The sequence below is a fragment of the Dendropsophus ebraccatus genome, chromosome 14 (assembly GCF_027789765.1).
Source record: "Dendropsophus ebraccatus isolate aDenEbr1 chromosome 14, aDenEbr1.pat, whole genome shotgun sequence".
In the NCBI taxonomy this organism is placed as follows: domain Eukaryota; kingdom Metazoa; phylum Chordata; class Amphibia; order Anura; family Hylidae; genus Dendropsophus; species Dendropsophus ebraccatus.
In genome coordinates this window covers 36855338-36972936 of record NC_091467.1, presented here as the reverse complement: position 1 = coordinate 36972936, position 117599 = coordinate 36855338, and the positions used below count along the sequence as shown (strand labels likewise).

Sequence of the window (117599 nt, the reverse complement as noted above, 5' to 3'; positions counted from 1 at the left end):
GTCACCTTAATGGCAAGATACAGACCCACTACAGACATGAAAATAGTTAAAAACAGCCCCCCAAACTGCCAAAAAAAAATTCCATAAAAATGAGGCACTTGGTTACCACTTGAAAATGGTATAAACTGCCCCACCACGTTACGTTGGCCTCATGCTCGGGACGGTCCTACACTGTACTATGGTCTCTCCATGGCATGAAATACACCTGTGCTCTGGGCATGCAAGATCCGTCTAATACCAGCAAAAGTAATAACGCCACCTGGGTGGGACAGGTGGAGTGCACGACCAAGGAGAGGCAGCCACTGCCCCATCTGGAACACAGAAAAAAAAAAAAAAGACAAATTTGGTCAGCTCTCCTAGAACACCATTCACACTAGGTAGGAGCACGTTGCTATGGCTGAAGTTGCAAACACACAAAAACACTGAAAAATGCAACAGCTCACCACAATGGCAAGATACAGACCCACTACAGACATGAAAATAGTTTAAAACAGCCCCCCTAACTGCCAAAAAAAAATAAAAAATGTAATGTCTGTAGTGGGTCTGTATCTTGTGATTGCGGTGAGCTGTTGCATTTTTCTGTGTTTTTGTGTGTTTGCAACTTCAGCCATAGCAACGTGCTCCTGCCTAGTGTGAATGGTGTTCTAGGAGAGCTGACCAAATTTGTCTTTTTTTTTTTTTCTGTGTCCCATTAAAGTCAATTGGGGCCCAAATTTTATAGGCCCAATATGGCTTTAAAATTACAGTAGAAAGGGCTAGACGGCTGAAAAATAGGTGAAATGGGGTGACAACAGGACAATTGCCCTGCCAAAATTAAGGAAGGAAAAGTACTGTGCTTTTCAGGGCACTAGCAGCTAGCTTATAGTGTTTAGCTAGATTTACCTACGTAGTGCTGTGGCAAAATATTCCAAGTGTTGGCAGATTTAGTCAATCAGTGCTGAGGCTAATAATCCAAATGTTGAGACAGGCATGTTGGTGCTGTGTCTCATATAGTCCTATTTGGAGACAGTTGGGGGGGGGGGGGGGGGGGGGGAGATATGTATCATTAGTACGGTAGTAGGGAAAAAAATGCACTTTTCAGGTGCTGTGCAAAAATAATCAATAGTAACGCAGGCCCTGATAAATATCGCACAATTGTTATGCTTTTGTTTTGGTTGAAAAAGACTTCCACCTGCTACTCGAGTGCTGAAAGCATAAAGCCCTCTACTTCATGTGGACCTACAAAGTAAAGAAAAAATAATGTATATTTTAGGTTGTACTTTCTACCATTGCACTCCTAACTCTGTGCAACAGGAAATCTTGGTGCCCAGATTCTATATTTATGACCATAGTTGACAACAGTTCCAGTATCTGCTAGAAAAAAAAAGACTTATGCTTTTAACTATAAGCACTCCTAATGAGCACTTATAGTTAAGTTTTAAATAGAAGTGCTTTCTCCTCCCTGCTCCCCTCACTAATGTCTCCTCTGTCTCCACACTTTTCAAGCTAAGTGACTCCACTCGATCATCGGATCGCTAAAGAAGAAAGAGGACTTTTGTGTCTGCCAAAGTTTTTTAAAAATTGTTGGCAGAGTACATAAGGAGTACTGAAGGGGCAATTACTAAGATAGACATTACTCACTGGGGGCACAGAGGGGTGAATTATTGCAACATGGGGGCAACAATACTAGGTGGGGGCTTATTCACAGGGGGCACTAGTGGAGGTATTACTAAATGGGAGACACATTATTACTCTGCAGGGGGCACTAATGCTGAGTATGGGGGGGTGTAGAGGACACTTATGATTTGTGGACACACTGTGGCTAGAACTATGGGGGGCAGCATTACTTTGAGAGGACATTACTGCTTAGGACACACAGGCAATTAGTCTGGGAGCCTTATTTTTGTGTGGAGGACTATTACTGCACGATGTACTAAGGTGGACCTCAAAATCTGAGAGTAATGATAGGAGATGCCTCATGGCGGTGTGGGCCAGATGGAGAGGAATAAGAATGTGAGTGACTCCAAGAAGATGTCACCTGTGAGCCACTGCATAACTGTACACTTACAAATAAAGGTGGACATACACCTTCAATAACTGAAGTTCGAATGATCATTGGGCGAGAAAGCTCTGGTTCCGGCTTAGCTTGGCTAGAACAAAGGGGCCAAGCAGTGATTTTCAATCCGGCCCAACCCCTGTCTCCACCTACATCATCTTTCTTTCAATCAGAAGAGACCAGATAAGGGTACAGATATTGGGGGGGGGGGAGGGAAATTATCATATGCAGCTGAAGTTTCCCAGGACTAGATCCAGCTTTTCCCAGCACCCGGGTAGGAGCGCAGTGTGTTAGAAGGCAGCAGGCTGATAGGCAGATTGCAAAGATAATGAAGCGCTTTGCTTTGTTATTACTGTAAATTCGCTCATCTCTGCCCCTCAGGATAACAAGCCTGGCTGTGGTACTTGCAGCATGCCCTCAGTAGAGTTGTGCTAACCCTGTAGCACAAAACTACCAGGTTAGTGCATTTCTTTTTTTTTTTCAAACATATGTTTATTTATCCAAGACAGAAGTGCATTTCTAATGGTGCGCTTACACAGGCAGATTTATCTGACAGATTTTGGAAGCCAAAGCCAGGAATGGATTTAAAAAGATGAGAAATCTCAGTCTTTCCTTTATGACCTGTTCCCTGTTAATGGTCTGTTCCTGGCTTTGGCTTCAAAAATCTGTCAGATAAATCTGCCTGTGTAAACGCACCATAAGTCCTATGTATAAAGTATTTGACAGTGGAGAGTCTACTACACACTATATAAGTGCCTCTGTGTGTGTTTATATGTCTGTCCTACAGCTCACCAGAGGCACACGCAGGATGTTTTAAAAGGTTCAGGATTAGAGATGAGTGAACCTGGAGCATGCTCAAGTCCATCCGAACCCGATCGTTCGGCATTTGATTAGCAGTGGCTGCTGAAGTTAGATAAAGCTCTAAGGCTATGTGTAAAACATGGATATAGTCATTGGTTGTATCCTTGTTTTCCAGACAACCTTGGAGCATCCAACTTCAGCAGCCCCAGGTAATCAAATACCGAACGTTTGGGTTCGGATGGACTCGAGCATGCTCGAGGTTCACTCATCTCTATTCAAGATCTAAAAAAATAAAAGAACAAGAACAACATATGCAGTGACTAATACCATCATAATGTTACTAAATAAAATAATAATAAAAAAAAAAAACATTTAAAATTCAGATCAAACTATATAGATTTGTATTGACACGCAAAATAAACCTAACAATGGATTACTTTGGTATGACGAGTCTGATATGGCGGCATTTCTAGTTCACAATCAACACCACATTTGGTTCACAATTGTAACGTTCTACAACCTGCAGTGGAACAATGAAGCATCATATGGATATGCTGAAGGGGAAAAAGTTATGTGACATAACATACTGTGACATAACAAAAATTCTCTCCATACAACATAAGCAAAGGCACATTTAGTGGCTCCCAGTAAAATCCATCAACCAATGCCTCCAATAGCAATGCCCTGCACTATGCTGCTTCTGGGTATCATCAGTCTGGGCAGCGTTATACACTCCGACCAGTAGGTGGCGCTGTCCTGATTTCTAGCCCTCTGCTCTCTCGCTGTCGTCTGCACTCAGCCCACCTTGTTGGTTTGGCCAGTGTAGATGTGACGTGGATCAGGAAGCCGCTGCAGATCTGCACAGAGAAGGTTCAGTGTGAACTGGTGTCGTGTCACTAGATAAGGAAGACTGTAAGTAACCTGAATGGGCTGAAATGGAGAGAATGATGAGAGACGTGTGTGCTGGGTGGAGGGAAGAGCTGCCATAGCGCCTGCTTGTTAGAGAGGAGAGGGATTTAAAGGGGTATACGCACTCTAACTTCTAATATGGAAACGCACTTTAAGGGTACGTTCACACGTACCGGATACGCAGCGGATTTTCTGCTTCTGCGGATCCGTAGCAGATTTAATCTAACTAAACACAGCATCAAATCTGCTGCGGATCCTGTATGTGTGAACGCACCCTAAAGGGGGGTTCTGCCTTCTCTAAAGATGTGACCACAGATTGTGTTAAAATAAAATCACAGCTTTATGCACCAGTTTAATCCTTGCTCCAAGGGCTGTCCCTTCAATCACCATCATTGGGTAGAGTTGTAGTTGTGATGGTGTGACCACCAATCACTGACCTCGGGGGTCTCATGTCCGTCCTCCCCTGGAGCATTGTTGTATTAGTGATGTGTGGCCGTATATTTATATAAGCGCTGACCTCGGGGGTCTCATGTCCGTCCTCCCCTGGAGCATTGTTGTATTAGTGATGTGTGGCCGTATATCTATATAATCACTGACCTCAGTGGTCTCACGTCTGTCCTCCCCCAGAGGATTGTTGTATTAGTGATGTGTGGCCGTATAGCTATATAATCACTGACCTCAGTGGTCTCACGTCTGTCCTCCCCCAGAGGATTGTTGTATTACTGATGTGTGGCCGTATATTTATATAATCACTGACCTAGGGGGGTCTCATGTCCATCCTCCCCCCAGGGCATTGTTGCAGTAGTTATGGTGTCCCATGTATCTATATCACTAGTGCAGCCAATCACTGACTTCAGTGGTGTCATGTCAGTCGTCTCTGTGGGGCATTGCAGTAGTGATGGTGTGCTCCTATATCCAAGTTACAGCTGCTGCCACCTACTGACCTCAGGGGTCTTATGTCCATCCTCCCACAGGGCATTGTTGTATTAGTGATGGTGTGGCTGTATATTTATATCACCACTGCAGTCCATGGTGCCATGTCAGTCCTCTCCCAGGGCACTGCTGTAGTAGTGATGGTGTGCCAATGTATCTATATCAACACTGCAGCCAATCACTGAGCTCGGTGGTATCATGTCCGTCCTCCCCACTGGACATTGTTGTAGTAGATATGATGTGCCCATATATTTATATCGCCGATGCAGCCAATTACTGGCCTGAGTGGTCCTGTGTGGGCCAGTGATTGGCTGCAGCGGTTACTTATGCATACAGATGCTTCATGGCTGCAGCCAAGTAATAAAGCCTGGTGGGCAGAACCAGGGCGGAGGTACTGGAAGTGACTAAACTGGCAAGCATAGCTTATTAATATGTGTATATTATTAATATTTTCTTCAAGGAGAAATCCCATGGAAGTACATAAACTGCAGGCAGGCTGGTGGGGGCAGAAAAATAGTAAACGACTGAACTCGCCCATCCCCGTGCCTCTGATGCATCGCTCCCAGGTCCCATTCACATCAGTCAATGGCTTGCAGCTCTACTAGCTGCAACGTCACTTCCCTGGCTGAGTAATTGTCCACCCAGCCAGTCAGTGACTGGGGCGGGACACCATCCCAGTCACTGACTGGCTGAACGGGCGATCTCTCAGCTGGCCTCTGACACTTCGCCTGGAGAAACCAGGTACATGACTAGGTACAGACTCTAATCCCCTGACATACTTATGCATGTTTCCATAGAGCAGGATCCAATAAAAAATAATACTACCATGTAATACATGGCTGTGACACGTTTGCTATAGAGGGGAGCATTAGCTTATTGAGAACACAATAATACACAGAGGTAGCCCTCATAGGTCAAAAGCATATCAGCTGAAAGTACAGCTATAATTGGTGTTCTCTTTGTCACCACTATGACAAGTTTATCCTGTACGTACCCATCTGATATTTATGGAAAACAGTCAAAAAACTCTAAACCTTTTCTTTTCAGTAGTAAGATGTCAAGAGCTGCTGGAAAAGCCGGAAACCTGAGAGACAAACTGGATGGAAATGAGCTGGACCTAAGTTTATGTGATCTGAGTGAAGTCCCAGTACGAGACCTGGTAAGTGACTGACTTCTGATATACTTGTTTGCTGGACCTGGTACAACTGCCGAGGAACAAACTATTGTTCTTGAAATCCCACTGACCACCAGTGCTTTTGCTAAGACCTTATAATGCTATAAAGCCCTTTTTTATAAGGCAAAATAAATAAAAGAATCAGCCTTCCCCTCAGGATGCAGGCAGAGCTGTAGGTTTGTGCACAGAATGGTGCTGCAGCCAGTCTGCAGGTTCAGACAAATGTGAAAAGACAAAACAGGTAGACAAATAGCAGCATGCAGGATCACATTATGACTCAGGATCTTTATTAAGGAATCTTTAGGTTGCTTTTACACGCAGTCCTACCCAAAGCAGCTTCTACTTGCAGTTCTGAATTACAGACAAGGTCTTGCCTCTTTACACAGTAGCAAGACCACAGTTATGTGTGGATCACAAGTGATGGTGGCTGTGCCGCGATTTACTGGTGATTGCAGGCTACACTTAACTTGCCAATTGTTAGGTTTAAATTTACAATGCTGTATTTCATGTGCATTTTTGTGTCTGTATTAGAGGCCGGTTACATACCCTACACATAGGTACTAAGAGAGCCATTGTACTCAGTTTAATACTTTAGTTTAATTCTTTTCCATTAATCCATTTTCTGTGTTCTCCATTCAGGCTGCTATTCCCAAGGCAACAGTACTGGATCTTTCTTGCAACAAGTTGACAACATTACCGGTAAGATGCTGCATGGCACAGAATCATTAAAGGGTACTTATCTCTGTAATAAACTTCTGTCACATTCTGGCAGAATCTCAGGTTTAATCAGTTGGGGTCCTGGTGCTGAGACCCTCACAGGCTGTACAATGAACAGGCAGTGGCGATGAGCATGGTGCCCATTCGCATCTTATCGGCTCCACTCTCTGTGTGGCATGTGCAGTGTACGGACTACCAGAGGGACCCTCCACCAATCAATCAATCCATCTGACATGTCACCAGCACATGCCAGAAGCTTTGACAGTCCATCTACCAAACTGATGTGTAAAATCCTATAGTGTACTTTTGTCTACTGCCTTTCCAGGGTGAATTTTGCACTCTCACTCACATTGTGAGGTTGGATCTCAGCAAGAATCAGTTACTACAGCTTCCTTCGGAATTTGGGAGACTGGTGAACCTACAGCACCTTGACCTGCTACAGAACCGTTTAACAGCGCTGCCTGGTACCTTTGCCCAGTTAAAGGTAAAGAGAAGAGACTGTTTTTTTTTATCCCTTATGGGGAGCAATGGATATGACCTAGCAATGCAAATCTTGTTTGAGGTACCATGATAACCTTTACAGTGTCTGGTTCACAACTGCAGTGATGTAAAACATGTATTAACTTTTTTTCCCCACATAGAGCTTGAAGTGGCTGGACTTGAAAGACAATCCTCTGAACCCTGATCTGGCAAAAGTAGCCGGAGACTGCCTAGATGAAAAACAATGTAAAGAGTGTGCCCAGAGGGTGAGGATAAAGCTGCTGTTTGTAGCATTGTATTTGGTATGATGAAAGGGTTAAAGCCTATATGAAAGGGTTAAAGCCTTACTGTTATTTGCAATAACTTTTTATATGTCATCTTTCCTGAGATCCGCCACAATCCTGCTGAGTGGAGTGCGTGGCAGAATGCATCTCTCCCTGGCTGGCATCAGATGAAGTGAAATATTTGGCTCTTAAAGAGGATGTATCACCAGGTACATCCTCTTGAATTTAACACACTGATAGAACGGCGCCATCATGGGGAAGCTGGTGCCGCGGTCCGTTTTTTGAACCGCAGCCCGGCTCCTGTGTACGGCGCCGTTCTATCCAGCGGTATCTGGCCGTGCTGAAGCACTGGAGGTCGGCCAGCCCGCCCCCAGTGGGAGGGAATTCCCTCCCCTCTATGACGCTGCTCCATTAGAATCGGTGTGTTACATTCAAGAGGATGTACTTGGTGGTACATCCTCTTTAAGCCAGCCGGGTAGTGGAGTGCACTTCCACGCACTCCCCCTCGCTGTCTCGGGAGTGCAGGGGGTCTCAGCAGTGAGGCTCGCTGCAATCAATAATTTCTGACATGTCTGATGACATATCAAAAGATATTACCTATGACTGTAACACTTTAACTTACATCTCTCAGTAACGTAAGATATATATTTTTTTAGGGGTTTAATGCTAAGTAGAAGACAAAAATCTGTTGTGATCGAGACTGTGTCTATGGATTCACGTGGATATTTGATGGGAACAGAGCCTAAGTTGTGGTAGATGTGATAGAATTGTGGTAGAAGTGACTGTTTGATATGACAAATAGTTACCTGTATTTAATCTTTCTTTGTACAGGTTTTGCAGTATATGAAAGTCTTACAGGCTGAGCAAGAACAAGAACTGCAGCGGAAGCTCCTGGAAGAGCAAGGTTTGTCCATATATTTGCTGGAGGGAATTTTTGCTCGGAGCACTGTGTTCAGGTCTTAAAGCATAATTTTCATTATAGCTCTGAAACAGAAACGTGAGGCTCAGCAGAGACAGAAAGAGGAGAGGGAGCGAGAACAACGGCGTAAACAGAAAGCTCTGCAGAAAGCACGCAAGAGGAAGGAATTTGATGCCCTCCAGGCAGCTCAGCAAGAGATGATGATGATGAAGAAGAAGGAAACAGAGCCTACAGACAATCATAGTGAGTCTGATAGTCACCAGTTACTATTCTTTGTTATGGGGCTACACATATTCTACCCATAGTTTATATGTAAGGCATTTATGAGCAAATTATTCAATGAATTTAACCATTTATGTACCCATACATTGTTCCGTCACTGCTGACAGTATCAGACTGTGTAGAGACACAGCCTATTGACATAAGGAATGGTGATGCCCGTTTATACAATAAATAAGGTTTAAAAAAAAAAAAAGAGACAAGAGTCCATAACGTTCACCCTATAACCCTACTCTGATCCAGAAAAATTTAGACTGGATTATCTGGAACATCCCACCCCATTTTAAAATTTTTCCAAAAAGGCATTCCAGTAAGGGTAACATGAGGCAGTTTTAAGAAAAGATGTAGTTTCCTAAACATGACAGAGCAGTTGAACAGCGTTCCATTGGATTTTGTTATACGTGCTATACAGAAGTGTCTATTTATCAAGACTGGCGTAGCTGTATGCCAATCTTACATTAAATATCCGTCCCGTGCCAGATTTATTAGGAGGCGTACGCCTCCTAGTAAATCTAGCCTGTGGCTGCTGCTTGGCAGGTGTATATGTAAATTTCTGCTATGATTTACGCCTGCTAGGCCAAGCTGTCCTCCTCCTACGCCAGGGAAAAGGCAAAGATTTTTGTGCAAACCATGTGAAACTGATATGAATGGGCCCTCTGCAGGCTGCCACAGTATAGTTTGGCACTCTTTCCATGGCAGGATGCCAGCAGATAGCTGTGATGTACTGCATAACTGCTAAGTAAGCTGCACCTAAACAGTTTCTTTTTTTAAACATTTTCTTTGCAGAGATTCCTAGTAAACCTGTACACAAGCAGAAACCAAGGCGGAGCTCAAGGCTTGGTGTAGTGATGCGGATGATATTGTTTGTGTTCGTTATGCTTCTGGGAAGTATAGTCGTATGCCGTTACACCCAGCTCCAGAATCAAAGTGTGTGCTCCACCGTCATTACAGTCTATGAAGAGACAATGAGAACGCTGAGAAACTGTCACATACTGGAGAGCGTCCTTCAGATGGGTTCTCGTTCCTAATGGCTAAAGAACATTTGTGCCCCTTTGGAAAGAAAAGGGGGGGTGTTCAAAGCCTAGGGGCTCCTCCATGCATATATGTGTAAGACTTTCCCTATGTCTTAAAGAGGATTTTTTTTATGCTGGAGACACCATAAAGACTGCAGATCTTGCTCCGTTTTATGATGATGGGGGGGAGGGGGAGGGAAGGGTTGTCCTGCAACATTTCTGTGGTCTGTTTTATTGGACAGGGATTGGTACAAAACAGATATATACACATACATACACAATGACCCTCTATATTTTTATATGCATTACTATATACACATTAATAGGCAATATTGTGCTTCATAACAGTGGATTCCATTAACCATTCCTGTTCTTTTTTAACTCAGGTTTTTGGAATGGATTTATGAATGAAGTGCTTGGAACTAAAAGTTCATGATCGTTTTAATGGTCATGTAACATTGTAAAGTTTATTGTAATGTTCCCTCCTGACTCCAATTGATCTTTTATTTCTACAAATCAATGATAATACCCTGTCTGTTTTCTAGCAGCTGTCAGATTACATTGCACACGCACCATCATCTAATAAATGCATACCTATAGAAATGGACTAATGTATAGGGTATGGTCACCTTATCACCCAATTATCTTTATTACTCCATTGCATCTAAAATGAAGCAACTGTGCGAACATGTTTTTAGTGTGGACAATCATTCTGTGTTAGTGCCTCAAATGAAATATGTATCTTCATGGTAAGAGACTTTACTACTTCTTACTAATCTTCAAATATACACTTTGGCCCACATTTACAAAGGCTGTGCCAGGTAAAGATGCTTTCCATGTGGGTGGATAATGGTGTGAAGGAGACCTGCAAGCAGGTGTAAATTGTGGTAAAATTTACTCCCATTTGTGTAGATTTCAGGGCGCAAAGGCAGCCTCGGCTGAGTTGGAATGATGGGGAACCTGCGGCTCTCCAGCTGTTGCAAAACTACAATTCCCATCATGCCTGAACAGCCAAAGCTTTGTGTGGCAGTGCATGTATCTCTTTAGCTGTCAATCAAATACGAGTTTTGCATCATTATAGCAGGGAACATCTGCTCTCCAGCTGTTGCATAGCCAATGTTGACCCCCTATAGCAGTGCTTCTCAATTCCAGTCCTCGGGCCTCACCAACAGGTCATGTTTTGAGGATTTCCCATAAAAAAAACCCCTTTGAGAATACCTGATGCACTGAGTATAATTATATCACCTGTGAAATACTAAAGAAATCCTCAAAACATGACCTGTTGGTGAGGCCTGGAATTGAGAAGCCCTGCCCTATAGGGTACATAAAACAATGCCTGCATTTTCATAGCACTATGGTTTATGGTGGAGAGTGGTTATTGGTGTGTGGCTTGTATTAGTAGGCAAATTGGGAAAGGGTCCATTTACACAGAAAGATTATCTGACAGATTATCTGCCAAAGATTTGAAGCCAAAACCAGAAACAGACTATAAACAGAGATCATAAAGGAAAGCCTGAGATTTTTCCTCTTTCAAATCCATTCCTGGCTTTGGCTTCAAATCTTTGGCAGATAATCTGTCAGATAATCTTTCTGCGTAAATGGACCCTAAGGGTGCGTTTACACAGGAAGATTTATCTGACAGATTTTGGAAGCCAAAGCCAGGAATGGATTTAAAAAGAGGATAGATCCCAGTCTTTCCTTTATGACCTGATCCCTGTTTATAGTCTGCTCCTGGTTTTGGCTTCAAAGATCTGTCAGATAAATCTGTCTGTATAAACGCACCATAAGGCTCGGTTCACACGTTGTAAGAGTGCGGCTGTAATTGTGCGGCGGTATTTTTGGTGGTTCGTGTGTATGCTTGGAAGTATAGGATATGCGGCTGCACAGTGCACACTATCTCTGAATCTACGGCCCTATCGTAAACGGACCCGTAAAAAATGAACAAGACCATTGTTTGCGGCTGGACATGCGGCCGTGGATTGACAGGCGGTCCGTACGGAGTACTTCAAAAATAGCCGGCAATAATGCCGAATGCCTCTAATAGTTAATATATTAAATTAATCAAACACATTTTATTTGTAACCAAGACCCTTTCGTTGATCAATAATTTATTTCTAACGAATCCATCATTTTGCAATTAAATATACTGTAAAAAAAATAGATATATAAATAAATGTATATTTATCTATATATTTATTTTTTGACAGTATATTGAATTGCACAATGATGGATTCGTTAGAATTAAATTATTGACCAACGAAACTGAATTTATTTCCACGAAAATGTGTTTTATTCATTAAATATTAATTAGTACAGGAAGCTCTATAAGCCGTTAATTCATATGCCGGCAATAGAGCATTCTGTACTAATCATCACTTTACTTTAATGAAAACATCAAATGTTTCTTCTAATTATGTTATGACAATAGCATTATTAGAAGAAACATTTAGAATTATATGTGCGCTCAGCTGATTGGCTGTTCGGCTGAGCGCACATATAATGAGCCGGTCCGCAGTACAGTCACTTCATTGTGCTGCGGACCAGCATAGGGTCCCCCCTATTTTTATAACCAGCCGGGTTAAAAACCAAACGACAGCAGCCTGGTAACACCAGGGTGGGAAGAGCCATTGTTTTAGGCCCTCCCCAGCCTAAATCTTACCAGCCTGCTGCCGCCCGGTCCAGGAGCGCCAATTTTGACGCTCCGGGACCACTGGCACCCGGCTCTTCCCAGTACCCCTGGTGGCATTGGGTACTGGGGTAATAATAGGGGGTTAGTGTTAGCCATTTTATACCGGCTAACACTAGGCCCCAACTTAATAATGGATTCCGTCTATTAGACGGCTTCCACTACTAAGTCTAAAAAGTAAAGAAATAAAGACAAGACACAAGTTCAAAATTTTTTTTATTCAAATAAAAACACCCCCACACCCCTCATTGACCATTTTATTAAAAAAATTCAAAGAACAACCGCTGGTCATCGACGTAGTCCATGGAATCCGACGTAATCCCCAGGATACCGATATCTGAAAAACAAAAAGGGAGAAACACACAAACAGGAGCACAACACCCATCATTGTGAGCGGTGTTGTGCACCTTACAGTATGCAGCATCTTTACAGATCGCTGCTTACAGTCTGGCCCCCAAGGGGTTAAGGGAGGATGTATTGCATCCCCCTTAACCCCTTGGGGGCCAGACTGATGTCAGACTGCACCCATCCCAGCAAGGAAGGGGTTAAGTGACCCCCCCTTCCTTGCTGGGAGGGGTGCAGTGCCGGGGAGGGGGTGGGGAGAGCTCTATACTCACCCCGATGTGTCCTCTTGGCTGGTCCGCAGCACAATGAAGTCACTGTACTGTGGACCGGCTCATTATATGTGCGCTCAGCCGAACAGCCAATCAGCTGAGCGCACATATAATTCTAAATGTTTCTTCTAATAATGCTATTGTCACAACATAATTAGAAGAAACATTTGATGTTTTCATTAAAGTTAAGTGATGATTAGTACAGAATGCTCTATTGCCGGCATATGAATTAACGGCTTATAGAGCTTCCTGTACTAATTAATATTTAATGAATAAAACACATTTTCGTTTAAATAAATACAGTTTCTTTGTTCAATAATTTAATTCTAACGAATCCATCATTGTGCAATTCAATATACTGTCAAAAAATAAATATATATATAAATATACATTTATTTATATATATATTTATTTTAACAGTATATTTAATTGCAAAATGATGGAATCGTTTACATTTAATTATTGAACAATAAAAGGGACTTTATTAGACAGAAAATGTGTTTTATTAATTCAATATATTAACCATGAGAGATATCGGCTATAGTGCAGAGGATCGCAAACCCCGGTAATAGCGATTCATGTAAACTGTTTCCCTGCTTTCCCAGATGCATCCAGAGGTGTTTGCATCACTTTCTTAACATTTTATTTGTTATTTTTAGTTGAACCAGATTTCCAAGTAAATGACCGTATGTTTTGAGCCGCATGTCTATTTTTTCCCACGGCCGGAGTTTCACCCGCACATTTACAGCCGCATAAAAAATACAGCCGCACAGTTACAGCGTGTGAACCCAGCCTAAGACTTGTCAAAACAATGATAGGAAGAAGGTTGGCAGCAGATCATCAAGACTTTACCAAATAGCCCAGTGATGGCTAACCTTGACACTCCAGCTGTTGCAAAACTACAATTCCCATCATGCCTGAACAACCAAAGATATGGCTTTGGCGGCCCAGGTATCATGGGAATTGTAGTTTTACAACAGCTGGAGTGTCAAGGTTAGCCATCATTGCAATAGCCCTCTACATCCTGTGAGCATAAAGTGCATCAAACCGTGACATTTCAACTCTAAACAAGTCTTTCTTCAAGCAATACAAGGTTCTATTGGCAAAATATATATATACTAGAAAATGTACCCGGCACTGCCCGGGTATAAAGTGTCAGTGTGTTAATTAGATTTGTTCTAAGGTGCCCAGGAGGCCAAGCTAAAGGTATTGTTTCATCTGAGTTAATCAGTGGAATTAGTGTATACCTGTAGTGCATAGTTGGAGGGGTTCTGTATACCCACAATGTATAGTTTTTAGGGGTCTCGCATATCTGTAATGCATAGTTGGGGGGGCTGTATACCTATAGTGTATAGGTGGGGGGGGGGGTCCTGTAGTGTGTAGTTGGGGGGGGCTGTATACCTGTAGTGTATAGTTGGTGAAGGTCCTGTATACCTGTACTGTATAGTTCGGGGGTCCTCTATACCTGTAGTATATAGTTGGTGCTGTATACCTGTAATGTATAGTTGGTGGAGGTCTTGTATACCTGTAGTTTATAGTTTGAGGGTCCTGGATACCTGTAGTGTATAATTGGTGGAGGTCTTGTATACCTGTAGTATACAGTTCGGGGGTCCTGTATACCTGTAGTGAATAGTTTGAGGGTCCTGTATAACTATAGTATAGAGTTGGTGGAGGTCCTGTATACCTGTAGTGTATAGTTTGGGGTCCTATACACCTGTAGTATATAGCTGGTGGAGTTCCTGTATACCTGTAGTATATAGCTTTGGGGTCCTGTATACTTGTAGTATAGAGTTGGTGAAGGTGCTGTATACCTGTATTATAGAGTTAGTGTAGGTCCTGTATACCTGTAGTGTATAGTTTTGAGGTCCTGTATACCTGTAGTGTATAGTTTGGGGTCCTATATACCTGTAGTATATAGTTGGTGGAGTTCCTGTATACCTGTAGTGTATAGGTTTAGGGTAGTGTATAGTTTGGGGTCCTGTATACCTGTAGTATATAGTTGGTGGAGGTCCTGTATACCTGTAGGGTTGTATTTACCCGTATGGCAGTGTTATTCAGTCACAGTGTGTCGGTATTGGTCAGGTCTGGTGTGGCAGTGTTATCCAGTCACAGTATGGCGGTATTGGTCAGGTCTGGTGTGGCGGTGTGATCCAGTCACGGTATGGTGGTATTGGTCAGGTCTGGTATGGCGGTGTTATCCAGTCACAGTATGGCGGTATTGGTCAGGTCTGGTATGGCGGTGTTATCCAGTCACAGTATGGCAGTATTGGTCAGGTCTGATATGATGGTGTTATCCAGTCACAGTATGGCGGTATTGGTCAGGTCTGGTGTGGCGATGTTACCCAGTCACAGTTTGCCGGTATTGGTCAGGTCTGGTGTGGCAGTGTTACCCAGTCATAGTATGGCGGTATTGGTCAGGTCTGGTATGATGTTGTTATCCAGTCACAGTATGGCGATATTGGTCAGGTCTGGTGTGGCGGTGTTACCCAGTCACAGTTTGGTATACCTGTAGTGCCCTGTATATACATGTACTGTATAGATGGAGTAGGGGCTCCTGTATATACATGTACTGTATAGATGGAGTAGGGGCTCCTGTATATACATGTACTGTATAGATGGAGTAGGGGCTCCTGTATATACATGTACTGTATAGATGCAGTAGGGGGCCCTGTATATACATGTACTGTATAGATGGAGTAGGGGCTCCTGTATATACATGTACTGTATAGATTGAGTAGGGGCTCCTGTATATACATGTACTGTATAGATGGAGTAGGGGCTCCTGTATATACATGTACTGTATAGATGCAGTAGGGGGCCCTGTATATACATGTACTGTATAGATGGCAGTAGGGGGCTCCTGTATATACATGTACTGTATAGATGGAGTAGGGGCTCCTGTATATACATGTACTGTATAGATTGAGTAGGGGCTCCTGTATATACATGTACTGTATAGATTGAGTAGGGGCTCCTGTATATACATGTACTGTATAGATTGAGTAGGGGCTCCTGTATATACATGTACTGTATAGATGGAGTAGGGGCTCCTGTATATACATGTACTGTATAGATGGTGTAGGGGGTCCTGTATACATGTACTGTATAGATGGAGTAGGGGGTCCTGTATATACATGTACTGTATAGATGGAGTAGGGAGTCTACCAGTTATTACTGTGGATGTTGTGAGGCAGCTTCCCTAGCAACCATTGCTTCCTGTGAAAATGAAAGCAGTAATCCTATTGGTTGCTAAGGCTCCAACTGCCGTGTCTGCTGCAGCTAATTATATCACCTGTGTTTGCAGTGAGGAGATTTTCCCATTCATCTCTATGGGGCGCTCTTCCCCCTCCCCCTCCCCTCCTGTACATCTGGCGGGGACGGGACCTTCACCATAACCTTCCCGGGCACCCAATGTACCTGTGTGCCAAATTTGGGGTCAAACGGTTCAGGCGTTTGGAAATCTATAGAGGACAGACAGACAGACAGACTTTCATTTTTATGATATAGACTAGAAAATGTACCCGGCGCTGCCCGGGTATAAAGTGTCAGTGTGTTAATTAGATTTGTTCTAAGGTGCCCAGGAGGCCAAGCTAAAGGTATTGTTTCATCTGAGTTAATCAGTGGAATTAGTGTATGGCTGCGTTCACACTACGTATATTTCAGTCAGTATATGTATATTTCAGTCAGTATTGCAACCAAAACCAGGAGTGGATTAAAAACACAGAAAGGATCTGTTCACACAATGGTGAAATTGAGTGGATGGCCGCCATTTAATGGCAAATATTTGCTTTTATTTTAGAACAACGGCTGTTATATTGAAATAATGGCAGTTATTTACTGTTATATGGCGGCCATCCACTCAATTTCAACATTGTGTGATTAGAGCCTTTATGTGTTTTTAATCCACTCCTGGTTTTGGTTGCAATACTGACTGAAATATACTGACTGAAATATACGTAGTGTGAACCCAGCCATATACCTGTACTGCATAGTTGGAGGGGTTCTGTATACCCACAATGTATAGTTTTTAGGGGTCTTGCATATCTGTAGTGCATAGTTGGGGGGGGCTGTATACCTATAGTGTTTAGTTGAGGGAGGTCCTGAATACCTGCAGTGTACAGTTGGTGAAGGTCCTGTATACCTGTACTGTATAGTTTGGGGGTCCTGTATACCTGTAGTATATAGTTGGTGCTGTATACCTGTAATGTATAGTTGGTGGAGGTCTTGTATACCTGTAGTTTATAGTTTGAGGGTCCTGGATACCTGTAGTGTATAATTGGTGGAGGTCTTGTATACCTGTAATATATAGTTCGGGGGTCCTGTATACCTGTAGTAAATAGTTTGAGGGTCCTGTATAACTATAGTATAGAGTTGGTGGAGGTCCTGTATACCTGTAGTGTATAGTTTGGGGTCCTATATACCTGTAGTATATAGCTGGTGGAGTTCCTGTATACCTGTAGTATATTTGGGGTCCTGTATACTTGTAGTATAGAGTTGGTGAAGGTGCTGTATACCTGTATTATAGAGTTGGTGTAGGTCCTGTATACCTGTAGTGTATGGTTTTGAGGTCCTGTATACCTGTAGTGTATAGTTTGGGGTCCTATATACCTGTAGTATATAGTTGGTGGAGTTCCTGTATACCTGTAGTGTATAGTTTAGGGTCCTGTATACCTGTAGTATATAGTTGGTGGAGGTCCTGTATACCTGAAGTATATAGTTGGTGGAGGTCCTGTATACCTGTAGTATATAGTTTTGGGGTCCTGTATACCTGTAGTGTAAAGTTTGGGGTCCTGTATACCTGTAGTGTATAGTTTTGTGGAGGTCCCGTGCACCTGTAGTGTATAGTTTTGGGGTCCTGTATACCTGTAGTGTCCTGTATACCTGCAGGGTTGTATTTACCCGTATGGCAGTGTTATTCAGTCACAGTGTGTCGGTATTGGTCATGTCTGGTATGGTGGTGTTATCCAGTTACAGTATGGCGGTATTGGTCAGGTCTGGTGTGGCGGTGTTATCCAGTCACGGTATGGTGGTATTGGTCAGGTCTGGTATAGCGGTGCTATCCAGTCACAGTATGGCAGTATTGGTCAGGTCTGATATGATGGTGTTATCCAGTCACAGTATGGCGGTATTGGTCAGGTCTGGTGTGGCGGTGTTACCCAGTCAGTTTGCCGCTATTGGTCAGGTCTGGTATGGCAGTGTTATCCAGTCACAGTATGGCGGTATTGGTCAGGTCTGGTATGACAGTGTTATCCAGCACAGTATGGCGGTATTGGTCAGGTCTGGTATGGCAGTGTTATCCAGTCACAGTATGGCGGTATTGGTCAGGTCTGGTGGGACAGTGTTAACCAGCACAGTATAGCGGTATTGGTCAGGTCTGGTGTGGCGGTGTTATCCAGTCACAGTATGGCGGTATTGGTCAGGTCTGGTATGACAGTGTTATCCAGTCACAGTATGGAGGTAATGGTCAGGTCTGGTGTGGCAGTGTTATCCAGTCACAGTATGGTGGTATTGGTCAGGTCTGGAGGTGTTATTCAGTCACAGTATGGCGGTATTGGTCAGGTCTGGTGTGGCAGTGTTACCCAGTCACAGTTTGGTATACCTGTTGTGCCCTGTATATACATGTACTATATGGATGGAGTAGGGGGTCCTGTATATACAGTACATGTACTGTATAGGTGGAGTAGGGGGCCCTGTATATACATGTACTGTATAGATGGAGTAGGGGGCCCTGTATATACATGTACTGTATAAACCAATAGAGAGGTAGAATGGCACTGTGTTGACTTACAGTCCAAAAAGCTCCTAGCTTGAGGGTGCACGGCTCAGGTAACCGACCCCAGGTACCTTCAACGTAGTAATATAAAAGGGAAGAGACGGCACTCCGGAATGAAGTGATGGTGTACTTTATTCACCCAACACGAATGGCAACGTTTCGACTCTGCTCTAGAGTCTTTCTCAAGGCTTGAGAAAGACTCTAGAGCAGAGTCGAAACGTTGCCATTCGTGTTGGGTGAATAAAGTACACCATCACTTCATTCCGGAGTGCCGTCTCTTCCCTTTTATATTACTACATGTACTGTATAGATGGAGTAGGGGGTCCTGTATATATATGTACTGTATAGATGGAGTAGGGGGTCCTGTATATATATGTCCTGTATAGATGGAGTAGGGGGTCTACCAGTTATTACTGTGGATGTTGTGAGGCAGCTTCCCTAGCAACCATTGCTCCCTGTGAAAATGAAAGCAGTAATCCTATTGGTTGCTAAGGCTCCAACTGCCGTGTCTGCTGCAGCTAATTATATCACCTGTGTTTGCAGTGAGGAGATTTTCCCATTCATCTCTATGGGGCGCCGCTCTTCCCCCTCCCCCTCCCCTCCTGTACATCTGGCAAGGACGGGACCTTCGCAATAACCTTCCCGGGCACCCAATGTACCTGTGTGCCAAATTTGGGGTCAAACGGTTCAGGTGTTTGGAAGTCTATAGAGGACAGACAGACAGACTTTGATTTTTATGATATGGATATATAGTGCTATGTGGTATATCATGACAGGTGTATGTTATACAATGTAGTAAACATAGTCATGAAATTCCAGTTCAGTCTGGGACACTTTCCTCTGATGTTTTTTTTTTTTTTTTTATACCAGGACTCTGTAGCATGTTTTGCACAACCCCTTTAAACACACATTTTTGTAAATAAATTGGACATTTGCAAGAATTTTAGGGGAAAGTCCTTTTAATATGTTAAGTTATGAAAGCATGTGAACCGAAAATGGCCCGTATGTACAACTAGAAAATGTACCCGGCGCTGCCCGGGTATAAAGTGTCAGTGTCCTGTATACCTGCAGGGTCGTATTTACCATTAGGCACTCATGGTCTGGTGTGTAGGGTAGCACCTTGCAGAGGGGCAGTACCCTCCTGTTCAGACTTGCCAGAAAATCTGGTGTCTTTTCGAGGGGGGTATGGCGGTATTGGTCTGGTATAGCGGTGTTTTCCAGTCACAGTATGGCGGTATTGGTCAGGTCTGGTATGGCAGTGTTATTCAGTCACAGTGTGTCAGTATTGGTCATGACTGGTATGGCGGTATTGGTCAGGTCTGGTATGGCAGTGTTATTCAGTAAAGTGTGTCGGTATTGGTCATGTCTGGTATGGCGGTGTTATCCAGTCACAGTACGGCGGTATTGGTCAGGTCTGGTGTGGCGGTGTTATCCAGTCACAGTATGGCGGTATTGGTCAGGTGTGGTATGGCAGTGTTATCCAGTCACAGTATGGCGGTATTGGTCAAGTCTGGTATGGAGGGGTTTCTGTATATACATGTACTGTATACTTGGAGTAGAGGGTCCTGTATACATATACTGTATAGATGGAGTAGGGGGCCCTGTATATACATGTACTGTATAGTTGGCATAGGGGGTCCTGTATATACATGTACTGTATAGATGGAGTAGGGGGTCCTGTATATACATGTACTGTATGGATGGAGTAGGGGGTCCTGTATATACATGTACTGTATAGATGGAGTGGGGGGCCCTGTATATACATGTACTGTATAGATGGAGTAGGGGGCCCTGTATATACATGTACTGTATAGATGGAGTAGGGGGCCCTGTATATATATATGTACTGTATAGATGGAGTAGGGGGCCCTGTATATACATGTACTGTATAGATGGAGTAGGGGGCCCTGTATATACATGTACTGTATAGATGGAGTAGGGGGCCCTGTATATACATGTACTGTATAGATGGAGTAGGGGGTCCTGTATATACATGTACTGTATAGATGGAGTAGGGGGTCTACCAGTTATTACTGTGGATGTTGTGAGGCAGCTTCCCTAGCAACCATTGCTCCCTGTGAAAATGAAAGCAGTAATCCTATTGGTTGCTAAGGCTCCAACTGCCGTGTCTGCTGCAGCTAATTATATCAACTGTGTTTGCAGTGAGGAGATTTTTCAATTCATCTCTAAGGGGCGCCTCTCTTTCCCCTCCCCCTCCCCTCCTGTACATCTGGCGGGGACGGGACCTTCGCAATAACCTTCCCGGGCACCCAATGTATCTGTGTGCCAAATTTGGGGTCAAACGGTTCAGGCGTTTGGAAGTCTATAGAGGACAGACAGACAGACAGACTTTGATTTTTATGATATAGATAAACAAGTCTGGACTGGGCCATCAAGTTAATAAGTTATACTAATATACATTTATGGATATCTTACATATAACATAAGTGGCTATATAAGGCTATGTCCCCTAGAAAAATGTGTTGCAGATTCCAATTCTAATGCAGCTGTCATACTGGGTTGAGTGTGACTAAATAAGTCTAATCTCTGTGAGGCTACTTGATGTGGTTCCTGAGGCAAATCAAAAATAACATGTCACATGGTAAAGTGTAACGGTCACTTCAAAGAACATAACTTGAAGAAATTAAGCAAAAAGCACAAGCGATAAGAAACTCTGTAATAGTTTTTTTTAGGCAAAAGAGCTTCCTTTTGTAAGGATAAGGCTGTTTTCCCACCTTCCTCCCTCATTTTTTGTTGCAAAAAAAAAAAAAGGAAAAGTGAAGACTGGTTTGCTGTGTTCGTTATAACCTATGGAGGGGGGAGGGGGAGAACAGAGAACCAGCACAACACATCATCCTGCAATCTTACCTCACCTGGTTTCCAGACCACCACTGAGCAGTCTGAAAATTCAGTGTTTTATGTGGCCAGACAGTTTCCAAACTGCAGGGCTAGTTATCTCCTCTTCTTGCTCACTCATTCCCCTCGGCCCCTCTATAATTTATAAACCTCCTTTCACTATGCTTCTCCACAAGGTAGACAACTTTGCCTTGATAATGAACAGATAAGAATTGGGGGGGCTTAAACGCAGCTTTGTGAGTACATAAGGAAGCTAGTTTTCTTAATAAAACCTATTAAAGAGACTCTGTACCCACAATCTGGTTAATGTTCTAAAAAAAACTTTTAAACTTGCAGCCCTGTGTCAAATTGGCATGGTCTCTAGTGTGTGTGTGTGCCCTAGCCTTGCACAGCCTCTCCGTCCCTCCCCCCCACCCTCTATACCATAAGGAATGCCCTGGGCAGGATTTTTCCCATTCATCACCCGTCTGAACACTGCATAGGTGCTGGATCATTAAGGCCAGTGTTCACACAAGTGATAAATGTTATTATATGGGGCACAGTAGATTTCTACAGATGAAAATATGCAAGAAATTCAATGAAATCTGCTAATATTTAACATTTCTTGTTTCCACAGTAAAGATCGTCTGCAGGTACATTCCTCAGGAAAAAACATTTGTTAGAAAGTCAATAGAAAATTCCATCAAGAAGTGGTCAGATTTTATATTATTGGTCTACACTTTCTTCCACATGTAGATAATGAAAAATATAAAGATATAAGATGCAGAGTTCTTGGTAACAATCAGAGTTCATGGCTTATGGGGATCCTAAACCAGTAAATGAATTTGATCAAAAAATATATTTCAGAATTCAGTGAACATAAAGCAATGTACAGAATCTCATAGAAATGAATGAAAATATAAAAAATGGAAGCTCCACATAAGTCACAAATATCCTCATGTTTCATTATATGTCAAGTGATATTTCTGGTTCTGAAGACATAAGCTGCAGATAGATGCGTTTGGACAGTTCAGGGCCCACACGTCTGGAGGTAGAGGTAACACCTTCACCGCGCCGCACAAGGATATCACTTAAAAGATTGTGTCTCTCTGCATCTGTCTTACAGCGATGATAAGCCTGCGATAGAAAGCCACTTTTACAAATTACATCCAGAAAGTTCTCACAAGATCCAAAAACGAATTACTAGGTAGATGTGACAAATACTCCTACAAGAAGAAGCCATTCTCACAATAGGATATATGTCTCTCTCCTAGCAATATATAGTACCTCAGAACTAAAAGAATGTATCATTATAGAAATACTGCATGCAACAGAAAAACTGACTAATTCATAGCCTAGACATGCCAGATTTATAACTGGCTCACACAGCTAAAAAGTTATATGCCAAAAACATTCACCTAAATATAGCACATTTAAGCCATACCCCCTTTCAATAAAGCTACACCCCCTTGCTAAGCAGGCTGCAAAAATATATTTTTAAAATCCTTTTATTTTGTAAAAAAAGAAATAATTAAATCCCTCCCCTAATAAAAATACTAATTGCCCTCTTGCAATTTTTTAAAAATGTATCTATTTTTTTTTTAAACAAAAGTAAACATTTGGTATTGCTAAAGCTATATAAATTGGGTGTTGCTATACCTGACCTCATGAAGATAAGATTGCATTTGTTTTGTTTTTTTACACTCTTACTTCCAGAATATTTTTTTTCCCCATGTCACTGTACATTTTATAGTAAAATGAAAGGAAAGAAAACACAAAAACATACTCCTCAGCCAATTGTATGAAGGATAAAGGGGTTGTCCAGACAAATTTTTTTTCTTTAAAATCAACTGGTGTCAGAAAGTTATATAGATTTGAAATTTACTTCTATTAAAAAATCTCAAGTCTTCCCATACTTATTAGCTCCAATATGTCATGCAGGAAATGTCTTATTTTAAGTCTGACACAGAGCACTCTGCTGACATCTCTGACCAAGACAGGAACTCTGTCTTGGTTTTCTATGAATCCCCATAGAAAACCTCTCCTGCTCTGGACAGCTCCTGTCTTGGCCAGAGATGTCAGCAGAGATCACTGTGTCATGAAAATAAGCTAAAATTATTGTGTTAGTTTGTTTTCCCTGAGACTCATTGGCATCACAACATATGGGGTAAATTCGCCCCTGCGAGCCCCTGGGACGAAGGAATATTTAATGAAAAAATAAATTTTAATCCCCTCCTCCATGAGGTATAACTAGGCTCCACCTCCCCCTAGACCTCAGTCTGATTATAAAGAAACATAAAACACAGGGAGGGAGTCTTGTGATGCCAATGGGTCTCAGGGAAAACAAATTAACATAATCATTTTAGCTTCCCTTACGTCCCTTAATGAAGTCTTTCCCACAGAAAAAGCCCTAGGCTTTTTTGAGGACGAACCCTTATCCTCTTTTATTTCCACAGGGTGTATTTCATCTTGCACAGCTTTGCAGAGCTTGTAAATTCTATCAGCTGTGAAATACCCCTTGAATAATTCTTTCTCATCTTCAGTAGAAGATGAAGAGGTTTCAGAGGAAGAGGATGTTACTTAACTTCATCAATCACAGTACTGAAAGAAAAGACCAAAACAGGACAACAAAGAGTTAATCTACAAATCCCTCACCTGATATCTCCTGTGACCATCACCAGTGACCTGTCTGAGCTCAGATTACAGCTGTCACCCAGCTCCGAATCCTCTGTTATCTGCTTTCTGCTGCCGGCTAACTCCCTCCTTCCTCCTCCCCCCTCCCCTCTCCCTAGAACAGACAGGGTACGACTCCTGCAACAAGTCACAATTTTCAGATTTTTCAGAGTGGATGAAAAAGAGGAAGGAGGGGCGGGGACCTGGGAAAAGGCTTTTTACATGCAGATAATGGCAGATTTGGCTAATAAACCCAATTACAAAGTTTCTTAAAATCGCCTGGACTATTGATTTCTGCAAAAAAAAAAAAATACGACAGTGACTCTAAGTATAAAGAAGAGAGATCACAGCACTTTGCACTCAGATGATTTCTATTAGATCCGGATGAGCCACAGAAAATCCTTCCAGTGGAAAACAGCCAGACCTAGAGGTAGCAACAGCTTACCTTCTGCCTTGAACACACAGCTAATCCGGCGTGCAGAGAGCGCGCGCCGTTCCCGGCCCCCGAAAGTGACATCATGCTGACGCCGCAGTGGCTCGGGTGACACGCAGAGTGCGTTCCAAGATGCACTAGGTAAGAAAAACTTAAAGGAATACTTCGGTGATCATGGAAAAAAACAAATTTATTCATACATCTGTACGATGCGTCATCACTTTGTCTTGTTGTGTTTATTTTTTTTAAACTCCCCTTTGCAGCCCCCATTCACCAGCATAGATTCAGTAAAAAACGTATCTACTTCCTGTTTCATCAACATCTCCAGTGCATGAGCTCCAGTCTGACTCTCTATATTCCCCTCTGGCTGTCAAGACGCTCTAGGAGTCCCCTGGCCTCTCTATGGTCCCCTCTGTTTCTCCTCACTGCCCTACCACATGACCAACTGCCAATCCTGTGGCTAAGCAACATACTTTGTGTGTGAAGTGTGTCCTGAAAAGCAAACAAACCCCTGCTGACATAGTAATGTTGTAAATACAACGTTGTACAAAATGGGAGTTGTAGTTCTGCAACTTGAAGCTCTCCCGATTGCATAACTACAGCTACCATCATGTACCATCACCACAATATGAGGATGGGGCTTTTAGTTATGCAACCAGGAGAACTCCAAGTTGGAACAATACAACTCCCATAGAGTATTTAGCCAAAACATGACCATGGGTGTTGTAGTTCTGCAACTTGGAGCTCTCCTGGTTGCATAACTACAACTACCATCATGTACCATCAACACAAGATAAGGATGGGGATCGTAGCTATGTAACCAGGAGAGCTCCAAGTTGCAGAACACCCATGGTCATGTTTTGGCTAAATACTCTATGGGAGTTGTATTGTTCCAACTTGGAGCTCTCCTGGTTGCATAACTAAAAGCCCCATCCTCATATTGTGGTGATGGTACATGATGGTAGCTGTAGTTATGCAATCGGGAGGGCTCCAAGTATGAAAACTACAACTACCATCAGGTATTTTCCCCGCAACATTAGAATGGGGCTTGTAGCTATGCAAGTTCAACAGCTCCAGGTTGCAGAACTACAACTCCCATCTTATACTGTCACCACAACATGAGGATGGGGCTTGTAGTTATGCAACCAGCTCTCCTGGTTGAGCTCTCCTGGTTGCATAACTACAAGGCCCATCTTCATGTTGTAGTGACAGTACAAGATGGGAGTTAAAGGGGTGTTCCCATCAAAACTTTTATTAGTTAATAAAATGAAGAAGCATGGCGGCATCTGCAGCATCTCCCCGCCCCCTCCCCCCCACCTTCCTGGGACAGAAGTGATAGGCAGCATCAGAGCTGCTGATGCCGCCTGTCACTTCTGTCCCTGGAAGGTGAAGGGGGTGCGGGCAGCCGGGAGGGGGCAATTGTTCGGGGAGATGCTGCAGATGCTGCCTGTCACTTGTGTCTGGGAGTGTGTGGTTCGGGAAGATGCCGATAATGTGCAGGACTGTCCAACTTGTTGTATAATGAGTGAGGAGAGGGCGGGACACACATGGACCAATGACAGCGCTGCAATGCATGATGGGAAATGTAGTTTCCCAGCGGGCACCATGTTAGCTGTATACAAACATTTACAAAAAAGTGCAAAAACAAGAATGTCAGCACATAAAGAGGAGTGAGATGGCTCAAAATGCTCAGAGGGACTTGGTGAGTATGACTGGCAAGGTTGTCTAGCATTTAATTTTTTTTTATTATGAGGGGAATACCCCTTTAACTACAACTCCCATCATGTAATGTCACCATGGCATACTGGGAGTTGTGGCTGTGCCATCTGAGGAGCCACACTAGATGGGGAGTCACAGAGGGGGTGACAGGGAAGCCTGTAGTGAAATCCCCCACCCCTACAGAGCCACCAAGAGGCTGGGATGCTATATCTCTTATCCAAATATCTATCTATCCATTGTTCGACTGTGCTACTTGGGGCCCACCAGGGAAAATGATCCCATTGGTGCCCACCAATGAAGAACCATTGAGAAGTAACATGCTGACCTGATTTTATGCTGGATTGATCTGTGTCCACAACTAGTTGAACTACTGCTCTCAGAATGCCTTACACTTATTCAGCTATGAGGGTATGCTGGGAGTTGTAGTTCTAGAGACGACAATCCTTTAACAATTGATGGCTGTGTAGAGGCTTCTAGTGGCTGCAGTTTGTCACAACCATGAGCCATGAAGATCCATCAATAAATCTATATACAGCACCAGCAATTATCAGAGGATTGTCCATTCAAATATACTACATCTCACATCATATCCTTAGGATTGTGTGCTGTCAATAAATGCTGGGAGTTCTAGTGCCTGCAGCTGTTGTATTTTGAGTATTCTAGGTGTACTGAATACTGGATGCTTTTTGGGAGACCGGAATACATAGTTCTGTGGGGGCTCAGTATACGGAAACACCAGCATGGCACAAATAAATGCAATACCTAAAAAATCTTTATAGAAAATAGTACACAGCAAGCAAAAACATTAAAGGGAACCAATCACGCTAAAAACAGCCATAGAGCTAAGGAAACGTGTTGGTACATGACCCAGCACGCTTCCCAAACATAACCCTGTACCCTGCGTACCATGTACATATAAATCGCAAAGATAGTTTAATTATCTCCCGCGCTGTATGTAAATTACCTGCTAAGTAGTAATGGTGGGCGGGTGGCTTGTTCAAGTAGTCACGGTGGGCAGGTGGCTTGTTCAAGTAGTCACAGTGGGCGGGTGGCTTGTTCAAGTAGTCACGGTCCTGGGCCGGCTCCGGCGCTGTAATCACGCCCCTCTGGCAGTGTTGAAAAGAACTGCATGCTGACGTCACCCGGGGGGGGGGGGGGGTTCTTTCAGCATGCAGTTCTTTCCAAGCCGCCACTACTTGAACAAGCCACCCGCCCACCATGACTACTTGAACAAGCCACCCGCCCACCATGACTATTTAGCAGGACATTTACATACAGGAGATAATTAAACTGACTCTGCGGTTTATATGTACATGGTACGCAGGGTACAGGGTTATGTTTGGGAAGCGTGCTGGGTGATGTACCAGCACATTTTGTTAGCTTTATGGCCGTTTTTAGCGTGATTGGTTCCCTTTAAATACATGATACATACCAGGAGACCATGATGTAACAAACTTCCCACCGGTCCATCTAACCAAAGTATGAACTAGGGCTGGGCGGTATACCGTCAAAATACCGATACCGTCACTGACGTCGGTTAACCGACCTCCACTCTGCCAGGACGGTATCTGCGGTATTTCCCCCCTCCCTCCTCCTCCCCCCTTACCCTGCGGCCGCATCCTCTGCTCCCCTCTGTTAATCTTCCTGAGGAGGAAGACTGGAGATCGGACAGGCTGCGCACAGGCGTGCTGCGTGCTCAGAGCTGCTGCTGCTTCTGGGCGGCTCTGGAAGCTGCACAGTGTGCCCTGCCTCCCCTCTCCCTTACATGAAGTGGCTGCAGGGGTCAGGTATAGGTCGGCACATCCTCCCCCCCCACCGGGCACCGCACTCTCTCCCGCACAGGAATCCTCGGCACCTCGTTATCTTTTGGCAGTGCTGGAAGCAGCAGTGTGTCGATCTGCCTGGGACGCTGCCGGCAGATATATGTGCTACAGCACTGAGTGACAGGGGGCAGAGGATTCCTGTACAGGAGAGAGAGAGGCCGGGGGAGCATGGAGGTGCCGACCTATACCTGACCACAACTGTATGTGCTGGAGAGGGGGGGTCCAGAACAGCATGTGACAGTGACTGGGGGCAGATATTAGGTAGAAAGAGAGAGATATGGGAGTCCTATCTATCTATCTATCTATCTATCTATCTATCGCGCACACACAAACAGAGACAGGAGATAGATAGGAGACAGGTAGATAATAGATAGGAGTCCTATCTATCTATCTCCTATATATATATATATATATATATATATATATATATATATATATATATATATATATATTATTATATATATATATATTATTATATATATATATATATATTAATATATATATATAATAATATATATATATATAATATATATATATATATATATATATATATATATATATATATATATATGCGCTGTATAGATAGATAGATATAGCTAACAATATAGGCAGCACACTAAATGAACTGTGGGTGCCAGCAGACGAATCCCAGACCTTGGACCAAGTCAGCTAGTAAAAAAATACTCTGCAGCACTCCGATGGTAATACAAACGTGAATTTATTCCATATCACAATGTGCAGCAAACTTCACAAGTAATATATGACGTTTTGGCGTCTCCTATGCCATTTTCAAGTGCCACTTGAAAATGGTGTAGGAGATGCCAAAACGTTGTGTATTACTTGTGAAGTTTGCTGCACATTGTGATATGGAATAAATTCACGTTTGTATTACCATCGGAAAATAGGGTTTTCAAAAGCGGTGTGGCTTTTAAAAGGGGCGTGTCATAATTATCGTTCATCTTATCGTTACCGCGTCGACATGTATGATAAACCGCGATATTGATTTAGGCCATTATCGCCCAGCCCTAGCATGAACAGTACCCAATATACAAAAATGAGAATGCTATAGTACTACTCCAATCAATGTGTAAACAACACAGCAAGTAGTGCTGTCCTATATAAGTATATACAGCAAGGTAGTGCTCTCCTATATAAGTATACACAGCAAGGTAGTGCTCTCCTATATAAGTATATATGTATCATGCAGCCTACAGACATAAAGATGTCAGAGTGCAAAAACAAGCCGGGGGAGAGAGCAAAGTATGTATATCACCAGTAACATGCAGTCCAGGTTGGGGCTCATTGGATCCTGGGCTCTGTGTTACTGGTGATATACATACTTTGCTCTCTCCCCCTGCTTGTTTTTGCACTCTGACATCTTTATGTCTGTAGGCTGCATGATACATATATACTTATATAGACCAGCACTACCTTGCTGTGTTGTATACATATTGATTGGAGCAGTACAATAGCATTCTCATTTTTCTATATTGGTGCAGTGCCAGTGTCTTTTATTGGTGCAGTGCCGGTGTCTTTTATTGGTGCAGTGCTGGGGTCTCTATATGACATGTCTCTTTATGTTTTAATGTGACATATATAAAGGTCCCCACACTATATCTATACACAAACACTAAAGTTTCAGTCACACAAATACATATATATACACTATGCACCCCCACACATTATCTGTATGCACACACTGCAGCATCATTCACACAAACACACATACACAGGGGTGTAACTAGAAATGGCTGGGCCCCATAGCAAACTTTCCAATGGGGCCCCCCCTCCCGGCTACTGGGGAAGAAATGGACACATGGTTTTGGCCACATGCATGGTCTGGATTTTTTCTACACATTTTTAACTGCTCTCAATGGCAGATAAACTTGCAGCAGGGATGTACATCCGCAGCCCGCCCCGTTAACTCCCCAACCGCTGGAGACTATACATCACCGGGTCCCCACTCCTGCTTGCTTCGGCGGTTCCCAGTACGTCCTGCTCGGCCAATCAGTGCGCTGCCCCGCAGCGGCCGGGGGGGGTTAATGGGGCGGGCTGCGGACAAACTCGCAGCAGGGATGTACATCCCCGCTGTGAGTCTGCCATTGAGAGCACAGGGCCGGGATCCGCAGCGAGTTTCACTGCGTATTCGCAGCGAGAAACTCGCTGCGGATACGGCATGTGTTTGTAGCCTTAAAATATAAACAAGGTTGCACATTAACCCTTTGAGGACCAGGCCCAAAATGACCCAGTGGAACGCGCAAATTTTGATCTTTGCACTTTCGTTTTTCCCTCCTTCCCTTCTAAGAGCTCTAGCACTTTCAGTTTTCTATCTACAGGGCCATGTAAGGGCTTGTTTTTTACAGGAATAGTTGTACTTTGTAATGGAGTCTTTCATTTTACCATAACATGTATGATGGAATCCAAAATATATTATTTATGAAGATATAAATTGGTGAAATCGTAAAAAAGAATGCAATATGGTAACGTTTGGGGGGTTCCTGTGTCTACGTAATGCACTATACGGTAAAAGCAACATGATACCGTTATTCTATAGGTCAGTCCGAACACAACGATATACAGGTTTACACAGATTCTCTAATGTTATATATATTTTTTTAATGAAATCCTTTTTTTTGGCAATTATTAATAAAATAGCCCTATTGTGACGCTTAACGGTTTTAGTTTTTCACCTACTGGGCTGTATGGTGTGTCATTTTTTCCGCCATGATCTCTAGTTTTTATTAATACCCTATTTGTGAAGATTGATCACTTTTTATTAATTTTTTCTTATATATAATGTAACATTAAATCGGTAATCCTCACTTTTTTCCCTCTTTTCGTGTACGCCGTTCACCGTTTGCAATGACGCTTATTATATTTTAATAGATTGGACAATTACGCACGCTACAGTATATTATATGTTTATTTTTAGGTTTTATTTATATAATGTGATGGGGGGTGATTTCAACTTTTATTGGGGGAGGGGTTTTGGGGTAGTGTGTGTTTTTAACTTTTTTTTTTTTTTTACACATTTGAAGTCCCTTTGGGGGACTTTTACATACAGTACTTTGATTTCTACACCGATGATTGCTATGCCATAAGCATAGCATTGATCAGTGTTATCGGAGATCTGCTCATTGAGCCTGCCTGACCTGATACCAACATACTGTGACTTGATAACACTGTCATACCAGACCTGACCAATACCGCCATACTGTGACTGGATAACACTGTCATACCAGACCTTACCAATACCGCCATACTGTGACTGGATAACACCACCATACCAGACCTGACCAATACCACCATACTGTGACTGAAGAACACCGCTATACCAGACCTGACCAATACTGCCATACTGTGACTGGATAACACTGCCACACCAGACCTGACCAATACCGCCATACTGTGACTGGATAACACTGCTACACCAGACCTAACCAATACCGCCATACTGTGACTGGATAACACTGCCATACCAGACCTGACCAATACCGCCATACTGTGACTGGATAACACCATCATATTAGACCTGACCAATACCGCCTTACTGTGACTGGATAACACTGCCATACCAGACCTGATACCACCATCTCCAGCCTGCTACTGCACACACACACACATATATTATATATATATATATATATATATATATATAATATATGTGTGTGTGTGTGCAGTAGCAGGCTGGAGATGGTGGTATCAGGTCTGGTATGGCAGTGTTATATATATATATATATATATATATATATATATATAACACTGCCATACCAGACCTGATACCACCATCTCCAGCCTGCTACTGCACACACACATATATATATATATATATATATATATATACATCCAACCTGCTACTGCACATACTATTTATATCTCTCCAGTCTGACACTGCATATATGTATACATATACATCCAGCCTGGCACTGCAAGGTAATATGGGGCACTTGGTAGTAATTCTATGACTGTATGCAGGGTGACTATTACACATAAGGATTTTTTTCAGTCCTACAGGAGCTGCAGTCACAGGGTACCTTACTATATAGACAGTGTGAGACTACAACTCCCAGTTGGGAGTTGTAGTCCTATGTCACAGCTCCTGTAGGAATAAAACTCCACACTTATGCTTCTCTGTAAGCTAGCAGGGAGCATACAACCCCCCTCCCCCACACACACCTTATCAGTGACACAGAAGGAGGAAGGAGCTGTGGCTGTCCCTGTGCAAGGTCCCGGCAGGAGAGGGCTAGGGGGTCAGAGGTGATCCAACCACACAGGATGCTCCTCCATGCAGGCAGCTGACAGCTGCTTCAGGAGGAGAGGAGTCTCCAGTCAGGACGGAGGGAGATGCTGCAGCCATGCTTTATCTCCCTATCTCTCTCTGTGATGCTGCCCCCTGCTGGTGGGTGTTTCCGGCATTCCTATGATCAGCAGAACAGTGAGCCTGTGCACAGGGACGGCGCTGATTGGCTGATTCTGACCAATCAGAGGAAACCAGGAAGACCTGGTGACCAGGAAGATGATTGGCATATGGGGAGAGACAGAGAAGTTCGTTAGTGACGATTTGTCACAAAATGGCGGCCAAAAACGGGGGTCGACAGTCAAGTGGAGGACTTCAGTTGCACAACTTCCTGTGGGGTGGTGCAGGTTTCAAAAAGAAGAGCAAGCTGCAGGAACCCATTATGTAAGTATATTGCAATGTTATATAATTTGACTTAACCCTTCTATTGTAGGTTAATTTTTTTTCACCGGAGTACCCCTTTAAAAGCTAAGACCTGCAGAAGCAAATATCAGGATACTACCTGGACACCGGCTCCAGCGGCATCCCAGCAATCATTACCTGGAGAGAAAACCTGAATGTAACAGGTAAACAAGCATAAAAACGGAGGAGGGACAAAGTCCCCTAGGGCTAACAGCAACGAAGTAAAAAAAGACTGAGGTCTAGGGGGAGGTGGAGCCTATTTATGGAGGGGATTAAAATTTAATTGTTATTTTTTCATTAAATATTAAAGAATGTGAAGACTTGTAATTTACTTCTATTAAAAAATCTCAAGTCTATATAACTTTCTGACACCAGTTGATTTGAAAGAAAAAGATTTTCCATGGACAACCCCTTTAACATTTATAATGCTCTCATATGTCTATAGGTCTACTAACCTTAACCAGTAACTGAGGAGAAGGATAGACTGCAACAACGGCACTTGCTACCTCCACACTGACTCTGTTAAACTGTTGTATTTGCTTCTTCCATACCTCCAATAGACCCCTTCCACAGCGTTCAACTTTTACCCCTCCTGCCCAATCACCATCCATGTAGAAAGAAAACGATGAGTTATCCCGTTGCCTCCTGAAATACAGCAAAATAAAAAAAAAAAAGGCTATCATGTCCTGTGTGCAGCTGACAAATCACAATGCCTCTACTTATGACAGCTAATAAAGAATGGTGGGGGGGAATCTAATGGGTTTAGGTTAGAATTGCTGTAGAAATTCCAGTTTGTGTAAAGGTATCTTGGATATGGATGTTGTTGGGATAAACACTGCAAGATGTCTCAGAGTTGGGTCTTTACTTGATTGGAGCCTCTGCCATTGCTTTGCTAAACATGCAGACAAAATCTGAAAACTCCTTTCCAGTTTCCAGGAACCAAACAAAGACATGTGTGTACAGCTGTAAGACAGTCAACGCCTGAAAGAGAGGGAAGATGACAGATGAGTCATCATGCATGACCAGAAAAAAAAATATATACAGATTTGTAGCCAAAAGCACCTCACCTCCTCCACATCCACCCTGCTCAGTTGTGGAGGTTCTTCCTTGTGTTTCCTTTTAATCCCTTTGTCTCCTTGCACGGCCTCCTGAAGCTTCTTCCTGTCTTTCGTCTTCTGGTTTCTGTCAAAAAGGAAGGGAATGGTGAGAAGTTGTTCAATGTTTTCCACATTAAAAGGGGAACTATCAGCAGGTTAGAGGAATTGAACCTGCTGATCGCCCCTTACAGTGCCCGGGACGCTGAGGAGGAAGTTAAGAGACTTGTGCCCTTGTGGAGCAGTTACTAGTGTTCCCCATGGTTCGGTGAGACCATTAGGAGCACTGCCCACCCCCGGATGGCCTGCTCCATTCATTATCATTAGAAAAAGACAGGGCGGCCAGAACATTGTTATGGGGTGGAGAGTGCTCCTAACAACCCCCCTCGTGCTCCTAATGGTCTCATCGGACGACAGGGAACACAACTAACCGGAACGGCGCAGAGAAGGAAGATAAGAGACATACCGTCCTCCTCAGCCTCTTCAGTGCAGTAATGTGATGGTAATATAAAGTGTATGGTTACTAATGCCAGAAGTCTAGCCAGCAAGATGGGGGAGCTGGAGGCCTTGGTGCTGGAGGAGTCCATTGATGTGGTTGGTGTGACTGAGACATGGCTGGACTCCTCACATGACTGGGCTGTCAATATTCAGGGATTTACGTTGTTCAGAAGGGACCGGGTGGGCAGAAGGGGATGAGGAGTATGTCTGTATGTCAGAAATGATATTAAAGTGAGTGTAAAAGATGCAATAGTGGGCGATGACTGTGATGATGTGGAAGCATTGTGGGTAGAACTACAGAAGGAGGTAAAGAGTGAAAAAATTATTCTTGGTGTAATCTATAGACCCCCCAACATTACTGAGGAGGTAGATGGCCAGTTGAATAGACAAATAGAGCGGGCTGCCCGGGAGGGAACAGTAGTGATAATGGGGGACCTCAACTACCCAGATATAGATTGGGGTCACGGTTCAGCTAAAACCACAAAGGGGAGGGAATTTCTTAACCTCCTGCAGGATAATTTTCTGGGCCAGTTTGTGGAGGAGCCAACTAGAAGTGATGCCTTGTTGGATCTGGTTATTTCTAACAACGCTGAGCTGGTTGGGGATGTCACTGTCCATGAACACCTGGGGAATAGTGACCACAATATAGTGACTTTTAGCTTAAAGTGTAGAAAAGAAAAACATGTTGGGAGGGCAAAAACTCTTAATTTTAAAAGGGCCAATTTTCCTGGGTTAAGGGCAGAACTTCAGGGCATAGACTGGGAGCGGCTGCTGTCACATACGGATACAGCTAATAAATGGGAAATCTTCAAATCCACATTAAATAACTGTACTGCCAAATATATTCCTATGGGTAACAAATATAAACGGTTAAAATCCAATCCCACATGGCTTACAACCGAGGTTAGAGGGGCTATAAATGAGAAAAAAGGGGCATTCAAAAAATATAAATCAGAGGGGTCAGCTGTAGCATTTAAACATTACAAAGAAGTCAACAAAACCTGTAAAAATGTAATAAAAGCAGCAAAAATTCACAATGAAAAGCAAGTAGCTATAGAAAGCAAAAGAAACCCCAAAAAATTCTTCAAATATATTAATGCAAAAAAACCAAGGTCAGAGCATGTAGGACCCCTAAATAATTACGACGGGGAATTAATAACTGGTGATCAGGAGAGCTGAGTTACTTAATGGCTTCTTCAGTTCTGTATATACAAAAGAGGATGGAGCTGTGGTGGGTGGGGCCAGTACTGAGGTGGGTGGGGCCAGTGCTGCTAACACATGTAATGTACTGAACTGGTTTACTATAGATATGGTCCAAGATAAATTAAACAAACTCAATGTAACCAAAGCTCCAGGGCCTGATGGATTGCACCCCAGAGTTCTTAGGGAACTCAGTTCTGTAATTTCACTACCCTTGTATGAAATATTCAGTGATTCTTTGCTTACTGGTATTGTGCCGAGGGACTGGCGTAAGGCAAATGTAATACCGATCTTCAAAAAGGGCTCTCGAACTTCCCCAGGTAACTATAGACCTGTAAGCTTAACGTCCATTGTGGGAAAACTATTTGAGGGGCTTATAAGGGACTACATCCAGGAATATGTAGTGGCTAATAGTATTATAAGTGATAACCAGCATGGTTTTACTAAGGACAGAAGCTGTCAAACCAACCTAATATGTTTCTATGAAGAGGTAAGTAGAAGCCTGGATGGCGGCGCGGCTGTGGATATCGTGTACCTGGATTTTGCAAAAGCGTTTGACACAGTTCCTCATGGACGTCTGATGGGTAAGTTAAAGTCTATCGGTTTGGAAAATTTAATGTGTAACTGGATTGAAAACTGGCTTAATAATCGTACCCAGAGAGTGGTGGTCAATGATTCCTACTCCGAATGGTCCCCGGTAATAAGTGGTGTACCCCAAGGGTCAGTACTGGGCCCTCTTCTGTTTAACTTGTTTATTAATGATATTGAGAATGGAATTAACAGCAATGTTTCTATCTTTGCAGATGACACCAAGCTTTGTAGTACAGTACAGTCTATGGAGGATGTGCAGATATTACAGGATGACTTAGACACACTGAGTGTTTGGGCGTCCACTTGGCAAATGAGGTTCAATGTGGATAAATGTAAAGTTATGCACCTGGGTACTAATAACCCGCATGCATCATATGTCCTGGGGGGAGTTACTCTGGGAGAGTCACTGATGGAGAAGGATCTGGGTGTACTTGTAGATAATAGACTACAGAACAGCACACAATGTCAGTCAGTGGCTTCTAAGGCCAGCAGGATATTGTCATGCATTAAAACAGGCATGGACTCACAGGACAGGGATATAATATTACCGCTTTATAAAGCTTTGGTGCGGCCTCATCTGGAGTATGCCGTCCAGTTTTGGAACCCGATTCATAAAAAGGATGTTCTAGAGCTGGAGAGGGTACAAAGACGGGCAACTAAACTAATAAGGGGAATGGAGCATCTTAGTTATGAGGAGAGATTAAAAGAATTACATTTGTTTAGTCTGGAGAAGAGACGTTTAAGGGGAGATATGATTAACTTATTTAAATATATAAATGGCCCCTACAAGAGATATGGGGAAAAGATGTTCCAGGTAAAACCCCCTCAAAGGACAAGAGGGCACTGCCTCCGCCTAGAGAAAAAAAGGTTCAATCTCCGGAGGCGACAAGCCTTCTTTACCATGAGAACTGTGAATCTGTGGAACAGTCTACCACAGGATCTGGTCACAGCAAAAACAGTAGAGGGCTTCAAAACAGGGCTAGACAAGTTCTAGACCAAAATAATATAGATGCATATGTATAGAACCTATCACCCCTTCCCTGTATCCATCCCCTCCTTGGTTGAACTTGATGGACATGTGTCTTTTTTCAACCGTATTAACTATGTAACTATATATGTAAGTAGGGACATATCAGCAGGTAAGATTCATCTTTCCCCCATAAATGACCATTTCTTCCTATGACTTACTTGAAATATTTCTCTAACTCCATTACCACCAGTGTAGGGATGGCACATGACTTGTTGGCCACAATGTTTGCCACAAAGCTGCTTAAAGTAACATTGTTATGAGCAGCTTCCTGTAATACAGAAAAAGGGTCAGACGACATGAAAAAACAAAAAGGTGTAATCTTATGTGAAAGATGAAAAGAAGAAGAATGAGGCATCCGCACCATTTTACTGTTCAGAATCATGGCAACAAAGTCCTCCCCAGGAACAAGAACAAGAATTTCTGCTTCTTGGCAAAAAGTTTCTCCCTGGGTGAGAATATGTTATGTTAGCCACACATGCAGGTCTCTCCATGCTATTACATCTTACCAAAAACATGAAAAGCCTTACGCAGTGTTTTCAATGAATAGTGTTTCAAGAATATTTCTTAATATTGTAGCTACTGCATACAGGCCAGAATAATTGTTTAATCTCTTAATCTCTGTCACAATACTTAAAGGGGCTATCCAGGTTTACTAAAAACACAGCTACTTTCTTGCAAATACAGCATGACCCATCCTCAGGTTGTGTGTGGTATTGCAATTCAGCACCATTTACTTCAATAGAACAGAGCTGAAAAACTATACACAAGCTGAGTAAAGGAGAGGCGCTGTTGCTGGAAGAAAATCACACGTTTTTTCTAAGCCTAGATAACCCCTTTAAGCACTGCTAAGGGGGGCATAAACATGGCAGGCGCATCACTTGCACACAAACAAAACGACAGAGTGCAATTGTTTATTTCTTAATGGATGAAGCAGGACAGACACGAGTACTTGCAAAAAATTTTTTTCTTATTTGTGAAAATTCATAGTACATAGCAATACATCTTAGGTAATAGATAACTTCACCACAGTGCTGTAGACGCGAGGCTGGTCTTCACGCCGCGGCTGCGGCGCTCTTCATATCCTCAAGTCCATAGAGGCTCTCCCCCTCCAGGTGACCGGAAGTGATGAAACACGCAACGTTTCGGGATTAACCCTTTCTCAAGCGTATGTAGACATGTGCACCCGCCACCATTTTATAATACTCAGTAGTCATAGCAACGTCTCACTACGGAAACATAATCATACAATTAGGTACAAACATCTTTACAGGTAACCATCCTAACATATAACTTCACTGTTACCATAGGTATACTTATTCATATATTGTGTAGGTTACATATCACTACTGTATACGATGGAAAAATATACTAACTACATTTACAAAAATACAGAAAAGTTGCATACTTCGTTGAGGCCTTTAGGGTTAAGCGATTCTAAACAATGGATCCAATATGTTTCCTTTTGGAGCAACCTACGTTTTGTTTCACTCTCACTGTTCGCAAATGCCTGTTCTAGTACTTGCCATCTCAAATCATATACTTTATGGCCATTTTCTTTGAAATGCCTCGCAACAGAGGTCTCTCCAGACGTCTTCCCTCGCTCTTCCTCTTTTACAGTTTTTTGGGCGAATAGCCGAATCGCACAGCGATGTTCATTGAGTCTCACTCTGACTTCTCTAGTTGTTTGGCCGACGTAAACCAGTCCGCATGGACATTTTAACATATATACCACATTAGTACTTCTACATGTATACATTCCCCTGATAGGTATCTTTTTACCACTCAGGGGATGTACAACTGGGTCTCCCTTGACAATGTTGTTGCAGTTCTGACAAGAGAGACACGGGAAGGTTCCTATACGACATGATCTAAGTTTCATTTGTTTTGGTCTTCCTGTCCCCACTTCAGACCTCACAACCTCATTGCCAATGGTTTTACCTTTTTTATAAGCAAACATCGGACCATCTTTGAAGAGACTACCAAACTTAGTGTCGCGTGTCAACATTGGCCAATATCTAAGTATGCATCTCTTGATCATATTAGAGTGTTTTTCATACTTAGATATAAACATGATTTTATTCTCTTTTTCATTTCTCACCTTTTGTTTCAATAATTCTTGTCTAGGAATCTTTTTCACATCTTCCGCTACTTTTTCTACTTCTTGTCCCCTGTACCCCCTTTCACAGAATTTCTCTATCATAGTCTTACTTTGTTTCTCATAAGTATCTTCTTTTTTACAAATGCGCCGAAGTCGCATGAATTGGCCCTTCGGAATGCCTTTAAACGTGGAAGGCGCACGATGTGAGGATCGTAGCAACAAATTTTTGCGATCACTCGGTTTCGTATACAATTTAGTATCTATCTGCCCATTATTTAACGTCAGCTCGACGTCCAAATATTGTATTGTTTCTTTATGAGCTTCTATAGTGAATTCTATTAGCTCGTGCGCCTGATTCAAGTAGGCAACAAACTGGTTGAGCTGTGCATCCGTGCCCCTCCATAGGAGGAGCACATCAACAAATCTCAGCCAGGTATGTACCAATGGACTGAATTCATGGCCTCCGAGATATTGATCTTCAAAGGCTGCCATGAAGATGTTAGCTATACTTGGAGCCACAGGGGACCCCATCGAGACCCCCTTTTTTGCAATGTACTCGTGTCTGTCCTGCTTCATCCATCAAGGTTTGTGACTACTGGGACTAGCGACCCAGAATAGGACGGTATTCACACAGTGCATGATATGGCACAGGATTGTTTATGCTAAAGTTTGTGAATTGTCGCTAAGATAATTGTGCCAAATTGCTATAAAGTAAAGAAAAGACTGTCGAAATGTCGTTTGAGGAAATTGCTAATATAACAGATAAAAAAGCAGAGACTGTCACCCTCACAGAAGGTGAAAGAAGTAGTATACTTCAACTCGCGGAATCAGCTGGCTTTGGGTTTGAACATGTGAAAAGAGATACGAAGACTAATTACCCACGCAAATTGGAGCAGCTGTATACCCAAGAAGTGAATTTACGACTTCATGCATCTGCATTGACAGAATATGTAAAGGTGCAACGCATACCTAGAGGCCTACGAAGCAAACTAAAACCTGTGTTACTTAAAAATGATATGCTATACCAACAAAAATGGTTTGCTATCTCAAATCGCTACTCCCTTGACCTAATGTACCTTACCATCCAACACTTACAGAGTGCACTAACTGATATAAAGACTGAGATTGAAACAAATGAAAAAGAGTATAAGGACACTGTATTACTGGATGATTTCGAAAAAACGCATGTGGAATTGTAAAACAATATAGATGCTTTAAAAACTACTCTGTTTCAGACAAAAATCAATAAGTTAGAGCGGGACACACAGGATTACTTACAGAATCGAGTCTACACCTGGAAAGAGGAAAGAAGATTCAAAAGGAATTTCTCACAAGATACGAGTGTGGACAGCAACCTATCGGACCAAGCAAGCGTGGTTAACAGCTTCAGACGTGGAAGTAGGAAACCGGGTAATAAAAGCACAACTAACCAGACTCCTTTTTTAGAGAAAGGGAAAGAAAAAACTATCCCAGCAAAAGGAAATGTGAACAGTGGCGCTCGGCCAAAAACAACGAACAAAAAAAAGCCGGTGGGTTAGTCGTTAATCTCTCTTCCCGTGAACTAACTGATATAGAGATTAAAGTATTGGATAGAGGTTTGGGGTTTGTTCCCACTTGTGAAATGACCAAGTTTGAGTTTATGGTGGACTTTTATAAAATGTGCCGGGCAATGAGATTAAAAATGTATTTCATGGGGGTTGACAAAAAGAAAAAATATACTACAGAAAAACTTCCTAAAAAGTGTCGCATGAAATCTGATTTTGACCCTGACGTTGAGAGTACACTTTTGGAAAATTTCCAAAAGGTGGTAACGGAGGAGGTTATGAAAAATTGGGATCGTGTAGATGTCGGGCGATCCAACATGACCGTGGCAGAGAGAACTGCTTTGCAAAATCTAAAAAGAGATAAAAACATAATTATCAAAAAAGCTGATAAAGGCGGTGCCACGGTCGTGTTGGATAAGTCTGACTATCTGCATGAAGCCCACCTCCAGTTGTCGGATGACAAGGTCTATAAGGTGTTAAAGAGTGACCCGACAGAATATAAAAAAGAGCTTATAGAGGTGGTAAATGAAGCCCATGATTTGGGCATTATCAGTAAAGAATGCAAGTCGATATTGATCAACGAAAACCCTAGAGTACCAGTTCTTTACTTATTACCAAAAATCCATAAGCGATTGGAACGGTCCCTGGGCCGCCCAATCGTGTCTGGTATGGACTCTTTATTTTATACCCCTTCTTCTTTTGTTGATCAATATCTTCAACCCATAGTGAGAAAGTTACCAAATTGCCTTAAAGACACTACAGATCTACTGATGAGGTTAGAATCTCTTGATGTTCGAGATGTGTCATTTGTATGTACTCTCGACATTAAGAGTTTATACACGAATATACCTAGCCAAGAAGCGATGAATATAGTCAGGGATAAACTATGTGAAGATGAGAAACTAGATAATCGAACAATAGGTTTTCTCATGACCTTATTAGATCTGGTCTTATTTAAAAACTATTTTAGGTTTGAGGATGTGCTATACTTGCAGCTGCAGGGGGTCTCGATGGGGTCCCCTGTGGCTCCAAGTATAGCTAACATCTTCATGGCAGCCTTGAAGATCGATATCTCGGTGGCCATGAATTTAGTCCATTGGTACATACCTGGCTGAGATTTGTCGATGATGTGCTCCTCCTATGGAGGAGCACGGAGACACAGCTCAACCAGTTTGTTGCCTACTTGAATCAGGCGCACGAGCTAATAGAATTCACTATAGAAGCTCATAAAGAAACAATACAATATTTGGACGTCGAGCTGACGTTAAATAATGGGCAGATAGATACTAAATTGTATACAAAACCAAGTGATCGCAACAATTTGTTGCTACGATCCTCACATCATGCGCCTTCCACGTTTAAAGGCATTCCGAAGGGCCAATTCATGCGAGTTCGGCGCATTTGTAAAAAAGAAGATACTTATGAGAAACAAAGTAAGACTATGATAGAAAATTCTGTGAAAGGGGGTACAGGAGACAAGTAGAAAAGAATTATTGAAACAAAAGGTGAGAAATGAAAAAGAATAAAATCATGTTTATATCTAAGTATGAAAAACACTCTAATATGATCAAGAGATGCATACTTAGATATTGGCCAATGTTGACACGCGACACTAAGTTTGGCAGTCTCTTCAAAGATGGTCCGATGTTTGCTTATAAAAAAGGTAAAACCATTGGCAATGAGGTTGTGAGGTCTGACGTGGGGACAGGAAGAACAAAACAAATGAAACTTAGATCATGTCGTATAGGAACCTTCCCGTGTCTCTCTTGTCAGAACTGCAACAACATTGTCAAGGGAGACCTAGTTGTACATCCCCTGAGTGGTAAAAAGATACCTATCAGGGGAATGTATACATGTAGAAGTATTAATGTGGTATATATGTTAAAATGTCCATGCGGACTGGTTTACGTCGGCCAACCAACTAGAGAAGTCAGAGTGAGACTCAATGAACATCGCTCTGTGATTCAGCTATTTGCCCAAAAAACTGTAAAAGATAGGTATTTCCCCCCTCCCTCCTCCTCCTCACCGGCAGCCGCGTGCTCTGCTCCCCTCTGTTCTTACTGAGGAGGAAGGCTGGAGATCGGACAGGCTGTGCACAGGCGTGCTGTGTGCTCAGCGCTGCTGCTGCTTCCGGGCTGCTCTGGAAGCTGCATGGTGTGCCCTGCCTCCCCTCTCCCGTACATAAAGTGGCTGCAGGGGTCAGGTATGGGTCGGCACATCCTCCCCCCACAGGGCACCGCACTCTGTCGCGCACAGGAATCCTCGGCGCCCAGTTATCTTTTTGCAGTGTTGGAAGCAGCAGTGTGTGACGGGAGACGCTGCCGGCAGATATATGTGCTACAGCACTGAGTGAGAAGGGCAGAGGATTCCTGTGCGGGGGAGAGAGAGAGAGCGGTACCCGGGGGAGCATGGAGGTGCCGATCTATACCTGACCCCAACTGTATGTGCGGGAGAGGGGGGGGGGCAGGGCAGCATGTGACAGTGACTGGGGGCAGATATTAGATAGAAGATAGATAGATAGATAGGAGATAGATAGATAGGAGATAGATAGATAGAAGATAGAGAGAGATAGATATAGATAGAGAGAGGGATAGATAGGAGATAGGACTCCTATCTATCTATTATCTACCTGTCTCCTATCTATCTCCTGTCTGTGTGTGTGTGCGTGCGCTGGATGGATAGATAGATAGGAGATAGATACATGGGAGATAGATAGGAGTCTCCCATCCGTCCGTCCCTCGATAATAGATAGCTAGGAGTCCTATATATATATATATATATATATATATATATATATATATATATATATATATATATATATATATATATATACACACACACACACACACACACACACACATATACTGTATAGATAGAGCTAACAATATAGGCAGCACACTAAACAAACCTTTTGACCAAGTCAGCTAGTAAAAAAATACTCGCAGCACTCCGATGGTAATACAAACGTGAAAACGTGAATTTATTCCATATCACAATGTGCAGTAACTTCACAAGTAATATATGACGTTTTGGTGTCTCCTATGCCATTTTCAATTGCCACTTGAAAATGGCGTAGGAGATGCCAAAACATTGTGTATTACTTGTGAAGTTTGCTGCACATCGTTATATGGAATAAATCTACGTTTGTATTACCATCGGATAATGGGTTTTTCAAAAGGTGTGTGGCTTTTAAAAGGGGAGTGTCATAATTATCGTTCAATTTAACGTTACCGCGACTACATGTACGATAAACCGCGATATTGATTTAGGCCATTATCGCCCAGCCCTAGGAAGACGTTTGGAGAGACCTCTGTTGCGAGGCATTTCAAAGAAAATGGCCATAAAGTATATGATTTGAGATGGCAAGTACTAGAACAGGTATTTGCGAACAGTGAGAGTGAAACAAAACGTAGGTTGCTCCAAAAGGAAACATATTGGATCCATTGTTTAGAATCGCTTAACCCTAAAGGCCTCAACGAAGTAAGCATTTTTGTAAATGTAGTTAGTATATTTTTCCATCGTATACTTTAGTGATATGTAACCTACACAATATATGAATAAGTATACCTATGGTAACAGTGAAGTTATATGTTAGGATGGTTAGGATGTAAAAATGTTTGTACCCAATTGTATGATTATGTTTCCGTAGTGAAACGTTGCTATGACTACTGAGTAGTATAAAATGGTGGCGGGTGCACATGTCTACATACGCTTGAGAAAGGGTTAATCCCGAAACGTTGCGTGTTTCATCACTTCCGGTCACCTGGAGGGGGAGAGCCTCTATGGACTTGAGGATATGAAGAGCGCCGCAGCCGCGGCGTGAAGACCCGCCTCGCGTCTACAGCACTGTGGTGAAGTTACCTATTACCTAAGATGTATTGCTATGAACTATGAATTTTCAAAAATAAAAAAAATTTTTTTTGCAAAGTACTCATGTCTGTCCTGCTTCATCCATCAAGGTTTGTGACTACTGGGACTAGTGACCCAGAATAGGACGGTATTCACACAGTGCATGATATGGCACAGGATTGTTTATGCTGAAGATTGTTTATTTCTTAGACAGATAATGTGTTCCTGATGGCAAATGTTTGCAGAACAGGGACTAAGCAGTTGGAATCTTTTTGGTCTCAGAGAGATAAGCCACAAAGGAGCACAGCTGCAGCCAGTTTGTTTGTTTGTTTTTCTTTCTTTCTCCTGTGTTTTTACAGTCAGAAAACTGATGGTTTCCTAAAGCCTCCTAAAATGTTTCCTGACCGTAAAAAAACGTCCATGTGTGAAGGGGGCCTTAGAGTTGCTGTTTTGATCCTGACAAGCCCTTATGGTATTGACCCAGCTAGGCAACCATACTATACCCCCCAGGGCCCCTGTAATGTGTGGCTTGCTATTCTGTGCCAATACTCTATCTCAGTGCTCTGCAGACACAACCTGGGTCCCTCACTGCCAAATCCATCTGACTTTGTGGACGGCTTGTGTGAAGTCACAGGGGTTGCGTTGGACTTCCGGTTGAGTTAGTGTTATCTGCTGGTTTTGGCCTGTTCACTGTCATTCTTGATCAGAATTATATACAAATATTTTAGCTCACCTCTACCTCTGATGCAGTGCCTGGATCCACACCCAGCCAGATGTGATATGTAATATACTGGGAAAAATAAGATCAGGCACCAAGTGAAATCTTTCTTTCACTTCATTTTTTATTCCATTCAGTTGAAAATACTGTCAGACCACAATCGGCCAAACAGCTACGCGTTTCGAGCACATACACTGTCACAGTTGAGGTGCACTCTGTTAACCCCTTCTTTTATACACCTCATAATAAAGTGCGCTTGTGGCACCCAATTACAAAATCATAATTAAAAATGTATAAAATTGCTAAAAACATATTTTCCCCTGTAAATTCTTGATCAGCCCCCTTACCTGTCATTACAGCCATCTAATGTGCTTGGTCAGCTTAAAGGGGTTGGCCACTTTATAGTAAAATTGCTCAGTGTATAGTATTAGTAAGTGTACTCACTGCACTTACTGACAGCAGCTCCCTGTGTACCTCAATCAGACTCCCTCCTCCAGGCTGAGCTGCCCTGCTCTGTGGTGTTCCTGTCTAGAAGATGGCTGACTTGGAGTAGCATGTCACCATGCCCTGCCCCCCAGTGTCCACCACAGGCATATACAGGCTGTGTTGGACACTTAGGGGCGGGGCATGGTCATGTGCTCCACCATGTCAGCCATCTTATGGACAGACTTACCACAGAGCAGGACAGCACAGCCTAGAGGAAGGGAGTCTCATTTTAGCTCTATGGGGTACACAGGGAGCTGCTGTCAGTATGGGCAGTGAGTACACTTACTAATAGTATACACTGAGCAATTTTACTATAAAGTGGCCAACCCCTTAAAGATAAGGTAATGGGTAGATATTTCTCAAGGTTACGTACGGATATAAAAATAAATAAAACTTACGTTCATGTTCACCCCATTCCGGCTCCAAGTGATGCTCCTTGGCACTGGCTGTGTCTGGATGACACAAGGAGTTTCCTGGGCCTGCAGGGCACTCAGCACAAGTCCACCTGATCCGTCCTGAAGGAGAACTAGAAAGGCAGGATTGATATATATTGATATAATACAGGGACATAAGCAAACATCCTCAGCCCTAAATTAAAGTAGAACTCTTCCAACATGGAAAAACAATGGGTTAAAGTGGCAACTTCTCTAAGCCAATGGTTCTCCTCACTGGTGAAAGGCCGCCCGAACCATCCATTGAGATGTATAGGAGCTCCGCTCTACAGGGGAACATATGCGACAGGTCTGTCCATCTAACAGGAGCCTTTGTTATACCACTGGATGTCCGACAACTAGACATAACCTGATGCCCGAGCCCAGTCATTTGGCATTGGAATACCGGTGGCTAAAGAAGTTGGATGTAGCCCTAGGGAGTCTGGGAAAACATGGATGCTGACGTATACTGTGGCGCACAAAAGCAGATCTATCCAATAGGGTGGTCTGCCCCACTACTGTGTACACGGTAAGTACGTTCAGGCCATTACAGCGCGTGCACCCAATGCTGTGCACCTCAGTACACACAGACATCCCTTTTTTCAGGGTGCAGATAGATACATGGCAATAATGTTGCAGCTTGTAGACTCGACATGCTGGCTCCTCTTTTAGACGCTGCAGTGTGTTTAACACAATTGTAAACCTGCTCTATAGTCCCGCACCTGTGTCTATATGCACAGTGACTACATCCAGGTGCTTCCTCTTCCCCGGAGGGGGGACTTTGGCTGGGTCACATGATGATGACACAGCTGCTCCTAGGAGTGGCTGGGCTGTTCGGTCACGTGATGCCGCTCCTCTTCCTAGTGGCTCGGCTGGTCGGTCATGTGATGCTGCTGGTCTTCTGAGTGGCTGTGGTCGGTCATGTGTGGAAGACGATGATGATGATATTCCTAGTGGCTGGGCTGGTTGGTGACGTGAGGAGGAGCGCTGCGCCGGAGGATTCCGCGGAGCCGCACCCCCTAGGGGTTTTGGTGGAGTATCACGTGACCAGTTGCTCGTATGCACACCGAGTGGCGGTGCTGGTGCTCCTGCCGTAGTTGCCGGCATGTGGAGCCGGAGCAGGAGAGGGATGTCTGGTAGGTCGTCATCGTCACTACTACTACTGCTGCTGCTGAGAAGCATGACAGCATCGGGCAGACAGTGACAGCAGGAAGGGTCTCTGCCTCACCAGACCACCAGCCTGTGGCGGCCGCCTACATTGCTTTTAAACAGGCCGCCAGATACGGGTGACAGGAAGCGGAAGTGACGCTGGTGTACATCCTGGTGGCTGACATGCTGTGTGCAGCGGCTCGCCTGCTCGGTAAGTGCCGCTGGTGTGCGCCTACTCACTCTGACTGTGTCCCTGAGCGGTGCCCGGGGCTGCCACCGAGACGTCCGGCCTGTGGACACGCCCCTCTCGTACTGTCTATAACAACACGCAGGTTCGCAGGATGACCTTGTGAGCTCGGAACCTGTTCACACTGTGAGGCGGGGGCGCTTCGTGTCAAGCCTGGTACCCTCTATGGCAGGAACTGTATAATAACCCCAAGGGCAACTACTGGGCAAATGTGATGACTATTGCCCCGTGTACAGAAGCCAGCACCATCAGTAGTCACTGCTCGTGTCCATGTGTATAAAGGGATCATGGTGAAGGGAGGGGAGTGCCGTCAGTCAGCAGTGCGGCCAGTGTGTATGGGCCGTCAGTCAGCAGTGCGGCCAGTGCGTATGGGCCGTCAGTCAGCAGTGCGGCCAGTGCGTATGGGCCGTCAGTCAGCAGTGCGGCCAGTGTGTATGGGCCGTCAGTCAGCAGTGCGGCCAGTGTGTATGGGCCGTCAGTCAGCAGTGCGGCCAGTGTGTATGGGCCGTCAGTCAGTCAGTGCGGCCAGTGTGTATGGGCCGTCAGTCAGTCAGTGCGGCCAGTGTGTATGGGCCGTCAGTCAGTCAGTGCGGCCAGTGTGTATGGGCCGTCAGTCAGCAGTGCGGCCAGTGCGTATGGGCCGTCAGTCAGCAGTGCGGCCAGTGCGTATGGGCCGTCAGTCAGCAGTGCGGCCAGTGCGTATGGGCCGTCAGTCAGCAGTGCGGCCAGTGCGTATGGGCCGTCAGTCAGCAGTGCGGCCAGTGCGTATGGGCCGTCAGTCAGCAGTGCGGCCAGTGTGTATGGGCCTTCAGTCAGTCAGTGCGGCCAGTGTGTATGGGCCGTCAGTCAGTCAGTGCGGCCAGTGTGTATGGGCCGTCAGTCAGTCAGTGCGGCCAGTGTGTATGGGCCGTCAGTCAGTCAGTGCGGCCAGTGTGTATGGGCCGTCAGTCAGTCAGTGCGGCCAGTGTGTATGGGCCGTCAGTCAGTCAGTGCGGCCAGTGTGTATGGGCCGTCAGTCAGTCAGTGCGGCCAGTGTGTATGGGCCGTCAGTCAGTCAGTGCGGCCAGTGTGTATGGGCCGTCAGTCAGTCAGTGCGGCCAGTGTGTATGGGCCGTCAGTCAGTCAGTGCGGCCAGTGTGTATGGGCCGTCAGTCAGTCAGTGCGGCCAGTGTGTATGGGCCGTCAGTCAGTCAGTGCGGCCAGTGTGTATGGGCCGTCAGTCAGTCAGTGCGGCCAGTGTGTATGGGCCGTCAGTCAGTCAGTGCGGCCAGTGTGTATGGGCCGTCAGTCAGTCAGTGCGGCCAGTGTGTATGGGCCGTCAGTCAGTCAGTGCGGCCAGTGTGTATGGGCCGTCAGTCAGTCAGTGCGGCCAGTGTGTATGGGCCGTCAGTCAGTCAGTGCGGCCAGTGTGTATGGGCCGTCAGTCAGTCAGTGCGGCCAGTGTGTATGGGCCGTCAGTCAGTCAGTGCGGCCAGTGTGTATGGGCCGTCAGTCAGTCAGTGCGGCCAGTGTGTATGGGCCGTCAGTCAGTCAGTGCGGCCAGTGTGTATGGGCCGTCAGTCAGTCAGTGCGGCCAGTGTGTATGGGCCGTCAGTCAGTCAGTGCGGCCAGTGTGTATGGGCCGTCAGTCAGTCAGTGCGGCCAGTGTGTATGGGCCGTCAGTCAGTCAGTGCGGCCAGTGTGTATGGGCCGTCAGTCAGTCAGTGCGGCCAGTGTGTATGGGCCGTCAGTCAGTCAGTGCGGCCAGTGTGTATGGGCCGTCAGTCAGTCAGTGCGGCCAGTGTGTATGGGCCGTCAGTCAGTCAGTGCGGCCAGTGTGTATGGGCCGTCAGTCAGTCAGTGCGGCCAGTGTGTATGGGCCGTCAGTCAGTCAGTGCGGCCAGTGTGTATGGGCCGTCAGTCAGTCAGTGCGGCCAGTGTGTATGGGCCGTCAGTCAGTCAGTGCGGCCAGTGTGTATGGGCCGTCAGTCAGTCAGTGCGGCCAGTGTGTATGGGCCGTCAGTCAGTCAGTGCGGCCAGTGTGTATGGGCCGTCAGTCAGTCAGTGCGGCCAGTGTGTATGGGCCGTCAGTCAGTCAGTGCGGCCAGTGTGTATGGGCCGTCAGTCAGTCAGTGCGGCCAGTGTGTATGGGCCGTCAGTCAGTCAGTGCGGCCAGTGTGTATGGGCCGTCAGTCAGTCAGTGCGGCCAGTGTGTATGGGCCGTCAGTCAGTCAGTGCGGCCAGTGTGTATGGGCCGTCAGTCAGTCAGTGCGGCCAGTGTGTATGGGCCGTCAGTCAGTCAGTGCGGCCAGTGTGTATGGGCCGTCAGTCAGTCAGTGCGGCCAGTGTGTATGGGCCGTCAGTCAGTCAGTGCGGCCAGTGTGTATGGGCCGTCAGTCAGTCAGTGCGGCCAGTGTGTATGGGCCGTCAGTCAGTCAGTGCGGCCAGTGTGTATGGGCCGTCAGTCAGTCAGTGCGGCCAGTGTGTATGGGCCGTCAGTCAGTCAGTGCGGCCAGTGTGTATGGGCCGTCAGTCAGTCAGTGCGGCCAGTGTGTATGGGCCGTCAGTCAGTCAGTGCGGCCAGTGTGTATGGGCCGTCAGTCAGTCAGTGCGGCCAGTGTGTATGGGCCGTCAGTCAGTCAGTGCGGCCAGTGTGTATGGGCCGTCAGTCAGTCAGTGCGGCCAGTGTGTATGGGCCGTCAGTCAGTCAGTGCGGCCAGTGTGTATGGGCCGTCAGTCAGTCAGTGCGGCCAGTGTGTATGGGCCGTCAGTCAGTCAGTGCGGCCAGTGTGTATGGGCCCTGATCGGTGCAGCCATTGTGTATGGGCTGTGAGCAGTACAGCTAGTGTTTGTGGATGGGCTGTTGGCAGTAGAGCCAGTGTTTGTGGGCCGTCAGTTGGCAGTAGAGACAGTCCGTGAGCAGTAGAGCCAATATGTGTGGGCCGTGAGCAATAGAGCCAGTATGTGTGGGCCGTGAGCAATAGAGCTGAACATTTTGACAGATCCGCTCAACACACTAGTGATAAACCATAGGTAGATCTGCAGGGTTTGTACTGCCGTTCCTGCTTGCTGCTTAGGCTCCTGACTCCCAGGTGTCCCGCTCAGCCAGTGCGCTGCCATGTGTGCCAGTGTGCTGGAACTTGCACCGTGAAGTTCGCTGCGGATCCTGTATGTGCGCAGCGACCCTTAACCCCTTAGTGACCGCCGATACAGCTTTTTACGGCGGTCACTAAGGGTCCTTAATCTGCTGCCATCAGCTTTTTACGGCGATGGCAGAGAATAAGGCTGCTACTAACGTTAGTAGTGAAATAAGTGTATATCAGACCCCAGATCAGACCCCCCTAGTGCCCCGATAACTAACCCCCCTCCCCCGATGTTTGTTCGCAGGGATGGAAAAGTTAAAATGAATGAAAACCCCATGCTCTCCGCCACCGGAGGTAGCGGAAAGCATGGGGCTGTCATCGGGGACCCCCCTGTGGGGTCCCGGTACAAGCGATCAGCGGTATATACTATATACCGCTGATCGCTTGTACAATTCGCCGCCGGCACTTTTTATCCCCTGTCACCATAAATGATTGGTGACAGGGGATAAAAAGTGATGTCGCCCCCCACCCCCCCTGTCACCCCCGTCCCCCAGTCACCCCCCCTTCCCCATATACGTTACCTGATCCTGGAGCTCCTTCCTCTTCGGCGTCCTGGCTGGTTATGAAGTGCGCATGCGCTCCACAACCAGCCAACTCTGGAAAATTTTAAGTGACAGAGATCAATTCGGTCTCTGTCACTGAACTATGATTACTGTGATAGAAAATATCACAGTAATCATAGTAATACAGTAAAAATGAATGTATAAAGTACAAAAAGTGACACCCATACAAAAAATAAAACACACACTTTTTATTATAGTAATAATTGCAGTTTACTCCCAAATTACCCCTAACCCCCCCCAGATTACCCGTAACCACCGCACGTTGCCCGTAACCACCCCAAATTGCCAGTGACCCCCTCCAGATTGCCCGTCACCCCCCTAAATTACATGTACCCACCCCAGATTACCTATAAGCACTTCAGTTTATTAGTAACAATCCCAGATTGTCTGTAACCCTTCCAGGTTGCACATAACCCCCCCAGGTTTCCCGTAATCACGCCAGATTACATGTAACCCCCCAGATTGCACGTAACCACAGCATGTTGCCTCTGACCACGCCATGATGCCTCTGACCACCGCACCTTGCCTCTGACCACCGCACCTTGCCTCTGACCACCGCACCTTGCCTCTGACCACCGCACCTTGCCTCTGACCACCGCACCTTGCCTCTGCCAGATTACAGGTATCCACCCCAGATTGCCTATAAGAACTTCAGTTTATCCATAACCCCCCCACGTTGCCCGTAACCACCCCAGATTGTCTGTAAGCACTGCAGGTTGCCCGTATTCACCCCACGTTGCCCGTATCCACCCCAGATTGTCTGTAAGTACTGCAGGTTGCCCGTAACCACCCCAGATTGTCTGTAAGCACTGCAGGTTGCCCGTAACCACCCCACGTTGCCTGTAACCATTCCACGTTGCCTGTAACCACCCCACGTTGCCTGTAACCACCCCACGTTGCCTGTAACCACCCCACGTTGCCTGTAACCACCCCACGTTGCCTGTAACCACCCCACGTGGCCTGTAACCACCCCACGTTGCCTGTAACCACCCCACGTTGCCTGTAACCACCCCACGTGGCCTGTAACCACCCCACGTGGCCTGTAACCACCCCACGTTGCCTGTAACCACCCCACGTTGCCTGTAACCACCCCAGGTTGCCGTAACCACCCCATGTTGTCCGTAACCACCCCAGGTTGTCCGTAACCACCCCAGATTACCTGTAACCACCTCAGGTTGCCCATAACCACCCCACATTACCTGTAATCTCATTTTTTTTTTTTTTATTTTAGTAACTGCGCTATTCTAATAACCATTACTAGCTGCGGTTTTGCTCCAGTAAATTGGCGCTCCTTCCCTTCTGAGCCCTGCTGTGTGCCCAAACAGTGGTTTTTCATTTTTACTGCCAATTTTGAATACTTTCCTCTAATACCTGTGGGGTCAAAATGGTCACCACACCCCAAGATGAATTCTTTGAGGGGTGCACTTTCCAAAATGGGGTGACTTTTGGGGGGAATCTATTCTGCTGACACTACAGGGGCGCTGCAAAGGCACCTGGCGCTCAGAAACTTCTTCAGAAAAATCTGCACTGAAAATGCTAATTGGCGCTCCTTCCCTTCTGAGCCTGGCTGTGTGCCCATACAGTGGTTTATGCCCACATATGGGGTACCGTTCTACTCAGGAGAACCTGCGTTACATATATTGGGGTGACATTTCTCTCCTGTTCCTTGTGAAATTGAGAAATTTCAAACTAAACCAACATATTATTGGAAAACTTTGAGTTTTTCATTTTTACTGTCTAATTTGAAATACTTTCCTCTAATACCTGTGGGGTCAAAATGCTCACCACACCCCAAAATGAATTCTCTGAGGGGTGTACTTTCCAAAATGGAGTGACTTATTGGGAGATTTTACTCCGCTGGCACTACAGGGGCGCTGCAAACTGACCTGGCGCTCAGAAACTTCTTCAGCAAAATCTGCATTGAAAAAGCTAATTGGCGCTCCCTTCCTTCTGAGCCCTGCTGTGTGCCCATACAGTGGTTTACGCCCACATATGGGGTACCGTTGTACTCAAGTTTGCGGCCACATATGGGGTACCATTGTACTCAGGAGAACCTGCGTTACAAATTTTGGGGTACTTTTTTTCTCTTGTTCCTCGTGAAATTGAGAAATTTCAAACTAAACGAACATATTATTGGAAGAATTCGAGTTTTTCATTTTTACTGTCTTCTTTTGAATACAAAATGCTCACCTCACACCAAGATGAATTCTTTGAGGGGTGCACTTTCCAAAATGGGGTGACTTACGGGGTTTTTTCTCTCTGCTGACACTACAGGGGCACTGCAAACGCACCTGGCGCTCAGAAACTTCTTCAGCAAAATCTGCATTGGAAAAGCTAATTGGCGCTCCCTTCATTCTGAGCCCTGCTGTGTGCCCATACAGTGGTTTACGCCCACATATGGGGTACCGTTGTACTCAAGAGAACCTGCGTTACAAATTTTGGGGTGCTTTTTCTCTCATGTTCCTTTTGAAAATGAGAAACTTTAATCTAAACGTATATATTATTGGAAAATTGTAATTTTCCATTTTTTTACTGCCTAATTGTGAATATTTTCCTCCAGCCCCTGTAGGGTTAAAATGCTCATTATACCCCTAGATTAATTCTTTAAGGTGTGTAGTTTCCAAAATGGGGTCACTTATGGGGGTTTTCAGGATACCAGACTTCTAAATCCATTTAAAAAATCAGTTTTGGAAACTTTCACGAAAATGTGATAATTTGCTGATAAATTTCTAAGCCCCATAACACCCTAAAAAAGTAAAATATGTTTACCAAATTATGCCAGAATAAAGAAGACATATTGGTAATGTGCCTTAGTAACTAATTTATGTGCTACGACGTTCTTTTTTTAGAAGCAGAGAATTTCAAAGTTCATAAAATGCAATTTTTCATGATATTTTGATGTTTTTTTTACAAAAAACACACAAAGTAGTGACCAAATTTTGCCACTAACATAAAGTGCCATATGTGACGAAAAAACAATCTCAGAATCGCTAGCATACTTTAAAGCATCACTGAGCTATAAGAGCATAAAGTGAGACAGGTCAGATTTTGAAAAATTAGCCTGGTCATTAAGGCCCAAACTAGCTGCAGCACGAAGGGGTTAAAGGAGAAGTCCGGTGAAAATTTTTATTAAAGTATTGTATTGCCCCCCAAAAGTTATACAAATCACTGATATACACTTATTACGGAAAATGCACATAAAATGCTTTTTTCCCTGCACTTACTACTGCATCAAGGCTTCACTTCCTGGATAACATGGTGATGTCACGACCCGACTCCCAGAGCTGTGCGGGCTGTTGCTGCTGGCGAGGATAATGGCAGAGTGATGCTCAGTGTCCCTCCAGTGCCCTGTGTCCCTCAGTGTCCCCCTGCCATCATCCTTTCCAGCAGACACAGCCCGCACAGCTCTGGGAGTCGGGTCGTGACATCACCATTTTATCCAGGAAGTGAAGCCTTGATGCAGTAGTGGTGGGAAAAAAAGCTCTTTAATACCTATGAATCTGTCATAGCTAGAGGCAATTACACTTTTGATAAATGCAAGCGCAAATGGGAACCATGGACGTCCTCACCTCACTACCCTCTTTCTCAGTGACCTAGTCCCCATAGCGCTCATAATTCAAAAATAGATGGGGTTGCCTGATTGTCCATGTGCCTAGGAGGCCTATAGACCGTTACATGTTCTTATATTTAACTATACTGATATCCTAGTTCAATTTCATGAGATATACTTCTAGCCTCTCCTTGTTACAAACATACAGTATAGGATCCACAGCCATGGTGGAATTTTTCTGTTCCTGTATTTTGTTCCTTACAGTTGTAATGCTGTTCTTTGCCCTATTTGGCAGGGTTATATACTTACCTACTATACCTGTAGTGTGTTACATATCTTATTCATGCTGATTCTTTAGAAACTCAATGCACATGTAACAACTGCTTTCATGTTTGTAAACCTTGCAAATACTTTAATAAAAATATTGAACCAGAAAAAAAGCTCTTTATAAGCATTTCCCATAATAAGTGTATATCGGTGATTTGTATAACTTTTGGGGGGTAATACAATACTTTAATAAAAATTTTCACCAGACTTCTCCTTTAACCCTTTAAGGACAGAGCCAATTTCGATTTTTGCGTTTTAGTTTTTTCCTCCTTGTGCTTAAAAGGCCATAGCACTTGCATTTTTCCACCTAGAAACCCACATGAGCCCTTATTTTTTGCGTCACTAATTGTACTTTGCAATGACAGGCTGAATTTTTGCATAAAGTACACTGCGAAACCAGAAAAAAATTCAAAGTGTGGTGAAATTGAAAAAAAAAAGCATTTTGTTTATTTGGGGGAAATGTGTTTTTACGCCATTCGCCTTGGGGTAAAACTGACTTGTTATATATGTTCCTCAAGTCGTTACGATTAAAACGATATGTAACATGTATAACTTATATTGTATCTGATGGCCTGTAAAAAATTTAAACCATTGTCAACAAATATACGTCACTTAAAATCGCTCCATTCCCAGGGTTATAGCGCTTTTATCCTTTGGTCTATGGGGCTGTGTGCGCCATGATGTGATCTTTCTATCGGTACCTTGATTGCACATATACGACTTTTTGATCGCTTTTTATTACAATTTTTCTGGATTTGATGCGACCAAAAATGCGCAATTTTGCACTTTGGGATTTTTTTGCGCTGACGCCGTTTACCGTGCGAGATCAGGATTGTGATTAATAGTTTGGGCGATTACGCACGCGGCGATAGCAAACATGTTTGTTTGTTTATTTATTTATTTACTTTTATTTATAACCTGGGAAAAGGGGGGTGATTCAGACTTTTATTAGGGGAGGGGGCTTTTTACTATTAACAACACTTTTTTTTTAATCTAACACTTATACTAGAAGCCCCCCTGGGGGACTTCTAGTATAAGTGCTTTGATCTCTCATAGAGATCTCTGCAGCATAGATATGCTGCAGAGATCCATGAGATCGGCACTCGTTTGCTTTCGGCTGCTGCAGCCGGAAGTAAACGAGTGCCGAGCCGGCGCCATCTTGGAGCGGTCCCCGGCCGGCTTCAGAAACGGAGATCGCTCCTCCGGGATAACATCCCGGAGGAGCGATCTCCTCCACTAGACACCAGGGAACGGCTGAATCCGGTAATCGGATGCAGCTGTCATGTTTGACAGCTGCATCTGATTACTGTATTAGCGGGCACGGCGATCGGACCGTGCCCGCTAATACCTACGGTCCCGGGCTACACGCGGCACCCGGGACCGCCGCGGCTCAGAGCGGGGTCGCCGCGCGGCCCCGCTCTGAACTCCCTTACCGGCATCAGGGCTTTAATTTACGCCCGATGTCGTTAAGGGGTTAAAGGGGTTATCCAGGCTTAGAAAAAGCACAACTACTTCTTTTTTTTTTTTTTTTTGCAAAAACAGCATTGACACCTGTCCTAACGTTATGTGTGGTATTACAGTACAGCTCCCATATAAAGGGGTTATCCAGTGCTACAAAAACATGGCCACTTTCTTTCAGACACAACACCACTCTTGTCTCCACTTCAGGTGCGGTTTGCAATTAAAGGGGTTTTCCAGCGCTACAAAAACATGGCAATTTTTTCCCCTCTCTTGTCTCCAGTTCAGGTGTGGTTTGCAATTAAGCTCCATTTACTTCAATGGAACTGAGTTTGAACCCCCCCCCCCCCCCAATCTGGAGACAAGAGAGGGGGAAAAGTGGCCATGTTTCTGTAGCGCTGAATAAACCCTTTAAAGGGGTTATCCAGCGCTACAAAAGCATGGCCACTTTTCCCCCTACTGTTGTCTCCAGTTCAGGTGCGGTTTGCAATTAAGCTCCATTCACTTCAATGGAACTGAGTTTCAAAACCCCGCCCAAACTGGAGACAACAGTAGGGGGAAAGTGGCCATGTTTTTGTAGCGCTGGATAACCCCTTTAAGCTGTATTCACTTCAATGAAACTGAGCAGCAAAATCCTGCCCAAGCTGGAGACAAGAGGTGGCGGTCTTTAGAAGAAAGTGGCCATGTTTTTGTAACGCTGGATAACCCCTTTAATACGGTGGAACAGAACTGCAAAACCCAGGTCAAGTGGAGGACAAGAGTGGTGCCTTTGCTGAAAGAAAGCAGACATTTTTTTAAGCTTGTATAATTCCTTTAAGAATGTGTACAGTTTTAATAGACACAAGTCATCTTTCTTGTGTGAGTTACATATAACCTGTGACAATGATAATTTTTTGCACTCATTCCTTTTTCTTATATATAGTACCAGCATATTCTACAGCGCAGTACAGAGATCATCACTATCCACATTAGTCCCTGTCCCCAGTGGGGTTCACAATCTAGTTCCCTTTTATAGAAGCACATGGGCTCAGTGCCCCAAATAACTGGCTACTTAGGTAGCCATTGTGTTGCCCATTCTGGTGTGGCCGTTGTGCTTTCTTCCATATGTGGGGAGTGTGTAATTCTAAACATGTTCTCTGTTTCTAGTTTCTCCGACCCCCGTAACATGGATTCTGTCCCGAGGGGCGTCAAAGAAAGCTGGAACCAGCTCTAAAAACTTAGGAGGAAAAAGTGCAGGCAGAAGATATGGCATCAAGAAATTAGATGGTGAGTCTCAAAGGGTATGCTCGCACACATTGGAGTTTCACTATGTTATTGCAATAAAGGGTGTCTGGACGGTAATTGAATGATTAAACTTCTGCAATGAAGTGATGCAGAGGTTCAGCTTCTCTGCATCATGCCCCGCGGGGAAACACTCCACTATAGGGCTTCACCCATCCGTAGCATCTGTAAAATACGAGACATGTTAATAAGCCCTTAGAAGCTCGTTTAAAATGGCCTCCATTCATCCAGTCAAGAACATAGGAGTCACCTGTTGGCTAGTATATGTCAGTATGCCTTTGTTATATGCGTTATGGTATAGTCCAGGACATTTTTTTTTTGTAAAAAAAAAAAAATACAGCGCAGTATGCAGTATTGTGTTTTTTTCTTTTTGGGCAATGTGCTTCATCTAGCTCTTCCTTAATGTTTTAGGTGAATTTGTCCATGCTGGAAACATTCTCGCTACTCAAAGATTAATGCGTTGGCATCCAGGATCCCAGGTAAGTCAGTAGTTTTAGCTATAGATTGGGGACTGAGGGGGTAGTGAGTCTCCGTTAGGGGATCTCCACACCGACATATATGGAGTCTGCAGTAAGTAACAATGGCTCCCCCTGCTATTCTGGAGATTGAAGCCTGGCTGTTTGTAAAACTACAAAATGTTGTATTTAATATTTAATTGCCTACAACTGCCAAATATTATACAACAAAATTGTTTTCCATTATTACAGAGTTAAAAAAAGAATGGAAGCTTCCCACTGTTGCATTAACCACATAATCACATTAGCACTGATATGGCACTGAAATCTTTGTAAAAAGCAACTTCTATGAATCTGAAGATAATACTCAGTTGAATGAAACCTGTTGACAGAGGATCATATCACACTCATGTATGATTCTTTAACCCCTTCCCGCATCAGAATGTACATGTACGTTGCGTGGCAACCCCAGTCAGAGCTGCCGCCATTCCCAACTGCTGTTTGCAGCCCAGGACCACGGCTATTAGCCCGCTAATTAGAAATTTAAATGCAACTGTCAAAAGTGACATTTTGTGCCCCTATCCTTGGTGTCTAGTGGGGGGATCTAACCCCGCGATGCGATCCCGGAGGGGGGATACCTTCTGCTTGCCAGTCCAGGGCTCAGCGTCGCACTGACGCTGATCCCTGCTCTGCAATCTGTAGATCTGGTTTGCAGTAGACCAGAGTAATACAGCACTGATCTAATCGATCAGTGCTGTATTAAGTATACTGCAGTGATCTCTATGAGATCTCTCCTCCAGGGAGACTAAAAGTTAAAGTGTAAAAACTAAAACAAAGTTTTTTCATAAAAAAAAAATTCTCTCCCCTTATAAAAGTTTAAATCACCCCCCCCCCTTTCCAATTTTATAAATAAAAAACATATATATTGGTATCGCAGCGTGCGTAATCGCCCAAACTATTAAATTATCACATTCCTGATTTTGCGCGTTAAACGGCATAAGCATAAAATTGTCACATCAAATCGAAAAAAATGTAATAAAAAATTATCAAAAAAAGAAAGAACAAATCATAGTGCAAAAAATGACACCTCACCCCATAGACCAAAGATAATAGGGTTATAAGGATGGTAATAGAGCAATTTTAAACACATTTAGTTGTAGAAATTATCTCATGTTATTGCTAAATATATACCAGTTAGTAGTTTAACATACTACCCATTACAATTATTCTGTGTCTTTTAGGTGGGAATTGGACGCAACAAGACATTGTTTGCTTTGGAAGATGGAATTGTGCGCTACACAAAAGAAGTCTACATCCCATCCCCTCGCAGCAGTGACAGCATTAACATTGTTAGGAAACTGCCTTTTGGTGCCGTCCTCTACAAAACCTTTATAAATGTCATTCCTAAGCCGAAAGAACATAGCTTTAAGCTAGTGGAAATGATGTGATGCTAGATCATGTAAATACTGTTTTCTAATAAAGTTTATTTAATACTCTGTTCTGTCTTTTAGCAGTTATACATTACATACTGTTCAATGATTTATGATGTTTGTTTTCATCAGAGAGTTGTTAAAGGAGAAGTTCGGCCCCAAGTCGTGACGTCATCACAACTTGGGGGTCAAAACTTAGCTGAGGCTGGACTTCTCCTTTAACCCCATAACGACAATGGACGTTACTGTATGCCATGGAAGTGTGTGCCTTAACAATGTAAATGTATGCCAAGGGGTGTTAACTACAGGGGCTCTATGAATCGCGAGCTCAGGAACCATCAGCAGCCGGGTCCTCACTGTTAATGACGGGCGATAGCAATCGTGCTCCTGCCTGTCCATTACCCCCTCAACCCTGCTAACCACAGAATTTAAGCACCTGTCACTGTCCAATCTGCGGGGGTCCTGATAGTTTTCCCCAACTGCCAGAGGTCTAAGGGTGGGTTCACACTACGGAATTCTAGCGGATAAACTCTGCGGAATTCCGTCGGCTGTCCGCGCGCACGGCTGCGCGCCTTTCCGCCGGCTCCATAGACACCATTCTATGGGCTGGCGTATTCCGCTATCCGCCGGCCCATAGAATGGGGTCTATGGAGCCGGCGGAAAGGCGCGCGGACATACTGCGGAATTCTGCGGAGTTTATCCGCGAGAATTCCTCAGTATGAACCCACCCTAATGCTTACCTCTGGCCGTTCTGCAGTCTGGTCATAGTCTGCCTTAGGCAGAATTTGTGCAGAGAGCTGATAACACTGCTCAATGCTGTGCACTTGCATAGCATTGATCAGAGTTAGCAATCTAATGACTGCATGTAATAGTCCTGTAAGAAAAAAAAAGTGTGTATATATATATATATATATAATATATATATATATATACATACATATACACAGTGAGTCCAAGAAGTATTTGATCCCTAGCTGATTTTCTTTGTTTGCCCACTAATAAAGACATGATCATTCTATACTTTTAATGGTAGATGTATTCTTACATGGAGAGACAGAATATTAAAAAGAAAATCCAGAAAATAAATCTAAGGAATATATATTAATTGATTTGTATTTCATGGAGTGAAATAAGTATTTGATCCCTTAGTATTCATTAGCAGTTCTGGCTTTTACAGACCAGTTAGATACTCCCAATCAACTTGTTACCTGACCTGAAGCCACCTGTTCTCACTAATCACTTGTGTGAAAAACAACTGTCCACAGAATCAGACAGATCACACAGATTTCAAGTCTCCAACATGGGTAAAACCAAAGAGCGGTCACAGGACCTCAGAGTCAGAATGGTTGACCTTCACAAAGCTGGAATGAGCTACAAAAAGATTAGTAAGGTGTTGGATGTGAAAGTAACAACTATTGGTGTAATTATCAGAAAATTTAAAGAGTATAACATGACAATCAACAGACCTCGGCCCGGTGCTATAAAGAAGATTTCGCCTCGTGGGGTGGCAATGATGCTGAGAACAGTCAGAAATCGTCCTGCAACCACTCGGCAGGAGTTAGCAAATGACCTGAAGTCAGCTGGGACCACAGTTTGCAAGGAAACAATTGGCAACACTTTGCGCAACAATGGATTCACATCCTGCAGTGCCCGAAAGGTACTCCTGCTGAAGAGAGCGCATGTGGAGGCGCGCCTCAATTATGCCAATGATCATTTGAAAGATGAACCAAGTTATTGGGAGAAGGTTTTGTGGTCAGATGAGACCAAAATTGAACTTTTTGGCCTCAACTCCACCCGCCATGTGTGGAGGAAGAAAAATGCTGCCTATGACCCCAAGAACACTGTGCCCACCGTCAAGCATGGAGGTGGAAGCATAATGTTTTGAGGGTGTTTCTCTGCCAAGGGTACAGGGCTACTTCACCGCATCACTGGGAAGATGGATGGAGCCATGTACCACACAATCCTGAGGGACAACCTCCTCCCCTCTGCCAGGGTTCTGAAAATGGGCCGTGGTTGGGTCTTCCAACATGATAACGACCCTAAACATACAGCAAAGGCAACAAAGGATTGGCTCAAGAAAAATCACATTAAGGTCATGGAGTGGCCCAGCCAGTCGCCAGACCTTAATCCGATCGAAAATCTATGGAGGGAGCTGAAGGTCAGAGTCGCCAAGCAAAAGCCCACCAACCTTCATGATTTAGAGAGAATCTGCAAAGAAGAGTGGGCCAAAATTCCCCCTGGTGTGTGTGCTAAACTTGTGGTTAACTACAACAAACATCTCACCGCTGTGCTTGCAAACAAAGGCTTTGCCACTAAGTATTGAGTGTGTTTTGCAAGAGGGATCAAATACTTATTTTCCTCATTGAAATACAAATTAATTAAAATTTGCCACAACTGACAGGGACCCCCTGCATCACCCAAGCCCACCAGACAGCACACCTAACTTTTAAGTTGGATGTGTTGTCTGTCCGAGCTGCCATACCTCCTCCCATAGTGGTTAGTTCGGAGAGTCCTGGCATAGAGGCAGCACATCTAACTTTAATTAAGAAGTTAGATGTGCGCCTTCCTCCCGCAGTGGTTTGTACCCTCTCCTGCGCGGCATGACGTCACCCGGACCACACAACTGATTTTTGATTGACTTGACATGCGGCATGGCTGACACTCTGCTAAGAACTCGGGGGCTAGGGTTGGGTAATGTGTATGGCTGTAGGAGTTTTATGTCACCTAACGGGGTCTCGGCAGAGGCCCTGGGGTGGGGGTGAGGGGCGCCTTAAAAAGCTTTGCACAGAGCGCCATCTACCTTAAGGCCGGCCCTGTTTATGACCATAAAATTATGTTTTGGTGCCTTTTTTTTTTTATGGCCCACCAGTGTATTAAAATAGCTCTGAATGGATAGTACGGAGCTTTAATCCGCAGCAGAAGTCCCATCTATGGATGGATTAGACATCCAGCCCTATAATCAGATATATACACATCCCACCATCCCCTAGAGCAGAGCTTCTCAAACTTTTTTTACTGGAGCCTCACCCAAACGACCAAGGCAATGCCTGGGCCTCACCAGACTGACCAAGAGGGTACCAGGGCCTCACCATCTGTGGTGAAAGTCCATTTAAAAGCTGAAAATAATGCTAGGGCTACCTTTCACCTATCTCCCAAGCTCTAGATTCTAATAAAGCAAGTAATAATGTTGCTAAAATGGAGATAGTTGCGAACAGCTAAAGGACTGTGCAGATCATAGTAACTTTTGTGCAGACTGCCTCCCCAGCTGGGCCTCACCAACAACTAGGGGGTGCCTTACTGGTGAGGCCCACCTCACAGTTTGAGAAGCACTGCCCTAGAGAGACCATGATGAGGAGGCTTAGAGCAGCATGATACCAGGTGGGCATGATCACAGATGTTACAAGCACAGAATCACATACTTTGGGGTTGTTTTTGTCGTGCATACAGACAAATTACAGTGGCTGCCAGAAGATGGGATTAGTTCATGGAGAACCCCCGAACATGTTTCAGATATAGTTTTCACTCAAATATGCAACATAGACATGTTTGTTATCAATTCATGTTCAATCCATTTAGATATAATATAACGGTAAATGGTGTTCTCTAATGTAAATGTATTTTGAATTTGGTGCTGGAACACCCATTGTACCCACACCCTGACACATACAGTGGAACTTTATGAGAGGGAGTTTTTAGCTCTCTCTCCAGTGACAGACCCAGCACCATGTAGGTTTATGACACTGGATCTCTCACTGGAGAGCTCACTGGAGAGCTCCCTCTCATAAGGTTCCACTGTATGTGACAAGGTGTATGAGTGGGAGATCATGGAGGGGGGAATAAGTGCTCAGAAGACTATTCTTTTGCCAAATTCATAATAAATTTACATGAAATAATTGGCTATTGGGCATAGTGCTGATTTCTGGGGGGAAAAGAAAACACTAAGCAGCATCTTGGTAACACCTTCAAATCAAAGGACAGAGATCACGCTGTATACATCTTGTACACAATGAGGCAGCTGAATTGAGATTACTCCCTGAATACAGCATGCACACTTTATGCTTGTAGCCCCAGTCAACCAACACCATGCTGGAAAGCCATCCACCTCTGTGGTCAGAGCCATCAGACTTAACCCTTACAAAGCCAACCCTAAAATGAGCATCCGCTTAATCAGCCTGTGTGGTGGTAGATAAAAGGGGCTCCTTACACCTATTCATTACATTAGTAATGTAGACAACACAATGGTTGTAACATATTTATTAAGACAGAATTCACTCCATAAAAATCACATTAATAAAGTGCTTTGTTGTGTGACAAGAATGATTATGGGTACACTATCCTGTGGCGCCAGCCCCACACAATTTACATAGGAGGCTGCACTACCCAGGCAACCTTTGGTAATTTTTTTTTTTTTTTCAATTTGCCACTTTTTCTATTATTTTTCTAGGTCTACCAACAGTATATGAGATGGATTCAGAACTAATTCAGTGGTAGCAGATCGGTTACTACCCCAAAAAAACCTGAAAGCAGTCAATGGAGGTCAATGACTTTTACTGTCAATAATAAATGCATGTGTAAAAAGCCAGCAATTACATCACATTTTACTATTTGATCCATCAGTGTTAAAATTCCTCTCCTATCCACAGTATAGAAATAGTCATCCATCAGAGGAACCAGCCCCTGCAGGAATAGTAGTGTCAACCCATGTAGTATTTGGTCAAATCAGGTCTTGTCTTGTAGCAGCAGATGAGTCCATGGCCAGAACACATTTGGCACACATGGGAAATGCTGGACCAGCTTGGCACACCTTGCAGACCATATAAGTTAAATGAGAACTGAAGTGGTACTGAAGACATAATCATTAGCCTCAATGAATAGGAGGCCACACTTTTCTTTGTAGAATAAGACAAGCAACATTTTCTTGTTCCAACGTGTAAAGATCAGATCCCTAAAGCACAGGCCAAGTCCACAGATCTTTGCCACCTTCTTTATGACACGGTTCTCTGTTTTCGGTAGCATTACCACAATGCAGGAGTTTTTCTCTTAATACTTTCTGCTACCTCAGGCGACCATCAGGTCTGACAGACCCCAATTCAGATTTAGGGTCCGATGACAGAGAACTCCAGTGTGTATCAGAGCAGACTGGAAGTGATGGACACAATGTTGTAACAGTCTTGCTGCAAATTCCCCCGACAGACCAGAAGCCACTTAAGCTATTATCTGTCCATTTTTCCAAATCCTTTCCCATAAGCTCAGACTTTTTATCAGCTTCCTGTTCAATCTCAGTACGTGAGGGAAGACTAAGGATTCCACTCAAAGCCTGAAAATTCTGCTCCATGTACTGTCCACGAGAAGGACCAGCATGTAGCCATCTGTCACCTGAGAAAGAAAGGAGATCCTTAGATTAATATGTACACAATGATAAGAACAGTTTTTTGTTTTTTTTTTGGAACAGGCCCTTATATCCCATGACCCACTTAAATGTGTTCGTGAAGGAAAGGAGGCATTCTAAGGGTCCTCTTACACAGACTGATTGGCGCTGTATTGAAACATGTAAAAGGACCATCAATACTGTAAACGAGCGATGATCTGCTTGATCGGCACTTGTTTACTGGGCCTATTACATGGCCCGATAATTGTTTAGCAAGGGTTGCACGGACATAGTTAGAGATGTCTGTGCAGCCTTTGGCTATACAATTTTTACATTATATATCCGCTCCCCCCTAGCTCTACGTCCTTTCTCCCAGGTAATGTACACTGAGTGGCTCATCAGAGCTGACAGGCTGGAGCGGCCCATCAGAGCTGACAGGCCGCTCAGCTAATCACTGGCTGGGACCGCCACACTCTGAAGCTGCAGTGAGCGGGATTAGGGAGGAAGCACGCAGAGCGCAGGAGACCAGGAACGTGGATATATAATGTAAACTGTTGAATCGTCAGCCACGCATCAATATTGCAGGTAGCGATGCACGGTCATGTCTCCTGATGTTTTTAGGTCAGGGCCTACCGGTGATCGTTTTATCAGCGGAACGTTGTGTGAATTGGGACATTTATCCCTCCGTGTAATAGGCCTCTTAGTTTTATCCTCTATCATGGATGTTGTGCATTGGGCCAAGCAAATTGTTAGAGGGAAGCAGTAATAACATTGTATTTGTAGCATTGGTATAGTGGACCTTCTGTGGATAGAATAGCTGTACTATGTGTACACTACTTACCTTTCTGTAATGGCTGCTTGTTCCTAAAGGTAAGTGGCATCACTAAAAATTTTACTTCAGCCAGTAGCTCCCAAAAATGAAGCATGCGAACATGCCACACTCCAGGATAGAGAGGTTGGGATAAAGGGGGCTTGTATTGTGTGAAATCAGCCTCGGAGTCAACTGCAATGTCATATGAAGCAGCTATTATGTACGTAGGATCAATCCAAACCACTGTGACTGTAACATTGACTCCATGGGTCCACTTCTGCACAGCAACTGGCTCATCCATGGGCCCAATAAGACCACCAAAATTGCGGAAAATTCGCTCTTTGGGATCCCATTCAGTGCCCACCTACAACATTCAACAAGAAAGTCATCAGAAACTGGTGAAACGGACTATAAAAATATGACAAGGAAAGTGAAGGAAGCTTCCACATGCCATTTTTATACAGTTCAAACGGGGGGCAGCACATCAAAATTCCAGGTGTGAAAGAACCCTTGTGGTTATTGATGTGAATTCTTTGGGTGGACGGCAAAATCCGCCTGAGCACAAATCTATGGGACAGGCAGAGATTAAAGCGAAAGCGAGCGGCAGGATCCGCGTGAAGTTCTCAGTGCGGATTCCGGAATCTGAACCCACCCTAGAGGCAATGTATTCTAAAATGCAAGCGGTTTTGCCGAGCAGTTATTGGCCACATGACACTCTACTTCTTGCTTGAGATAATCTGCATACTCCGCACTAAATAACATTCTTTATGCAGTTTTTGAACCAAAGTCAGAAGTGGATCCAGCACAAAGGAGATATAACTCCTTCCTTTATATTTCTTATTCCTTTTGAACCTGCTTCTGGCTTTGGTGAAAAATTGCAGTGTTTTTCCTATAGTGAGTTTTATTCTTATAGCAAGATTCCTCTTTGGTATCACAGAGTTGTGATTGTTCGCTTCGGGCAATTAAAAAAAAAAAAAAAGAAAAAGAAAAGAGAATGCTACTATAAGATACTTTGCTAAATGTCCCGTCTGTATATAAGACCATTAGATTAGAAAAATACTTTTTTGGTACATAATCTGCAATCTGGTATTCCAGTTAAACCCCATTAAAGGAGTACTCCAGGCACCCCCTGTAAAATCTAAACTACTCACACAGTGGGGGATGGTTACTGGCTTCCTCTCTGACATTTCTTCCCACTCTGGCTGCTCTAGCTGCCCCTGCACTGTTCTCTGTTCCTGCTGATTACATCTCCAGCTTCCTGTTTGGACCAGTATCTGTGTGCTGCATATTACTACAGTCCCCACAATGCCTTGTTCCCCTGGCCTGCCTCTGTATACCTCCCACCCAAAAACATGCCCACAACCCCGCCCCCCATCCCTTGCTCCTCTATTCCCCACCTCCCTCCATCTATTCACCTCCCACTGCACAGCTAAGGCCTTATGCACATGTCCCGTAATATAGTAAGTTAGTGCACATTGATGTCTATTGGGCTATTCACACTATTAGTAGCAGAAATGGATGAAAATCTATCCTGAAAAAAAAAAAAGGACATGTCCTAGTGCGGACCCATTTTTTTTTGCGGATTCTCTCATTGAAATCAATTGGTTACGGATTGTAACATGTTGGCATCCGTATTTCCGCAAAAAAATACGGATGAAGTGCATTGAAAAGCAATAAGTAGTAAAAAAAATGGAATTACGGAAATACGGATGTCCAATCAGTAATTTCTCACGGGTTGTTTCAGGACCAAAAAAAAATACTGAACGTGTGCATACAGCCTTAGTCCCCAACACAAGCAGTAATGGTAAATACTGAAAACCTAGCCCCCTTACTGGGGTGTCCAGTGAATAAAAAACTGCAGCCACCATTGTCTACTTTTAATATGGCATGATGCTGAAGGTTGTGGTTGTGCAACCTGGAGTTGCAGAGCTTGAAAAATTACTACCAGCATCTTGTCCAAGAGACAATGATGGTGGTAGTAGTTCTGAAAGCTGTGCAACTCCAGTTTGCAAACATACAACCCCCACCATCATGCCATAGGAGATAGATATTATATATAATAGATATATGAACTATGTGTTATAGCTGAATCTGGTGTCCGAGGTCTCCTCTGCTTCTCAAGTCATTCTGGAGGAGAATCCTGTAGCATCAGACACCAGTGATCTCCTAGCAGGCATCTGGCATTGACAGGGTGCCAAATGCCTCCTATTCGATCTGTGACATCTGATGCTGCAGGCAGCTGCCGATCTTCTCAAGAATGACTGAGAAGCAGAGGAGACTGAGATCGTGCAGAGGAGGGAGCCCGACAGATAATATAGTATGTATTGTAAAACTGGGTGGGCAGAGGAGGAGTGGGGCGGGCAGAGGATGTGTTGAGGGGCGGGTTTCCCTGTGACAGAGAGGAAATACATCACGTCTCAATATGGCACCTGTGGAACAGCACTGAGACGTGATGTGTTTCCTTCTTCCTGAACTACAGAACTTCCTGTGGGACTTTGATTCTTTAAAAAACGGGTAACATTACAGCTGTCCTAATAAGTGTAAATGGCAATGTTATATAACTTTCCTTTGTAAGTGCAGTGTTAAATTATGTAATTTACCCGGAGTACCCCTTTAATTTCTAAAAATAAACATATGCACAAGTGGAAGTAGCCATTATAATAAGCAAAACCTATACAACTTACCTCCATACTCTGGATACGACTGGCTGCTCCAACCTGGTCAACTATTCTTAGGCTGCCTCGTGGCATCATCCAGAATTCCAGCGTCTCACCTGACTGGACTTTTTGGGTCACCAAATAACCTTGGAAGTGGTCATCGTAAAAATAGAGTTCGATACTTGAGGGGAAACCATCTGCAGAAAAGCTAGAGAAGAGGGTTTTAGATGTTAGACAATCAGTTTAACCCTTTGAGGACCAGGCCCAAAATGACCCAGTGGACCGCGCAAATTTTGATCTTAGTGCTTTCGTTTTTCCCTCCTCCCCTTCTAAGAGCTCTAGCACTCTCAGTTTTCTATCTACAAGCCATGTAAGTGCTTGTTTTTTACAGGAATAGTTGTACTTTGTAATGGCGTCATTCATTTTACCATAACATGTATGATGGAATTCCAAATATATTATTTATGAAGATATAAATAGGTGAAATCGTAAAAAAGAATGCAATATGGTAACGTTTGGGGGGTTCCTGTGTCTACATAATGCACTATATGGTAACAGCGACATGACACTATTATTCTATAGGTCAGCCCGAACACAACCATATGCAGGTTACACAGATTCTCTAATGTTATATATGTATTTTTTTTATGAAATCCTCTTTTTTGGCAATTAAATATTAATAAAATGGGCCTATTGTGACGCTTATAACGGTTTTATTTTTTCACCTACGGGGCTGTATGGGGTGTCATTTTTTCTGCCATGATCTCTAGTTTTTATTAATACCATATTTGTGAAGATCGGATGTTTTGATCACTTTTTATTGATTTTTTTTTAATATATAATGTAACATAAAATCGGTAATCTGCGCACTTTTTCCCCTCTTTTCGTGTACGCCGTTCACCGATCACAATGACGCTTGTTATATTTTAATAGATCGGACAATTACGCACGCTATGGTATATTATATGTTTATCTATTTATTCATTTTTATATGTTTTATTTATATAATGGGAAAGTTGGGTAATTTAGACTTTTATTGGGGGAGGGGTTTTGGGGTAGTGTGTTAGTGTTTTGAACTTTTTTTTTTTTACACATTTGAAGTCCCTTTGGGGGACTTTTACATACAGTACTTTGATTTCTACACTGATGAATGCTATGCCATAGGCATAGCATTGATCAGTGTTATCGGCGATCTGCTCATTTGAGTCTGCCTGTGCAGGCTCAGTGTAGCAGATCGCCGATCGGACTGCACGGAGGCAGGTGAGAGACCTCCGGCAGTCCGTTTCAACGATCGGGACCCCCGCAGTCACACTGCGGGGGTCCCGATCGGTAAGTGACAGGGGACTCCCCCTGTCACACTTAAACGCTGCGGTCGCGCCGCGATCGCGGCGTTTAACCCCTTATGGACCAAGCCTGTTTGGGCCTTAATGACCAGGCTCATTTTTCAAAATCTGACCTGTCTCACTTTATGCGCTTATAGCTCAGTGATGCTTTAACGTATGCTAGCGATTCTGAGATTGTTTTTTCGTAACATATGGTACTTTATGTTAGTGGCAAAATTTGGTCACTGTCTTGTGTGTTTTTTGTGAAAAACATCAAAATATAATGAAAAATTTGAAAATTTTGCACTTTACGAACTTTGAAATTCTTTGCTTCTAAAAAAAAAGGCACATGACAAAAATTAGTTAGTAAGTCACATTATCAATATGTCCTCTTTATTCTGGCTTCATTTCGTAAACATATTTCACTTTTTTAGGGTGTTACGGGGCTTAGAAATGTATCAGCAAATTATCAAATTTTCATGAAATTTCCAAAACTGATTTTTTTAGGGACCAGTTCTTTTTTTAAGTTGATTTAGGAGGCTTGTATACTGGAAACCCCCATAAGTGACCCCATTTTGGAAACTAGACACCTTAAAGAATTAATCTAGGGGTATAATGAGCATTTTAACCCTACAGGGGCTGGAGGAAAGTATTCACAATTAGGCCGGAAAAAAATGGAAAATAGAAATTTTCCAATAATATATTTGTTAAGATTAAAGTATCTCATTTTCATAATAAACATGAGAGAAAATGCACCCCAAATTTTGTAATGCAGGTTCTCCTGAGTAGAACGGTACCCCATATGTGGGCGTAAACCACTGTATGGGCACACAGCAGGCCTCAGAAGGAAGGGAGCACCTATTAGCATTTCCAGTTCAGATTTTGCTGAAGAAATTTCTGAGCGCCAGGTGCGTTTGCAGAGCCCCTGTAGTGTCAGCAGAATAGAACCCCCCCAAAAGTCACCCCATTTTGGAAAGTACACCCATCAAAGAATACATCTTGGGGTGTGGTGACCATTTTGACCCCACAGGTATTAGAGGAAAGTATTCAAAAGAAGACAGTAAAAATGAAAAAATTGAATTTTTCCAATAACATGTTTGTTTAGTTTGAAATTTCTCAATTTCACGAGGAACAGGGGAGAAAACTCACCCCAATATATGTAAGGCAGGTTCTCCTGAGTACAACGGTACCCCATATGTGGGCATAAACCACTGTGTGGGCACACAGCAGGGCTCAGTAGGGAGGGAGCGCCAAGCATTTTCAGTGCATGATTTTCCTGAAGAAGTTTCTGAGCGCCAGGTGCGTTTGCAGTGCCCCTGTAGTGTCTACAGAATAGAACCCTCCCCCCCAAAATCACCCCATTTTGGAAAGTACACCCCTCAAGGAATTTATCTTGGGGTGTGGTGACCATTTTGACCCCACAGGTATTGGAGGAAAGTATTCAAAACTAGACCGTAAAAATGAAAAAAATTGAATTTTTTCAATAACATGTTTGTTTAGTTAGAAATTTCTCAATTTCACTAGGAACAAGGGAGAAAAAGCCCCCCAAAACTTGTAACGGAGGTTCTCCTGAGTACAATGGTACCCCATATGTGGGCATAAACCACTGTATGGGCACACAGCAGGGCTCAGAAGAGAAGGAGTGTCATTTTAGTTACAGGCAATATGTGGGTGTTTACTGGTTATCTGGGGTGGTAATAGACAATCTCAGGGTGTTTACTGGCTATCTGGGGTGGTTACGAGCAGTCTGTGGCGCTATGGGATGGTTACGGGCTGTCTGGGATGGTTACGGGCTGTCTGGGATGGTTACGGGCTGTCTGGGATGGTTACGGGCTGTCTGGGATGGTTACGGGCTGTCTGGGATGGTTACGGGCTGTCTGGGATGGTTACGGGCTGTCTGGGATGGTTACGGGCTGTCTGGGATGGTTACGGGCTGTCTGGGATGGTTACGGGCTGTCTGGGATGGTTACGGGCTGTCTGGGATGGTTACGGGCTGTCTGGGGTGGTTACGGGCTGTCTGGGGTGGTTACGGGCTGTCTGGGGTGGTTACGGGCTGTCTGGGGTGGTTACGGGCTGTCTGGGGTGGTTACGGGCAGTCTGGGGTGGATACGGGCAGTCTGGGGTGGATACGGGCAGTCTGGGGTGGATACGGGCAGTCTGGGGTGGATACGGGCAGTCTGGGGTGGATACGGGCAGTCTGGGGTGGATACGGGCAGTCTGGGGTGGATACGGGCAGTCTGGGGTGGATACGGGCAGTCTGGGGTGGATACGGGCAGTCTGGGGTGGATACGGGCAGTCTGGGGTGGATACGGGCAGTCTGGGGTGGATACGGGCAGTCTGGGGTGGTTACGGGCTGTCTGGGGTGGTTACGGGCTGTCTGGGGTGGTTACGGGCTGTCTGGGGTGGTTACGGGCTGTCTGGGGTGGTTACGGGCTGTCTGGGGTGGTTACGGGCTGTCTGGGATGGTTACGGGCAGTCTGGGGTGGATACGGGCAGTCTGGGGTGGATACGGGCAGTCTGGGGTGGATACGGGCAATCTGGGGTGGTTACGGGCAGTCTGGGGTGGTTACGGGTAGTCCGGGGTGGTTACGGGTAATCCGGGGTGGTTACGGGTAATCCGGGGTGGTTACGGGTAATCCGGGGTGGTTACGGGTAATCCGGGGTGGTTACGGGTAATCTGGGGTGGTTACAAGTAATCCGGGGTGGTTACGGGTAATCCAGGGCACTTGACTTTGGTGACAGGCGTAAAAAAGTGCCGGCACCATTTGGAACAAGCGATCAGTGGTATATAGTATATACCGCTGATCACTTGTACTAGGACCACATCGGGTGGTCACCGATCATTGCCCCATGCTCTCCGCCACCTCCGGTGGTGGAGAGAATGAAGCTTGGATCATTTTTAGGAATCCATCACTGTGAACAGAGTCTGTTCACAGTGATGACGGCGGCCATCTTGGACCAGATGGCCGCCCAGGGAGGGGAGGGTCAGTGGCCAGGTCACTAGGGTTAATTCTGGGGATGGGGGGACATGTTTTCATCTCCTCTCACTATGGATTCACGGTGAGAAGAGATGAAAGCGTTCAGCTGCGCTGGCAATGCCCGTTACCGGTAGCCGCCTTTATACTGATAATAACGGCGATCACCGGTGAGGGGACTGGCCGGGACTGACCCCACACTCTCCCCCAACCCCTCAGCTACCTCCGATAGCTGAGAGGAGGGGGCTGCAGGCATTACCGGCGCCGCTGCACTATTCTGCACCATCGCCATAAAGAGCTGATGGCAGCAGAATAGACCCCATTAGTGATCGCCATAAAAATCCGTATCGGCGGTCACTAATAACATAATACATATATTCTCTGGGTCGCTACGGTTACGGCGATACCACATTTGTATAGTTTTTTTTAACTATTACCGCTTTGGCGCAATAGAAACTATCTTCCTAGCCAAAACCCACAAAAACTGTCCCTGCATTGCAAGATCCATAGCGTTCTCATCTTTTGCGCGACAGAGCTGGTTTTGGGCTTATTTTTTGCGGGAAGATCTGTAGTTTCTATTGATACCAAGTTTTATATGTATATGACTTTTTGATCTCTTTTATGACGTATTTTCTAAAGTGGATTGATAAAATACAGCTATTCTAGTACTGTTTTTTTTATTTTTTTTTTTACAGCGTGTGTCGTGCGATATAATTATTGATATAGTTTTATAGATTGGGTTGTTACGGACGTAACGATACCAAATATGTATAGGATTTGTGTTTTTGATCACTTTTATGTAATGTTTTATAGTGTATGGGGAATGTAATGCATCTTTATTATTGGGGGGGCTGGGGGGGGGGCTGTGTTGTGTTTGGTGCACACTTTTTTTAACTTTTACACTAGTGTACATTACTGTACACTAGTGTAAAATACTTAGATCACTGATACAATACATTGCAGTACCTGATGTACTGCAATGTATTGTATCATGCCTCATGCTGACAGGCAATAGCCGCGGCCACCCCTGTCAGCATGAGGCATCTCCATGGTGACCCCGGGGACCTTCATTAGGACCCCGGAATCACCATGGAGACATCGGGACCCGTTAGATGCCGCTGTCATGGTTTGACAGCGGCATTTAACGGGTTAAACTGCCCGGAGCGGAGAATCCTCCGCTCCGGGCAGTTACAGGAGGGTGTCAGCGGTCACACTGACCGCTGATCACCCGTCCTGCAGCCGCCGCCGGGCGGTAATTTATTCCGATGCGCCCGCCGTTAAAAGGCGTACGCATCGGAATAAAGCCCATTAGTGGCCGCCGTGAAAAGGCAGCATGGCGGTCACTAAGGGGTTAAGGGGTTAATGACACGCGGCAGCGCGATCGCTGCAGCGTGTCATTACCGGTGAGGTCCCGGCTGCTCACTGCAGCCGGCCCCCACCTGCTATGAAGCGCGCTCCGCTCCGGAGCGCGCTTCATAGCGGGAAAAACACCCAGGACGTAAGGTTACGTCATGGGTCGTCTGGGGACAGACTTCCATGACGTAACCCTACGTCCAGGGTCGTCTAGGGGTTAAACATGAAGGGGGAGATTTACCAAACTGGTGTAGAGTAGAATTGTCTTAGTTGCCCCTAGCAACCAATCAGATTCCACCTTTCATTTTCCAAAGAACCTATGATGAATGAAAAGTGGAATCTGATTCGTTGCGAGGGGCAACTGAGACAATTCTACTTTGCACCAGTTTGGTAAATCTCCCCTATAGGGATTTATGGGACATTTTAGAATAGTTCACAAGGCTCAGGTGTCTCTCATACCTGCAGGAAGACTTCCTACTCTCTTGCTCAGGGCCCTGAAGTTTGCGCAGTGACAGACGTGTAAAAGACATGTATGCAGTCAGGGTGACATCGGTGAGACCTCCTAGTCCTTCCATGCTGTTATACACATTCTCCCAGTATGCTTTCAGACCAGGGGTTCCTGCTTCTGGCTCTCCAAACAAATGGGCATCCAAAATATCCAAGACTTCTTGATTCACAGATGACTCAAACTTTCTAGCAAAGAAAGTCGGCCTGGAAAGTTGCTAAAAAGATAAAAATTGTTATAGCGTTAGTCATTTGGAGTAATTTCTGACATGACAAAAAGTATCTGACCCGCCGGGGTCTCACTTCTGAGACCCAATGTGATCCAGATATACAGCCAGGGGAGGTGCGCGGCAGTGTGCTCCTCTCTCTGGCAGGCAAAGCATTTGACTTGTTCACTCTACAGACCGTAATGAAGCAAACAAGCCGGATTTGACTGACAGTCAGGCACAACACATACTACTTCGAATTCCTCCTGGTTGTATCCCAGGATTGCACTGGGTTTTAGAAGTGAGACCTGTCGTGATCATTAACTTTTGACATCTTCTCAGACCTTTCAAATGACAGTAATGCTTTACAACTGCATTGTCAAGTAAAAAATAATGAATAAAAAACTGAATGAAACGTAAGGAACACTTGATAAACTCACCACTAGAAACAAAGACTGCCTAAAAGTGCCCGAGTGTTTTTGTTGAAGACCAGAAGCTCAGGATTAGCAATGCTCTTGACAACATTAAGACTAATCATACCTGTAATCGTACAATATCTTGTGGTTTGAAGTCATTGGGGGAGCAGCCACACCAGTCCACAATGTGCTTATACTGGCACCTACAGCCCAGTTTCCTGTTCCAGTTAGTCACTCGGAGGTTATTGTCCACAAGTGTGTTGCAATCTTTACTATTTTCCAGGACGGTATGAAAGAATGACTGAAAAGGCAGAGGAAAAACTTCAGCTGTGCTATGCTAGCAAATGGATGATCACAAATGATACAGTAAATACAAACACGCACACAACGGTGGACTTAAGGAGTACTCCAGGCACCCCCTGTAAAATCTAAACTACTCACACACTGGGGGATGGTTACTGGCTTCCTCTGTCACATTTCTTCCCACTGCACTGTTCTCTGTTGCTGCGGATTACATCTCCAGCTTCCTGTTTGGACCAGTGTCTGTGTGCTGCATATTCCTAAAGTCCCCACAATGCCTTGTTCCTCTGGCCTGACTCTGTATACCTCCCACCTCCTCCTCCCACCCACAAACATGCCCACAACCCTGCCCCCCATCCCTAGCTCCTCTATTCCCTGCCTCCCTCCATCTATTTCCCTCCCACTGCACAGCTTAGTCCACTACACAAGCAGTAATGGTAAATACTGACAACACAGCCCCCTTATTTGGGTGTCCAGTGAATAAAAACTGCAGTCACCATTGTCTACTTTTAATATGGCACCTGAGAAACAAAGGCTGGAGATGCACTGCTCTAAATATTCAGAGTATATATAAATATCAAAAAACAAAAAAGTGGGTGCACAGAGCCCGCATACCAAACAGAATACTGGACCCAAAAACACTAGTAAGTATGCAAATAAGGGCAATGGCACACCAATATAGAAGGAATAAATATCTTTATTAAACAAATCACAGAGTATAAAGAAAAAACACTTGAAAAAAGTTAAAAACACTTAAAAAGCAACACAGGAGACCATGATTGTAGTCATGTACTCAGAGCCAATAGTGGAGAATAATTTACTCCAGAAACAAGTATCCAACCCCCTCCAACACCGATATGTAAATCCCTGTTAGCCACAGGGTAGTCGATCTCAAAAAAAGCACATATACAGATAAAGCGCACACATGTAAAACGATAATGAAACATGTGTGACAAGCACAACAAGACAAAAACGAGGACTACCATGCGACACCTAGATGTAATGATGTGCAGGAGATCAAAAAAATGTGTGGACAAAGCAGGGGGGGGGGGGGGGGGGAAGAGGCAAGTAACCAGTAGCTATGGCTCAAAAAAAGCACATATACAGATAAAGCGCACACATGTAAAACGATAATGAAACATGTGTGACAAGCACAACAAGACAAAAACGAGGACTACCATGCGACACCTAGATGTAATGATGTGCAGGAGATCAAAAAAATGTGTGGACAAAGCAGGGGGGGGGGGAAGAGGCAAGTAACCAGTAGCTATGGCTCAATGGTGTCCCACGCGTTCCGTCCTGCTCCCAGGACTTCCTCAGGGATCCCTGAGGAAGTCCTGGGAGCAGGACGGAACGCGTGGGACACCATTGAGCCATAGCTACTGGTTACTTGCCTCTTCCCCCCCCCCCCCCTGCTTTGTCCACACATTTTTTTGATCTCCTGCACATCATTACATCTAGGTGTCGCATGGTAGTCCTCGTTTTTGTCTTGTTGTGCTTGTCACACATGTTTCATTATCGTTTTACATGTGTGCGCTTTATCTGTATATGTGCTTTTTTTGAGATCGACTACCCTGTGGCTAACAGGGATTTACATATCGGTGTTGGAGGGGGTTGGATACTTGTTTCTGGAGTAAATTATTCTCCACTATTGGCTCTGAGTACATGACTACAATCATGGTCTCCTGTGTTGCTTTTTAAGTGTTTTTAACTTTTTTCAAGTGTTTTTTCTTTATACTCTGTGATTTGTTTAATAAAGATATTTATTCCTTCTATATTGGTGTGCCATTGCCCTTATTTGCATACTTACTAGTGTTTTTGGGTACTTTTAATATGGCATAATGTTTAGGGTTGTGGTTGTGCAACCTGGAGTTACACAGCTTGAAAAATTACTACCAGCATCTTGTCCAAGAGACAATGATGGTGGTAGTAGTTCTGAAAGCTGTGCAAATCCAGCTTGCACACAACCCCCACCATCATGCCATGCTGATACTTGATGATGGTGGGTGTGCTTATGCAAGCTGTAGATAGATAGATATTATATATAATAGATATATGAACTGTGTGTTATAGCTGAATCTGTTGTCCGAGGTCTCCTCTGCTTCTCAAGTCATTCTGGAGGAGAATCCTGTAGCATCAGACACCAGTGATCTCCTAGCAGGCATCTGGCATTGACAGGGTGCCAAATGCCTCCTATTCGATCTGTGACATCTGATGCTGCAGGCAGCTGCCGATCTTCTAAAGAATGACTGAGAAGCAGAGGAGACTGAGATCGTGCAGAGGAGGGAGCCCGACAGATAATATAGTATGTATTGTAAAACTGGGTGGGCAGAGGAGTAGTGGGGCGGGCAGATGATGTGTTGAGGGGCGGGTTTCCCTGTGACAGAGAGGAAATACATCACGTCTCAATATGGCACCTGTGGAACAGCACTGAGACGTGATATGTTTTCTTCTTCCTGAACTACAGAACTTCCTGTGGGACTTTGATTCTTTGAAAAACGGGTAACATTACAGCTGTCCTAATGAGTGTAAATGGCAATGTTATATAACTTTCCTTTGTAAGTGCAGTGTTAAATTATGTAATTTGCCCGGAGTACCCCTTTAGTTACAGTCTCTAACCTCAGCAGGAAGCAGAGTGTACATGTAAAAGCGCCTCAGCTCGGAAACAAGGACATCCTGAGTATAGGTCACATATTTCACAAATGTGCGAGTCAGAGCGAACCAGTCTGAGCCACCATCCAACACAATACCCTCTGGAATCGGCCTCTCACCAAGACGCCACATGTGGGAGTCACATTCATGGAAAAGACGATCCAATCCTTGCTTCTTAATGAACCTAGAAGGGAAGAAAAAAAGTTTGTCTCAAGCATGTTGTGTAGGGCAAAAGGCAACTATTTTAATACCTCCTATACACGAACATATCTACTAACCAACCTGACTGTGCTTGAGTACAGATATATACGCATGTAAGCTTATAGTGGCCTTAACTGATACAATCTCTTTAAAATATCACTTTAAAATATCACAGTAGTGATACCAACGTTTCCTTACATCGAACTATGCTACTTTTAGTGAGGGAACTATGAGGGAAAAATGAATAACTAAATCCCAAATCCCCAGGCACTGATTATTCATAGAAAGGACATCCTAGAGCTGGAAAAGGTTCAGACATCAATGGAACTAAAAAGAGGCCTGGAACATCTTAGTTATATGGAGAAAAAAAATGTTCCAGGTAAAACCCTCTCAATAGACAAGGGGGGTGCTTTACCACAAGAACTGTGAATGTGTGGAATGGTCACATCAAAAACAGTGGAGGCGTCACAACAGGCTTATACGGGTTCTTAGAACAATATTGGAAGTAGAAATCTTTCCATCCCCTCCCTTAGTTAAAGGACAACTCCCACAAAAATTTTTTTTTGCTCATTTAACACACATTACAAAGTTATATAACTTTGTAATGTGGTTAAATACCCGGCCTGGCCCCCTTCCCCCACTTTCGGACCCCCTACCCCCCACCCCGGAAGTTAAGGAATGTATACATTACCTATTACGATCGTCACGGTCCTCTTCTCCGGGGCGGCATCTGGTGACGACGACGTCAGAGCCGAGGGGCGGTCCGGGTCTTCTTCCTCCTCGGCGTCTTCATGCAAAGTGAATGGGGATGAAAAGGCTGCTGGTGCACATGCGCACCAGCAGCCTTTTCATTGGCTGGAGCGCATCACATGGCTTCCAGCTTGCTCAGCCCTGATTGGCTGAGCTTGCTGGAAGCCATGTGATGCGCTCCAGCCAATGAAAAGGCTGCCGGTGCGCAAGCGCACTGGCAGCCTTTTCCATCCCCTGGACCCGGAAGTTGGAGACATCGCTGGATGGCGGAAGGCGGCGACGGAGAGGCGGACGGCGGGCGAATCGAGTGGCGATCGTCACCGGAGAGATGGTGAGTATGGTGTCTGTGTGTGTCTGTGTTTTTTTTTTTTTTGGGGTCCCGCGGGAGTTGTCCTTTAAGCCTGATGGACACATGTCTTTTTTCAACCTTACTAACTATGCAGCTACGTACAAAATAAAAGGTCAAGCGACAAATCCTGCTCAGCTTCATTCTACACACATGATCACGCATAGATAACCTTACCTAGCATTATCACGGCCATGAGATTTAAGGAAGTTCTTATCTTTGTATTTTGTTAAAAAGTAAACCAGTTCCTGGTTGGTTCTATATGGAAAAAAACCAGAGTACATGAATCAAATTATTTTCCTGCAAAGACATCTGGCCAAAACACCTAACGCGCATGTTTCATGTACCTGGTGGGGTAGTCGGTGGCACTTAGGTTGATAAAGAAGTCCCATGGCCAGTCAGTCATCTCAAGCAGATCCTGCATGCTACGCAGATACATAGTCAGCAGGCTAGCACCACCCCAGATTGTGATCATGCGCCATGGGGTGACACGAATATTGGTGTAGTGGTGCGCCATCTCAACCACCTCATGATGTAAGTAATTGGAACGCTGGCAATATATAAATGATATAAAACAATGATCGGTTACAACAAAAGCAAACAAACTCCCAGCATATCACAAGCATGGTACCCATCTCTCACCTGATCCACATGGATATAGTAGAAGTGGTCTTTGTGGTAAATTGCTTTAATAAGACGTTTCAGCTGCCGTACTGCTCTCCCATGTACAACAAGCATATAAACCACGCGTAGAGGTTTCTCCGGCAGGGGCGCTCCTATATCAGACTCTTCCCATTGCAAACCGGAGGTCATTTTACCTGAGATACAAATCAAGTATACCCTCAGAAAATAGGATAAAGCTTATCAAAGATACGCAGAAAACAAACAATTGGCCACTTTACACCTAACTCCATGGATACAATGGACAAAAGAGTTGTGGATAGCCTGGTCCTATCTTATCTATACACTGGTGCCATGCTTATTATAATCCTGGGGAGACTGCTGAAAAGTGACGTGAACAGAGCAGCATGTCGCAATTTATCATCATGAGACCACAGTAAAATGGAATAATAAAAAAAATCTAATAAGTATTTATATGACAAGACAACCAAGAACATATAACAATGGGCATCAACATGTAAAACATATGGAGACATAAAGGGGGATCAATACCTGTTACCCTGCAGTAACGTGGCAAGCTCTTTGGCATGAGCTGTCCCTGCTGATGTAAACACACCAAGTTGGCAATTTCCTGCTGGCACTTCTGTGTTGGCGCTCTTGCCAATGCAGACAAAGCATCTTTCCCCTTGATTTCACATTTTGGGGTGAAGCTGTGATCTGTGGGGTGCGGTCCTTCTACACTTCCCGTGTCCCCATCTCTGGTCAGGTTGGCCCATGTCTCCTGCAGGACATGGACACGCGTGCTTAGCTTGGACTTTGTCTCCTTAGACACTCTGGCTACCTCACTACCCGCTCGCCCTCCCTTCACTCTGGATCTCCAAGATCTGCGCCCTGCAGAACTGTCAGGGTCCTTTGAGTGTTCTGCCTTATCTGGGCTTCTATTCCTCTTCTGGGGGGTATTCTGGAATACAAAGAGTTATCATAGCAGAGAAGGAACAAAGATACAAAGACACAAATCATTGGAAGATCAATACAGGGTTACAGAGGGTAAACATTGTTTAATTCTATTTATTTCATTGTGTAGAATTACAGCATGTCCAGGGTAACCATCAGTGATCAGACTCACTGCCCTCCTCACCTACGCCAGGGATAGTGATATGTGCCATCCTGTGGCAGGAGTAGGCACCCAGAAGCTGCAGCTTTACACAATGCCACTGCGTAGTAGATGGGCAGCTGCCCAATCCTCCTCCATGTGCCATCCAGTCACCACACACATACAACATCAGGACAGCGCTTACAATCTCCCCATCCTCGTCCAGTCCGCTGAAGCTCCACACCACCAGGCCCTGTATCAGCAGCAGAGCAAGCGCGGCAGCCGCCAGGTATTTGTAACGACGACCCAGCTTCAGCACCCTGCCACTGGCCGCCATGTCCCCGCCGGGCTGTATAGCTGGACACCGGTGAGTTAGCGCCAGCTGAGCTCCCAGCGATGTCCTGCAGTGCGCGCCCACTACATAACTCTGCACTGGCGCTCCTAGCAGAGCTGGCTATAGAATTTGCCCAAAAGTAAAATGGCCGCTAGATCCAGTCGCACAGAGACACGTCAGCATCGTCACAATCCACTGCCGGAGCGCGAACGGAAGTTCGACGTGGAGTCTCTGGTTGCTTGGCAACCTTTGTATGACCCACGTGGCAGTCTTTTCAGAGTCTTCTTTTTTATTGTGTAAAATTCATCGTCACAAGGAGAAAGGATTAATCTGGTGGGAGACTATAGCCCTCAGCATGTCTAGTAATTGTGATTCTGCCATATTGCTTTGTGGTCGGATCGTTGCAGGTGTTGCATTTGTTGCTATATTAATCTAGATCAGTGATTTTCAACCAGTGTGCCGCGACACATGGTCGGGTGTGCCGCGGGGAAAGTTCCCCAAACTATGGTGCTCCTGTGAAACAGGAGAAAACAATGGGGGAGAGAAACCTGGGGATGGGAGAGAAACCTGGGGATGGGAGAGAAACATGGGGATGGGGGAGAGAAACAGCGGAGAGAAGCAGGGGGGAGAGAAGTATGGTGGAGAGAAGCACAGGAGAGAAGCATGGGGGAGAGAAGCACAGGAGAAGCAGGGGGGAGAAGTATGGTGGAGAGAAGCACAGGAGAGAAGTAGGGGGTAGAAGTATGGTGGAGAGAAGCACAGGGGGGAGAAGAAAACAGGCCCAGGTTTCACACTGAGTGAGTATAAATACATTTAGAATCTATATTATTAACTATATGTATAATATGTACTGTTTTAGTGCCATTTTGGTTGGTGGTGTGCCCCGGGATTTTTTAAGTATAAAAAGTGTGCCGCGGCTCAAAAAAGGTTGAAAATCACTGATCTAGATGGTCAGTTAATAGTATGTTATATAGTTCTTTAGGTCATGTGACCTGCAGTGGTTGCCCTTCCCCTATTAGCTGTTGCTTTTTTCTGTCTGGTCAGCCATAAAAGGCTTCTGCCCTCCCTATTATCTGTGTGTGTATGAGTCATGTACCTCCCATACTTATAAGCTGCTTTATGTCCTGCAGGAAATGTTGGTTACTAGACATGAGCGAACCGGGTTCGGGTTCCAGTCCATCCGGACCCGAAAGATCGGCATTTGATTAGCTGGGGCTGCTGAACTTGGATAAAGCTCTAAGGTTGTCTGGAAAACTTGGATACAGCCAATGACTATATCCATGTTTTCCACATAGCCTTAGGGCTTTATCCAACTTCAGCAGCCACCGCTAATCAAATGCTGAAAGTTCAGGTTCGGATGGACTCGAGCATGCTCGAGGTTCGCTCCTCTCTACCTGTTACCTCTCTCTCCCCCCCCCCTCTTATTCCCTCACAGGTGGTGCAGCCTGGTTCCAGAAAGTTCTGTAGGGGTCATCAGCTGATTGGTCAAGAGGCAGAGGTGAAAGATCAGCTGATTGGCTGTTGAAGAAAGTGCGGGAAGCCGGTTTTGAATTCAAGGAGCTGCGCCGGCTTCAGCTCAGTTGGCACTGACCCCCCCTGGATTAGAAGCTGTGAGAAGATTACCTGCTTCATCAGCTGAGGAGAAGCAGCGGCGAGGCAACAGGAGCAGAGTTGAGGAGGAGCCTGACGTGGTCAAGCCGTCGCATCCCCGGAGAGCGTCGAGGTCAAGCTGTCCCCTGTTTGTGAAGGAAGCAGGCGTCACTCCGGCATCCGGTCCAGTGATTGGCAGAGGAGTTCGGTGGGAGGAGAGCCGCCCGGTAAGTAGATCTGGTCGTGTCTTCGGTGCCTGACCTACGTGTATCCGGTTCTGGCATGTTGGCGATGGAGGACCTGTTGGCGGCGCTTATTAAGAAGGTGGAAAGCTCCGGCGGCGAGGCCTGGCTCCGGAGGTGTTTGGAGGATGTGCCCAGAGCAGAAGAGGCGGTCCTCCTAGGTTGGTCTGCAGGATCCTGCCCCCGAGACCTGAGCAGCGGAGTGGTGAGGCGGAGGATGGTGAGGGCGCGCTGAGGAGGGAGCGGACGGCAAAACGGAGGCGGAGGGGTAAAAGAGCTACAAATTCAATCCCCCGGGGCACAAATGCACTCCTCCGGGCACACTCATAGGCACTCAAGAGGTCATGCCAGGTCTCCAGCTGCAGTTGAGCTGCCGCAACCTGCTACATCTTCAGCACCACAGCAACCAGGAGCTTCTTCTTCAGCTGTGGGTGAATCGTCAGTTAAAGGGGTATTTCCCCCCCCAAAATTATTTTTGCATTAATATGTTGCCCACCCGTAGCTTTCCATCTTTCCAATATAAACTTACTATGGATTCTGCACAGTTTTGCTGCTATCTAGATGCATTCATCCCCCCACCAAATGCACAGAATCATCAGCACCCTGACACGCTCCCTGCTTCTGGCTGCCACCCTCCGAGACGGCATCACGTGTCCTCAGTCTCTTCAATGGGCTGGGTTAGCGCTTGTACCCCAGTCCACTGAAGAGAGGGAGGATAGTGAGACAGTCACAGCTGCTGCTGTTGCTGTTCACTGTCTGCCTCACTAAGAGCACCCAGAGCTCACCCGTCCCGCACCCTGTATCCCCCCACCCCCCGCAGCTCACCCATTGGCCTGTGAGTGCAGCCCCCCCCCCCTCCCCACCCCTCAAAGCGATCTCCCGGCGACCCCCGTTCCCCTCCCTACAGCCCGATCTCCAGGTGCCCCCCCCCAGTATAGCCCGCAGCCACCCTCAATCACCGATCCCTCCCCCCTGCATCTCACCCAGCAGAAGTTGTGGCTTTCCCAGTTCTTGCAGAACTACAGCTCCCAGCATGCTGAGCCTTCTCTCCCTGCATGCAGGGAGTTGTAGTTCTGCCCGAGCCGGGAGAGCCGGCCTGTAAGTGCATGTGATCCCAACCATGTAATGCCGCCTGCCGACTGCCTCCACCGTGTAATGCCGCCTGCCCCAACCATGTAACCCGGCCGGCCGCATCAACCCCCTGCCGAATCTCACCCGGCCGCCTGCATCGCCACCCCTGCACTGGCGTCTTACCCGGCCGCCCGCATCGCCACCCCCGCACCAGTGTCTCACCCGGCCGCCCGTATCGCCACCCCCGCACCAGTGTCTCACCCGGCCGCCCGCATCGCCACCCGCCGCATCAGCAACCAGGTGAGATCAGTGGCTGGGTGAGATGCGGCGGGGGTTTGCTGATGACACTATCCCTTTAAGGACAGAGCCTGAAATGGCCTTAAGGAGAGAGACAAATTTTATGAATATGACCTGTGTCACTTTATTCATTAATAACTTCGGGATGCTTTTACCTATCCGGACGATTCTGAGATTGTTTTCTCGTGACATATGGTACTTTACATTTCTGGTAAAATGGAGTCGATACTCATAACAAATCTTTATGAAAAACACCAAAATAAAGTGAAAAATTGTGAAAAAATGCATTTTTCCAACTTTGAAACCTTTCTGCTTATACAGAAAATTGTTATGCCACATAAATTATATATTAAATAGCATTAGCAACATGTCTACTTTATGTTGGTAGCTTTTATTAAACTATATTTCATTTTTTTTAGACAATAGGAAGCTTAAAACATTAGCAGCAATTTTCCAAATTTTCTATAAAATTTTGAAATCAGATATTTTTAGGGACCTGTTCAGGTTTAAAGTTTATTTGAGGGGACTGTATGTTAGAAAGCCCCACAAAGCATTCCATTTCAGAAACTGCACCCCCCCCAAACTCTGCAAAAGCACATCCAGAAAGTTTTTTAACCCTTTAGGGGAGTCACAGAAATAAAAGCTAAGTGTGTAAGAAATTAGAAAATTTTTATTTTTATGTGCAGAGATTTTATTGTAATCCAATATCTTTCATAATGATAAACCTATTAGCACAGAAATGCACCCCAATATTGATTGCTCCGTTTCTGCAGTTTAAAGAAATACCCCATATGTGGCCCTATTGCGCTATTTGACGCAACCACAAGCCTCAGATATAAGGGAGCGCCTAGTGAATTTCAACGCCTCCGTTGTATTTGGTCATTTTTGACCCTACCACTTCAGGTTGGCAGAGGCTCTGGGGTGCCAAAACCTAATAAACACCCCTAAAGGGACACCATTTAGAAAACTGCACCCGTCAAGGAATGTAACAAGGGGTGCGGTGAGCATTTGGACCCCACAGGTGCTTCACAGATTTTCAGAACAATGTGGTGTAAAAAAGGAAAAATTCTATTTTTTACACTAAAATGTTGTTCTAGCCTTAATTTTTCATTTTTACAAGGGGATAAAAGAAAAAAAAAACACTAAACATGTAGCGCAGTTTCTCCCGAATACAGAAATACCCCACATGTGGACATAAAGTGCCAAGCGGGCGCAGGACGAGCCTCCAAAGGGAAGGAGCGCCAATTGTCCTTTGCAAGCTGGATTTTACTGGAATGGATTTCAAGGGTCATGTCGCATTTACAGAGCCTTCGTGCTGCCAAAACACTGGAAACCCCCCACAAGTGACCTCATTCTGGAAACTACACCCTTCAAGGAATCTAACAAGGGGTTCATTGAGCATATGGACCCCACTGGTGACAGGCACAAATGTGGAACAATGTGACGTGAAAGGAAAAATTTTCATTTTTTCACTTTCACGGCACAAATGTGGCCGTCATCAAGGGGTCCATATCCTCACTGCACCCCTTGTTAGATTCCTTGAGGGGTGAAGTTCCCAGAATGGGGTCACTTGTTGGGGGTTTCCAGTGTTTTGGCAGCACGAGGGCTCTGTATATGCGACATGGCAGTCATCATCCATTCTGGCCACATCCAGCCTCCAAAATCCAAATGGCGCTCCTTCCCTTTGGAGGCTTGCCCTGCGCCCACATGGCGCTTTTTGTCCACATGTGGGGTATTTACGGACTCAGGGGGAATTGCTCTACACATTTAGTGTGTTTTTTTTCTCTTTTAACCACTTGTGAAAATGAAAAATTTAAGCCTAGACCAACATTATAGTGTAAAAAATGTAATATTTCATTTTCACGCCATATTGTTCCACATTTGTTCCCGTCACCAGTGGGGTCCATATGCTTACTACACCCCTTGTTACATTCCCTGAGGGGTGTAGTTTCCATATTGGGGTCACTTGTGGGGGGGTTCGACTGTCTTGGCAACACAGAGGCGTTTTAAATGCAACAAGGCCCTCGAAATCCATTCCAGCCTCCAAAAGCCACATGTGGGGTATTTCCGTACTCAGGGGAAATTGCTCTACACATTTAGTGTTTGTTTTTTTTTTTGTTTTTTTTTAAATCTTTTAACCCCTTGTGAAAATAAAAAAATCAAGACAAGATCAATGATTTAGTGTAAAAATTAAACATTTTTTACACTAAATGTTGGTCTATCCTTTTCCTTTTCCACAAGGGGTTAAAAAAAGTGAACACAAAACGTGTAGGGTAATTTCACCTGAGTATGAAAATACCCCACATGTGGATATGATGTGCCATATGGGCACAGGGCATGCCACCAAAGGGACAGAGCGCCATTTAGAGCCTGGAATGGAGGATGGAGGCCATGTCGCATTTAAAAGCTCCTGTGCTGCCAGAACAGTAGAAACCTCCCACAAGTGACCCCATTCTGGAAACTACACCCCATAAGGAATCTAACAAGTGGTGCAGTGAGCATATGGACCCCACTGGTGATGGGCACATATGTGGAACATGTGCCGTGAAAATCAAAATTTTTTTTCTTTTCACGCCACAAATATGCCTGTCACCAGGGGGCCATATCCCCGCTGCCCCCCTTGTTAGATTCCTTGTGGGGTGTAGTTTCCAGAATGGGGTCACTTGTGGGGGGCTTCTACTGTCCTGGCAGCACAGAGGCTTTGTAATTGCATCATGGCATCCTCTAATGGGAATGGCAGCCATACCTATTTAGCTGGGGAAAAAGGACAATTCTAATTTATTTGGGGATATTAGGCCAATTATTAGTTTATGCAATTGTCACTGCGGGAATTGATTATAAAAACGGCTGCCGCTAGCCCCAATATTACACATGCCCGATGGTGTACAAACAATTATTTAAATATTTCGCAAACGGACTCCTTTACACCCTAGGGCAATAAAACTTAACTTTTATTTAAAGAATAAATGCTAAAAAACTGTCATGACAATAACAAACATAAATAGTGAAAACGCACGTGTTCAGACTTATCCCTACACTAAAGGTAGCTTGATAAAGGGAGATATAAATATATAAGGGCTGTCCACACTGATGTTCTCAAATGGCTAGGGGAGGGAAAGTGCTCTCTTACAGCTAGTCCCGGTGATCGGTTCTCACCCTGCCTTTTGGGGTTACCCACCTACTTAATAGGGTGGCCCCAACCACGGTGACAGTCCCTACTTACTTACTAAGTGCAGGGAAAAAAATAACAAAAGAAAGTGAAAAACGTGTATAACAATAAAAACTTCACCAACACCCTATATACAAAAATTTATATACAGTTCCAACACGTTTCTCCTGTCCAGTTTTTACAGGTTCATCAGGGAAACAGGTGTATTAATTGTATGAATCAGCAAATAGCACATAATGTAGTTGATACAATACTGTACAAGGAACAGTCTGCTACTAGTCAAACATAAAGTACACGTAAAAATCTCCTACTAGACAGGGACACGATATTCCCCTTGAAAGATCTCGGCGTCTGCCATTAGATCCATTCAAACACTTAATTTAGTGAGTCCCACAAGATACATCACCGGACACAACCATGCGTTCGATATAGGTAGTACTTAGCTTTAAGGTGTAGCTCAAGATGTGATTCTTACAGCGCAGATGTACCCCAGCTACTGTAGTGACTGCATGCCCACTTAGATGTTGGTAGGCCGGTAAGCCACGCCCCATCGCGGTAAGCCCCGCCCCCATATCCGACCCAATGCTATGCAATTCACTCCAATGCAATTTGAATGGGGGCATGTTAAAAAAAAAATGGCGGTGCTGTGCATGAGAAGCAAGAGCCGACCCAGCACCAAAGGAAAGGAAGAGTTGCGTCTGCTGAAGAGATGGCAGTAAGCATTGCATGTTGCCATAGTTGCACACTGTAACGGGCATGACGCGGTTAGCCCCGCCCCCATCGCGGTAAGCCCCGCCCCCCGGCGCTGACCCAATGCTATGCAACGCACTGCGATGCATGTTGCCGACTGTACCGGGCTTAAAGAGAACGAATCATGGACGAAAGTTAAACATTTTTTATTCCCTAATTAGATGTAAATCATCATTTTATTGACATTTGTAAATATAATTCATTATTTTTATTACCACGTTTTTTAATTATTCACTTTTTACTTTCCTGTCTCGAGCCGGCTCTTTTCAAAAGAGCCGGCGCGAGACAGGAAACTCCCGTCATGCAGAGCGGCAGGAAAGGTTCCCATGATCCTTTGCCCGCCGCTCCGTTAATACACAGTGATCTCGCGCTATACAGCGCATGATCGCTGTGTATTTTCTAGTCCCACTTCTCTAATCTATTTATGAAGATACAGACTGCTTCTGCAGTCTGTATCTTTATACTTTACCTATCCTCTTCTTCGGTGCAGCAAGGCCGGCGCCGCCATCTTGATTACGTCACTTGCGTTCCAGCGGTGGAACGCAAGGCCCGTAATCAAGATGGCGGCGCCCGGCCGTGCGGCACTGAAGCAGAGGATAGGTAAAGTATAAAGATACAGACTGCAAATACAGTCTGTATCTTCATGAAGTCTATCTATGAAGATACAGACTGCCTTTGCAGTCTGTATCTTTATACTTTACCCGATTCTCTGTTCCCTGGCTGTTCCGGCGGCGGCGCCATCTTGATGACGTCACGCTGGAACGCACCGCTGGAACGCAAGTGACGTCATCAAGATGGCGGCGCCCACCGGAACAGCCAGGGAACAGAGGATCAGGTAAAGTATAAAGATAGAGACTGCAAATGCAGTCTGTATCTTCATGAATAGACTTAGGGAGAGATATACTTTCATAATAGGGACAGTTACATTTAGGTGATTGGTTCTCTTTAAGCCGCTAAGCCCCGACCCCCGGCGCCGACCCAATCCTATGAAATAAACTGCGATGCATGTGACCAACTGTACCGGGCTTAAGCCGGTAAGCCCCGCCCCCATCGCGGTAAGCCCCGCCCCCTGCGCCGACCCAATGCTATGCGATGCATGTTGCCGACTGTACCGGGCTTAAGCCGGTAAGCTTCGCCCCCATCGCGGTAAGCCCCGCCCCCTGCGCCGACCCAATGCTATGCAATGCACTGCGATGCATGTTGCCGGCTGTACCGAGCTTAAGCCGGTAAGCCCCGCCCCCATCGCGGTAAGCCCCGCCCCCTGCGCAGACCCAGTGCTATGCAATGCACTGCGATGCATGTTGCCGACTGTACCGGGCTTAAGCCGGTAAGCCCCGCCCCCCCCCGGCGCCGACCCAATCCTATGCAATGAACTGTGATTCATGTGACCACCTGTACCGGGCTTTAGCCGGTAAACCCCGCCCCCCGGCGCTGGCGCCATGCAATGCATGTTGCCGACTGTATTGGGCTTAAGCCGGTAAGCCCTGCCCCCATCGCGGTAAGCCCCGCCCCCATAGCCGACCCAATGCTATGCAATTCACTCCAATGCAATTTGAATTGGGGACATGTTAAAAAAAAATGGCGGTGCAGTACATGAGAAGTAACAGCCGCCCAAGCACCAAAGGAAATGAAGTGTTGAATCTGCTGAAGAGGTGGCAGTAAGCATTGCATGTTTCAAACTGTATCGGGATTATGGCGGTAAGCCCCAACCCCATCTCGGTAAGCCACACCCCCCACCCAATGCCATGTAATTCGCTGCAATTCATTTTTTTTTTACTATTTAATGTTTGTTTTTGGGTGTGGAAGGAAACCGGAGTACCCAGACGGAACCCACGCAAACATGGAGAGAACATACACACCTCTTTGCAGATGTTGTCCTTGGTGGGATTTGTACCCAGGACCCCAGCGCTGCCCTGCGCCACCGTGCTGCCTCTACTGCAATGCAATTTTATGGGGGCATGTGTGAAAAAAATGGCGTTGCTATGCCATGAGAAGCAAGAGCCGACCCAGCGCCAAAGGAAATGAAGCAGTGCCTCTGCTCCAGAGGTGGCAGTAAGCATTGCATGTTGCCATAGTTGCACACTGTACCGGGCATGACGCGGTTAGCCCCGCCCCCATCGCGGTAAGCCCCGCCCCCGGCGCTGACCCAATGCAATGCACTGCGATGCATGTTGCCGACTGTACCGGGCTTAAGCCGGTAAGCCCCGCCCCCCCCGGCGCCGACCCAATCCTATGCAATGAACTGCGATTCATGTGACCAACTGTACCGGGCTGAAGCCGGTAAGCCCCGCCCCCCGGCGCCGACCTAATGCTATGCAATGCACTGCGATTCATGTGACCAACTGTACCGGGCTTACGCCGGTAAGCCCCGCCCCCCGGCGCTGACCCAATGCCGACTTATTGGGCTTAAGCCGGTAAGCCCCGCCCCCATCGCGGTATGCCCCGCCCCCATAGCCATCCCAATGCTATGCAATTCACTCTAATGCAATTTGAATGGGGGCATGGTAAAAAAAATGATGGCGGTGCTGTACATGAGAAGTAACAGCCGCCCAAGCACCAAAGGAAATACAGTGTTGTATCTGCTGAAGAAGTGGCAGTTAGCATTGCATGTTGCAAACTGTACCGGGATTATGCCGGTAAAGCCCAAACCCCATCTCGGTAAGCCCCGCCCCCCACGCAATTCGTTGCAATGCATTTTTTTTAACTATTTAATGTTTGTTTTTGGGTGTGGAAGGAAACCGGAGTACCCAGACGGAAGCCACGCAAACACGGAGAGAACATACACACTCTTTGCAGATGTTGTCCTTGGTGGGATTTGTACCCAGGACCCCAGCGCTGCAAGGCTACTGTGCTAACCACTGCGCCACCGTGCTGCCTCTACTGCAATGCAATTTTAATGGGGGCACGTGTAAAAAAAATGGCGTTGCTATGCCATGAGAAGCAAGGGCCGACCCAGCGCCAAAGCAAATAAAGTGTTGCGTCTGCTCAAGAGGTGGCAGTAAGCATTGCATGTTGCCATAGTTGCACACTGTACCGGGCATGACGCGGTTAGCCCCGCCCCCATCGCGGTAAGCCCCGCCCCCATCGCGGTAAGCCCCGCCCCCCGGCGCTGACCCAATGCAATGCACTGCGATGCATGTTGCCGGCTGTACCGGGCTTAAGCCGATAAGGTCCGCCCCCTGGCGCCAAACCAATGCTATGCAATGCACTGCGATGCATGTTGCCGGCTGTACCGGGCTTAAGCCGGTAAGCCCCGCCCCCATCGCGGTAAGCCCCGCCCCCTGCGCCGGCCCAGTGCTATGCAATGCACTGCGATGCATGTTGCCGACTGTACCGGGCTTAAGCCGGTAAGCCCCGCCCCCCCCCGGCGCCGACCCAATCCTATGCAATGAACTGCGATGCATGTGACCAACTGTACCGGGTTTAAGCCGGTTAGCCGGCTTACCGGCTTCAGCCCGGTACAGTTGGTCACATGAATCGCAGTTCATTGCATAAGGTTGGGTCGGCGCCGGAGGGCGGGGCTTACCGGCTTAAGCCCGGTACAGCCGGCAACATGCATCGCAGTGCATTGCATAGCATTGGATCAGCGCCGGGGGCGGGGCTTACCGCGATGGGGGCGTTGCTAACCGCGTCATGCCCGGTATAGTGTGCAACTATGGCAACATGCAATGCTTACTGCCACCTCTTGAGCAGACGCAACACTTCATTTCCTTTGGCGCTGGGTCGGCCCTTGCTTCTCATGGCATAGCATCGCCATTTTTTTTACACGTGCCCCCATTAAAATTGCATTGCAGTAGAGGCAGCACGGTGGCGCAGTGGTTAGCACAGTAGCCTTGCAGCGCTGGGGTCCTGGGTACAAATCCCACCAAGGACAACATCTGCAAAGAGTGTGTATGTTCTCTCCGTGTTTGCGTGGCTTCCGTCTGGGTACTCCGGTTTCCTTCCACACCCAAAACCAAACATTAAATAGTGAAAAAAAAATGCATTGCAACGAATTACATGGCATTGGGTGGGGGGCGGGGCTTACCGAGATGGGGTTGGGCCTTTACCGGCATAATCCCGGTACAGTTTGCAACATGCAATGCTTACTGCCACTTCTTCAGCAGATACAACACTTCATTTCCTTTGGTGCTTGGGCGGCTGTTACTTCTCATGTACAGCACCGCCATTATTTTTTTTACCATGCCCCCATTCAAATTACATTAGAGTGAATTGCATAGCATTGGGATGGCTATGGGGGCGGGGCATACCGCGATGGGGGCGGGGCTTACCGGCTTAAGCCCAATACAGTCGGCATTGGGTCAGCGCCGGGGGGCGGGGCTTACCGGCGTAAGCCCGATACAGTTGGTCACATGAATCGCAGTTCATTGCATAGGAGTGGGTCGGCGCCGGGGGGCGGGGCTTACCGGATTCAGCCCGGTACAGTTGGTCACATGAATCGCAGTTCATTGCATAGGATTGGGTCAGCGCCGGGGGGGGGCGGGGCTTACCGGCTTAAACCCGGTACAGCCGGCAACATGCATCGCAGTGCATTGCATAGCATTAGGTCGGCGCCGGGGGGCGGGGCTTACCGCGATGGGGGCGGGGCTAACCGCGTCATGCCCGGTATAGTGTGCAACTATGGCAACATGCAATGCTTACTGCCACCTCTTGAGCAGACGCAACACTTCATTTCCTTTGGCGCTGGGTCGGCCCTTGCTTCTCATGGCATAGCATCGCCATTTTTTTTTACACGTGCCCCCATTAAAATTGCATTGCAGTAGAGGCAGCACGGTGGCGCAGTGGTTAGCACAGTAGCCTTGCAGCGCTGGGGTCCTGGGTACAAATCCCACCAAGGGCAACATCTGCAAAGAGTGTGTATGTTCTCTCCGTGTTTGCGTGGCTTCCGTCTGGGTACTCCGGTTTCCTTCCACACCCAAAACCAAACATTAAATAGTGAAAAAAAAATGCATTGCAACGAATTACATGGCATTGGGTGGGGGGCGGGGCTTACCGAGATGGGGTTGGGCCTTTACCGGCATAATCCCGGTACAGTTTGCAACATGCAATGCTTACTGCCACTTCTTCAGCAGATACAACACTTCATTTCCTTTGGTGCTTGGGCGGCTGTTACTTCTCATGTACAGCACCGCCATTATTTTTTTTACCATGCCCCCATTCAAATTACATTAGAGTGAATTGCATAGCATTGGGATGGCTATGGGGGCGGGGCATACCGCGATGGGGGCGGGGCTTACCGGCTTAAGCCCAATACAGTCGGCATTGGGTCAGCGCCGGGGGGCGGGGCTTACCGGCGTAAGCCCGATACAGTTGGTCACATGAATCGCAGTTCATTGCATAGGAGTGGGTCGGCGCCGGGGGGCGGGGCTTACCGGATTCAGCCCGGTACAGTTGGTCACATGAATCGCAGTTCATTGCATAGGATTGGGTCAGCGCCGGGGGGGGGGGGGGGCGGGGCTTACCGGCTTAAACCCGGTACAGCCGGCAACATGCATCGCAGTGCATTGCATAGCATTAGGTCGGCGCCGGGGGGCAGGGCTTACCGGCTTCAGCCCGGTACAGTTGGTCACATGAATCGCAGTTCATTGCATAGGATTGGGTCGGCGCCGGGGGGCGGGGCTTACCGGCTTAAGCCCGGTACAGCCGGCAACATGCATCGCAGTGCATTGCATAGCATTGGGTAAGCGCCGGGGGGCGGGGCTTACCGCGATGGGGGCGGGGCTAACCGCGTCATGCCCGGTATAGTGTGCAACTATGGCAACATGCAATGCTTACTGCCACCTCTTGAGCAGACGCAACACTTCATTTCCTTTGGCGCTGGGTCGGCCCTTGCTTCTCATGGCATAGCATCGCCATTTTTTTTTACACGTGCCCCCATTAAAATTGCATTGCAGTAGAGGCAGCACGGTGGCGCAGTGGTTAGCACAGTAGCCTTGCAGCGCTGGGGTCCTGGGTACAAATCCCACCAAGGGCAACATCTGCAAAGAGTGTGTATGTTCTCTCCGTGTTTGCGTGGCTTCCGTCTGGGTACTCCGGTTTCCTTCCACACCCAAAAACAAACATTAAATAGTAAAAAAAAATGCATTGCAACGAATTACATGGCATTGGGTGGGGGGCGGGGCTTACCGAGATGGGGTTGGGGCTTTACCGGCATAATCCCGGTACAGTTTGAAACATGCAATGCTAACTGCCACTTCTTCAGCAGATACAACACTGTATTTCCTTTGGTGCTTGGGCGGCTGTTACTTCTCATGTACAGCACCGCCATCATTTTTTTTACCATGCCCCCATTCAAATTGCATTAGAGTGAATTGCATAGCATTGGGATGGCTATGGGGGCAGGGCATACCGCGATGGGGGCGGGGCTTACCGGCTTAAATCCAATACAGTCGGCATTGGGTCAGCGCCGGGGGGCGGGGCTTACCGGCGTAAGCCCGGTACAGTTGGTCACATGAATCGCAGTTCATTGCATAGGAATGGGTCGGCGCCGGGGGGCGGGGCTTACCGGCTTCAGCCCGGTACAGTTGGTCACATGAATCGCAGTTCATTGCATAGGATTGGGTCGGCGCCGGGGGGGGCGGGGCTTACCGGCTTAAACCCGGTACAGCCGGCAACATGCATCGCAGTGCGTTGCATAGCATTAGGTCGGTGCCGGGGGGCGGGGCTTACCGGCTTCAGCCCGGTACAGTTGGTCACATGAATCGCAGTTCATTGCATAGCATTAGGTCGGCGCCGGGGGGCGGGGCTTACCGGCTTCAGCCCGGTACAGTTGGTCACATGAATCGCAGTTCATTGCATAGGATTGGGTCGGCGCCGGGGCTTACCGGCTTAAGCCCGGTACAGCCGGCAACATGCATCGCAGTGCATTGCATAGCATTGGGTCAGCGCCGGGGGGCGGGGCTTACCGTGATGGGGGCGGGGCTAACCGCGTCATGCCCGGTATAGTGTGCAACTATGGCAACATGCAATGCTTACTGCCACCTCTTGAGCAGACGCAACACTTCATTTCCTTTGGCGCTGGGTCGGCCCTTGTTTCTCATGGCATAGCATCGCCATTTTTTTTTACACGTGCCCCCATTAAAATTGCATTGCAGTAGAGGCAGCACGGTGGCGCAGTGGTTAGCACAGTAGCCTTGCAGTGCTGGGGTCCTGGGTACAAATCCCACCAATGACAACATCTGCAAAGAGTGTGTATGTTCTCTCCGTGTTTGCGTGGCTTCCGTCTGGGTACTCCGGTTTCCTTCCACACCCAAAAACAAACATTAAATAGTGAAAAAAAATGCATTGCAACGAATTACATGGCATTGGGTGGGGGGCGGGGCTTACCGAGATGGGGTTGGGGCTTTACCGGCATAATCCCGGTACAGTTTGCAACATGCAATGCTTACTGCCACTTCTTCAGCAGATACAACACTTCATTTCCTTTGGTGCTTGGGCGGCTGTTACTTCTCATGTACAGCACCGCCATTATTTTTTTTACCATGCCCCCATTCAAATTGCATTAGAGTGAATTGCATAGCATTGGGATGGCTATGGGGGCAGGGCATACCGTGATGGGGGCGGGGCATACCGGCTTAAATCCAATACAGTCGGCATTGGGTCAGCGCCGGGGGGCGGGGCTTACCGGCGTAAGCCCGGTACAGTTGGTCACATGAATCGCAGTTCATTGCATAGGAGTGGGTCGGCGCCGGGGGGCGGGGCTTACCGGCTTCAGCCCGGTACAGTTGGTCACATGAATCGCAGTTCATTGCATAGGATTGGGTCGGCGCCGGGGGGGGCGGGGCTTACCGGCTTAAACCCGGTACAGCCGGCAACATGCATCGCAGTGCATTGCATAGCATTAGGTCGGCGCCGGGGGGCGGGGCTTACCGGCTTCAGCCCGGTACAGTTGGTCACATGAATCGCAGTTCATTGCATAGGATTGGGTCGGCGCCGGGGGGCGGGGCTTACCGGCTTAAGCCCGGTACAGCCGGCAACATGCATCGCAGTGCATTGCATAGCATTGGGTCAGCGCCGGGGGGCGGGGCTTACCGCGATGGGGGCGGGGCTAACCGCGTCATGCCCGGTATAGTGTGCAACTATGGCAACATGCAATGCTTACTGCCACCTCTTGAGCAGACGCAACACTTCATTTCCTTTGGCGCTGGGTCGGCCCTTGCTTCTCATGGCATAGCATCGCCATTTTTTTTACACGTGCCCCCATTAAAATTGCATTGCAGTAGAGGCAGCACGGTGGCGCAGTGGTTAGCACAGTAGCCTTGCAGCCAGGGCCGCCATCAGGAATTTCGGGGCCCCATACAACCAAAGTGTCTGGGCCCCCCACATTAATAAAAAAAAAAATAGTGTGTTCGCCCCACGCCTTGCTGGGAGGTATAATTTGGTTCCGATCAATTCTAGAGAACTGGCTCATATTCCCCATTTTCCCCAGTGGCTTAAAATGTAACCTCTGTTATACAGTTATAAAATTGTAGAAACTAAATGTGAACAAGGTGCAATTTAAATGTCACCATACAGACACTTACTTGTATAGCTGCCTCTTGTGCTCTGTATGCAGTGCATTATATTCACCCTTGCAACGTACAATTTATAGCGTGTCTAGAAGCCCAGCGGGGCTCATTATGATGGAGACTAAAACTTATACAAGAGTGGGGTAGGGGTTCCCCTGTATTCAGAATGCTGTTGAGTACTAGGCAATGCCCCGTTTGGGGTTATTGAATTTCGAGGGTCTGGGGGGGCTGTTTGATTTGTATATGTTCACCAATAATAATGCCCCAGAGGTGCCCCCATACACTAATAATGCCCCCAGAGGTGCCCCCATACACTAATAATGCCCCCAGAGGTGCCCCCATACACTAATAATGCCCCCAGAGGTGCCCCCATACACTAATAATGCCCCCAGAGGTGCCCCCATACACTAATAATGCCCCCAGAGGTGCCCTCATACACTAATAATGCCCCCAGAGGTGCCCCCAATGAGATAATAATGCCCCCAGAGGTGCCCCCATGAGCTAATAATGCCCCCAGAGGTGCCCCCATATACTAATAATGCCCCCAGAGGTGCCCCCATATACTAATAATGCCCCCAGAGGTGCCCCCATATACTAATAATGCCCCCAGAGGTGCCCCCCAAGAACTAATAATGCCCCCGGAGGTGCCCCCATATACTAATAATGCCCCCGGAGGTGCCCCCATGAACTAATAATGCCCCCAGAGGTGCCCCCATACACTAATAATGCCCCCAGAGGTGCCCCCATACACTAATAATGCCCCCAGAGGTGCCCCCATACACTAATAATGCCCCCAGAGGTGCCCCCATATACTAATAATGCCCCCAGAGGTGCCCCATATACTAATAATGCCCCCAGAGGGGCCCCCATATACTAATAATGCCCCCAGAGGTGCCCCCATACACTAATAATGCCCCCAGAGGTGCCCCCATATACTAATAATGCCCCCAGAGGTGCCCCCCATGAACTAATAATGCCCCCAGAGGTGCCCCCCAAGAACTAATAATGCCCCCGGAGGTGCCCCCATATACTAATAATGCCCCCGGAGGTGCCCCCATGAACTAATAATGCCCCCAGAGGTGCCCCCATACACTAATAATGCCCCCAGAGGTGCCCCCATACACTAATAATGCCCCCAGAGGTGCCCCCATATACTAATAATGCCCCCAGAGGTGCCCCCATATACTAATAATGCCCCCAGAGGTGCCCCATATACTAATAATGCCCCCAGAGGTGCCCCCATATACTAATAATGCCCCCAGAGGTGCCCCCATATACTAATAATGCCCCCAGAGGTGCCCCCATACACTAATAATGCCCCCAGAGGTGCCCCCATATACTAATAATGCCCCCAGAGGTGCCCCCCATGAACTAATAATGCCCCCAGAGGTGCCCCCCATACACTAATAATGCCCCCAGAGGTGCCCCCCATATACTAATAATGCCCCCAGAGGTGCCCCCATATACTAATAATGCCCCCAGAGGTGCCCCTAAAAAAACAAACATCCTACTCACCTAATCCGCGCTGTGCAGGCAGCAGCTCTTCCTCCTCCTCTTTGGGCTCCATCTTGCGAGCCGCAGGGACGGGACTTCCGGCAGACGTGATGACGTCACATGATCACGCCTGCCGGAGAGGTCACGGCCCGGCCTCCCATAGGCTGCTGGTATGAAGTGCCGGCAGCCAGGCCTGTATTTAGAGTTTATGCTGCCCTAGGCACTTTGCACGCTGAGGCGCCCCCCCCCCCATTACTGTACATGCATGGTATATACCCTGGCACTTGGGTGTCGCTCTGCTTGATGCCCGCTGTTCTCATCAAACAAATGTGATGGAGGAAGGAAGGAGGCCGGGGACGTCTTAGTTCGGGGGCCGCTTCTGTCCAGTGTTGGACTGGGGGACCTGGGGCCCACCAATATAGAACCAGTGAGACACGACATGCTGACCCGCTCCTTTCCTGAATTCCTCTGTATCTGTGACAAATCCCTACATTTATACAGCTCTCAGGGTATGCTGGGAGTTGTAGTCTCTGAGAGGACAACCCTGTAATAAATCACTGTGTGCAGAGGCTCCTGGTGGCTGCAATCTGTGGGTGACAACCATCAGCCCTGAAGGTCCAGCAATACATCTGTCTACACTGTACTACAACTCCCAGCATACTCTGAGGGCTGCAGACTGTCAGTACATGCTGGGAGTTGTAGTGCCTGCAGCTGTTGTGGTTGGGTCCTGGATGCTTTGTGGCATATAAGAATACATAGATCTGTGGGGGCTCAGTGCAGGGAAGTGACCCCAGAACAGCACTAATAGGGGATAGAACAAAACATCTCCCCCTATCCCCTATTAGTGATGTTCTGGGGTCACTTCCCTGCACTGAGACCCCACAGATCTCTGTATTCTTATATGCCACAAAGCCTCCAGTGTATAATGCACCTAGGACCCAACTACAACAGCTGCAGGCACTACAACTCCCAGCATTTACTGACAGTCTGCAGCCCTCAGCATATGCTGGGAGTTGTAGTGCCTGCGGCTGTTGTAGTTGGGTCCTAGTTTAAAAGTTTGCGCTAGTGTACTGTAGTGACCGCAGGGCTGTGTCAGTACACTACCGCAAACAATACACTGACCCATTTAGACCCCAATGGTACACAGGCTCTGCACACTATAGAAGTGATTACAGTGCAGTTACTAATGACTCACAGGTGACGTCTTCTCCGATTGCCGTCGCTTCTTGCTTTCTTCTCCATCTGGCGCAGCAATCAAGAAGACTTCTCCGACCACAACTAGTCTGCAAGCAGGCAGCTGGGGGTGACTGGGGAAGGGAGGCAGCTGGGGGTGGCAGGGGAAGCCGCTGGGGTGAAGGGGAGAAGCTGGGGTGACAGGGGGAAGGAGAGCAGCTGGGGTGACGGGGAGGGGGAGCAGCTAGGGGTGGCAGGGGGAGAATCTGGGGAGGCAGAGGGAGCAGCTGGGGGCAGGGGAGTAGATGGGGGCAGGAGGAGGAGCAGATGGGGGGCAGGGGGAGCAGCTGGGGTGAGAGGGGCAGGGGTAGTAGATGGGGGCAGGGGGAGCAGCTGGGGGGGCAGAGGGAGCAATGTGGGGCAGAGGGATCAGCTCAGGGGCAGCAGCTGGGGTGGCAGGGGGAGTAGATGGGGGGCAGGAGGAGCAGCTGGGGTGGCAGGCAGGGGGAGCAGATAGGGGGCAGCTAGGGTGGCAGGGAGAAGATTGGGCAGCTGGGGTGGCAGGGGGAGAAGATGGGGGACAGGCGGAGGAGCAGCTGGGGGGCAGGGAGAGCAGCTGGGGGTGCTGGTGGAGAGGCGAGGGGGTGCAGGAGGAGAGGCTGGGGGGTGCTGACAGAGAGGCTAGGGGGTGCAGGAGGAGAGACAGGGGGGTACAGGAGGAGAGGCTGAGGGGTACAGGAGGAGAGGCTGTGGGGTGCAGGAGGAGAGGCTAGAGGAGGTACAGGAGGAGAGGCTGGGGGTGCAGGAGGAGAGACGGGGGTACAGGAGGAGAGGCTGGAGGGGGTACAGGAGGGGGGGTACAGGAGGAGAGGCTGGAGGGGGGGTACAGGAGGAGAGGCTGGAGGGGGGGTACAGGAGGAGAGGCTGGAGGGGGGGTACAGGAGGAGAGGCTGGAGGGGGGGTACAGGAGGAGAGGCTGGAGGGGGGGTACAGGAGGAGAGGCTGGAAGGGGGGTACAGGAGGAGAGGCTGGAGGGGGGGTACAGGAGGAGAGGCTGGAGGGGGGGGTACAGGAGGGGAGGCTGTAAGGGGGTACAGGAGGAAAGGCTGGAAGGGGGGGGTACAGGAGGAGAGGCTGGAGGGGGGGTACAGGAGGAGAGGCTGGAGGGGGGGTACAGGAGGAGAGGCTGGAGGGGGGGTACAGGAGGAGAGGCTGGAGGGGGTACAGGAGGAGAGGCTGGAGGGGGGGTACAGGAGGAGAGGCTGGAGGGGGGGGTACAGGAGGAGAGGCTGGAGGGGGGGGTACAGGAGGAGAGGCTGGAGGGGGGGTACAGGAGGGGAGGCTGTAAGGGGGTACAGGAGGAAAGGCTGGAAGGGGGGGGTACAGGAGGAGAGGCTGGGGGAAGAGGGAGCGGCCGGGGGAGCAGAGGCAGGTGAGGCAGGGCCCCCCTTCCCATGCAGCTTTGGTCCGGTGAGCTTCCGGCACACGCTGCCTCTATCACTGTCCGGAAGCTCACAGCTGCAGCCTCGCGGTCCAGGAACTTCTCTCCTGCTCGGCGCGATGACGTCACGTGCGCCGCTGCCGAGCAGGAGAGAAGGACCGCAGGGCTGCAGCTGTGAGCTTCCGGCCAGTGATAGAGGCAGCGTGTGCCGGAAGCTCACCGGACCGAAGTGGCACAAACCCCCCCCCCCCCCCAGGTGGCAAGGGGGGCCGTGCGGGCCCCCCTAGCATAGCGGTCGGGGAGGGGGCGGCGGCCGGGGGAGGGGGAGTGGGGCGGCGGCCGGGGGAGGGGCAGGGGGCGGCGGCCGGGGGAGGGGGCGGCGGCCGGCGGGCCCGCCGGGCCCCCCCCCATGTCTCTTAGGGTCCGGGCCCCATACGGCAGTACTGGTTGTACTGCCCTATCGGCGGCCCTGCTTGCAGCGCTGGGGTCCTGGGTACAAATCCCACCAAGGACAACATCTGCAAAGAGTGTGTATGTTCTCTCCGTGTTTGCGTGGCTTCCGTCTGGGTACTCCGGTTTCCTTCCACACCCAAAAACAAACATTAAATAGTGAAAAAAAATGCATTGCAACGAATTACATGGCATTGGGTGGGGGGCGGGGCTTACCGAGATGGGGTTGGGGCTTTACCGGCATAATCCCGGTACAGTTTGCAACATGCAATGCTTACTGCCACTTCTTCAGCAGATACAACACTTCATTTCCTTTGGTGCTTGGGCGGCTGTTACTTCTCATGTACAGCACCGCCATTATTTTTTTTACCATGCCCCCATTCAAATTGCATTAGAGTGAATTGCATAGCATTGGGATGGCTATGGGGGCAGGGCATACCGCGATGGGGGCGGGGCTTACCGGCTTAAGCCCAATACAGTCGGCATTGGGTCAGCGCCGGGGGGCGGGGCTTACCGGCGTAAGCCCGGTACAGTTGGTCACATGAATCGCAGTTCATTGCATAGGAGTGGGTCGGCGCCGGGGGGCGGGGCTTACCGGTTTCAACCCGGTACAGTTGGTCACATGAATCGCAGTTCATTGCATAGGATTGGGTCGGCGCCGGGGGGGGCGGGGCTTACCGGCTTAAACCCGGTACAGCCGGCAACATGCATCGCAGTGCATTGCATAGCATTAGGTCGGCGCCGGGGGGCGGGGCTTACCGGCTTCAGCCCGGTACAGTTGGTCACATGAATCGCAGTTCATTGCATAGGATTGGGTCGGCGCCGGGGGGCGGGGCTTACCGGCTTAAGCCCGGTACAGCCGGCAACATGCATCGCAGTGCATTGCATAGCATTGGGTCAGCGCCGGGGGGCGGGGCTTACCGCGATGGGGGCGGGGCTAACCGCGTCATGCCCGGTATAGTGTGCAACTATGGCAACATGCAATGCTTACTGCCACCTCTTGAGCAGACGCAACACTTCATTTCCTTTGGCGCTGGGTCGGCCCTTGCTTCTCATGGCATAGCATCGCCATTTTTTTTACACGTGCCCCCATTAAAATTGCATTGCAGTAGAGGCAGCACGGTGGCGCAGTGGTTAGCACAGTAGCCTTGCAGTGCTGGGGTCCTGGGTACAAATCCCACCAAGGACAACATCTGCAAAGAGTGTGTATGTTCTCTCCGTGTTTGCGTGGCTTCCGTCTGGGTACTCCGGTTTCCTTCCACACCCAAAAACAAACATTAAATAGTGAAAAAAAATGCATTGCAACGAATTACATGGCATTGGGTGGGGGGCGGGGCTTACTGAGATGGGGTTGGGGCTTTACCGGCATAATCCCGGTACAGTTTGCAACATGCAATGCTTACTGCCACTTCTTCAGCAGATACAACACTTCATTTCCTTTGGTGCTTGGGCGGCTGTTACTTCTCATGTACAGCACCGCCATTATTTTTTTTACCACGCCCCCATTCAAATTACATTAGAGTGAATTGCATAGCATTGGGATGGCTATGGGGGCGGGGCATACCGCGATGGGGGCGGGGCTTACCGGCTTAAGCCCAATACAGTCGGCATTGGGTCAGCGCCGGGGGGCGGGGCTTACCGGCGTAAGCCCGGTACAGTTGGTCACATGAATCGCAGTTCATTGCATAGGAGTGGGTCGGCGCCGGGGGGCGGGGCTTACCGGCTTCAGCCCGGTACAGTTGGTCACATGAATCGCAGTTCATTGCATAGGATTGGGTCGGCGCCGGGGGGGGGGGCGGGGCTTACCGGCTTAAACCCGGTACAGCCGGCAACATGCATCGCAGTGCATTGCATAGCATTAGGTCGGCGCCGGGGGGCGGGGCTTACCGGCTTCAGCCCGGTACAGTTGGTCACATGAATCGCAGTTCATTGCATAGGATTGGGTCGGCGCCGGGGGGCGGGGCTTACCGGCTTAAGCCCGGTACAGCCGGCAACATGCATCGCAGTGCATTGCATAGCATTGGGTCAGCGCCGGGGGGCGGGGCTTACCGCGATGGGGGCGGGGCTAACCGCGTCATGCCCGGTATAATGTGCAACTATGGCAACATGCAATGCTTACTGCCACCTCTTGAGCAGACGCAACACTTCATTTCCTTTGGCGCTGGGTCGGCCCTTGCTTCTCATGGCATAGCATCGCCATTTTTTTTACACGTGCCCCCATTAAAATTGCATTGCAGTAGAGGCAGCACGGTGGCGCAGTGGTTAGCACAGTAGCCTTGCAGCGCTGGGGTCCTGGGTACAAATCCCACCAAGGACAACATCTGCAAAGAGTGTGTATGTTCTCTCCGTGTTTGCGTGGCTTCCGTCTGGGTACTCCGGTTTCCTTCCACACCCAAAACCAAACATTAAATAGTGAAAAAAAAATGCATTGCAACGAATTACATGGCATTGGGTGGGGGGCGGGGCTTACCGAGATGGGGTTGGGGCTTTACCGGCATAATCCCGGTACAGTTTGCAACATGCAATGCTTACTGCCACTTCTTCAGCAGATACAACACTTCATTTCCTTTGGTGCTTGGGCGGCTGTTACTTCTCATGTACAGCACCGCCATTATTTTTTTTACCATGCCCCCATTCAAATTACATTAGAGTGAATTGCATAGCATTGGGATGGCTATGGGGGCGGGGCATACCGCGATGGGGGCGGGGCTTACCGGCTTAAGCCCAATACAGTCGGCATTGGGTCAGCGCCGGGGGCGGGGCTTACCGGCGTAAGCCCGGTACAGTTGGTCACATGAATCGCAGTTCATTGCATAGGAGTGGGTCGGCGCCGGGGGGCGGGGCTTACCGGCTTCAGCCCGGTACAGTTGGTCACATGAATCGCAGTTCATTGCATAGGATTGGGTCGGCGCCGGGGGGGGGCGGGGCTTACCGGCTTAAACCCGGTACAGCCGGCAACATGCATCGCAGTGCATTGCATAGCATTAGGTCGGCGCCGGGGGGCGGGGCTTACCGGCTTCAGCCCGGTACAGTTGGTCACATGAATCGCAGTTCATTGCATAGGAGTGGGTCGGCGCCGGGGGGCGGGGCTTACCGGCTTCAGCCCGGTACAGTTGGTCACATGAATCGCAGTTCATTGCATAGGATTGGGTCAGCGCCGGGGGGCGGGGCTTACCGGCTTAAGCCCGGTACAGCCGGCAACATGCACCGCAGTGCATTGCATAGCATTGGGTCAGCGCCGGGGGGCGGGGCTTACCGCGATGGGGGCGGGGCTAACCGCGTCATGCCCGGTATAGTGTGCAACTATGGCAACATGCAATGCTTACTGCCACCTCTTGAGCAGACGCAACACTTCATTTCCTTTGGCGCTGGGTCGGCCCTTGCTTCTCATGGCATAGCATCGCCATTTTTTTTACACGTGCCCCCATTAAAATTGCATTGCAGTAGAGGCAGCACGGTGGCGCAGTGGTTAGCACAGTAGCCTTGCAGCGCTGGGGTCCTGGGTACAAATCCCACCAAGGACAACATCTGCAAAGAGTGTGTATGTTCTCTCCGTGTTTGCGTGGCTACCGTCTGGGTACTCCGGTTTCCTTCCACACCCAAAAACAAACATTAAATAGTAAAAAAAAAATGCATTGCAACGAATTACATGGCATTAAGTGGGGGGCGGGGCTTACCGAGATGGGGTTGGGGCTTTACCGGCATAATCCCGGTACAGTTTGCAATATGAAATGCTTACTGCCACTTCTTCAGCAGATACAACACTTCATTTCCTTTGGTGCTTGGGCGGCTGTTACTTCTCATGTACAGCACCGCCATTATTTTTTTTACCATGCCCCCATTCAAATTACATTAGAGTGAATTGCATAGCATTGGGATGGCTATGGGGGCGGGGCATACCGCGATGGGGGCGGGGCTTACCGGCTTAAGCCCAATACAGTCGGCATTGGGTCAGCGCCGGGGGGCGGGTCTTACCGGCGTAAGCCCGGTACAGTTGGTCACATGAATCGCAGTTCATTGCATAGGAGTGGGTCGGCGCCGGGGGGCGGGGCTTACCGGCTTCAGCCCGATACAGCCGGCAACATGCATCGCAGTGCATTGCATAGCATTAGGTCGGCGCCGGGGGGCGGGGCTTACCGGCTTCAGCCCGGTACAGTTGGTCACATGAATCGCAGTTCATTGCATAGGATTGGGTCGGCGCCGGGGGGCGGGGCTTACCAGCTTAAGCCCGGTACAGCCGGCAACATGCATCGCAGTGCATTGCATAGCATTGGGTCAGCGCCGGGGGCGGGGCTTACCGCGATGGGGGCGGGGCTAACCGCGTCATGCCCGGTATAGTGTGCAACTATGGCAACATGCAATGCTTACTGCCACCTCTTGAGCAGACGCAACACTTCATTTCCTTTGGTGCTAGGTCGGCCCTTGCTTCTCATGGCATAGCATCGCCATTTTTTTTACACGTGCCCCCATTAAAATTGCATTGCAGTAGAGGCAGCACGGTGGCGCAGTGGTTAGCACAGTAGCCTTGCAGCGCTGGGGTCCTGGGTACAAATCCCACCAAGGACAACATCTGCAAAGAGTGTGTATGTTCTCTCCGTGTTTGCGTGGCTTCCGTCTGGGTACTCCGGTTTCCTTCCACACCCAAAAACAAACATTAAATAGTGAAATAAAAATGCATTGCAACGAATTACAGGGCATTGGGTGGGGGGCGGGGCTTACCGAGATGGGGTTGGGGCTTTACCGGCATAATCCCGGTACAGTTTGCAACATGCAATGCTTACTGCCACTTCTTCAGCAGATACAACACTTCATTTCCTTTGGTGCTTGGGCGGCTGTTACTTCTCATGTACAGCACCGCCATTATTTTTTTTACCATGCCCCCATTCAAATTACATTAGAGTGAATTGCATAGCATTGGGATGGCTATGGGGGCGGGGCATACCGCGATGGGGGCGGAGCTTACCGGCTTAAGCCCAATACAGTCGGCATTGGGTCAGCGCCGGGGGGCGGGGCTTACCGGCGTAAGCCCGGTACAGTTGGTCACATGAATCGCAGTTCATTGCATAGGAGTGGGTCGGCGCCGGGGGGCGGGGCTTACCGGCTTCAGCCCGGTACAGTTGGTCACATGACTCGCAGTTCATTGCATAGGATTGGGTCGGCGCCGGGGGGGGCGGGGCTTACCGGCTTAAACCCGGTACAGCCGGCAACATGCATCGCAGTGCATTGCATAGCATTAGGTCGGCGCCGGGGGGCGGGGCTTACCGGCTTCAGCCCGGTACAGTTGGTCACATGAATCGCAGTTCATTGCATAGGATTGGGTCGGCGCCGGGGGGCGGGGCTTACCGGCTTAAGCCCGGTACAGCCGGCAACATGCATCGCAGTGCATTGCATAGCATTGGGTCAGTGCCGGGGGGCGGGGCTTACCGCGATGGGGGCGGGGCTAACCGCGTCATGCCCGGTATAGTGTGCAACTATGGCAACATGCAATGCTTACTGCCACCTCTTGAGCAGACGCAACACTTCATTTCCTTTGGCGCTGGGTCGGCCCTTGCTTCTCATGGCATAGCATCGCCATTTTTTTTACACGTGCCCCCATTAAAATTGCATTGCAGTAGAGGCAGCACGGTGGCGCAGTGGTTAGCACAGTAGCCTTGCAGCGCTGGGGTCCTGGGTACAAATCCCACCAAGGACAACATCTGCAAAGAGTGTGTATGTTCTCTCCGTGTTTGCGTGGCTTCCGTCTGGGTACTCCGGTTTCCTTCCACACCCAAAACCAAACATTAAATAGTGAAAAAAAAATGCATTGCAACGAATTACATGGCATTGGGTGGGGGGCGGGGCTTACCGAGATGGGGGTGGGGCTTTACCGGCATAATCCCGGTACAGTTTGCAACATGCAATGCTTACTGCCACTTCTTCAGCAGATACAACACTTCATTTCCTTTGGTGCTTGGGCGGCTGTTACTTCTCATGTACAGCACCGCCATTATTTTTTTTACCATGCCCCCATTCAAATTACATTAGAGTGAATTGCATAGCATTGGGATGGCTATGGGGGCGGGGCATACCGCGATGGGGGCGGGGCTTACCGGCTTAAGCCCAATACAGTCGGCATTGGGTCAGCGCCGGGGGGCGGGGCTTACCGGCGTAAGCCCGGTACAGTTGGTCACATGAATCGCAGTTCATTGCATAGGAGTGGGTCGGCGCCGGGGGGCGGGGCTTACCGGTTTCAGCCCGGTACAGTTGGTCACATGAATCGCAGTTCATTGCATAGGATTGGGTCGGCGCCGGGGGGGGCGGGGCTTACCGGCTTAAACCCGGTACAGCCGGCAACATGCATCGCAGTGCATTGCATAGCATTAGGTCGGCGCCGGGGGGCGGGGCTTACCGTCTTCAGCCCGGTACAGTTGGTCACATGAATCGCAGTTCATTGCATAGGAGTGGGTCGGCGCCGGGGGGCGGGGCTTACCGTCTTCAGCCCGGTACAGTTGGTCACATGAATCGCAGTTCATTGCATAGGATTTGGTCAGCGCCGGGGGGCGGGGCTTACCGGCTTAAGCCCGGTACAGCCGGCAACATGCATCGCAGTGCATTGCATAGCATTGGGTCAGCGCCGGGGGGGCGGGGCTTACCGCGATGGGGGCGGCGCTAACCGCGTCATGCCCGGTATAGTGTGCAACTATGGCAACATGCAATGCTTACTGCCACCTCTTGAGCAGACGCAACACTTCATTTCCTTTGGCGCTGGGTCGGCCCTTGCTTCTCATGGCATAGCATCGCCATTTTTTTTACACGTGCCCCCATTAAAATTGCATTGCAGTAGAGGCTGCACGGTGGCGCAGTGGTTAGCACAGTAGCCTTGCAGCGCTGGGGTCCTGGGTACAAATCCCACCAAGGACAACATCTGCAAAGAGTGTGTATGTTCTCTCCGTGTTTGCGTGGCGGCTACCGTCTGGGTACTCTGGTTTCCTTCCACACCCAAAAACAAACATTAAATAGTAAAAAAAAAATGCATTGCAACGAATTACATGTCATTAAGTGGGGGGCGGGGCTTACCGAGATGGGGTTGTGGCTTTACCGGCATAATCCCGGTACAGTTTGCAACATGAAATGCTTACTGCCACTTCTTCAGCAGATACCACACTTCATTTCCTTTGGTGCTTGGGCGGCTGTTACTTCTCATGTACAGCACCGCCATTATTTTTTTTACCATGCCCCCATTCAAATTACATTAGAGTGAATTGCATAGCATTGGGATGGCTATGGGGGCGGGGCATACCGCGATGGGGGCGGGGCTTACCGGCTTAAGCCCAATACAGTCGGCATTGGGTCAGCGCCGGGGGGCGGGGCTTACCGGCGTAAGCCCGGTACAGTTGGTCACATGAATCGCAGTTCATTGCATAGGAGTGGGTTGGCGCCGGGGGGCGGGGCTTACCTGCTTTAGCCCGGTACAGTTGGTCACATGAATCGCAGTTCATTGCATAGGATTGGGTCGGCGCCGGGGGGGGGCGGGGCTTACCGGCTTAAACCCGGTACAGCCGGCAACATGCATCGCAGTGCATTGCATAGCATTAGGTCGGCGCCGGGGGGCGGGGCTTACCGGCTTCAGCCCGGTACAGTTGGTCACATGAATCGCAGTTCATTGCATAGGATTGGGTCGGCGCCGGGGGGCGGGGCTTACCGGCTTAAGCCCGGTACAGCCGGCAACATGCATCGCAGTGCATTGCATAGCATTGGGTCAGCGCCGGGGGGCGGGGCTTACCGCGATGGGGGCGGGGCTAACCGCGTCATGCCCGGTATAGTGTGCAACTATGGCAACATGCAATGCTTACTGCCACCTCTTGAGCAGACGCAACACTTCATTTCCTTTGGTGCTAGGTCGGCCCTTGCTTCTCATGGCATAGCATCGCCATTTTTTTTACACGTGCCCCCATTAAAATTGCATTGCAGTAGAGGCAGCACGGTGGCGCAGTGGTTAGCACAGTAGCCTTGCAGCGCTGGGGTCCTGGGTACAAATCCCACCAAGGACAACATCTGCAAAGAGTGTGTATGTTCTCTCCGTGTTTGCGTGGCTTCCGTCTGGGTACTCCGGTTTCCTTCCACACCCAAAAACAAACATTAAATAGTGAAATAAAAATGCATTGCAACGAATTACAGGGCATTGGGTGGGGGGCGGGGCTTACCGAGATGGGGTTGGGGCTTTACCGGCATAATCCCGGTACAGTTTGCAACATGCAATGCTTACTGCCACTTCTTCAGCAGATACAACACTTCATTTCCTTTGGTGCTTGGGCGGCTGTTACTTCTCATGTACAGCACCGCCATTATTTTTTTTACCATGCCCCCATTCAAATTACATTAGAGTGAATTGCATAGCATTGGGATGGCTATGGGGGTGGGGCATACCGCGATGGGGGCGGGGCTTACCGGCTTAAGCCCAATACAGTCGGCATTGGGTCAGCGCCGGGGGGGCGGGGCTTACCGGCGTAAGCCCGGTACAGTTGGTCACATGAATCGCAGTTCATTGCATAGGAGTGGGTCGGCGCCGGGGGGCGGGGCTTACCGGCTTCAGCCCGGTACAGTTGGTCACATGAATCGCAGTTCATTGCATAGGATTGGGTCGGCGCCGGGGGGGGGCGGGGCTTACCGGCTTAAACCCGGTACAGCCGGCAACATGCATCGCAGTGCATTGCATAGCATTAGGTCGGCGCCGGGGGGCGGGGCTTACCGGCTTCAGCCCGGTACAGTTGGTCACATGAATCGCAGTTCATTGCATAGGATTGGGTCGGCGCCGGGGGGCGGGGCTTACCGGCTTAAGCCCGGTACAGCCGGCAACATGCATCGCAGTGCATTGCATAGCATTGGGTCAGTGCCGGGGGGCGGGGCTTACCGCGATGGGGGCGGGGCTAACCGCGTCATGCCCGGTATAGTGTGCAACTATGGCAACATGCAATGCTTACTGCCACCTCTTGAGCAGACGCAACACTTCATTTCCTTTGGCGCTGGGTCGGCCCTTGCTTCTCATGGCATAGCATCGCCATTTTTTTTACACGTGCCCCCATTAAAATTGCATTGCAGTAGAGGCAGCACGGTGGCGCAGTGGTTAGCACAGTAGCCTTGCAGCGCTGGGGTCCTGGGTACAAATCCCACCAAAGACAACATCTGCAAAGAGTGTGTATGTTCTCTCCGTGTTTGCGTGGCTTCCGTCTGGGTACTCCGGTTTCCTTCCACACCCAAAAACAAACATTAAATAGTGAAATAAAAATGCATTGCAACGAATTACATGGCATTGGGTGTGGGGCGGGGCTTACCGAGATGGGGTTGGGGCTTTACCGGCATAATCCCGGTACAGTTTGCAACATGCAATGCTTACTGCCACTTCTTCAGCAGATACAACACTTCATTTCCTTTGGTGCTTGGGCGGCTGTTACTTCTCATGTACAGCACCGCCATTATTTTTTTTACCATGCCCCCATTCAAATTACATTAGAGTGAATTGGATAGCATTGGGATGGCTATGGGGGCGGGGCATACCGCGATGGGGGCGGGGCTTACCGGCTTAAGCCCAATACAGTCGGCATTGGGTCAGCGCCGGGGGGCGGGTCTTACCGGCGTAAGCCCGGTACAGTTGGTCACATGAATCGCAGTTCATTGCATAGGAGTGGGTCGGCGCCGGGGGGCGGGGCTTACCGGTTTCAGCCCGGTACAGTTGGTCACATGAATCGCAGTTCATTGCATAGGATTGGGTCGGCGCCGGGGGGGGGCGGGGCTTACCGGCTTAAACCCGGTACAGCCGGCAACATGCATCGCAGTGCATTGCATAGCATTAGGTCGGCGCCGGGGGGCGGGGCTTACCGGCTTCAGCCCGGTACAGTTGGTCACATGAATCGCAGTTCATTGCATAGGAGTGGGTCGGCACCGGGGGGCGGGGCTTACCGGCTTCAGCCCGGTACAGTTGGTCACATGAATCGCAGTTCATTGCATAGGATTGGGTCAGCGCCGGGGGGCGGGGCTTACCGGCTTAAGCCCGGTACAGCCGGCAACATGCACCGCAGTGCATTGCATAGCATTGGGTCAGCGCCGGGGGGCGGGGCTTACCGCGATGGGGGCGGGGCTAACCGCGTCATGCCCGGTATAGTGTGCAACTATGGCAACATGCAATGCTTACTGTCACCTCTTGAGCAGACGCAACACTTCATTTCCTTTGGCGCTGGGTCGGCCCTTGCTTCTCATGGCATAGCATCGCCATTTTTTTTACACGTGCCCCCATTAAAATTGCATTGCAGTAGAGGCAGCACGGTGGCGCAGTTGTTAGCACAGTAGCCTTGCAGCGCTGGGGTCCTGGGTACAAATCCCACCAAAGACAACATCTGCAAAGAGTGTGTATGTTCTCTCCGTGTTTGCGTGGCTTCCGTCTGGGTACTCCGGTTTCCTTCCACACCCAAAAACAAACGTTAAATAGTGAAATAAAAATGCATTGCAACGAATTACATGGCATTGGGTGTGGGGCGCGGCTTACCGAGATAGGGTTGGGGCTTTACCGGCATAATCCCGGTACAGTTTGCAACATGCAATGCTTACTGCCACTTCTTCAGCAGATACAACACTTCATTTTCTTTGGTGCTTGGGCGGCTGTTACTTCTCATGTACAGCACCGCCATTATTTTTTTTACCATGCCCCCATTCAAATTACATTAGAGTGAATTGCATAGCATTGGGATGGCTATGGGGGCGGGGCATACCGCGATGGGGGCGGGGCTTACCGGCTTAAGCCCAATACAGTCGGCATTGGGTCAGCGCCGGGGGGCGGGTCTTACCGGCGTAAGCCCGGTACAGTTGGTCACATGAATCGCAGTTCATTGCATAGGAGTGGGTCGGCGCCGGGGGGCGGGGCTTACCGGCTTCAGCCCGGTACAGTTGGTCACATGAATCGCAGTTCATTGCATAGGATTGGGTCAGCGCCGGGGGGCGGGGCTTACCGGCTTAAGCCCGGTACAGCCGGCAACATGCATCGCAGTGCATTGCATAGCATTGGGTCAGCGCCGGGGGGCGGGGCTTACCGCGATGGGGGCGGGGCTAACCGCGTCATGCCCGGTATAGTGTGCAACTATGGCAACATGCAATGCTTACTGCCACCTCTTGAGCAGACGCAACACTTCATTTCCTTTGGCGCTGGGTCGGCCCTTGCTTCTCATGGCATAGCATCGCCATTTTTTTTACACGTGCCCCCATTAAAATTGCATTGCAGTAGAGGCAGCACGGTGGCGCAGTGGTTAGCACAGTAGCCTTGCAGCGCTGGGGTCCTGGGTACAAATCCCACCAAGGACAACATCTGCAAAGAGTGTGTATGTTCTCTCCGTGTTTGCGTGGCTTCCGTCTGGGTACTCCGGTTTCCTTCCACACCCAAAAACAAACATTAAATAGTGAAAAAAAATGCATTGCAACGAATTACATGGCATTGGGTGGGGGGCGGGGCTTACCGAGATGGGGTTGGGGCTTTACCGGCATAATCCCGGTACAGTTTGCAACATGCAATGCTTACTGCCACTTCTTCAGCAGATACAACACTTCATTTCCTTTGGTGCTTGGGCGGCTGTTACTTCTCATGTACAGCACCGCCATAATTTTTTTTACCATGCCCCCATTCAAATTGCATTAGAGTGAATTGCATAGCATTGGGATGGCTATGGGGGCGGGGCATACCGCGATGGGGGCGGGGCTTACCGGCTTAAGCCCAATACAGTCGGCATTGGGTCAGCGCCGGGGGGCGGGGCTTACCGGCGTAAGCCCGGTACAGTTGGTCACATGAATCGCAGTTCATTGCATAGGAGTGGGTCGGCGCCGGGGGGCGGTGCTTACCGGCTTCAGCCCGATACAGTTGGTCACATGAATCGCAGTTCATTGCATAGGATTGGGTCGGCGCCGGGGGGGGGCGGGGCTTACCGGCTTAAACCCGGTACAGCCGGCAACATGCATCGCAGTGCATTGCATAGCATTAGGTCGGCGCCGGGGGGCGGGGCTTACCGGCTTCAGCCCGGTACAGTTGGTCACATGAATCGCAGTTCATTGCATAGGATTGGGTCGGCGCCGGGGGGCGGGGCTTACCGGCTTAAGCCCGGTACAGCCGGCAACATGCATCGCAGTGCATTGCATAGCATTGGGTCAGCGCCGGGGGGCGGGGCTTACCGCGATGGGGGCGGGGCCAACCGCGTCATGCCCGGTATAGTGTGCAACTATGGCAACATGCAATGCTTACTGCCACCTCTTGAGCAGACGCAACACTTCATTTCCTTTGGCGCTGGGTCGGCCCTTGCTTCTCATGGCATAGCATCGCCATTTTTTTTACACGTGCCGCCATTAAAATTGCATTGCAGTAGAAGCAGCACGGTGGCGCAGTGGTTAGCACAGTAGCCTTGCAGCGCTGGGGTCCTGGGTACAAATCCCACCAAGGACAACATCTGCAAAGAGTGTGTATGTTCTCTCCGTGTTTGCGTGGCTTCCGTCTGGGTACTCCGGTTTCCTTCCACACCCAAAAACAAACATTAAATAGTGAAAAAAAATGCATTGCAACGAATTACATGGCATTGGGTGGGGGGCGGGGCTTACCGAGATGGGGTTGGGGCTTTACCGGCATAATCCCAGGTACAGTTTGCAACATGCAATGCTTACTGCCACTTCTTCAGCAGATACAACACTTCATTTCCTTTGGTGCTTGGGCGGCTGTTACTTCTCATGTACAGCACCGCCATTATTTTTTTTTACCATGCCCCCATTCAAATTACATTAGAGTGAATTGCATAGCATTGGGATGGCTATGGGGGCGGGGCATACCGCGATGGGGGCGGGGCTTACCGGCTTAAGCCCAATACAGTCGGCATTGGGTCAGCGCCGGGGGGCGGGGCTTACCGGCGTAAGCCCGGTACAGTTGGTCACATGAATCGCAGTTCATTGCATAGGAGTGGGTCGGCGCCGGGGGGGCGGGGCTTACCGGCTTCAGCCCGGTACAGTTGGTCACATGAATCGCAGTTCATTGCATAGGATTGGGTCGGCGCCGGGGGGGGGCGGGGCTTACCGGCTTAAACCCGGTACCGCCGGCAACATGCATCGCAGTGCATTGCATAGCATTTGGTCGGCGCCGGGGGGCGGGGCTTACCGGCTTCAGCCCGGTACAGTTGGTCACATGAATCGCAGTTCATTGCATAGGATTGGGTCGGCGCCGGGGGGCGGGGCTTACCGGCTTAAGCCCGGTACAGCCGGCAACATGCATCGCAGTGCATTGCATAGCATTGGGTCAGCGCCGGGGGGCGGGGCTTACCGCGATGGGGGCGGGGCTAACCGCGTCATGCCCGGTATAGTGTGCAACTATGGCAACATGCAATGCTTACTGCCACCTCTTGAGCAGACGCAACACTTCATTTCCTTTGGCGCTGGGTCGGCCCTTGCTTCTCATGGCATAGCATCGCCATTTTTTTTACACGTGCCCCCATTAAAATTGCATTGCAGTAGAGGCAGCACGGTGGCGCAGTGGTTAGCACAGTAGCCTTGCAGCGCTGGGGTCCTGGGTACAAATCCCACCAAGGACAACATCTGCAAAGAGTGTGTATGTTCTCTCCGTGTTTGCGTGGCTTCCGTCTGGGTACTCCGGTTTCCTTCCACACCCAAAACCAAACATTAAATAGTGAAAAAAAAAATGCATTGCAACGAATTACATGGCATTGGGTGGGGGGCGGGGCTTACCGAGATGGGGTTGGGGCTTTACCGGCATAATCCCGGTACAGTTTGCAACATGCAATGCTTACTGCCACTTCTTCAGCAGATACAACACTTCATTTCCTTTGGTGCTTGGGCGGCTGTTACTTCTCATGTACAGCACCGCCATTATTTTTTTTACCATGCCCCCATTCAAATTACATTAGAGTGAATTGCATAGCATTGGGATGGCTATGGGGGCGGGGCATACCGCGATGGGGGCGGGGCTTACCGGCTTAAGCCCAATACAGTCGGCATTGGGTCAGCGCCGGGGGGCGGGGCTTACCGGCGTTAGCCCGGTACAGTTGGTCACATGAATCGCAGTTCATTGCATAGGAGTGGGTCGGCGCCGGGGGGCGGGGCTTACCGGTTTCAGCCCGGTACAGTTGGTCACATGAATCGCAGTTCATTGCATAGGATTGGGTCGGCGCCGGGGGGGGCGGGGCTTACCGGCTTAAACCCGGTACAGCCGGCAACATGCATCGCAGTGCATTGCATAGCATTAGGTCGGCGCCGGGGGGCGGGGCTTACCGGCTTCAGCCCGGTACAGTTGGTCACATGAATCGCAGTTCATTGCATAGGAGTGGGTCGGCGCCGGGGGGCGGGGCTTACCGGCTTCAGCCCGGTACAGTTGGTCACATGAATCGCAGTTCATTGCATAGGATTGGGTCAGCGCCGGGGGGCGGGGCTTACCGGCTTAAGCCCGGTACAGCCGGCAACATGCATCGCAGTGCATTGCATAGCATTGGGTCAGCGCCGGGGGGGCGGGGCTTACCGCGATGGGGGCGGGGCTAACCGCGTCATGCCCGGTATAGTGTGCAACTATGGCAACATGCAATGCTTACTGCCACCTCTTGAGCAGACGCAACACTTCATTTCCTTTGGCGCTGGGTCGGCCCTTGCTTCTCATGGCATAGCATCGCCATTTTTTTTACACGTGCCCCCATTAAAATTGCATTGCAGTAGAGGCAGCACGGTGGCGCAGTGGTTAGCACAGTAGCCTTGCAGCGCTGGGGTCCTGGGTACAAATCCCACCAAGGACAACATCTGCAAAGAGTGTGTATGTTCTCTCCGTGTTTGCGTGGCTTCCGTCTGGGTACTCCGGTTTCCTTCCACACCCAAAAACAAACATTAAATAGTGAAATAAAAATGCATTGCAACGAATTACATGGCATTGGGTGTGGGGCGGGGCTTACCGAGATGGGGTTGGGGCTTTACCGGCATAATCCCGGTACAGTTTGCAACATGCAATGCTTACTGCCACTTCTTCAGCAGATACAACACTTCATTTCCTTTGGTGCTTGGGCGGCTGTTACTTCTCATGTACAGCACCGCCATTATTTTTTTTACCATGCCCCCATTCAAATTACATTAGAGTGAATTGCATAGCATTGGGATGGCTATGGGGGCGGGGCATACCGCGATGGGGGCGGGGCTTACCGGCTTAAGCCCAATACAGTCGGCATTGGGTCAGCGCCGGGGGGCGGGGCTTACCGGCGTAAGCCCGGTACAGTTGGTCACATGAATCGCAGTTCATTGCATAGGAGTGGGTTGGCGCCGGGGGGCGGGGCTTACCTGCTTTAGCCCGGTACAGTTGGTCACATGAATCGCAGTTCATTGCATAGGATTGGGTCGGCGCCGGGGGGGGCGGGGCTTACCGGCTTAAACCCGGTACAGCCGGCAACATGCATCGCAGTGCATTGCATAGCATTAGGTCGGCGCCGGGGGGCGGGGCTTACCGGCTTCAGCCCGGTACAGTTGGTCACATGAATCGCAGTTCATTGCATAGGATTGGGTCGGCGCCGGGGGGCGGGGCTTACCGGCTTAAGCCCGGTAC

The 117599-nt window shown here is 47.5% G+C and overlaps 4 protein-coding genes across 6 annotated transcripts; 2 read left to right on the top strand and 2 right to left on the bottom strand.

Moving 5' to 3' along the window:
• The first annotated feature begins 3658 nt into the window (after positions 1–3658).
• On the top strand, positions 3659–10235 carry LRRC59 (leucine rich repeat containing 59). The gene is made up of 8 exons (XM_069952212.1): positions 3659–3748; positions 5726–5837; positions 6492–6551; positions 6895–7053; positions 7211–7315; positions 8165–8237; positions 8316–8495; positions 9318–10235. Exons 2-8 carry the CDS (start codon positions 5733–5735, stop codon positions 9557–9559), a joined length of 924 nt encoding a protein of 307 aa, XP_069808313.1. The 5' UTR covers positions 3659–3748; positions 5726–5732; the 3' UTR covers positions 9560–10235.
• Positions 10236–22061: 11826 nt separating this feature from the next.
• On the bottom strand, positions 22062–47786 carry EME1 (essential meiotic structure-specific endonuclease 1). Of its 2 annotated transcripts, none has more exons than XM_069953144.1 (8): positions 47061–47786; positions 46306–46433; positions 37574–37657; positions 37371–37480; positions 33867–33981; positions 33665–33780; positions 33255–33444; positions 22062–22589 (listed from the first exon to the last, which is right to left on the bottom strand). In XM_069953144.1, the coding sequence occupies exons 1-8, from the start codon at positions 47518–47520 to the stop codon at positions 22419–22421; spliced, it is 1374 nt and encodes a 457-aa protein (XP_069809245.1). In that variant the 5' UTR covers positions 47521–47786; the 3' UTR covers positions 22062–22418. The 2 variants fall into 2 exon arrangements, with proteins under 2 accessions (XP_069809245.1, XP_069809247.1); XM_069953146.1 differs by lacking the exons at positions 46306–46433; positions 47061–47786 and adding exons at positions 38237–38438; positions 42881–42965.
• Positions 47248–59988, top strand: MRPL27 (mitochondrial ribosomal protein L27). 2 transcript variants are annotated; one of them, XM_069953147.1, is made up of 4 exons: positions 47248–47474; positions 57901–58020; positions 58447–58514; positions 59732–59988. In XM_069953147.1, exons 1-4 carry the CDS (start codon positions 47444–47446, stop codon positions 59936–59938), a joined length of 426 nt encoding a protein of 141 aa, XP_069809248.1. In that variant the 5' UTR covers positions 47248–47443; the 3' UTR covers positions 59939–59988. The 2 variants fall into 2 exon arrangements, with proteins under 2 accessions (XP_069809248.1, XP_069809249.1); XM_069953148.1 differs by lacking the exon at positions 47248–47474 and adding an exon at positions 47491–47698.
• Positions 59989–64159: 4171 nt separating this feature from the next.
• On the bottom strand, positions 64160–81974 carry XYLT2 (xylosyltransferase 2). The gene is made up of 11 exons (XM_069952737.1): positions 81701–81974; positions 80955–81363; positions 80424–80599; positions 80129–80331; positions 79959–80039; positions 78452–78668; positions 75657–75833; positions 74866–75128; positions 68784–68964; positions 66130–66463; positions 64160–65296 (listed from the first exon to the last, which is right to left on the bottom strand). Exons 1-11 carry the CDS (start codon positions 81830–81832, stop codon positions 64974–64976), a joined length of 2496 nt encoding a protein of 831 aa, XP_069808838.1. The 5' UTR covers positions 81833–81974; the 3' UTR covers positions 64160–64973.
• Positions 81975–117599: the final 35625 nt, after the last annotated feature.

Excerpts from the sequence above, each read along its gene's own strand:
- XYLT2 (XM_069952737.1), bottom strand. The coding sequence starts at position 81,832 with ATGGCGGCCAGTGGCAGGGTGCTGAAGCTGGGTCGTCGTTACAAATAC. Across the intron at positions 80,332-80,423 it reads ACTATATCCATGTGGATCAG|CGTTCCAATTACTTACATCA; the intron begins GTGAGAGATGGG and ends ATATATTGCCAG. Across the intron at positions 68,965-74,865 it reads AGTAGGAAGTCTTCCTGCAG|CTTTTCTGCAGATGGTTTCC; the intron begins GTATGAGAGACA and ends CCTCTTCTCTAG.
- LRRC59 (XM_069952212.1), top strand. The coding sequence starts at position 5,733 with ATGTCAAGAGCTGCTGGAAAAGCCGGAAACCTGAGAGACAAACTGGAT. Across the intron at positions 7,054-7,210 it reads GTACCTTTGCCCAGTTAAAG|AGCTTGAAGTGGCTGGACTT; the intron begins GTAAAGAGAAGA and ends TTCCCCACATAG. Across the intron at positions 8,238-8,315 it reads GAAGCTCCTGGAAGAGCAAG|CTCTGAAACAGAAACGTGAG; the intron begins GTTTGTCCATAT and ends TTTTCATTATAG.
- MRPL27 (XM_069953147.1), top strand. The coding sequence starts at position 47,444 with ATGTGGAGCCGGAGCAGGAGAGGGATGTCTG. Across the intron at positions 47,475-57,900 it reads GAGCAGGAGAGGGATGTCTG|TTTCTCCGACCCCCGTAACA; the intron begins GTAGGTCGTCAT and ends CTCTGTTTCTAG. Across the intron at positions 58,021-58,446 it reads TGGCATCAAGAAATTAGATG|GTGAATTTGTCCATGCTGGA; the intron begins GTGAGTCTCAAA and ends TTAATGTTTTAG.
- EME1 (XM_069953144.1), bottom strand. The coding sequence starts at position 47,520 with ATGCTTCTCAGCAGCAGCAGTAGTAGTAGTGACGATGACGACCTACCA. Across the intron at positions 33,445-33,664 it reads ATGGCAGAGGCTCCAATCAA|GAGGCAACGGGATAACTCAT; the intron begins GTAAAGACCCAA and ends GCTGTATTTCAG. Across the intron at positions 22,590-33,254 it reads CTCCTCAGTTACTGGTTAAG|GCTTATCATCGCTGTAAGAC; the intron begins GTTAGTAGACCT and ends TTTCTATCGCAG.